The 140,323-nt window shown below is 41.7% G+C and overlaps 1 protein-coding gene across 1 annotated transcript; it reads left to right on the forward strand.

Moving 5' to 3' along the window:
• Positions 1 to 2,258: 2,258 nt before the first annotated feature.
• Positions 2,259 to 61,965, forward strand: CCDC170 (coiled-coil domain containing 170). The gene is made up of 13 exons (XM_075267652.1): positions 2,259 to 2,442; positions 9,280 to 9,356; positions 13,870 to 13,897; positions 24,512 to 24,646; positions 31,236 to 31,492; positions 33,085 to 33,229; positions 39,203 to 39,388; positions 42,595 to 42,912; positions 45,875 to 46,075; positions 49,044 to 49,217; positions 51,345 to 51,587; positions 53,980 to 54,216; positions 61,828 to 61,965. The coding sequence occupies exons 1-13, from the start codon at positions 2,293 to 2,295 to the stop codon at positions 61,963 to 61,965; spliced, it is 2,289 nt and encodes a 762-aa protein (XP_075123753.1). The 5' UTR covers positions 2,259 to 2,292.
• The last annotated feature ends 78,358 nt before the right edge of the window (positions 61,966 to 140,323 follow it).

Raw genomic sequence — 140,323 nt, forward strand, 5'->3', positions numbered from 1 at the left:
CCGCCCCATTTTATTGTAGTTGAACAAAAAAAAATTACTTTCTAAGGCCTGGGTCACATGTGCGTTCGGTATTCCGTTCGGGGAGTCCGCTTGGAGACCTCCCTGAACGGAACCCTATACGCATTAAAAAGCAGTTAGCTAAGAAACCACATGGACACCATAGACTATAATGGGGTCTATATGGTTTTTTGCACAAAACCTGCGGAGAGAAAAGTGCTGCTTGCAGTACTTTTCTCTCCGCATGATTCGAGCAGAAACCATACGGGCCCCATTACAGTCTATGGGTTCCGTGGGGTTTCTTAGCTATCCGCTTTTTTTTTTCAATTCAAAGTTTTATTGCAAGTTTTAAGAACAACAAGGCCTGAAATAGGCCAATAACACAAAGAAACATGGAAAGGAAAAACACAAGTACAAACAGTACATTAAAATAAAAAATAATAGTAGAAGCAACAACAATCCGGACCCCCCGGGAATCTCGGGAGAGGTCCAGTCATAATAGGAGCGAGGGGAAAAGGGGAAGAGGAGGAAGGAAAATTAGGAAGTTTAAAAAAAAAAAGAGGAGAGACACATAGAAGAGAGAGAAGAGACGAAGAATACCAGAGAACAGAATGCAACAAAACAGTGGGAGCAAGAGTTCACCCGCTCGCAGCAACCACGGACAGAGCACCTCTCACAGTACTAGGAGAAAGGTCCAGAGCCCATATGAGTCCGATACTTCCCGGAGCATTGGAACTCAAACCAATAAAACCAGGTCTTAGTGTAGGCTTCAGTCGTGCCATACAGTAAAGAGGTGAGATTCTCCATACACATGATCTCATTGACAGCTATCTGCTTGTTAATGCGTACAGGTTTCCATTCAGGGGGTTCCCAAGCGGATTCACCGAACGGAATCCCAAATGCAGATGTGAACCTGGGGTAAGACCACATATGCTGTGTTTGGAGTGGTGTAGCTGTCCCCAAATTATCAGTGGTTATCCCACTGCAATCTACAGTACCACCATTGTAGTCGAGATTTAAACAAACAATATTCCCATGCTACAACTAAAACCCACATTGCAAATTGAAGTGCAGTGAGGGTTTTAAAAAAGTGCTCGGACTCTGTTATACCATATAACACTGCTGCTGAGGGGACCAAAAGCTTAAAAAATCTTTTACCCTCCTCTCCCCAGGACATTGCTTCCAGCAGCAGCTATGATCTCCAGTTTACATGTCTCCCAGTTGCTTGTGGTAGGTGACTGCTGCAGTCAATCACAGGCCTCATTGGTTACCTCTTCACAAATGACATGTCACAGCAGTCATATGCTATTTGTGAAGATGTCACTGCTGAGGACTGCTATGGCTGCAGCAGCCGCCTACCACAAATAGGATGTCACTGGTGAACTCAGACCGAGGTCCTTTATACATAAGTCTGGAGATACAGCTGCTAAAAGTGGATACTTGGGGAGAGGTGAGTAAAGGTTTTTTAATGGCCCCATCAGTAGCATTATTAAATGACAAAAAGAAAAAGAGTGTCAATTATTTCTGCAGGTTTCTAAAATTGCTTTCAGCATTTGCAGCAGACTTGGTTGGCCTACAGGTGTACAGGTGAATCTCCCAGTGGGTCACTGAGACAGGGGGGGCCTCCAGTCCAGCACTCTCCCTGTACTTTATACAGATACTCATGATGCAGCAACGCAACAAGGCTGTGTGCCAATATAATAGAATGGGAATATTATTTAACAAAACTACACAGGTAATTTTATATACAACAGACATATTGGGTGGCTGATATGACATTTACATGCAGAGTCAGGCCAACCAGTAACTTCTCAGCCATCCTGTAGGGACCACAAATCATCTTGCTAGTGTCTGAGGTCTGCTGGCTGCTGTGTGGGCACATATTCTGGGCACACTTTTCTAATAGGACCATAGTTCAAGGCAAGAGCCTGGTGGTAGACTACTGACCCCAATAGTCTAAAGCAATTCTTACAAGCACAAATGCAATCTAAATTGGCCTAAACATTCAGGTAACATTATAAAGAACAGTTTGCCATAAACTCTGGATTTTTCACACAGATATCTACTATAGTGTTGTACAGACACTCATTCTCTCCCCGGCTGTGACACCCCCTCCTGTTTAGACACAGCCCTGCCTTGTGTGTACTCAGGTTGCTATGCAGCCATGTCTCCTGGTAACATTTGTACTCTCATGGTGTAGCTGGCAGCAGAGTCCTGCCTTTGAGCTGCTAGCACTGACATCCAGGACATAGCCGTATCCTTTTGCCCTAAAAGTTTTATTCCAGACCATTGAAGATGAGTAACAGCAGTCTGAGCAACAGTGATCTTGCTTCTCCATCCAATGTCCCAAGAGCTGAAACAGCCTATGGAAGCAAACGTATTGATGTGAATAGCAATGCAGCCTTCCGCTCGCAGTCTCCAAGTCTGTCTCGTGGGGATATTGAGGTACTCTTAAAATGTATATTTTCTTTATTTGAAGATGTATTTTGTATCCACACTACAGTTAACAAGATTCTTCTCAATCTCCATCTGAATGGTTGTAAAATATAGCAATGTTTGTATAACTGCCTACAGGGATACAGCTTTTCCTAAGCCAATATATGCTATGTTATACTTTGGGCCTTTGACTCTCACAATTAGCACAATAATATAATATATCAGACTGTATTTATGGACTGTCATATGGCCTGAATGCTTTGATGTAGTATCAGCAATTATATTCAATAAACCTATAAACATGAATCTAGCTGGTTGGCACAAAGTATCAACTTATACACTATAAGGCCGGGTTCACACGGAGTTACGTGCCGCGAGATTTGGCACGTAGACGCCGCGTGACCCTTTGCGTGCCGTACACGCTCCCATTCATTTCAATGGGAGCAGGGAGCGTATGCGCCGCGCTAGTTTGCGGCCGTGCATTTATTCACGGCCGCAAACTAGCGCGGCGCATACGCTCCCCGCTCCCATTGAAATGAATGGGAGCGTGTACGGCACGCAAAGGGTCACGCGGCGTCTACGTGCCAAATCTCGCGGCACGTAACTCCGTGTGAACCCGGCTTAAGGTTTCTCTACAGAAAGTCCTGGTGTATATGTCAAACGTATTCATAAGGCTCCATTCATCTGCGGATGCCCAAAAGAGTATCTTATGGAACTGGCCGGGCTTGTACCTTTCTGTATTATATGACACGTTGCGCTTTTGCTTGTTGACCTTCCATTTGTTGCAGGATTCTCTCTCTGCCGATTTTCGCCGACTTCCAACAGTGGCTCCGGCGTAGATGTGAGCCTTGCCTGAGCTAGAAATGCACTAAAGACTATATACAGGAGATAACAATTGTACCTATTCATTATAGAATACTCCAATCTCTTGAATTTCTGTATTTTTATACTCTCTCTTACGCTAGGTTCACACCTGCGTTCGGGTCTCCGTTCTGTGGTTTCCGTGTTCTGCATGCAAGAAGATGGAAACCACAGACCAGGTCCGGCCGTGAGCAGCGTTGAGAGTTTTATGCTCTCCGGCGTGAAACTGTTTTTTTTAAACCGGACACAGAGTAGTGCATGTCCGACTCTGTCCGGATTAAAAAAAACGGTTTTGCGGCGGAGAGCATAAAACGCTCACTGCCGCTCACGGCTGGACAGCTTTCAAACCCATTCAAATGAATATATATCACTGAGGGGTAATTACTCAAAGCAAATATATTCACTGAAGGAGTAATAAAATAAAACTTAACTTTTAATAATAATGTATAAAATAGGATTCTAAAATCACCCACAACCTACATACTAATGGTGCTCAGGGGCAGATAGATTAGAGGTATGTCCATATAGTGAGGACCATACTATCAATAATTGCCTCCACTATCCCTGTAGCGTCACTACACACCCCTAGATACAAGCAGGGGTTAAACTCGTATAGTCAGTAGCTTAGTTTTAGCTCAGACCTAATTGCAAGTACGGCTGGACTATTCCTAGCATCCTAGCCAATAATGTTTAGCAGAGAAAATAATGTCCTGCTCCCAGCATATTCCCCTCAACGCGTTTCTTTAACCCTATTACGGGTCAGGTCATCAGGAGGAGTAGTGTACTCAATCGTACTAGTTGTAGTGCGGTAAGAACCGCAATTCCCCCTTCCCGTATGGTAGGACGGAATACTGGTATATGCCGCCGACCGCGGCGTCTCTCTGGGATATAAATCCAAAACTCCGCCCATACACTCACGCCCCTCATGACGTGGCGCTCCATCATTGGTCGCGCTCATATACTGAGACGGAGGCTGTATGTATACACAGCCTCCGTCATACACACAGCCTCCGTCTCAGTATATGAGCGCGACCAATGATGGAGCGCCACGTCACGAGGGGCGTGAGTGTATGGGCGGAGTTTTGGATTTATATCCTAGAGAGACGCCGCGGTCGGCGGCATATACCAGTACTCCGTCCTACCATACGGGACGGGGGAATTGCGGTTCTTACCGCACTACAACTAGTACGATTGAGTACACTACTCCTCCTGATGACCTGACCCGTAATAGGGTTAAAGAAACGCGTTGAGGGGAATATGCTGGGAGCAGGACATTATTTTCTCTGCTAAACATTATTGGCTAGGATGCTAGGAATAGTCCAGCCGTACTTGCAATTAGGTCCGAGCTAAAACTAAGCTACTGACTATACAAGTTTAACCCCTGCTTGTATCTAGGGGTGTGTAGTGGCGCTACAGGGATAGTGGAGGCAATTATTGATAGTATGGTCCTCACTATATGGACATACCTCTAATCTATCTGCCCCTGAGCACCATTAGTATGTAGGTTGTGGGTGATTTTAGAATCCTATTTTATACATTACCATTCAAATGAATGGGTGAGAAAGACTCCTGCAGGTTTCCGTCTCCTGCTCTGTTTTGTGCAGGAAACGGAAATCTGCAGAACGGAGACCGGGCGCAGATGTGAACGAGCCGTTAGCAGTAATGCAAATATGTTTAGGCTGCTGCGTAGCAACAAAGACTGTGGCCACCAAATGACACACCAAAACGACATTGATGGTTTTCTGATTGTAAAAGCTTTTTTTGTTGCTGCTAGATGTGACATGGTATTTTTGTCTATCTTTGATTGTTATTTTTAAACAGAGTTTATCACCACCAAAACTACTTCTAAACCATTCAAAGGTTGTACTAAGGGCTGTTAGCAACATTGTGAACTGCAAGCTTAACACTAAGAAAATCACATTTTAATCCATATGCAAATGAGAAGTTTGGTGCATCCAGGGTAGGTTTGTCACAGTTCTACAAAAGCAACAAAAGTAAATGGCAGCCATTAAATCTATAGGGGGTTGTCACTTATTTTCTCCTTTCTCCTGGTAGCATAAGGTAGAAAATCTTTTGCACCAAACATCAGCAACAAACAATAACAATGCTAGTAATTTCACAAGATTTCACCCAATGCAATGCAAAAATCTTTAAAGATTGTTCTTATTAGTACAATAAATGGCAAACATCCCAAAAGTCCTAAAATACGTAATAGAATAGTAACTTAGATTTCTAGTCTGAAAGAAGTTGTCCAGTCCAGCCTATTATTTTGCAATGTAGAAAGTGAGGAAGGCAAAAACCGCATGAATCCAATTTTCCTCATTTTAGAGGAAAAAAAATCGACTCTAGTCTGGTAACCAGAATACAATCTGTATCATTATTGTTACTGTATTCAATGTAAGTGCATACTAACTAGCAAGCTAGATTTCTGCAGGACAGACTTAAAGGGTTGAGGTTTATACAGTGGCTTAAATACTGGGGTAGCAGTGGTAGCTACTGCCACAGGACCCGGGACATTATGGGGCCCGACAGGCTCCTGATGCTTTTTAAAAAAATTTAAATAGTAGCTTCAGCAGGTAATGAGCTCTATTTACTTAAAACAAGGAAACATTTCTCACTACTCACCAATTTATGAAGGGAGATCCAACTACAAATGGTGATGATGCACGGAGACAAAAAATATCCCTGGACTCCAAGGGATATAGCATATATCCAAAACTTCCGAATAAAATTCCAGCATCGAAGATTAAATAAAAAATAATGTTTAAACAATGTTTCTTTAAAAATACTAAATCAAGGATCTATGAAGTAAAAACAATACAAATTTCCTACGCGTTTTTAGGGTATAGTGCCCCTTAGTCATGGCTATTTACTTAGCGACTAGAGATGAGCGAACACTATTTGAAACAGCTGTTTCGAATAGCACGCTTCCATAGAAATGAATGGAAGCGGCCGGCACGCAGACTTTGCGGGCAGCCGGCTGCTTAACCCCCCGCATGCATTCATTTCTATGGGAGCATGCTATTCGAAATGGTTGTGTTCCCTCATCTCTATTAGCGACCCTTGCTTGCAGCTCACAGCTGCCTGGGAAGCGGAGGTGGATGTGAGCAGGAGCGAGGATCCATATGTGAGGCCGTGGGCCGTGGGCCCACAAGCAGTAACAAACACTATCATTATACTCTGGGATCTTTTCAGACCCCAGAGTTTAATGATCAGAGGTCCAGGGAAGGTAAGGGAACTTAAAAAAAACACTGTTATTTACCTCTCCTGTGCTCCAGCAGTCTTTGGGCCTATTTGGTGATGCAGACTTCACATGGGCCAAGCTGGCGTTATTATGTGTTGCGATGCCAGCATGGCTCACGTGATGTCTGTACCAACATTGAAGAAGGACAAAAGTAGTGGGGAGTGTGCTGGAGCCAGGGAGAAGTAAGTAACAGTGTTTTTTATGTTTGTCACCTCCCTGGGTCTCCAATCATTATACTCTGGGGTCTGAAAAGACCCCAAAGTATAATAATTGGTCATGGTGGTCCACTATGGGGCATAATATTGTGTGCAGGGGTCACTATGGGGTATAATAATGTGTGCAGGGGCCACTATGGAGAATAATATTGTGTGCAGGGGCCACTATGGGACATAATACTGTGTGTGGAGGGCCAATATGGGGCATAATACTGTGTGTGCAGAAGCCACTATGGTGCATAATACTATGTGCAGGGAGGACAGAAAGACACTGTCTAGAGCGGCTGCTATGGAACATTATAATGTCTCAAGGCCACTTTGGGACATTATAGTGTGTGTAAATGTGGTGTTATACTGTGTGGGGACTATGAATAGGGGGCGCTATACCGTGGGGAGGGGACCCAAGTAAAAAGTTTGCTGGGGGGCCCAGTCTTTGCTAGTTATGCCACTGGGTTTATGCTAATATGTATTAAAGTAGGTGTTGCTGCTGTTTTGAGCATTCCCAAACAGACGTGGGCAGTGCTGATAATTAGAGATGAACTAATACTGTTCGAAACAGCCATTATGAATAGCACGCTCCCATAGAAATGAATGGACGTACCCGGCACGCGGGGGGTTAAGCGGCCAGCTGCCGGCAAATTCTGCTTGCCGGCCGTTTCCATTCATTTCTATGGGAGCGTGCTATTTGAGCTGTTTCGAATAGTGTTCGCTCATCTCTACTGATAATATCTTGTGTTTGGTAAGCAGGCCAGTGATACACTAGGTAGAGGTATAATTATGCATTATACCATACAGAAAGACAAACATCTACTAAAGAGCTCCAAGATTTATTATAGTCACTTCTTATGACCAGTCACATTTAATAGTTGCTTCCATGTACAGAAGTTCTCAGTAAGGGCCAGCTTCATTACCAGACAACCTGGTGAGAGGTATCAGGGCTCAATCGGTTTGGGTGGCCTATGGCGATCATGCTTCACCAGAATAGATAGAAAGGAGGCCATGGTGCATGTTGTCCCTTGTTGTTGTTGTCCCATCTCGAATATATTGTTTTAGAAATTCTGCTTTGTTCTGCTATGTGAATTTATTTCTTCCATTGTTTACACAGTGTTGCTATAACCACGGACCTGGGAGATAGGACAAGTGACATCACTCACTCAGTGCTAACAGGAAAAACCATTTAGCTAATTGCAGTTTGCGGATAAAGCCAAGTCTGTTATCTCTCTATGTAAACACACAGATAACACTGAGCCTGTTCTGCACAAGCATCTGCATATTATTGTCACGTTCGTGTCAGAGTCCAGACACAGATTCCAGGCTGCAGATTGCACCGCTAAGGAGACAGGGGAAGGAGACTATCCCTGGCACTACGGTGTCTAGCTAGGCCCTGCCTACGGGTGGTGGTCAGCTGTCTCCAAGCTAACCTTGGCCCCGACGACTCCTGGCTCTCTAGCACGAAGACCTGACAGACAGACAGGGCAAGAGCTGCAAGAAGCTAGGGACTGGGGATTCTAGGGTGGTGACCCCTGCAGAAATAAAGGTGCAGCTGCGGACAAACAAACAGGACGGGAGGTGCTGGACAACTGACACACAGCACAACAAAGTACAAAACAAGAGGAATGAGGAGAGGGACAGTGGAGAGGTGAGGAAAGGGTAAACACGAGACTGGGGTAAAATAAACTGGAACCCACCTCAAACAACCAGACAGTGCCAAACAAACAGACGTGAAGGGCGGGGCAGAGTAGAAGTGTGGAGGGAAAAACCAACTCACACACAAACAACACTCAAACTCCTTTCTAGTCTGTAAGCACAAGCAGAACACTCCTCCTCCTCCTCCTCCTCCTCCTCCTCCTCCTCCGGCCAAGAATTCTAAGTTGGGACCATGAAAACCGGCAACTGGTGGAGACAGCCCTCTGCCTAATAAAGGCCCCAGCCTCCTTCCATAGGATAATGGCAATACATAACACCTGAGGTTACACTTATAACCCCAAGTGTGTTCAGAAGACCAGAACACCATGTACACACTGATGGCTCAATGGTAGGGAACCCACCAGCAGATCACAGAAGCCCGGATCGAATCCCTGACAGAAACATACACCAACACACGCACGCAATCAGGTCATGACAATTATCTGATCTGCAGAAGTGTTGTGAGTCTTCTTCAGCCCCTTTAGCAGGAGGGAGGAGAAATTCAGGAAGTGAGAGGAGCAGACACTACAGGCAGATGGTGTAAGACTGAGATGGAAAACCCCTTTAACCAACATTGCTGCCAACCAACATCCATTTTAAAGCGAACCTGTCGCTAGGTTTGGTGTCTCTAAACCACCAGCATGTCCTTATGCAGCTTAAATCTAGCATCCCAAACCATTAGGACATGCTGGTGGTTTCATGACCCGAACCTAGTGACAGATTCCCTTTAAAGAGTCTGTGGATAAAGCAAAGCTCATAATTAGAGATCCCACTCCCACTTTTTTTTTCATTTCAGCAGTTGTAATATTGTATTTAAGAATGGATGTTTTTTATTCCTAGGATCAAGATTATTATAACCTTCCTAGAAGAAATGTTGACCTCATGGATGAGTCAGTTGGGGCCAGAAGTGCTAAAAGGCAAGTACTGTATACTCATATATCTACAAAAAAATCTGTTATCAAAATTATACTGCAAAATTTCCCTATATCCTAATAAGCACATATGATATCTTGAATTCACATAGGTATTAAAAGCCCTTTATGGGAAAAAAGTTTTAATGTATAATGAATGATAAAATATTGTCTCAACAAGCAGAAAACAACTGTGCTCTCCTAAGAACCCCTAAAGGACAATGAATCTCTGATCCAGCAATGGCCAGTAGTTTTTGCCCTTGGTTCCAGTGTACTTTAGGGTATCATAAGAAATTGGAAATTTCCATTGAAATTGGAATCACACAAAAACCTTTGTGGCAGTCTTTGTTGCAGAAGTGGAACAAAAAAAAAAAAAAAAAAAAAAAAAAACTTAGCGCTGTTACTTCTTTCTTTTATATCTGAGGCTATGTTTACATCTGCCTCCAGCTCAATGTCTGGCAGTAATCCCTTATGAGATATCTTACAAGCCCGACTTTTTTGTCTGGTGATATATATTAAAAAATAAAGGATACCTGATGGACCTCATTATAGTCAATGGTCCCTAGGGATCCATTCTTATCCATCATTAGACAGACCATTTTTACATGCTTCTGATCCTGCGATGGATCAGAAGAAAGGAAACTGTGACACAGATGTGAATGTAACACGGTTTGAAAAAGAATCTGATGGTTGTAACTCTGTAACACAGGAGCTATCAGGTTCTTTTTCAAACGCTCCCATGAGGAGCACCGTTTTTAGGGATGCAAAAAAAGTCGGGAAGGAGACACGCTGAGGGCAATTTAGGGTCAGCAATGGGACCACGCTTGTCAGGATGGGAGTCTTTTCTGGGGTACAAAAATAGACCATTTACATGAATGAAACATTTTCAGAAATTTCATCAACAAAACTGCTGAGTGTGATGTTTGCAAAACCGGAGAGAACTATGAGTGAAATATGAGCTAGCATTGTCACATGTGCGCTGTAGCTTGAATTTATTTGGACCTTGCTTAGATTCTGTTCAAACCCACATTGTGGTTCTTGGAACATGGCAAAAAACCAAGAAATGTGGTAGACTACGCTGATGTAGCACTGCAGGCAGAAGAGCCAAGTAAAGAATGATGAGTACTAGAGACTCAGGAAACCATAAATCAGGCCATGGCAGTCCCTCAAAATGCCAATAATACCGTATAAGGCCTTGGGTCCTTTGAGCATTAGGGTTGGGGGAAATGTCTGGACAAAGTGGAGCTAGAGAGAGGTCAAGAAGTCACAGGTAGCCTGTGGGTGAACTAAACAATCTAGTTTTGGACAGGTGGTCTAGCTGGCAACTTATGAGGTCGAGAAACTAACTGTAGGGGGCATTCACACAGAGTAAAGCGGTGCTGATTCTTGCACGATAACTCGCGTAAGAATCAGCACTGCAAAACAGAATCCCACTGACTTCAATGGGTTCCGTTTAACGCGCTTAACACATTGAAATTAATGGGAGGCTTTTTAACCTATTGATTTCATTGTGTTACGTGTGTTAAACAGAACCTATTGAAGTTAATGGGATTCTGTTTTGCAGCGCTGATTCTTACGTGAGTTATCGTGCAAGAATCAGCGCCGCATTACTCCGTGTGAATGCCCCCTTAGGCTAAGGCGCTATGTAGCATTTTCACTGCAGCGCTTTTCACAGAAAGGAAAACATTCTGATTCCATTATACCTATAAGGAAACCACATTTTCATTTACGTAGGTATTATTGGCATGCTGAGATTTCCAAATCCACAACAGTTTTGAAATTCGCAGCATTTACACTTTGTATTTTTCTGCAATGTGTGAATGGGATGAGGTCCAGCTCTCAACACAGTTCTGGTTAAGGTGTCGAGATTTGGGTTGTGCTCTTCTAAAACTGCAGAGATGTTTGTATGTAAAAAAATAAAGTGGCTCCCACCACAACCTTCCCCTCAAACTAGGTGTTTTCCTTTTAGCACTGGCTACTGTATATTATGCCACCCACACCATAATCCTAGGAGCAGGACCAGCGTGACATTCATCTGTGGACCTCTTGCTGTAATTCTACATTGTTGTTGTTCTCTCAACCACTAGAACACACAAAGTTGACCAGTGCTGACATCTCGGTGTAGGTGTATAGCAATCTGCCCGAATGAAAAACCTAGGTCTTCTCAGTTCAAGCATTCTATAGTGATAACTGGCACATTGATGAATAGGAGGCATCAAACATTCATCCTGCACTTCTTGATCTTATTATTGAGGTTTCTTGTGGCTAAAAATTTTGCTGCAATCTGGCTTTTATCAGCACATGCCATAGAATAGATCCAGGTTTTTAAAAATTTGACTATTTGCAGATTTTAGTGAAATTTGCTGCTTCCTCGATTGGCATACCATTATGGCTTTTCCTTCTTGTTGTTGCAATTTCAGCGTTGAAGAACGTTATGTACAACATGAAACTCCAAAAATACTCACAACATTAATACAGATCAGTACCAGTTAAAGGGGTTGTCTAGAAATTTGGAATTTATGGTCTATCCTTTGGATAAAAATCTGATCATGGGGGCCAACAGATGGTCCCTGCACTGATCAACTGTGCAGAGCTGACTCCCATACTATAGGTAACACAAGGCGAGTACGGCAACAAATGTTATTCCATATGTTATTCATGGTCAGTTAGTAAGCTTGAATTATTAGAGTATATTCAGTAATGTGACCCCAAGCAAACACATAGCCACATGCAAAATAAATAATTGCAAAAAAACATAACAGAATACAGTATTGCAGTTCAGATCCCATTGAAGTCAAGGATAGACCATGTATTCCAAATTCACTGACAACCCCTTTAAAGAAACATTTAGTTATGATAACTATTGTCCCTTGGTTACAGATGTACCATGAAGAGAATAAAACAAAGTGAAGGTAATTTTCCTGTAATAGGTGTAAATGTTACATTTTAATTATTCTCTTTATGAGAAATAATACAGAATACAAGGCTGGCAAGATTAACTGAAGGTCAGGAGGCCGTAATCAGAACTGATTAGGAAAGAGAAATTAGAATGCTGGGCACAATGGCAGGTCATGCAGCAGATAATATTTCATTTACAGTTTTAATTAGGGAATTGTCATTTGCTAGTTAGTAATATTCTCATATAGTTATTAAATATGCAAATATTTCATACCTGCACAGACACAAAAAATGGAAAGTGACTATTTAAAATAATGGCCTGAATGGCTGAAGTTCTCTATTATTTTGCTATAGTTAATGCCAGTATATTTCTTTTGTTATAGCTTTTATAAATCTTACTACACTATGTAACAGTTGTTAAAGGGAGTCTGTCACCAGATCTGTCCGTGCGCTGCTATAAGCCTTAGGGTCCATCCACATGGAGTTTTTTGGCAAGGATTTTGGCGCTGAATCCGTGTCAGAATCCACGTGGAAAAAAACACCTCCCCATAGAGTTCTATGGGTTCTGCTAGCTTTTTTTCCCCACTAGCGGATTTTTTCCTGCTAGTGGAAAAAAAGGTTCCTTAAGGCGGATTCCGCCTGTAAAAACCAACGCAGTCAATGAGAGGCAGAAAATCCACGTGGGATTGGCAAAAACCACTTGGAAAAACCGCTAGCGTTTTTTTCAAGGTCCATACTCTGTGATGGAGGAAAAAAACATTTCCTAATTCCTGAAGCGGATTTTTCCTCTCCAAAATCCTCGCCAAAAAAACTCCATGTGAATGGACCCTAAGGGTCCTTTTTCTGCTAAAGGAACCCGTTGAAGTCAATGGGAGGCATTTTTTTCAGCGCTTAATTTCCACACCAAACTCCTCACCATTTTCCTCCTTGTGAATGGACCCTTAGGGTGCATTCACACTACGTGTACGGCAGCTTATTCTGAACGTAAAACACGTTCAGAATAAGCGGCATATAAAGCAGTTCCATTCATTTCTGTGGGAGCCGGCATACGAGTGCTCCCCATAGAAATGAATGGGCTGCTTTTTTCACTATGAGCACTCCCATTGAAGTGAATGGCATGAGCAGAGCTAGCCGTACACGCCGGCACTTCCCATTCACTTCAATGGGAGTGCTCGTAATGAAAAAAGCAGCCCATTCATTTCTATGGGGAGCGCTCGTATGCCGGCTCCCATAGAAATGAATGGAACTGCTTTATACGCCGCCAATTCTGAACGTGTTTTACGTTCAGAATAAGCTGGCGTTTACTCCGTGTGAATGAGCCCTTTAAGTGCATCTTGTAGATTCCCTTATTTAAACTACCACAAAATTACTACTTAAGGGTCCATTCACACAGAGTAAATGCGCGTTTATTTTGGCAAAATACACGTGCAAAGAATACACATGTAAAAATAAGACTCCTATTGACTTCAATTACATTTTTACACGTGTATTTTGCCAAAATGAGCGCGCGTTTACTCCATGTGAATGGACCCTTAGACTTGGTGCATACACGGCATTCCCTTTAAGAGGATAACTTTTAAATTGTGTATATTTCTTACATGATTTTTTTGTTGTGTTTCAGAAACATACACAGAACAGAACGTCTGAAGGTAAGCAAATATTCTCCCTATGTTTTTTGAAACTGTTAACTTCTGCTGACGTATGAGCAGCCAGCAATCTCATTTATATACTGTGTCTACCATGGGATAATTATTGCTTAGTATTCAATGCAGGGCGGAGAGAACTTTTGCTTACATCTCCTCTGTAAATCACAGTAGCTTTTTTCCCCGCTTTGCCTTCTCTTTCCTGTATAACCAATATGGACAAATTTGTCAATGAAAATGGAGTTAAGTGGGGGAAGTAGAGAAGGAAAGGGATAATACTTTGTGGATGGTAGAAGTTACATTGGCATAATTTTTTTTTGGTAATAGCAAATTTTTTCCTATGTAATAAATAGAAAACAATGGTGCATTCATCCATTATGTATCCACTATGCAGAATAAAAGTTAAAATACAGAATACGCTATCCCCTTCCTGTCTTCAACAAACTTTATGTATAAATTGAAATGAACAGAAACAGAGGCATAAATCTAATTGTGTCTGGGATTTTTTTTTTGCAAAAAAAATATGGTTCCATTAAACATATATGCTAGGTAATAGCAGATAGGGAATTTGATGTGAGTGTACCCCTACTATTAGAGAACTAATCACAAGAACAAGGGATCTGAACATTCTCTGTAGAATGCAGGGCTAGGGATGACAAAAGCAGAAAGTGTCCAGGGCCCAAGTCCTCCCCATTTGAACAGTGGTCGTGTATGTGTATTGTCACTGATCTATATGGGACTGCCAAAATGAAAGACTTGTCTTCGCCAGTACCATAGTGTTAGGTGCCTAGTGCAATATACAACTTCAGACTGTGGCTCCATGTTGCGGAACCACAGTAGAAAAAAATGCTGCTTTTACAGTACCAGCAAAATTAATGAGATTCTAGCTAATCCCATCCACACATTCTGGAGAAAAACGCTTTGGAAAAGCTGTGTCTTCAGAAATTCCAAAAGTCAATTTTACCTGCAGAAAGGCTTGCATTTTCCCTATGCATTTAATAAGGGCAGAAAAACTGCAGAGTAAAACACAATGAAACGCTTTGAAAAAAAAATGCAATGCATTTCCATTGCGTTTTTTTATGCAACATTTTATAGCTTCAGTCAGCAATGTGGGGCCTTAGCCTTATTCCACTCAACCTTCGCCACTCTGAACTATTGACATTGCAATGAAATGGATTATTGATTCATTCAGCTTGTGCCAGATCCTGACCCTCCCAGAAGCTGTATTCATCTGGCCAGAGCAATATTTTCATCTCCACAGTGATTCAATTTGTGTCTTTTTGGCCTCTGGAGTGTTGCCTTTCAGTTTTCCACAGACAACAGTATTGCTCAAACTGGTTGTCTGCTGTTACAGCCTATCCATCCATGAATGGTATAGTTGGTACAGCTCTGTGGATTTACATTGAAAGTGATTGATAACAAACTTGCTGCCTTAATTTTATGCCGTACTGCAGGGTCATCAATCTAATTTACATACAGGAAAACTCCAATTGCGAGATCTGCCTAAAAAAATTTTCATCTAGAGGAAAACAGAAGCACTATGACCTAACTTCAGGCAGACTCCGCCTTGCAAACCCCGTTGAAATGAATGGGATTCAGAAAAAAACACTAGTTTGGGGGTTTTTTTGTGACATTTTGTGGACTGCAGCTAAAAAAATTTTTTAGCTTTTTTTTCTGCATCCTTTTCAGTTCAATGTTATTTGTATAATATAATATGGGGCAGCACGGTGGCTCAGTGGTTAGCTTTGCAGCGCTGGAGTCCTGGGTTCGAATCCTGCCAAGGACAACATCTGCAAGGAGTTTGTATGTTCTCCCCGTGTTTGCGTGGGTTTCTTCCGGGTACTCCGGTTTCCTCCCACATGCCAAAGACATACTTATAGGGACTGTAGATTGTGAGCCCTATATGGGACAGTGACTGTCAATGTCTGTAAAGCGCTACAGAATATGATGGCGCTATATAAGTATATATAATAAAAAAATAATATAATATAATATAATGCATAATCTGCCTGAAAATAGGTCCCAATGCTTGTTTTGTCCTCTAGCTGAAAAATCAGCTAGAGGAATAAATCTGACTGACTCCCATTAAAAAGAATGGTAGAGTTGGGGAGCGTTTTGGGTGGTTCATTTCGAGGTAGGTTTTGCCTCAAAACCCCACCTGTAAAAACCATGTATGAATGTATCTTTATGAGTGTATATATGTATTTAGAACTGTTTCTTGATCCATTTTTACCTTTATTTCAGCTCACTAGTGGCGTTCACCCTGGTTTTCTTCTCTTAGGGTGCATTCACACTGAGTAAACGCTAGCTTATTCTGAACGTAAAACACGTTCAGAATAAGCGGCGTCTAAAGCAGCTCCATTCATTTCTATGGGAGCGGGGATACGAGCGCTCCCCATAGAAATGAATGGGCTGCTTCTTTCACTCCGAGCAGTCCCATTGAAGTGAATGGGGAGTGCCGGCGTGTGCGCTCCCGCATGAGCAGAGCTTGCCGTATACGCCGGCACTCCCCATTCACTTCAATGGGACTGCTCGGAGTGAAAGAAGCAGCCCATTCATTTCTATGGGGAGCGCTCGTATCCCCGCTCCCATAGAAATGAATGGAGCTGCTTTAGACGCCGCTTATTCTGAACGTGTTTTACGTTCAGAATAAGCTAGCGTTTACTCAGTGTGAATTCACCCTTATACTTTATAATACAACACAATATTATGCTATTGTAAAGAATCCTCTCAGGATCATCTTTAGGCAGGGCCTAATATGTTCATGGGCATAGCAGAGTGGGTGGCCTTGGATACATCATTGCTGCCATGGGATAGCACCACCACACCACAAAGTTGCAATGCAAGGGGCCAAAACACATGGGGCCACTACATTCATTATTGAGATTGGGTTCACCATGCTGCATGTGAATAATACTGATCTAGACTAGCCTCAGGTTCCCATATAGTGCCCAGAAATATATAAACAGAATGGAAAGCGAGAAGTGTGATAAATGTGTACAGGATCAGACTAGGCGCATGCTTTATGTAGTATGTAGTCATGGAGCAGCAGAAGCTGTGATCTTCAAACTCAAAACCAAACAAGCCCCAAGACAGGTGGCCATTTTTTCTTGCAACCTATGAGTAATAGTACACCATTGTTGCTTCTGTTCTTTGTTGGAGATGTATGATAGAATCAGCTTTCAGAGATAACAGACCAGAGATTACATACACCTTCAATAGTTATTCCTTTTGAGTTCATGTCCATACTTGCTTTGGCTGGGTGTGTACAATCTTTCACCATGGAGAATGGAAAAATTTGTTGCCAGACTTCTTTTGGTGTTGGCTTATCTCCATGGATATCAAAGGATAAGTAATTAAAACTCAATAACTTTATGGCTGAGGCTCCCATGGCAGGATGACGTCTCATCACATGTTAAAGGATGATTGCAGGCAATTGGGCAATGGACAGCCTCCTCCAATCAGTCCTCTGCACTAGATGATGTAGCTTGTTGGCGCTGCCCACTTGTGTGACTGTGATCTTTCTTATGGTGGGTAACAGCTGCGGTCCACTGAGGTTGGATATACAACTTTCTGCTGCATCTTTAGAGGCACTGGTTGTAAAGTTATGAGTGTCACAGTAAGTCCTTCTGCTCACTGACACTGTGAATGACACTAAGGATGGACGTTATCCCCATAATCTGGTCTCTCAGCCTCTCACTTAAACCAAATCAGTTCTCTCTATGCTGCGCTGATGACTTCCAAAGAGACAGAAACGGTGCCGTCCGTAGCTGAGAAACTGATTTGGTTATAACCTCGCATCATGCAGCAAAGGCTTCTGGGAAGTCGGGCATATTGTTCAGGGTTGCTTGCTATAGAGGGCAGTATAACAGAGGCACTGTCTCCCTGTTTACATCTTGGGGGACAGATTTGCATATTCTTCCCATGTTCCTTTGCAGTGGAGCAACTATGGCTGTATAAGTCTCCACACACCTGAGAAGGTGGTCTCTCCCTAAGGAGTGACGTTATCCCCACAATCTGGTCTCACAGCCTCTCACTTAAACCAAATCAGTTCTCTCTGTGCTGCGCTGATGACGTCCAACGAGACAGAAACGGTGCCATCCGTAGCTGAGAAACTGATTTGGTTATAACCTCGCATCATGCAGCAAAGGCTTCTGGGAAGTCGGGCATGTTGTTCAGGGTTGCTTGCTATAGAGGGCAGCAAACAGAGGCACTGTCTCCCTGTTTACATCTTGGGAGACATATTTGCATATTCTTTCCACTGTGAATATAAGTATACTTCTAGTGCGACACAGCACAACGGTATAAGGCAGCAGTCTACTACCACAGTTCAATCCCATCGAGCTCTGCAGTCTGGGACCCTTCTCCCCACCAGGCAGTACTTGTTTCCTGGATAGGCAGTGCTTTTTACATTGCTCAGTTTCCTGTCTAGGGCTGGGCTGTGTAATAAAGTGTCACATCATCATGAAACAGTGACCATGTAATTAAAGGGGAACCCTCTAACTTTGTTTTTAATGCCATTACAGAAAGGGTTAAACATTTGGGATCCAAGTGTTTTTTTTACTGATCCAGCTTCTGGTGCTGGATTGTGGATGTCATAATCATAGATGGCTTTGAGTGGGGGATTGCCTGAGCATATACTGTACATTACATTGCAGGAATCCATTCCTGCATTATCCTGTACATTGTGGAAAGAATATAGGTACATGCACACAGGATTTACATGCAGAAAATCGACATGTATATGCACAAAAATTTGCACGGCCTATCCACACTAATGTAGACAAATTTTTGTATGAGTTTTGAAAATCCAAGCCAGAAAAATAAAATAAATTGACTTTTAATTTTTTTTAAACTATATTTCGGCCCTCCAATGGTTTGAGGGACAGTGAACTGGTCCACAGTTTGAAAAGTTTGAGGACGCCTGCCTTAGACTATGTGCTTCTATCAGCTTGATGTTACTACTATTATCACTACCATTAGAATTACTCCTTTTATCTCTCTTACTGGGTAGTTTTGTTGTGAAAATAAAGAAGCTCCCTTGGAGACCATTGCTGATGCTGTGTAAACACCTTGAATGATGAATCGAACAGAACGAGAACTCTAAGCATAAGAATAGAGTCAACAAAGTGTGATTAATAAAGGTCAATACTATGAGCAAAAACCCTCCAGCTCTTAAAGAAACGAAGATTGGAGATCGCTCTACACTTCGCACTTGAAATATTTCATTACGTTTCAATGATATGTAGATGTGGTCGCAGCAGAAGTTAGGAATTCTTCCTGCATTTTGAGAGTTTTAATAATTTATGACTTCACAGGGCATGTGATAAATTAGAAATATGCATAAAAACTTTGAACAATGGGTAAAAGGACTAAAATGATACAATTCTAACACTGGAGATAGATTTTAAAATTATACAGGAGTTCTTGTTTGTGCAGAAAGGCATACTTTTTCATTGTGTGAAAAATACTTGTGTTAAGACTTTGTCAAAGAAGAACGTGTGAACACAACTTAACACATTTATGAAAACTATGAAATTATTATTTTTTTCACTTATGCAAAGTACATAGATAGATGGAATGCAATTCATTATCAGAAAAGAATTTATTGTTTAATTCAAGTGTTTTGGGGGGTTCATGAAATATACTTAAAAATGACTTGACTTATCCAGGGCCGATTCTAGGTTATCCAGGTTATTACTGTAATAGTGCCTTAATAGTGTCCACCCACAGATAATAGTCTCCCTCAACATAAGCAACACTATTACCTGACGGGGGGCCCTAGTACTATAATATTGCCTATTAGCACAAACCCCATACACATAATATTCTCCCACCAATATAGGTAGTGTTATCAATTGGGGGGGACACTATTACAATAATAATGCCCCCCTCATAGGTAATGGTATTACCTATGCTGTTCTGTGAGTCTGGAGACGCCGTGGAGAGCGATCTATTGCCTGAAACATCCTTCAGCATGACCGGTTTGGCAGTGGGTCAATAATGGTGTGGAGTGGCATTTCTTTGCCATGTGCTCACCAGAGATACAATAACAATACATGGCATCAAGGGAACAATAAACATAATAACCATATAGTAGAGTTCCCTCTGTATGAGACAAGTAAACAAATGTATTCCTAAATCCATATAAAGATCAACACACAAAAAAGACGGAAAAGAATACTCAAAATCCAAATAAATATCACAAATTACAAACTTTTATTAATGAATATACATAAGGATAGTGATAAAAGTCAAAATACCATCAGACAAGGGGGAAGATCCGAGTGTACTGGAGGTAAATAAAATGATAGGTAAGTATATAAATAAGGTGTTTATGCACGGTAAAAGATGAATGGTCTCCCTATATACAGTCCTATGAAAAAGTTTGGGCACCCCTATTAATCTTAATCATTTTTAGTTCTAAATATTTTGGTGTTTGCAGCAGCCATTTCAGTTTGATATATCTAATAACTGATGGACACAGTAATATTTCAGGATTGAAATGAGGTTTATTGTACTAACAGAAAATGTGCAATATGCATTAAACCAAAATATGACCGGTGCAAAAGTATGGGCACCTCAACAGAAAAGTGACATTAATATTTAGTACATCCTCCTTTTGCAAAGATAACAGCCTCTAGTTGCTTCCTGTAGCTTTTAATCAGTTCCTGGATCCTGGATGAAGGTATTTTGGACCATTTCTTTCTACAAAACAATTCAAGTTCAGTTAAGTTTGATGGTCGCCGAACATGGACAGCCCGCTCTCAAATGATCTGAAAACAAAGATTGTTCAACATAGTTGTTCAGGGGAAGGATACAAAAAGTTGTCTCAGAGATTTAACCTGTCAGTTTCGACTGTGAGGAACATAGTAAGGAAATGGAAGACCACAGGGACAGTTCTTGTTAAGTCCAGAAGTGGCAGGCCAAGAAAAATATCAGAAAGGCAGAGAAGAAGAATGGTGAGAACAGTCAAGGACAATCCACAGACCACCTCCAAAGAGCTGCAGCATCATCTTGCTGCAGATGGTGTCACTGTGCATCGGTAACAATACAGCACACTTTGCACAAGGAGAAGCTGTCAGGGAGAGTGATGAGAAAGAAGCCGTTTCTGCACGTACGCCACAAATAGAGTTGCCTGAGGTATGCAAAAGCACATTTGGAGAAGCCAACTTCATTTTGGAAACAAAGATTGAGTTGTTTGGTCATACAAAAAGGCGTTATGCATGGCGTCCAAAAAGAAACAGCATTCCAAGAAAAACACTTGCTACCCACTGTAAAATTTGGTGGATGTTCCATCATGCTTTGGGGCTGTGTAGCCAATGCCGGCACCGGGAATCTTGGTAAAGTTGAGGGTCGCATGGATTCCACTCAGTATCAGCGGATTCTTGAGAATAATGTTCAAGAATCAGTGACGAAGTTGAAGTTACACCGGGGATGGATATTTCAGCAAGACAATGATCCAAAACACTGCTCCAAATCAACTCAGGCATTCATGCAGAGGAACAATGACAATGTTCTGGAATGGCCATCCCAGTCCCCAGACCTGAATATCATTGAACATCTGTGGGATGATTTGAAGCGGGCTGTCCATGCTCGGCGATCATCAAACTGAACTGAACGCGAATTGTTTGTCCAAAATACCTTTATCCAGGATCCAGGAACTGATTAAAAGCTACAGGAAGCGACTAGAGGCTGTTATCTTTGCAAAAGGAGGATCTACTAAATATTAATGTCACTTTTCTGTTGAGGTGCCCATACTTTTGCACCGGTCAAATTTTGGTTTAATGCATATTGCACATTTTCTGTTAGTACAATAAACCTCATTTCAATCCTGAAATATTACTGTGTCCATCAGTTATTAGATATATCAAACTGAAATGGCTGTAGCAAATACCAAAATATTTAGAACTAAAAATGATTAAGATTAATAGGGGTGCCCAAACTTTTTCATAGGACTGTATGTACACAAATATATACCCCTGTGGACCAAAGATTCCAACAGCTAGCCAAAAGTTGATCAAAACGACATATGGGAGTAAATATAAAAATTGTATGAAAGTATATAAATGTGTCACCAGAAAGTATCTGGAATGCAGCCAGATTGACCAAAAATCTGAGTATATACAAACCAGTGTGATGACATAAATACAAGGTACAACGAAACTGCAAGTGCAGACTGATCTTACAAATCATAAAAGAAAGTAGTACACAGAAGCCATGTAGTAGTAATAGATAGTGGTAATAGATAATGACTTCAATACATAGCAGTTGGGGTACAAGAAGTACCCTAATACTGAAAGTACCCAATGTATAAAAAGACAGATCAAAATCCCATAAAGGTGGATAAAGATGCGATGACCGAAAAAGACCTCATACATACAAACTATACACAGGCATAGAGGGAGGAGATTGACCTAAGGAAGAGACATATCCATCATAGTATGACATGTTTTAAGGACATTACATCAGCCTGTAGTGTGTTTTTCCACTTTAATTTTTTTGGGGGGACTCCAAATCCAGGCCTTCTTTGGTTAATAAAGTTGATTTCCATTGATGATTTTTGTGTGATTTTGTTGTCATCACATTCAACTTTGTACAGAACAAAGTATTCAATGAGAATATTTAATCCCTTCAAACCTAGGATGTGTTATTTGAGTGTTCCCTTTATTTTTTTGAGTAGTGTGTGTATATATATATATATATATATATATAACATATATATATATGAGAAGGCGACAGGAAGAGTGTTGGAGTCCAGATATATTAGCCCCAGGGTATCTGACATATGTGTGGTCCAGGGCGGATTTGGAGTAGGTCTCAGCACAGGTGTAGATCTTTGGCTCATTACTGGGCCAGAAAAGGCTGCCGCTCTTGTACTGAAGTGCAGTTCCATGAGGTGAAAGGAGGTGGATGGTTCTGTCCTGTAACCCTGAGTCCGATGAGATAGTATTGCTCCTGGTTTGTTTGTTTGTGTGGCTGGAAGTAACGCTGGGTTCACACTAGCACCCGGACTCCGTTTTCAGGTTTCCGTCTTCTGCATGCAGAAGACGCAAACCTGTCAGACCGATGAGCGTTTTATGCTCTCTGCCGCGAAACCATTTTTTAAAAACCGGACACAGAGTACTGCATGTCCGACTCTGTGTCCGGTTTAAAAAAAACGGTTTTGCGGCGGACAGTATAAAACGCTCACCGGCGCTCATGGCCGGACATCTTTCAAACCCATTCAAATGAATGGGTATGAAAGAGTCCTGCAGATTTCCGTCTCCTGCTCAGTTTTGTGCAGGAAGCGGAAACCTGTATGAACGGAGACCGGGCGCAGATGTGAACGAGCCCTAAGCTGCATGTATAGTTAGGTTATCTGTTCTGTTTAGCTAGTGGCTCAGACGAACAGGTTTTTATTTTGTTTTTGCCTGAAGTTAAGGCTGTATTTTGTTTTGTTTATTTTGTGCCTGAAGTCAAGGTTTATTTATTTTCCTGGTTTTTTTTCTAAATAAACCAGTTTGCTGCACGTTTTGTGTCCCTATCTTGACTATTTGGGTCCACACCATTGCTTCTACCGAGCTAATTTCCCCACTATAAACCATATATACTCAAGTATAAGCCGACCCGAATATAAGCCGAGGCCCCTAATTGTGCCACAAAAAAACTGGGAAAACTTATTGACTCGAATATAAGCCTGGGGTGGGGGAATGCAGCAGCTACAGGAATATTTCAAAAATTAAAATAGATACCCGGACACACAGCCACAACAGTGACAGCATCTATGTGTACGGGCCCATTGAAATATAATAGTTCATAATTTTATCCACCATTGCAGATAAAAAGTCTGGTCATGTGTATTACAGTAACTCCATGTGCCTCAGGTTAATAGCAGTTAACCCCATCCTGTCCTTCACATTAACCCCCTGTGTGCCTCACATAAGGGTTACTGATATGTGAGAGATATGGAGGTAATAATTATTACATTAAACATTATTAAGGCACTTTACTATTACAGCCATATGTCTCACATATTAGTAACCCTTATATGGGGCACACAGAGGTTAATGTGAGGGACATGATGGGGTTAACTGCTATTAATGTGAGGCACATGGAGTTGCTAAAACTAAATTAATAACCCCAAATGCCTGATATTAATAGGAATAGTAACACCAGCAGGTAACTGTGTGTTTTACTTTCACTTTACCTTCACTTCACTCTCCTCTTCCTCTCCGATGCAGACACTGGAGTAGGAACCTGCCGCCTCCCGGGCTCAGGACTGCAAGGACCTGCTTAAATGAAGTGAAGGGGGGAGTGTCCTATACCATTACTATTAACAACAACTGAAGGACACTCCCCCTTCACTTAATTTCTGCAGGTCCTTGCAGTCCTGTGCTGCCTGACTCGAGTACAAGCTGAGGGGGGCTTTTTCAGCATAAAAACTGTGCTGAAGAAGTCAGCTTATATTCGAGTATATATATATATATATATATATATATATATATATATATTTTTTTTAAATTTTAGCCATAGGTGTTCATTGTCATGAAAAGGTGCATTAATCCTAAGTATGTCAAATAAGTGGCTAAGAAAACCTAAACAAGTACATTACATTAACAGTTTTTTTTTCTTTGTCAGTCTGCCTACTATGACCCCCAATATATGGATGTGCCTATCACTCGAGAGCAAATGAGTCACTATAGGATGGTTGCTGAAACTTCTCAAAGTGAATTGGCTGCCCTCCATGTAAAATATGAGACTGCGCAATCAGAGGTAAATGTTTCCGTATTAAAGGGAGTCTACAACAACACAGTCCTATGAAAAAGTTTGGGCACCCCTATTAATCTTAATCATTTTTAGTTCTAAATATTTTGGTGTTTGCAACAGCCATTTCAGTTTGACATATCTAATAACTGATGGACACAGTAATATTTCAGGATTGAAATGAGGTTTATTGTACTAACAGAAAATGTGCAATATGCATTAAACCAAAATTTGACCGGTGCAAAAGTATGGGCACCTCAACAGAAAAGAGACATTAATATTTAGTAGATCCTCCTTTTTCAGAGATAACAGCCTCTAGTCGCTTCCTGCAGCTTTTAATCAGTTCCTGGATCCTGGATGAAGGTATTTTGGACCATTCCTCTTTACAAAACAATTTAAGTTCAGCTAAGTTTGATGGGCGCTGAGCATGGACATCCCGCTCTCAAATGATCTGAAAACAAAGATTGTTCAATATAGTTGTTCAGGGGAAGGATACAAAAAGTTGTCTCAGAGATTTAACCTGTCAGTTTCCACTGTGAGAAACATAGTAAGGAAATGGAAGACCACAGGGACAGTTCTTGTTAAGCCCAGAAGTGGCAGGCCAAGAAAAATATCAGAAAGGCAGAGAAGAAGAATGGTGAGAACAGTCAAGGACAATCCACAGACCACCTCCAAAGAGCTGCAGCATCATCTTGCTGCAGATGGTGTCACTGTGCATCGGTCAACTATACAGCGCACTTTGCACAAAGAGAAGCTGTATGGGAGAATGATGAGAAAGAAGCCGTTTCTGCAAGCACGCCACAAACAGAGTCGCCTGAGGTATCCAAAAGCACATTTGGACAAGCCAGCTTAATTTTGGAAGAAGGTCCTGTGGACTGATGAAACAAAGATTGAGTTGTTTGGTCATACAAAAAGGCGTTATGTATGGTGTTCAAAAAAACAGCATTCCAAGAAAAACACTTGCTACCCACTGTAAAATTTGGTGGAGGTTCCATCATGCTTTGGGGCTGTGTGGCCAATGCCGGCACCGCGAATCTTGTTAAAGTTGAGGGTCGCATGGATTCCACTCAGTATCAGCAGATTCTTGAGAATAATGTTCAAGAATCAGTGACGAAGTTGAAGTTACGCCGGGGATGGATATTTCAGCAAGACAATGATCCAAAACACCGCTCTAAATCGACTCAGGCATTCATGCAGAGGAACAATTACAATGTTCTGGAATGGCCATCCCAGTCCCCAGACCTGAATATCATTGAACATCTGTGGGATGATTTGAAGCGGGCTGTCCATGCTCGGTGACCATCAAACTTAACTGAACTTGAATTGTTTTGTAAAGAGGAATGGTCCAAAATACCTTCATTCAGGATCCAGGAACTGATTAAAAGCTACAGGAAGCGACTAAAGGCTTTTATCTTTGCAAAAGGAGGATCTACTAAATATTAATGTTACTTTTCTGTTGAGGTGCCCATACTTTTACACCGGTCAAATTTTGGTTTAATGCATATTGCACATTTTCTGTTAGTACAATAAACCTCATTTCAATCCTGAAATATTACTGTGTCCATCAGTTATTAGATATATCAAACTGAAATGGCTGCTGCAAACACCAAAATATTTAGAACTAAAAATGATTAAGATTAATAGGGGTGCCCAAACTTTTTCATAGGACTCTATGTTTGGCGGAGGTAGTAGATGCATGTTTTAATTATTTTTATTGTATGACACATTTATGAAAAGGGTGTATATATATATATATATATATATATATATAATCTCATGGGACTGTTATCCAGAAGTGATCCATTAATGAGACAAGCACTTTGCCTTAGACAGCGCTCTTCATTGATCACAGCAGACAGCATTTTCACAGATAGTCAAAAAAACATTTTAAGTATATACTGTATACAGTAGTGTATATGTGTGATCTTCACACTGTGAGAGTCTCTTCTTCCTATTTCCTGTTGAATGATCCTGTTTCACTGCGTGGCTGTCACAGACTAGTCTCTGCAGTAGTCACACAAACAGCTGTCCGGACATTCAAATTCATTAGGCCATGATCAAACATCCAGCTTTCTGCTAATATTTAGGTGTGGATTGCTACCTAAATTCTAAAAGAATCCACTAACATTCAGCAGACAATGCAACTCAATGCGGTATTTTAGAATCCATTCACATGCATTGGAAAAAAGGGTGAAATAATAAATGTATTCTGGATTTAAAAATCAATAGCATGTTCAGTATTATTATGGGGAAATCCACATAAGGATCCGCAGGTCAATGACAGAAAACAGTTTCCACGTGACATTTCTGCTGCAGAATTTCTTAAACATGCATGGCAGATTCCGACTTTGTGAGCATGGCTTAAGGTGGCAACATATTAGATATTTGTCACCCTAAATAGGCAGTCTGCCATATAGATGCAGTGAACAGTCAGTCGCAGTGGCCAATGGCAGACTAAAATAGATCGACCATGTTGAGTATTTTCAGGCACATATTGGCATGCATTTGACATGATCAGCTGCTTTTGGCCGAATATCCTTTATACTTTTTTTTCATGACGACTAATTTGCCCCTAATTGGGCAGTTTGAAGATGGAATTGTTCATGCAAAAGATCCCATTATCAATTGGATGACCACGTGACAGCCATCCAAAATCTAAAGTGTATAGGTAGCCTCATGCAGTCTACGGCAGAGAGGACAGAGCTGAGCACAGACCCTGAAGTCTCTGCTTATACTCTTTGTAAGAAGAAAGAACCAACATGATCAGCAATAATCTTAAAGTGTCCATACATATAAGGGAAAAGATAACAAACCAGCTGAATGTGCATGTGTATGGGTGGGGTGGGAGGAATAGCTGTCTATTGGAGGTGTATGACCAGCTTTACTCTGTCATCTACATATAGCAAAAACTTTTTGTCCTGTGTGTGAAACTGAGAAAACTCCCTTAGTGCTAGTGATAAGAAAGCATCTCAACAATTTGCCAATGGGCCTCAGGCCGTTTAGATATAAATGGAGAGGGGCAAGGGTTAATGACAGACTACAAAAAGGCATTTATTGCCCAGCATTTGCTAAAACATTGCATCTTCTTGTGAGTTTTTCTTTAGGCCCTTAAACAGCCAAATGTTCATGATATAGAAGCACATAAAGTATGGATTATAGAAAAGTAAAAATAATTATAAAAAAATAGATTACCTAAATAGGTCTTAACATTCTGATGTGATTTCATAATATAATGAATTTATGCATGAAATTAAAGGCTACATGAACATTTTTTATGTCCCAAATGAACTAAAATGTAAAATGAAGCAGCTTTGCACCTTTCCAGGTCTTATTTGGAAATTTCCAACCATTTTGGAACTACTCGGTATAGTCTGACCCTGCAAATGTATGGGCCCGTGCACACTATGTAACACAGCGTTGATTCTGACACGTTAACTCGTGTCAGAATCAGCGCTTCAAAACAGAATCCCATTGACTTCAATGGGTTCCGTTTAACGAGCGTAACACATTGAAATCAATGGGTTAAAAAGCCTCCCATTGATTTCAATGTGTAGCGTGCGTAAGACGGAACCCATTGAAGTCAATGGGATTCTGTTTTGAAGCGCTGATTCTGACACGAGTTTACGTGTCAGAATCAACTCCATGTTACATTGTGTGCATGGGCCCTATGTTTGCCTTTTTTGTGTGTTTAAAAGGGACTATGACCTGGAAAATAAGCAGTTCTTATACTGACCTAATGACTTAGTAACATAGTGTATGGGGATAAAATCCATCCTTAGGGAGAGACCACCTTTTCAGGTGTGTGGAGACTTATACAGCCATAGTTGCTCCACTGCAAGGGAACATGGGAGGAATATGCAGAAATCTGTCTCCCAAGATGTAAACAGGGAGACAGTGCCTCTGTTATGCTGCCCTCAATGGGAAGCACCCTGAACATCATGCCCATCATAGTGTAGGAATGGGCAAAGAAGTAGACATCGTCCTCTCGAACAGCTAGGGTCCATTCACACGTCACGTTTTTTGGTGCGGTTTTTTTTACAAGTGTAAAAAATGTAATTGAAGTCAATGTGAGTCTTATTTTACACGTGTATTCTTTACACGTGTATTGTGCCAAAATGAGCGCGTGTTTACTCTATGGACCCTTACACAAGTCCCAGCATAATGTGCAGACCATAAAGGAGTGATCCCACATGGTAGATAGCTGATAAATCTTCTAGTGAATACCACCAATAGTTGCACAGCTAGTAAAATGCAAAAAATTGGGACAGTAGAGGGTCAGTTTAATAAAGCAACTTCCATAAATAACAGCACTGTTCAAAAACTCAGTATTTTTGTTCTTTTTAAAATTTGTTCAGGACTTTCTGTTTTCGTCTTTTAATGGATTGTGTGGGAAGATTTCTATCCATATATGCTTTTGTAAAAGTGATAACAAATATGTAACTTGCAGGCCAATGTCTGTTTTCAACTGTAGATCTGTTCTTCTCTAAAGGACAACTAAGACCCTAAATAAAAAAATACAGTTGTATGAAAAGTAAAATGTGATCTAATGCTTCATTCACACTTGCACCTGGTGTCCACCTGCTATCCATCTGTCGTGAATCCACTTTAGGCTAAGGCCCCACGTTGTGGAAACTCAGCTTTTTTTTGTTGCAGATTGTGTTGGAAAATGAGAATCTGGAATGGGAAATATATAGGAAGTTCTTATACTTCTACCTTCTGCTCAATCCACTGCTGGCTTTGGCTTAAAAAACAGCAGCAAAATCTGCAACAAAAAAAGCTGTGTTTCTTCAACATGGGGCTTCAGCCTTAATATCAGAAAAACAGATTAGGAACAGTTAGCAAGCGGTCCATTAAAAAACCCATTCACTTCAATGGCTTTGTAAAGCAATCCGCAGGTGTCCGTTTTCAACCTCTCCGCCGTGAATCTACTCTTTTGGATAGAGACCAAAGTCGGACATGCAGGACTTTGTGTCCGTCCAAAAAAAGCAGATTAGTGCTTTGAAGTAAAGGGATTATTAAAAATTAGAAAACATGGTTGCTTTCATCTTCTCGAAAGTGACAACCCTTAGGGTAAGGTCACGCGTTTTTTTTTGGATCGGAACCTGAGGCATAGGCCGCTACAGATTCCGATCCAAAACTGGGTAGCCGCGACTGAAAGCCGGTGCACTGCACCGACATCCAGCTGCACACTCTGCTCCGGATTAGGCCCAATGAATGAGCCTAGTCCGGAGGAGGGTCTGTCTTCAGGTTGAATCGTGAGGCACCTCGGCCTGAAGAATGAGCATCTTGATTTCAATGGGAGCCGTCTTTTTGGTCAGGGTTTTGAGGCAGATACGGCCTCAAAAACCCGACCAAAAAACCACGTGTTGACTTACCCTTACAATCATTTAAAAGGAACTGAGCTGCTGCATTGCTATGTGATTTATGGGCACAATGTCACTTCCTGAGAATAAAGCAGTCATATTTTTTTTAACTATAATTTTTATTAAAGATTTTATGAAAAGTACAAAATCTATAAGCAGCCGTCAAACAATGCTATGAATAAGGTATCGGGTATGAACATAAACAGAAGACAAAGGGTAAAGCAAAAGGGTAAAAATGGAGTAAGGATGGAATTAAGGGAGTTATGGTAAGAGGCCCTGCAATATACAGCATGAATCTCTTGAGTTGTGTCACAGGTGTGAGAAGCTTCATCCAGTCATGCAGTCACTGCACTAAACCATACTGTGTGAGGACAGCAGGTAGGTAGGGGGTATCAGACAGTAAAGGACATGTCAATCACTCCTTACAGGGTATGACTTAATGTGATGACTACAAGTCTAGATGAAGCTACTCCCCGCCCCTGTGACTAGTTAAGGTGAATTTGCATATACCAATCCGCCTCAAAATCCGCCTATAAAAACATCTGTCACTCGCTTTTTTTTCCCACTAGCGATTTTTTTTCAGCTAGTGGAAAAGAGAAGCGACATGCCTTATCTTCCCGCGGATTCCGCAGCTGAGTCTGCCGCGTCCACGGCTCCAGACACACTCCTACTTAGGCCTATTCATTCAATCCTAATCATTGGGATGCACTGCATCGGCATCCTGTTGCGGCTAGCCACGCGGAAAAGTCACACGGCGGAAGTTTTCCGCCGTGTGAACTTACCCTCAGATTTTAAAAGTTTAGAACTTGACTTCTCAACAGCAAAAAGCTTATTGGGGGGCACCAAAGGAAAGGTAATTCCTTAGTTCTGCACATGCTGGGACCAGTTTATGGTGGAAAACCACCTGACAGGTTCCCTTTACATGTCATTCATGTCATTTCAAATAAATGCTAGTGGTTAATTTTCCTCCTAGATACTAGAGATACACTAACAATGAAGGATTAACAATAAGAGTATATACACTTGGTACACATTGTCCCCAAGTAGACGTAGCAATTATCTTATAATCCTTCAATATGTAACAATTATCACTACATGTAAACTGACTTATCACTACATGTGCACTCCCTCTAAGTTTCTGCCTACTGGACATTGTGGTATTCGTTCTGCAGGGTTCTCACTGATGGAATATCTTTCTAAATGGTTTTTGTAAATGTATGTATGTATTTATTTAGCTGCTGGATATTCGGTCTAAGCTTTCCTTCAAGGAAGTATGTCTGCAAGAACTAAAGGCTGAAGTGGAAAACTACAAGGAAAACAATGCACGACAATCTTCTTTGATCACCTCTCTAAGAGCAAGGTTACAGGAGACAGAGGAAGAGTCAGGTCTATTAGCGAACTCAAAAACTAGAGCAGATCTGGCAATGCAGGGAATCGCTCAGGAAAACCGAGGACTCAAAGAAAGACTACAAGAAGTGGAATTCAAGTTAAAGTAAGCAGTTACCTCTAATAACTACAGAAATGTGAGAATAATAGATAAAGGGGTGTTCCTGTTCATTTTGTAACCCCTAGGGAGGCTTAACATAATAAAAAGTGCCCACTCGTGTCTGATCAGCTCGAGATCCAGAAGGAAATAGCGTTTTTTCCTGCAGCACTTTTCACAGAAAGTCCACAGAAGTTTCCTCTGCAGACTTTCTGCTTCCACTATATCTATAAGGAAACTGCCAACATTTCCTAGGTATAATTGACATGCTGTGCTTTCCAAAACCGCAACGGTTTTGGAAATTGCAGTCTGTCCACTGCGCATGTTTTACCATAATGTGTGGATGGGATTCGTTAGAGGTGTTTACGTCACATGAGGCCCTGGCCTTAGGGAATGTTCACACAGAGGATCTTCTGGCAAGGATTTTGTTGCTTTTTCCATCTTGGAACCAATGTCAAAAGGTGGCCACATTAGAGTATGTTCACACTGTGGAAAATGAAGAAGAATTTGAGGCAGACATCTGCCTTGGATTGATTTTCCGATCCTGGTTCTCTGTGGTGCAGTGCTGATCCAGAACGTCGGCATTCCTTCGCATCTTTCTGTTGTTGATTAGTCCCAGATGGATGGACATAAACAGTGCGGAGTCTTGAGCTGCAAACTCCACTGCCGAATCAGCTCGGGAATCCATGGCAAGATTCAGTAGGATGCTTATTTTTCCAATGTCCTGCTCTGATATCTGCCTCTTGTTGAAAACAATGAGTCTAAATCAGGGCAGAATATCCAGATGAATTTGGGCTAAAATTTACCCACAAAATCATCAACAAATTCCAACGTATGAGCGGAACCTCAAGTCCCATTGTATTGAAAAGGAGTCAATGGTGGATGCTTCTTTTTGGAGTAAACTAAATAAAGAAGCACCTTCCATATCTTGCTGTTGGCTAATCTGTCTGCCCACTCGCTTCAGTAACCAAGGCAGAGACTCCAGACTTGGATATCTATCACAGGTTCTGCAACAAAAATACATGTCAGATTTTTCTGATGTATTATTAGGCCAGGTTCAGACGGGGTTTTTTGGGCTGAACTTTGACGCGGAATCCGCGTAAGAATGCGGCTCAAAAGCCGCCTCCCATTGAAATCAATGGGAGCCAGTCATTTCCTTTTTCCGCGAGCAGGAAGAAGTGACATGCTCTTTCTTCAGGTGGATTCCTCGACTGATTGAGCCGCCGGATGTCCGCCTCGCGGCACTCCCTCCCGACTAGGCCCATTCATTTGGGCCTAATCTGGAGCGGAATGCCGCAACTGTATGCCGGTGCACTGTATGCACTGCATCGGCATCCAGTCGTGGCTAGCTGTTTTTTGGACCAGATTCTGAGGCGGCCTCCGTCATTTGACTGACAGATAGGTGTTCAGCATGTCCAAATTTTCACAACTGAAGTAACCAAGATTTGTGGCAACTTCATGTGAGGTTCTCATTTATACTGGTTTTGGGCTAGGTATACTATTATACACATGTTTAATTGAAAGGTAAATTACACTTAACATATCGCTACAAGTTGTGTTATATTATTATAAGAACAATATACATGTCTCTCTTTATGCAGAACCCACATGGCCCAGTTGGAAGATAGCAAATCTCAGGCCTCTAGAAGTAACAGGAGTCATGATCATTTTATGGCTCAACTTTCCTCAAGTATGGGTATAGATATTATGGGAAAAGAAGATCCTGAAGTGATGATACTTTACAAGGTACTGATTATTACAACTGTATATACAATATTTTATATATTATTACATGTAGAAAAAGTAATGATTCTGCAAACCATATTGTTAATTCCAGTTAAACTAAGAAGCGTGCATGAGATGTGATCATTTGCACTCATAGTGACAGCAATGCGCCAGTATGCATAAAGTGAAGTCATATTGTTGAAATATTTTTCATTAAATATGGAACATGGAGGCATTCAAAATAATTGACATATTTGCAAATTTTATTCAATGTACTCGGGCAAAAAATGTAATTATGTGGCATTTAGATATAGAAAATCAGAAGTAAGCCTCACACACACAACCAAGTATGCAAGCCTACTGGGTGCTGAATTTTTAAAGAAAGGCAGAGTGCTTACTGTGCTGCAGTTATTTCTATGGTGGATCTGTTCCTTTCCAATCTGATTTCATTGAGCAGGATAGGACCTGCTCTATAATTATTGGGATGGAACGAAGCATCAGCACCCCCCTTGGTTGTGTGGATGGGTCCGTAGAAAAAAGAAGATAAAGAAGTATCAGTAGCTGAGTAATCTGCAAATTGTGGCAATACACATGGAGAGATTTAGGGTATGTTCACACAGAGTTTTTTTCAGGCGGATTTTAACACGGAATCCACCTTAAAATCCGCCTGCAAAAATTACTTCAATGGGAGCTGCTTGCTTTTTTTTCCCGCTAGGTAGTAATGGAAACAAGAAGCGACATGACCTATCTTGATGCAGATTCCACAGCTGAGTCAGCCATGGCATCCGTGGCTGGAGATACTCTCCTGTTTAGGCCCATTCATTCAGGAATAATGTATTCCGCTCCTCCGTCCCCCCCCCCCTTCCCCCCGGAATAGCAGCATCGCTCCTGCCGCTGCTGGCTTCCTGCAGGGCAGGAGCGTAGCAATGTCTCAGGCCCCGGCACATGTGCCGGCATCTAACCCTCCCCGGCATCCGCCTTTCTATTACAGCGGATGCCGGGTCTGTATTGCGGCCACATTCGGACTATAAGACGCACCCTTCTCCCCCCCCCCAAATTTTGGGGGAAAAAAGTGCATCTTATAGTCCGAAAAATACGGACTATAAAAATATTTATGCATTTTTTAATACATTTTTATATAATTTTCATAAGTATAACAAAATCTAACAGTACAAAAGGAAGGCAAAGGTCTCAAAGAGACGGTTGCCAGTGGCATAAAGGATTACCTGAACCAGGACAGGGGAAATAGCAAAACGACCCTCATGGAGGGGATAGCAAATTAATAAAGATAGGGATTGACGGCAGAAAACAAGTAGGAGGGGAGAAAAAGAGAAAGAAAATATTTTATTTGCAAGTTCCTTTCCTAATATCTAAAAAATACAAAAGGGGGAAAGTCCATCTGGGAAGGATACCAACTCAATGTATATGATAGATAGGGTATGCTGACTTGTCCTACAGTATATATAGACACGAAATCTGTAGGAGGATGTGAAAGTGATGAGGGGAGTAGAGTTGCCAGATAGTGGGATGGTTGATTGACGCTCCCTCAGAAAGATGTACAGAAGAACCCATCTTGTTACAATCTAAGAAAAGACGCATTATTAGGAACCAGTTCTGCTACATAGGAGAGAGGGAATATTTGGATAGTGAGGAAGGATGGTCTACAGGCCAGACAAATTAAAGAGAGCCACATAGGGAATAAATATAATGGCGATGTGGCAGGGCATCAACATATTCGGGAGGGGCTACTCACAAACACTGCTGTCCAGGTGTATAGGCTGTTGGAGGGAGGAATGTTGTCTCCTCTATGTTCCTCTGGGAGGCAATTGGAGGAGGACAGTCAGGCCTCCAGGGTAATTCCAGTGCTGACGCAATCAGAATACTGTTCCTGAGGAGTGTGTGTACAAAAGGCATGGTAGAGATCCCTTCTTGCAAATCCATGACTATGTGATTGAGGAGGAGGTGGCAGAGAGAGATTGATGGAGTTTTTTCATGTTACAGGCATGTCTCTACTTGATGACACTCTTGTGTTGGCAATGGGTTATCTTGGTAGAAAATTGAGTAGATTGGAATTGTCCTGCTCAGCTATTGTCACTTGTGGAATCTCTTCCCGGATCAGATGGAGGAGCTGGGCAAGAAAGGTTATTGTCGCAGGCAGAATCATATTGGTGGGATTCAAGAGAGTGTCTCGGGGTGGTCTGCGTCAGTCCTATACTGTTTCAGGCTACCAGAGAGTGCGGACCAAGTAGACCATGGGCAAAGTGTGTAAATAATGTAGGCATTTTTAGAAGGTGTGGGATCAGTTTTTTTCTCCACAGGTTAGTTGTGCTTGTGCATTACATATCTGCTGTATAGTAGTTGTCACCCTGGGGCACAGGTGGCATACAGCCTCACTCTTCCATATCGATCACTCCTTTTTCTAATCTTGTCAAGTATAGCATTGCCGAAAGGTTAGTGTAAGCATAAGAGTGGTCACCATGACACTGAAAAGAAACACACACAGCAATGGTGTTGTTTAAGTATAAGGCCCGATTCATTTCTGCCCCCCCCCCCCGAACAGAAACCCAATCCACAATAAAAAGCAGTTACCTTATAATACCCGCGGACCCTATAGATTATAATGGGGTCCGTGTAGTTTCTGCACAATAAATGCAGAGAAATAAGTTCTCCTTGCAGCACTTTTCTCTCCACATTTTTAATGCAGAGAGGGGAATGAAATTGGCCAAATGCAGATGTGGACTGGACCTCAGAATTGTTATCTTGAATTTATATTTTTATATTACAGTCCTATGAAAAAGTTTGGGCACCCCTATTAATCTTAATCATTTTTTGTTCTAAATATTTTGGTGTTTGCAACAGCCATTTCAGTTTGATATATCTAATAACTGATGGACACAGTAATATTTCAGGATTGAAATGAGGTTTATTGTACTAACAGAAAATGTGCAATATGCATTAAACCAAAATTTGACCGGTGCAAAAGTATGGGCACCCTTATCATTTTATTGATTTGAATTCCCCTAACTACTTTTTACTGACTTACTGAAGCACAAAATTGGTTTTGTAACCTCAGTGAGCTTTGAACTTCATAGCCAGATGTATCCAATCATAAGAAAAGGTATTTAAGGTGGCCAATTGCAAGTTGATCTCCTATTTGAATCTCCTCTGAAGAGTGGCATCATGGGCTACTCAAAACAACTCTCAAATGATCTGAAAACAAAGATTGTTCAACATAGTTGTTCAGGGGAAGGATACAAAAAGTTGTCTCAGAGATTTAACCTGTCAGTTTCCACTGTGAGGAACATAGTAAGGAAATGGAAGACCACAGGGACAGTTCTTGTTAAGCCCAGAAGTGGCAGGCCAAGATAAATATCAGAAAGGCAGAGAAGAAGAATGGTGAGAACAGTCAAGGACAATCCACAGACCACCTCCAAAGAGCTGCAGCATCATCTTGCTGCAGATGGTGTCACTGTGCATCGGTCAACTATACAGCACACTTTGCACAAATAGAAGCTGTATGGGAGAGTGATGAGAAAGAAGCCGTTTCTGCACGTACGCCACAAATAGAGTTGCCTGAGGTATGAAAAAGCACATTTGGACAAGGCAGCTTCATTTTGGAAACAAAAATTGAGTTGTTTGGTTATAAAAAAAGGCGTTATGCATGGCGTCCAAAAAGAAACAGCATTCCAAGAAAAACACTTGCTACCCACTGTAAAATTTGGTGGAGGTTCCATCATGCTTTGGGGCTGTGTGGCCAATGCCGGCATCGGGAATCTTGTTAAAGTTGAGAGTCGCATGGATTCCACTCAGTATCAGCAGATTCTTGAGAATAATGTTCAAGAATCAGTGACGAAGTTGAAGTTACGCCGGGGATGGATATTTCAGCAAGACAATGATCCAAAACACCGCTCCAAATCCTCAGGCATTCATGCAGAGGAACAATTACAATGTTCTGGAATGGCCACCCAGTCCCCAGACCTGAATATCATTGAACATCTGTGGGATGATTTGAAGCGGGCTGTCCATGCTCGGCGACCATCTAACTTAACTGAACTTGAATTGTTTGTCCAAAATACCTTTATCCAGGATCCAGGAACTGATTAAAAGCTACAGGAAGCGACTAGAGGCTGTTATCTTTGCAAAAGGAGGATCTACTAAATATTAATGTCACTTTTCTGTTGAGGTGCCCATACTTTTGCACCGGTCAAATTTTGGTTTAATGCATATTGCACATTTTCTGTTAGTACAATAAACCTCATTTCAATCCTGAAATATTACTGTGTCCATCGGTTATTAGATATATCAAACTGAAATGGCTGTTATAAACACCAAAATATTTAGAACTAAAAATGATTAAGATTAATAGGGGTGCCCAAACTTTTTCATAGGACTGTATGTGACTTTTGTTTGTCAATATTACCATTTTCCATAGGGTCTATGTGAACTGTTTTTATGTTTGTTATACATTTTGTTTGGATATAATTATTAATAAAGATGTTTTTGTGGTTTGCAGCTATATAAGTATGTTCATTATTTTTTTCTGCTGGGGATTTTTCTATTTCCACAAGCTAACTAGTTTCTTCATTGTTTATTTCAAGTTACAATTTATAGTCTCATGAGAACTTTTTGTTTATTGAACACCCAAAATGCAAAAATAATGACGCCAATAACAAAAATATCGATTTTGAGCCCTCTGGCTAACTTCAGGGTGGAGGACCAAGATACAGTGGTCACCCCTTGCTGAAGATGAGGGCAATCTTTCTGTACCTAGTTGTCTGTCTAGGCTGCAGATAAAGCCTGTTCAAGGCTCAACAGTCTCAAGTTAAAGGGGTTTTCTGGCTCCCCAGTAGTTTTACATACTAATAACCTATCAACACCCAGCACCCAGACTTGGCATCGATTGAACTACCTCAGAACCCAGAGGCTACTGCGTGAGACAGGACCAGATGCATCTCTGCTCCTGTTGGTTCTAGTACTTGAATATGGAGCAGAGTTGCTTTCAGTTCCATCCTTCTCTGTAGCTTTTGGCAACCAGACCTGCACCTGAATCAGCTGATCAGTGTGAGGTCTGGCTGTTGGACTTCAGCTGATCAGATAATGATGACATATCCTGTTGATAGATCTTAAGTATTGACTGGGAGACTGGTAAGCTTCTTCAGCTCCTCCACGCAAATCTTTATACACCCTGTGAGAAGGTGACAGGCAGAGTGCTGGAGTCCCGCTATATCAGCCCCAGGTTTCTGACTTATGTGTGGTCCAGGGCAGGTCTGGGGTAGGCCTCAGCCCAGGTATGGGTCATAGTATCATTACTGGCCCATAAAAATCTGAAGAGCTTGCACTTCACGGCAGATCCAGGGAGTGAGAGGAGGTGTCTGAGTCTGTCCTGATACTCTGAGTCTGCTGAGACTGTTTTGTGCTTATTTGTTTGTTAGTAAGCTGTTAGTAATCCACATGCATAGTTTGCTTATTGTTTCCGTTTAGTTAGTAGCTCAAACAAGCAGGATTTTGTTTCTTATTGTTTGCCTGAAGTTAAGGCTGTATTTTATTTTGCTAATTTTTTTTTGTGCCTGATGTAAATGTTTATTTATTTATTTTGCTGTTTTTTTTTGTGTTCTTTTTAAATATACCGGTTCACTGCAAGATTTGTAGTTGGGTCCGCACCGCCAAGTTAATTTCCCCACAACCCACATATCACGCTTCAGACTTGTAATTCAGGATGCTTTACATCTTCAGTCACTCCATAATGTCTGCATTATAAATCCACATATGTTTTTTTCATGTTGATTTACATGCAGATTAAGGTGCATATTTGCCCATAGAATTGATATGGTTTAGAAAGATTTTCGTAAAATTTACATATATTCTTATTGCATCTTGTAAACTAGATTTTGGTTTGCCAAACTCCTTTTCCTCTACTTTGATCGAACATGCATAAGCAAACTGCAATACTTACATATAAACGAAAATGTAAGCTTGTTGCTTATCTCCTTTTAGGCAAGTGAACTCTACAAAGAGAATTCTACATTAAAAGGTAATATATCCACACTGGAGGAGACCATTAATGTCCATGAGACAGAATCGAAAGCCAGCCGAGAAACCATAATGAAGCTTGTCTCTGAAGTGAACAGAGAGAAGAAAAAAATTACATCATTTATCCAGCAAATAGAGACCCTCCATAAGGTCTGTATATAACGTCTCAGGGATTGTCATGGATTGTGTTTTATATGTTAGAAAAAAGAGCAAGGCACAGAATTAAAGATATGTATCTGGATCATGCTGTTTACTGTAGGCTATTACAATGTATAAAAACCACTGTCTTATGCTAATCTTTAAGTTCACAGTCAGGAAGAAATAATTTTATATTCTTCAAGAGCTACTTTTTTGAAAATGTTCTTTTGATACTTTCTTACTAGCACTGACTTCTTTCCTGAAGGAGCCCCTTCCTCAGCACATTACTAGTTGTTGGAGGAATGACAGCACGATAATATATTATCCAAAGGTCCAAAACGACACCTTAAAATTGCCCATGCACATTAGGTATAAATTGACTTTATTGGCAAAAAAAAGTGGTGTTTTAGAGTCACTGCAAAGTGGATGGGATTCTAGTAAATCCCAGCCACACATTGTAGAAAAATACGAGCAGCAGAAACTCTCACGGTTTTAGAAATCAAAGCATGTCAATCAATGGTCAATAACTAGGAATGGCTGGGGCCCCTGGCGAACTTTTGACACTTTGTCAGACCCAGGGTATTATAATCGGAGAGATAGGGGAGGATAAAAACATAAAAAACACTGTTACTTACCTCTCCTGGGCTCTGTTGCAGTCCCCGCTGTGGTCAGACATCTTCAATGATGGAAGAGATGTCACTTGAGCCAGGGCTTGCGTCATGCAAGCCCACCTCATGCGAAGTCTGGGACGTCACACAAGTAGTCCTTCTGGAGCCAGGAGAGGTAAGTAACAGTGTTTTTTTATGTTCCTTCACCTCCCTTGGGCCTATGATCATTATACTCGGGGGTCTGAAAAGACCCCCATGTATAATGATAGCGTTTGTGGGGTTCGCGTGCCTGCAGCCTCACTTACCCATCCTGGCTCCTGATTACAGCCGCCTCCACAGAAGGGGAAATGCCGGTGTCTGTGAGCAGAAGCCAGGATCAGTAATTAAATGGAGCCTATTATCTGCTGGAATTACTCCAACAGGCAATGCCCTATTTTAAAAAAAATGCAGCAGTAGCAGCTGCCACTCGGCCCCCTAATGTCCCGGGCCCTGTGGCAGCCGCTACCGCAGCTGCCCCGGTAGTTACGCTCCTAATGTCATTGAAATGCTGGCGGTTTCCCTATAGGTATAATGGAAGAAGAAAGTCTGCAAAGGAAACCTTTGCACACTTTCTGTGAAAAGTGTTGTGGAAAAAATGCAGTGCGTTGCAGCCGCTTTTTTTTCCCACAGTGCTTTTTTGCTGTGGGACACTACAAGGGGCCTTAGCCTTACATAGTATCTGTGGGACTAACTACTTCGTAGGACTAAGCCTCTGGGATGGTTTACACCAGACTACTTTTTTTTCTATGACTGGGTATGACTAACTGGGCTGTTCTCACTTTCTCTGTTCTTTGTACAGAAATCTGTTATGAGATGAATACACAGGTACAATTTACAATGGATTTAGTACTACATCTTTGTGTCTACCATATGACTGCAAAAAAGATCTTGAAGCTTATGAGGAATTCACAGAAAATATGTTTATAATATTGATAAGCTTTACTTTTTACATAAAATAACTTTATTTTTCTGAAATTGTAATATCCCTAATAAGATAAGATGATCCTTTATTAGTCCCACAATGGGAAAATTCAGTGTGATACAGCATCATGGATAGTCACACTCAACTAACTGAAATATCTATTCCTTTGTTTGGTTCTTCTAAAGTGGACCTTCCACCACCTTCACCAATATCACCTGTTTGCATCCTTCAATAGCTGCTGCTCCACCTGATTCTGACATAATTGATAAGTTTTCTGTAGTGCTGCCATTCCTAAGCACTTAGTACTGTAATTTTGAGCCCCAATATGCAAATTAGACTTTCTACTGTCAGGTGGGCGGTCCTCAGCTGTAGCAGACAGCCCAGGACCTCCGATCTGATAATAGAAAGCCTAATTAGTATATCAGGAATGAAAACTAAGTGCATGGATTACATTCTTCAATAGGTGTCATTCCACTGATTCCAGTTGGCAGTGGTGGAGGTGGTGAAAGTACCTTCTTTAACGTGGTCTATACATTGACAGGATTTCCTGGCCCAAACCCATTCAGAAGACCAGGGTTTCTTGCCTCATACTGATGTATGATGCTAGGAGTTCCTGCCTGCCTCTGACTTTACTTTCCCACACTGTATATACACAGTCCAGTCATAATAATGTAACCACTGCCTACTTTTAACGTTAAATAACCAATCGCAGAAGGCATGTGCCATCAGCCATCTGGGTGCACTCATCATTGTGGAAGGCACGATGGATCAGCACAAGTATGCATCTATCCTTGCGGACCATGTTCACCCCTACATGCAAATTGTTTTTCCTAAGGATGATGGCATCTTCCAGCAGGACAATGCGACGTGTCATAAAGCTCGCAGTGTACGTGTGTGGTTCGAGGAGCACAAGGACGAGTTTACCGTACTCCCTTGGCCAGCAAATTCCCCAGACTTGAACCCAATCGAAAATCTGTGGGACCACCTCAATCGAGTTGTTCGCGCCATGGATGCGCAGCTGTATAACCTAGCGCAGCTGGCCACGGCACTGGAGTTGGCATGACTCAACATCTCAGTGAACATCATCACAACATCCCCTCTCTTCCTGCACGTCTCGCAGCAGTCCGCTCTGTGAAAGATGGTTATTCTGGATTTTGACAGGTGGTAACATTAATGTGACTGGACTGTGCAGAACAAACAATAGAGCCAAGAGGGGCCAGTGCCTCCTAGCATCATAGATCACTATGGTACAATGAGTCCTGGGCTCCTGATTGGGTTCAGGCCAGGAAATCCTGCCCATGTACACCCTTGATTTTCTAGCCTGGATCCCCCTCCCCACCATGTGCATGATGCCTTAGGATTTATTTCCAATAGGTAGACTTGTTGCAGACATTTCTGTGAATATATATTCCTCCCGTAGCAACCACATTCAGAGGGATGGAGCTGATTTTTGGTCACAGATCACTAGGAACATAAACAGGCCACTAGGTACATAAAAATACAATTTACGCATCTCCACCCACTACAATGAGAATTATTTCTTTATGAAAATATGACAGACACATGTGTCTACCTCCATTTTTAAGAATAAGTTGTGTGTGTTGCAGAAAGAAATTATAGGATTTTTGTCATTCTGTTCTTTATTTCAGAATTTAGAAAGTGTTACTGATGCCAAACAGGTTCTTGAAAAGGAGATGAAAATCCTAACAGATAGATTAAATGCATCGCATCGAGCCTTGGAGGCCAGCAAACAAGAACTACACCAGGTGAAGAAGAGCACTGCTGAGCTAGATGTGACAATGAAGAGCAGTTTGGGAGAAGCCAAAGCAGTAAAAAGCCTACATGAATCCTTTAAGGAAGAACTTGCAGCCGCTCTGAGTCGGGACACTGCGACTGTGAAACCAAAAGAAGAGTCCATCTTGGAGAGAATACGGAACTTGAACAGTAGAACAGAAAACAAACAAATTGTAAGTTTTTCTTTCAGTTATTTTGTAGTGTTTTGTAATTTAAAAAAAAAAATGCCGCAGGATTGTTGCCTGTCAATTTGCAGTGGCTAACCTACTTGGAACGGGGCAAAATAAGGGTATCATGGTACCAGTGCTGCTCAGAAAGTGGAGGGACAAACACTGTAGCAAATTTATATTTGTTAATCAATGGATCCAATCCACAGTATAAGGTCCTGCAGAGCACAGTAAAATGTCCTATAGTAACACAAAGTATAACGTCCCACAATGACCCCACATGGTATAATGTTCTAGTAGAATGAAAAAAAAATTAAATACTCCCCTCACTCCTGCTCCAGCTGCTGTCTATGATGTGATTCAGGCCTCAGGCCTCTTCCGGCTTTTGGTCTGAGTTGTCGTGGCCTTGCTTCGGAGGCACAGTGACATCATTGTGCTACCTGCGCCACTGTTCCATTCACTCATAGGCTACAGGCTTAAAGTGGCCTGTATCTTATGAGGGAAAATGTGAGACTGGAAGAAGCCATAGACTTCTATGATCCACTGTGGTAACCATCTATATTGGCAGATAACGGTGCAGTTGATTATGAGATTGGGTTATAATGAGGGCAATTACTGATTTGACTCACAGCTTCAGGCCCTGGGCATTAATCGAAATTGCCCTCACTAGCGTATAATCCACCCCTGCATAGGATAATATTTGTCACAGATGCCCTACTGCTGTGGTTCTGAAGCTACGTGGATCCCTGTTACTTTCCACCCACAGTAAATGCCTCGAGATGTCCTATCAGCAGATTATTGGGCTTTGTATCATACCATAATAAAAAAAAATAATAAAACTGCCTTCTTAAATTGTTGTATATGGCTGGTGAATGTTAAAGAGAGTGTTATTCTCTATGTACACGCCTCTACATTATTCTTGCAATAGGCCATGTTTTCTTAAAACATGCAAAATCAAGCAGTGTAGGTATAACCAAGTGTGAAATCCATTTCTCTAGAATCCAGTAGGTGGCAATGCAGTATATAAAGTGGAAGAAAAGGTTTTCTTGCAGCTCAGAATGTAAAATATAAAAACTCATTTTCTTTCTCACTTGACATGCATTGTTTATTGGATTCACAATTCATTCATGTTGTGAAATGGGGCATTTACATGTTCAGGTGTTTGAAGCCGAAACCAAGAGTGAATTGAAAAAGAAAAAAGTAAAAGAGTAGTAGCAGCAGTCTTGTATACTTTCTCTCCCCTTATGATGGACACCCTGTCGGGGCTTCAAGAGCCAAATCTAAAATACCTTTAGAACATATAAATGCAGCATTAGAGTGTATATAATACCTATGACAGCATTCATGTTTTCAGCTCTCAGCAGTATGTGTTCTTCACACAATAGGGCAGATTTATTGTTTTTATGTCTTTTGTATAGATTTACTTAAAGGGGTTTTCCAGGCAGAAAATATATATTTTTTCCTTTTAGAGAGGTCTGTTAGTGCTAGTAATGGGTTAATAAGTACAGCAATATACCTTTAGAAGTGTTTGGAGTGATTTCTGGTTGCTGCTGCATCCTCTGCATTTGTTTACTTGGTGTAACTTCCTGATGTGCAGCTTCCTGTGTAGCTTCTACACTAGTTCCCTCTCACTCAGCCCCCTCCTCTCTCACTCCGTTAAACTCCTCCCTCCCTGTCTCACTAGCTAAACTTTTCTGCCCACTACTCTTCCCTCCCCCCTTCTCCTGTCTCACTAAGCCCAGCTATCCTGCCCATTACTAACCCCTCCCACCCTCCCCTGTCTCTCTAGCCTATCAATCCCGCCAATTACTAGCTCATCCCCCCATCTCCCAAGCTAAACTATTCTGTTCACTACTAGCAGCGAGGAAGAGGGAAGGAGCCGTTCCTGGACACAGGAAGGCTTGGTAAGTATTGATGGGGATGGTCAGGGGGAGAGTAATGGTGACGTTCCATTTCAGAAGCAGTGAAATGGAGCATCACCGGATTATCAGAAAGTGTCCCTGGGGCAGTCATATAACCGCTCCAAGGATATGGGTACTTATAGATTTTTTTTATTGAAGTAAATTAAAAGTTAGGCAAGGGTAGGGGGTTTAATTCTTAGTTTATCCTGGACAACCTCTTTAACCTGTGTAATTTTCATGTGATTTATGAACAGGCTTCAGCATCGGACGGTTAGGAACTGACATTTATACATTTCCATTATAACTTAAGCCATAAACTGGTATCAGTTATAATGAATATGTCCCTGTGCCACTCCCTGTCTACTCCACTACCTGCCCTGCTCCACCACATTGCTCCACATTCCCATGTGTTGATTGAGACTTGGAAGAAGGAACCTTGGACTGAATGTGCACCACAATATCACCCCTCTATGACAGAAAATTGGGGTAGTGGGATTGTTAAATCTCCCCAGTGTCCGAAAATGTGTCTAATCTAAACGGCTCATGTTTGAGAAATCTGATACGTCTAAAGACACTTTTGTCTAGTTTTATATAACCTTTAGTTTAACTTATTCTGTGCTTAACTTTTACACCAAAACATATGTCAGTCACCTTGAATAATCGTAGGGCATTTTGCTTCAAGCATATACAAGTACATGTTGACCATACGAGCCTAGGTGATGTAACTGAAAACCACAAAACCAGTACTTACCACTTCTAAGGGGGTGTAATTCATCTACAACCTGTTTTACAAGACACACTGAAATGTAAAACAACCACTCCCAAAACAATAACAAAGGTGTTTTTTTTGTTTTGTTTTTTTTAGCAAATTATATTCCGGAGATAAATCCTATTTTATCTATGGGTCTGCATTGTTTTCAGTCCACGCAGGGGTATTTTCTAGTATCTATGATGGTGCACAAAGTTTTTGTCTACACTATATTTAAGCATTTAGATATTTTTACAACTTTGCTAAAGGTTATAATTTGGTATGGAAGTTGACACTTTTATCCTTATTCGTTTTGTAGATGGTAACTCAGCTGGAAAACAAGGTCTGCAAACTGAATGAGCAACTGCAGAACCAGTCAGATCTGCACCAGGAAGCTCTATTTAGAGCTAGGAAAGCGGAGCAGCAACTTGAAGACCTGTGGGCACGACTGAAATTAGCTGAAGGAGAACTTGTTTCTGGAGATGTGATGCGGGACAATCTAAGTTATGAAAAGCAAAAGGTAAGATGGTATTAAAAAGAAATTCATATTAAATATTTATGTGAGTGAGCGTAAAAATATCATTAAAATATGTAAATACAGGGAGAACATACAAACTCCATGCATACTAGGTCACATTTAAAACCAGGACACCAGCACTTTAAGGCAACAGTGCAGTGGTGGAACTACTAGCAGGTAACAAGCCCCATTTACTTACCTTTCCCAGAGATCGGTAAGTAAATAGGGCCGTGGCAAGAATAATTGTTAGGCAAACCTCTTGAAATTTGTTCAAAACTGCTATTATTATAGTCTGGGATCACTTCAGCCCTGAGGAGGTGAGTAAATATAAAAAACAGTGTTACTCACCTCTTCTGGGATCTGGTACAGGTCTTCAGACCTCTTTAATGACATCATAGACTTCTCATGGGTAAGACCAATCTCACGGCGCTGGTCTAACCCACGTCTGTGATGTCACTGAAGACACAGCAGGGAGTCGCGCCAGAGCCCAAGAGAGGTGAGTAACACTGTTATTTATTAGAGATGAGCGAGTACTATTCAAAACTCTCGTTTCGAATAGCACGCTCCCATAGGAATGAATGGACACAGCCAGCACGCAGGGGGTTAAGTTGCCGGCCGCTTCCATTCATTCCTATGGGTGCTCGCTCATCTCTATTATTTATGTTTCCTCGCTTTCCCAGGGACTCCCATCATTAAACTCTGGGGTCTGAAGAGATCTTAATCCTTAATAATATTATGAATGTGAAAGTTTGTATGTTTGTATGTTTGTTCCTCAATCACGGCCGAACGGATTACAGTGAGATTTCACACATTCCTAGAATGGTGCCCGGAAGGAAACATAGGCACCTTACCATGCCCGTAGATTACCGTAGCAATGAAAGCACGGTTGGCGGAGGCTGAAGGACCTGAGATTACGTCATCGCAGGCCTTTACTCTGAACTCCGATTGGAGCAAGCGATGGAGGGGGCGGAGCTGTAGAGACTCACGCCGGCCGCAGAGCCATCATGCTGGGATCAGATGTGACCGGCCGATAAAGGGGGCAGAGCTATCGCCGCTCAAGCCAGCCGGCGTCACGGGGGGAGTCGGGGGGGCAGGGTAGCAGATGGCGGGGGAGGGGTGGGAGGGAAGTCCGGGGTCTCCAATGGGGGGAGGCCAGGATGGCGGGGGGGGAGGGCAGGGTCGCAGGGGGGGATGGGTAGGTGGGGTCGCGTTTCGTAGGGGGGAAGGCTGGGATTACATTAGGGGGTGGGAAATGGGAGGCCAGGGTGGGCCGGGGTGGGACGTAGAGGCGGCCGCAAGGCAATGGGGGCCAGCCGGGGCCGCACTGTGTCGGGCAGGGCGGGAACCAGGCCGTGGACGAAGTCTCGGGTATTGCTAGTGTATAATAATAGTGAACCCCAAATTTTTGCAATATTTGCAATGAACACTGTAGGGGCCACTTTGGGACATTATAATTTATGAGAAGGCCACTATGAGACATTATACTTTGTGAATGGGCCACTATGAGACATTATAGTGTGCGCAAATGAGTCGTTATACAGTGTGGAGGCCAGGAAAGAGGGTGCTATGCCATGTGCGGTGGGTGTTCCAAGTCAAAAATTTTCTATATACACCCCTGCAGCAGTGCTAAACTACTGATTGTAGTTTGTAAGCTCTTGCGAGCAGGGCCCTCAGTCCCATTGTGTGAAATGACGTTCTTTGTTATGTATCTGTCTGTATTTGAACCCTACAAATTGTACAGTGCTGCGGAATATGTTGGCGCTATATAAATAAATTTTATTATTATTATTATTATTATTATTACTGAGCCACTTTGCCCAAATATCAGTTGAGTGATATCCTTGTGAGGTATACCTGAAATCTATGCCAGTCATGGATTACAATTCTGGCACATGGGACTGCACATATGTTATTAATAGGCTGGAACCTTTAAAAGGTTTTTTAAGGCTGTAATGTCTAGCTCCGCTTACTCTCAGGCAGTGGCATTATGTCCGTTGGTCACATAGTCATGTTGCAGCGCAGTTACATTCAAATGAATGGGTCTGAGCTGCGATACCTAGCACAGCCACCATATAATGAACGGTGCCATTCTTGGTAAGTAGTGAAGGGGTGACAACAATCAATATCAATCAATATCACAGTCCCGGAAGACCATTTAATAATTCAGGTGCAGCTCACACCAGTGGGGAAATCATTAAGACTGATGTACAAAATCCAGTCTTAATAAATTTTCTCCACAGTATTATACAGTGATCTGTGCGTCACAGGAACACGAGAGTCTCAGGCCGGGTTCACATCAGGCCTGAAACTGGGCAGGAGACAGAAACCTGCAGGCATTTTTCAAACCCATTCATTTGAAAAATGTGTCCGGTCGTGAGCGCTGGTGAGCATTCTTTATAGAAGATGAACAGTCTTTTAGGCTGAGGCCCAACATTGCGGAAATGAATCTTTTTGTTGCAGATTTTGCTGCAGTTTTTTGAGCCAAAGCCAAGAGTGGTTGCAAAGGGAATGGGAAATCTATAGGAAGTACTTATACTTCCACCTTCTGCTCATTCAACCGCAACAAAATCTGCAACAAAAAAAGCTTCATCCCCACAACGTGGAATCTTAGCCTTAAAATGACTGTATTATGGCTCCATAAAAACGTTGTTTATCAATGAATTTCTGAAAAATCATTATGGTTGAGATTTTCCGTTTTCATCAAGTAATGTGTATTGGCACGTTGAGACATTAGTTGTAGAATTGTTGTGTTTCACATTTTACATTAGTTGGTAGATTGCCATCTGCTATGGATGTCACCATTCAGAGATGAATAAATATTTGATATGTGATGTAATCTGTCATATGCTGAAAGTTCTTCTCATTATGTACATATGATGACAATCTTCTGGTTTTACATAGTCACAAAATAAGTTATTACTAAAACTCATCTCAACATTTTTCACTTTTCTACCTCTGATACTTCCTACAGTACATGAAGTTCTTGGAACTGCTGTCAGATAAGATGAAGTTGGAAAGAATAACTGCTGATGTAGGCTTTGACATGCGTCTGGATGCCATCCTTGCCCGGGCAGATCAGTTGGTCAAATTAGAATCAGATGCTATCATTGGGAACAAGACTCTCGCTCAGAGTTTGCAAAGGAAGGTATAAAAATGAGAATATGTCACAAAATTTTTGCACTGAACTTCGGCATAGTTTGCTTCACATGGGAATATTATGGGAATGACGTGTAGTTATGTTAACCCCTTAGCGACATACGAATAAGCAATAACACCAAACCTGCGTTTAACCCCTTAGTCACCATGGTCAATAGCAATCGCAGGGGCTTTACGATGGCTTACTTTTAGAAAGTGTTTTTATTGTGCAATAGTTCTAAAATACAGCTATACAGAATAAAGGTAAAACAGTATTTATGCAACGAATGGCACAAAGTTCAAAACTCAAAAAATGAAATAAGACATAAAAAACACCTGTTTGTGTTTTCAGTTCTCCACTGAAAGGGTCAATGAAATTCAATCAATAAGTTTTATGTACCCAGCATGGTGCCATTGACAATCATAACTACTTCCACAAAATAACCCACATAAAGCAAATGGCAACAGAAACAAAAGGATAAAAAAATAATTTAAAAAATTGCTTGGTCCTAATGGTCAGTAATTAGCGAAATTGGTTAAGATAACAAGTCACTGTGACGAATCTCCTTTAGTTGCTGGGCCACGTTGGTGTTGTACATGATATCACAAAAACTTTACTGTAGTAAGGAAAAGCACCGGACATATACTACTGAAAGTGTAAGATTAGGGCGACATGTAGACTTTGACCAAGATGGGATAATCTCAAAAAATCTTTCACAAACAGGTGATTTTTCATTGCTTTGCGGTTACAGTATGATACATATATGATAATATTACAGAATGTCCCTACCTCCCAGAGACATACTGTCTTGTATCACTGTGTAATCACTATGGGGCAGTATGTCACTGGAAGGTAACGTAGATAAATATAATGCTAGACGTCCCTCTCCCTACATAGTGCTGGGCAGGGAAATTGGTTGTGAGAATATAGGCTTAGCCTCAATATAACTGAAAGTATCATCAAAGTACCTAAGCTTCTTTTCCAGATTTGGATGTGCCCCTTTATTTTTTTCTTTGCACCATATTTTTTGTATGGGCTACTTATATATTTATGTAAATTTATCATATCCCCCTTGTCAAGACTAAACAAATGTAAATTTGACTTTTTTTCTGGTAATTGAGATCCTCTATGCTCCTCATCATTTTGTAGGATTCTGCTATGGCTAAACCAGAGCAAACTCACCCTTAGGCTAAGACCAGGGGCCAGAAACGCCATGCTAAAGCGCTGCGGGAACAACCGCGGCGGGAATGCATTGCGGTTCTTCCCACAGCACTTTGAACAAAAAGTTCACAGAGTTTTCCTCTGTAGACATTCTGTTACCATTATGTCTACAGGAAAAGCGCCATTTTTGGAAATCGCAGCGTGCCCGTTCTGCAGTTTTAAACGCAAAGTGGACATGGGATTTGCATGAACCCCATCCACTTTGAAGATACTGCACAATGCCGTGATTTCACTATAGGTATAACAAAATCAGTAAGTCCGCAAAGGAAAATTCTGAGGACTTTCTGTGAAAAATAGTGCAGAAAAACCATGATGGTTTCTGCCACATCTTGTCCTGCAGCTCTTTTTGGCTGTGGCCTGCTACGTTAGGCCTTAGCCTAAGGCGCCATTTTGTGGAAACACAGCTTTTTTTGTTGCAGATTTTGTTGTAGTTTTTTGACAGAAATCCAAGAATGTCTAGAAAAGGAATAGGAAATATATAAGAAGTTCTTATCCTTCTATCTTCTGCTCAATCCACTCCTGGTTTTGGCTCAAAAAAACGCAACAAAATCTGCAACAAAAAAAGGTAATGTGGGGCCTCAGCTTCAAGGTGGTTTTTCACATACAAAAACACACATTTGTAACAGTTTTACATGCAGGTTGTTTTTTTTTTTGTTTTTTGTTTTTTACACCAAACCAGATGTGGACTTAAACAGAATGAGGAATATAACGGAAGGATTTATAGTGTTGGAGCCACAAATGTTGGCTTTAGCTCAAAGAACCGCATCTGTAGTTGTGTCTGTGAAAACACATAGTAATTTTGCAAGACAGTCCGGGAAAATAGAATGTGACAGGTATGATTGTGTTAAATCTAGTATGATTTTCCTTACTTGCAAATGAAGAAGTGCAATTCTCTTTACTAATATTTTAATTTAGTTAAAAGAACAGAAGGAAAAGTTTGACAGCAAGGAGCTACATATGGAGCTTCTGAGGAAAAAAATCGCCCAGTTAGAAGAGGAAAAACAAGTGCGTACAGCTTTGGCAGTGGAGAGAGATGAGGCTAACCTGACTGTCAGGAGGCTGCAGAAGAAGGTGGAGAGGCTGCAGAAGGAACTGAATACAGCTCAGGAAGCCGTCACCGAACTAAAATCCAGACTTTCAGATTCCAACGAGTTAAAGGCAAGTTTAACATAAATTTGGAGACAATGTATGCCAGAACCCCTGTTCTAAATTCCAGACATTTTACTTGAAGCAATCTGCCATCATCAATGTGATAATGTATAACTTACTAATAGGGTTGAGTGATCGGGATCAGAAAAGATCGGATTGCGATTGGCGATCGAGTAAATTTCACGATCACAATCGGAATTCCAATCCCGATCTTTTTAGGCGGGATCGAGGTCGGAGGTTATTTCCCACAATGCTTTGCTACTGGCCAAGCATTGTGGGAAACGCTAACAATGTTAGCTAGGTCCCATAGGAATGAATGGATGTAGCAGGCACACAGCCTGTGCCGGCGTCCGACCGCTGAACCCTCTCTAGTAGCTAACACTTATCTGCACAGATCGCTGGTCCGGTCCCCGCTGTTCTCGGTCCTCTTCTCGCCTCGTTGCCTCCCAGGTTAGTGTTACAGACTTAGGAAGGAGGTGGGGCTTGTGGCTTAGTACCCGCCCACACTCTCCTAAGCCACAAGCCCCACCTTCTTCCTAGGTCTTTAACACTAACCTAGGAGGCGGGGGGCAGCGAGGTGAGAAGAGGACTGAGAACAGCGGGGACCGGACCAGCGATCTGTGCAGGTAAGTGGACATCAGGGGGGACTAAGTAGCCAGAGGATTTTTTTTTAATCACTATACAGCGTGGATAAATAACACAATTTTATGGATAGTGCAGACTTATATACTCATGTGGGGATACCTAACATATTTGTTTATTCATTTTACTTCACATTATGTATTTTTAAATATAAGGTGTGTTTGTTTGTTTTTTTTGTTTTTTGTTTGTTATTTTATTAGTCTGTTTTTTAAACTATGTGTGTATTTTTTTTTTATTTTTTTTTTTACTTTTTACATATTCCACAAGGGAATTTGAAGCTGGGATCTCTGATTCTCAGTGCAATGTCCTGCAATATGTAATATTGCAGAACATCACACATTAGTTCTTAAGGGAACTGTGCATAGACTGTGGCTCGGCCTCCTGGCTGCCATGGCAATCTCTCATAAACCCTGTGGGGCGGGAGGCAATCTTCCAACTCTGGTAGCTGGTCCCAGCCCTTGGGTGTGTAAGGGGGAATTCACACGGAGTAAAGTGGAGCGCGATCTGGCACGTATACGGCATGTCAGCAGTTTGCGCGCTCAAAAAGATCCCATTGATTCCAATGGGAGTTACGAGCGTATACTCAAAATTACAGGTGCAAAATTACGCGGCGTATACGATCGTAACTCCCATTGAAATCAATGGGATCTTTTTGAGCGCGCAAACTCTGACACGCGTATACGTGCCAGATCGCGCTAGATTACTCCGTGTGAATTTCCCCTAATAGTACAGGGCAGAGTGGGAAGGGGTCAAGGAAACTAAAACCTGAAATAGTGCACAACATCTATACTTTTCTGTGATCGATTTTCAGTTTTCCATATTAACCATCTTCTTTGGAGAAGACCACTCCCTAGAAGACCACTTTTCATACAATCTGTAATACAATCTGTAATTCTATTATCTCTTTGTACCCCAGACAACCCCTTGTTAGTACAGACAGTTCAAGGTGATGTCAGACAATGTACCTGGATGTGGCTATAGACACATCTAGACCCCGGCTGCCAGTGCTTTTACATAGAGAAGTTAGATATAATTACTGACAACGTGCTAACAGAAAAGTGCATGGCCAGTAACTAATTCCAGCTGAAATTAGTCAGAGCTGTCGCTTACAGAGAAGTGAGAGCACAATAAGGCTAGATGTGACTGTAGCTGTATTCCTATACACTGTCTGACACCACCCTTAGGGTGCATTCACACTGAGTAAACGCTAGCTTATTTTGTAAAGTAAAATTACACTTGTAAATTTTGCTATCCCATTGACTTCAATGACATTTTACAGGCGTATTTTTACAGGCGTATTTTTTACAGGCGTATTTTTTACAGGCGTATTTTTACACTTGTAAAAAAATATCATTGAAGTCAATGGGATAGCAAAATTTACAAGTGTAATTTTACTCTACAAAATAAGCTAGCGTTTACTCAGTGTGAATGCACCCTTAGTCTTCATGACAATAACTTGCTCAGAGGCTTATTAAATGCTGGGAGAATTGCTAATAAAATGGGTCTTTACTGTACTTCTGTATGCCATCAAGCATTGCTTCTAGAGGAACTCTAGATTTAGCCCCTGATATGGAGTATCTATAAGTATATATCTATAAATAAGTATTATTAAATAATGTTATTCATTTCAATGACAGAGTAAAGTCTCTGCAGACAAATAAACATGTTGCTTTCCTGCAGAAGTTTTGTAGGCTGCAATTTTGCATGGGAAATAATTTAAGATTTTTTTTTAATTTATATGTGACCTTTATATTGTCAGATCAAGACTTTGGAACAGCACAAAACTATTGAACAACTGAGCAAATCTCTGGATGATCTAGAGAGGGTTAAAAGCAAAACTCATAAGAAACTAATTTCTGTTAAATCGGAATTAGACTATACAGAACGGGAAGCTAAAGAGGAGAAAGATAAAGCAACCAATTACATTGAAGTAATCACCAGTGAGCTGAAGACGCTTAAGACAACCTTAGAAGAGGTTTCCAAGAGGGAAAAACAGGTAATATATCTAGATTTATTTACCTTTAATGTTATATGATCAGTATCCTCTAAAACGATAGAACTAGGAGAGTAACACCTTGCATTGGTTGCTCAGAAACATTGTTGCTACCAAAACATATTGGCAAATTACCAGTTATCTCCTACAATTAATTCTAATATGGCTGCACTTCCTCTTTTCTATGTTACTGCGACAAAAATGGCTGCCGCAGAAAGATAGACAAAATATAATTATTTTGTATGTAATATAATTATAAAACTTTGTTGCTTTTCTGCTGGTTTAGTAATATATACGCACAAATATATGTAGGGCACAGTCTAGAGGTAGAAAAACAAGATAATGCAAAGACTTTTGCCAAAAATTATATTTAAAAAAAAAAAAGTTTATCAAAATTTTATTGAATTCATATTAAAAAAACATAACATATTAGGTAAAAGAGGAAAAAAACACATCCAAAAGACAATGCATGTGGGAAAGAATGGCATGCAATATAAACAATAATACAAGGGATATCCAAGTTCAAATACAAAGTGTATAACAATTTTAAAGATTGCATATAAGCAATGTACCTTTGAACAGACTGAAAATTCAGTCAATAAATAAAGCTTAATATGCACAGACCCTTATAAATAGAGTGCAGTAATGTCATATCAGTACCCTACCATGCAGGTGATGCATTGATCCAAATTGGTATAACTAAATAGTACACCTGGCCCCGCAAAAAGTTATGTCTTATGCATAGAAATATAAAAAAAAGTTATGGGTGTCAGAATATGGTGGCACTAAAAAAAAATTGTATTTATTTATTTGCAAAGCTTAGGATTTTTATATAAAATCCTAAACAATCATTAATTATTATTTAAATTTATTTAGGATTATTAATAATTAGGACTAAATTTAGGATTTAGGACTAATTATTCAATCCCTAATTGTTTGTTTTAATGTCATTTTAACATTTTTTTTACATTTCACTGAAAATGAACTCATCGCATTAGGAAGTACAATTTGTTTGGCAAAAAAACAAGCCCTCATACATCTTTATTAACAGAAAAATATGAGAGAGAGGGAGTAAAAAAAGCAAAAATGAAAATTTTGTGTGGCAGAAAGGGGGAAAAATAGGTGGTCTAAAACAGTTAACTTGTTACATTTCTAAAAAGACTCATCTCTTCTAGGTGATATATTAAGGACACAATGGAGCTCATGTTTCAAAAGTTACTTGGTTTCAAGGGACGGTTTGTGTCATATACATTTAGCTGACAATTCACAGGTCTTCTCAGGGGCATAACTACCAGGATAGCAGTGATAGCGACTGCCACACGGCTCGGGACATTAGGGGGCCCGGCAGCATCCACTACTGCTGCCTTTTTTTTTTTTTATAGTCCGTTACCTGCTGGATTGGTAAGTGAGCCCATGAAACCCCCGAGCATAATGATTGGAAGGCTAGGATAGGTGAGGGAACGTAAAAACCGCTGTTACTTACTTACCTCTCCTACGCTTCAGCAGGCTTTGGGCTTACTTGGTGACGTCACAGACATCACGTGGCCCAGGCTAGTGTCATTATGCGTCGCCATGTCAGCCTGAGTCAGGTGACATCTGGTCCATCATTGAAGATGGCCGACATCACCAAGAAGGACCTCAGAGTATAATAATTATTCATGGGTGGTCCACAATGGGACATAATACTGGGTGCAGGGGCCACTATAGGGTATAATACTGTGTGCAGTAGCCACTATGGGGCATAACACTGTGTGTATGGGCTACTATGGGGAATAATACTGTGTGCAGGGGCCACTATGGGGGATAATACTGTGTGCAGGGGACCCTATGGGGGATAATACTGTGTGCAGGGGCCACTATGGGGGACAATACTGTGTGTATGGGCCACTATGGGGAATAATACTGTGTGCAGGGGCCACTATGGGGGATAATACTGTGTGCAGGGGCCACTATGGGGCATAATACTGTGTGCAGGGGCCACTATGGGGCATAACACTATTTGTATGGGCCACTATGGGGAATAATACTGTGTGCAGGGGCCACTATGGGGCATAATACTGTGTGCAGGGGCCACTATGGGGCATAATACTGTGTTCAGGGGCCACTATGGGGCATAATACTGTGTTCAGGGGCCACTATGGGGCATAATACTGTGTGCAGGGGCCACTATGGGGAATAATACTGTGTGCAGGAGCCACTATGGGGCATAATAATGCGGGCAGAAATGTGGGGGAGAGGGGGGTTGTTCAAGGTCTTCCGGGAGGGAGGGGCATGTCAAAAGTTCCCTGTCATTCGAGGTTATGCCACAGGGGTCTTGGCTATGAGAAATTACATTGTTGTGATATGTATACTGCATCATAATGTACAGCGAATGGCAATACATAGCCTCAGCATAAATTCAATATGGATAGTAGGTATCAGTTATATGGTCAGCCTGATCATTAAAAAAAACTTTTTTTTAAAGTGTTTGCTTTATGACTGCAATTTAGTTTGTTGATTTAGTAATGTGAATTGTTTTAAGCAAGACTTTCAGAGATGTTTTATCTAGGTTCACTAACAAGTTACACAATTGGATTAAACAGCAGCTGGAACCTTTTCAGCCTGGCCATGAAAATTCTAATTCTCTGCTTTTCTTGTTTACTTTTAACCCCTTAACATTCAGAATCAATATCTTAGCTATCTATCAGCACAGTCGTGTTTAGCTGCTTTGTCAAATCATCTCTGCCTCTTTTAGTGACCTATAGAAGGTTTATATTATAATAAAAAGATATATATAAAATAGGTTTCAGCCATAAACGGCCTCTGGAGAAATTTATATTTCTATAAGAAGCTCACCCCTGTAACCAAGACATGCATAGAAGAAATTGTCACATGTACTGTAAGACCCAGACATTTCTGTTATACAGGGGACATGGCGTCAGATACAAGTTGAGTCCAGAGGCCTTCAGAGAAAGCCCTCACTGATTAATAGAAAAATTAGACTCGTGCCAACCAGAGCTGAGCCTTTATTTCTTAGAGGGAACCTGGAGTGGACTCACATTACCTTGTATACTTTGTATACATGTATATAAGGCTCTCCTCAATGTTGATCAAGTATACCTAAGCACAATATCTAAATCACAATATTCAATTGTCAAATTTGGTCAGATTGTATGTTAATTACCGTATATACTCGAGTATAAGCCGACCTGAATATAAGCCAAGGCCCCTATTTATACCACAAAAAACTGGGAAAACTTATTGACTCGAATATAAGCCTGGGGGGGGGGGGGGGATGCAGCAGCTAATGGAAAATTTCAAAAATTAAAATGGTCGGAGTTTTTGCAGTGCTCCTGTTAACCCCTTTCTGACGGGATTAACCCCTCTTCTATATTCAGTAGACCGGGCACTCTCAGACACAGGGATACCTAATGTGTATGTGTTTCAAAGTCATTTTCTACTTTTGCATGTATTCTGGGAAAAGAGTGATTTACAACTTTTTTTTTTGTAAAGCTTCTTTTTTTTTTTTCCACTATTTTATGGGAGATTCTATACATTCATATTGTGGCTGGTCATAGACCCCCCCCCCCAAAAAAAAAAAAAAAAAAAAAAAATTTTTTTTTTTTTTTTTTGCTGACTCAAGTATAAGCCGAGGGGGTTTTTTCAGCACAAAAACTGTGCTGAAAAATTCAGCTTATACTCAAGTATATACAGTATTTATATATATATATATATATATATATATATATATATATATATATATTAGCTTTCAGATTAATGAAATATTTCTGCTAGAAATATATATTTCAATAACATATGAGATAGGTAGAATGTCTCCCTTCCCAGACCAGAAAGCAACACGATGAGAAAGTAATCTAACAACCAATTACAAACATGGTTAAAGTATAACTCCCATTTTTTCGCTATAGTGTTGGGGGGTGTTTGGTGACCATTTTTGTAATATACTTTATTACCCAATCTAAATTCCTTTTTATTATAATATACACTGTACATCCTCCTTAGCAACCCTATAACTGAGCTGTTATTAGGGTAAATCCATACGCAGTTATATTGTGAACATGCAGAGCTGAAGCATTCACAAAAGGAAGCATAGTCCCTCAAAATGGCCGTATCTTCTGTTTTATACCACCTAGAAAAATGATACTCAGCTTTCATATGATGCCAAGATTTAGGAACTAGCTAACAAATCTGAGATATCATTAGTGAAAAACTCACTTGGGAATTTCAACTTAATATGAAGCATTTCTTTTATGCTACATATAAAATCACATTACCAACTGTGTTTTTAACTAGTGATATCTCAGGTTATGTTATACACAGTCCAGTCTCGATTGGGTTCAAGTCCAAGGAATTTGCTGGCCAAGGGAGTACGCTAAACTCATCCTGGTGCTCCTCGAACCATGCACGTACACTGCGAGCTTTATGACATGTCGCATTGTCCTGCTGGTAGATGCCATCATCAAGAGGAAAAACAATTCGCATGTAGGGGTGAACATGGTCAACAAGGATAGATGCATACTTGTGCTGATCCATCGTGCCTTCCACAATGATGAGTGCACCCAGATGGCTGATGACACATGCCTTCTATGATTGGTTATTTAACGTTGACGTCAAAAGTAGGCAGTGGTCACATTAATATGACTGGACTGTGTAGCTAGTTCTTAAATGTCATCTTTCTTATGATAACGGAACCATCTCCCTTTGGTAAATGCTTTTTGCTCTATGTAACACATTGAGTATCTATGTACGGACAGTATACTTAGATTATTGCTTATAAGAACCTCACAGCCTGTTTTCTAATAAAAAGCTATTACAAAAATGGTCACCCCCCCAATACAATAGCAAAGTGAAGAAAAAGTTACATTTGAGTTACACTTTAAGTCAGCAGTAAGGGACAATGGGACACAGAGAGCAAGTTGTGAGAAGATCCCCTGGTGATCAGCTGTTATTGACAGGGAAGTCCTGCAATGCCTGCTGCAAGGGAAATGTAACATAAGTATTACATGGGGAATATGGACATGAGAGATGTAAACTGCTCCTACAGGAAATACAGATTATCTGTATGAGACAACTGTCTTTAACCCCTTCCCGACATGCGCCGTAATAGTACAGCGCATGTCGGGTGTGTAACTATGGCGACCGCCCGGGAGCCGGGCGGCCGCCATAGCCGCCGGGTGTCTACTGATCGGACTGATCGGAGACATTAACCCCTCCGGCGCCACGGTCGAAGGGTCCAGGGCCGATGTCACGTTGTCACTTTACAAGGCTCCCAGGCTTGTCTGCAAGCTCTTTCTTTTGCAGGCTTGTCTATGCAGCCTGCAAAAGAAAGGGCTCGTTCACACGGAGTAAACGCGGCACGCGTTTACTCCGTGTGAACGAGCCCAAAGGATGATTTTTTGCAATGCATTGCAATGCATTAGCATTGTAATGCATTGCATTAGTGATCAGACCCCCTGGGGTTCAACACCCCTAGGGGGTCTAATAAATGCAAAAACATTTTTTAAAAAAAAGTAAAAAAAATATAAAAAAATATAAAAAGTATTAAAAATTCAAATCACCCCCCTTTCCCTAGAACACATATAAAAGTAGTTAAAAACTGTGAAACACATACATGTTAGGTATCCCCGTGTCCAAAATCGCCCGCTCTACAAATCTATAAAAATATTTTTCCTGTTCGGTAAACACCGTAGCGGGAAAAATAGTCAAAAGTGCCAAACCGCCGTTTTTTCACTGTTTTGATTCTGATAAAAATTTGAATAAAAAGTGATCAAAGCAATAACATTTCCCGAAAATGGTAGAATTAAAAAGTACACCCAGCCCCGCAAGAAAAGACGCCCTATGCATCCCCGTACACTGACGTATAAAAAAAATTACGGCTGTCAGAATATGGTGACTTTTAGAAAAAAAATTTTTTAACACAGATTTGGATTTTTTTAAAGGGGTCAAAATGTCAATAAAACCATATAAATTTGGTATCCCTGGAACCGTACCGAAACACAGAATACAGGGGGCATGTCATTTTGGCTGCACAGTGAACGCCGTAAAACCAAAGCCCGTAAGAAAGTTGCAGAAATGCATTTTTTCTTCAAATCCACCCCATTCTGAATTTTTTTCCTGCTTCCCAGTACATTATATAGAATAATTAATGGCGGCATCATGAAGAAAAATTTGTCCTGCAAAAATTAAGACCTCATATGGCTCTGGGAGTGGAGAAATAAAAAAGTTATGGGGTTTAGAAGGAGGGGAGTCAAAAACGAAAAACGAAAATCAACAAATGCCATTGGCGGGAAAGGGTTAACATTTCAGAAAACATCTTTAGGCTGGGGCCCCACGTGCCATAATTGCTGGAAAAAAACGCAGTCACAGTCACAGCAGAGCGGATGGGATTGTGGCAAATACCACCTTTGCGGTAAAACAGGTGCAGTGGACACGTTGCAATTTCCAAAACTGTCACATGTTTGTAATTAGCAGCATGTCTATTATACCTATGGTAACACTAGTGGTTTCCCTATAGATATAATTGAAGCAGAGAGTCTGCTGAGGAAACCTCTGCGAACTTTCTGTGCAAAGCTCTTAAGGAAGAACAATGATGCGGTTTCCTGTGTTTTTTCTTTTTGCTGCAGGACGCTACGTGGGGGCCTTAGCCTTAAACCCCTCTTAAGGTGCATTACTCTCTAGTTAAGCATGATTGTTTAATACTGTACTTGTATCCAGTTGAAGAGTTGCTAGCCATTAGAATCTCTTACAATATTTCTTTTCAGCCCTGTAGTAATATACTGTATGTACTAATGTGGAATTGCTGCTGTTACTTAGTGTCTGGTAGGCAATAAACAAATGTATTATAGATAGAATTTCTAGTACAATTTAGTCTACTAAGCTATTCATCCTCTTGTGAGCGATGTTCAGAGAACATTGTAGACGCACAAGAACTAGTTAAAGCAAACAAACAAAATGTACCCATCTAACATGAAAAGAACAGTTCAATTAGTTCTGGCTCAAGGAAGAAGCAGAAGTAACATAGGACATAAGATCTTTCTGCGTGCTTACTAGCATTCATTTATTACACTTATTCAATGCTGTATGTGTTACTCTAGGTTCACACCTGAGTTTGGATTTCCTCAAGGAGACTTCCCAAACAAAAACCTAATCTTAAAAAAACGGTTACCTTCAGAAACCCGCAGACCCCATAGACTATAATGGAATCCACTGGGTTTCCGCCGAAAAGTACAGAAAATAACTATTAGAGATGAGCGAGTACCCATAGGAATGAATGGACACAGTCGGCACGCAGGGGGTTAAGCGTCCGTCCGCTGACAAAGTCTGCGTGCCGGCTGCTTCCATTCATTCCTATGGGTGCGTGCTATTCGAAACAGCCGTATCGAATAGTACTCGCTCATCTCTATAAACTGTGTGTGATGCTAGGTTGGATGATCTCCATTGAGACAATTTTTCTGATATTTCTCCTAGTGCTACTTGCTGCATTACTCTTGGAATAATTTTGTGACATCCAATAATGGACATAATGGAAGGAGCTCAGTTTTACATTATAGAAGCTCATTTCAAGGTTACCTTAATGATCTTTCTAATATTGCGAATTGTATTTTGCTTTTACAGCTGGTAGACTTTCGAGAGGTGGTGTCGCGCATGCTGGGACTGCACATCAATTCCTTGGCATTACCTGATTATGAAATAATCAAACGGCTTGAAGGACTTCTCCATACCCACCATCACCATGTAGTATCCTGTGCATAAAGGACCAAGGATCATCATTATAGGATATAAAGAAGAAGTCATTTTGTATTAATAACTTTATGTATTAATAAATTTATGTTATACCTATTTTTGTCAACTTACAAATTCTAATATTGTGTACTTTATTTGATAAGATAGATTAACTCAATCAATCAATCTATTAGGAAGAGTTTTTATAAGGTATTACACAGTATATGTTTTTGCAATTTATTCTCAGGTTTTAATTTACATTGGAGTTTTTCATATGACAGGTTTATAACATAAACTAACATAAAACAGTTCAAAACTGTTGAAATCTAGTCTGATTCCATCTAAGGCCCGGTTCACATCCACGTTCAGTATTCTGTTCGGGGAGGCCACATGGGGAACCCCCGGACAGAATACTGAACACATTGGCAAGTGATGAGTTTATGAAAGCACACGGACCCCATAGTCTATAATGGGGCCCGTGTGTTTTCCGTGCGGTGTCCACACGGAACATGCGGACAAAAAGGTATTTCATGAACTGCTTTCCTTTCTGCATGATTCATGCGAACTTCTCGTGGAAAGCACTAAGACCCCATTATAGTCTATAGGGTCCTTGTGCTTTCACTGTTCACCGCTTGTCAATGCATTCGATATTCCGTTCGCGGGGGTCTCTATGCGGACACATGCAGATGTGAAGCAGGCCTAAGACTATGTTCACACCTGTGCCTGTATTCCGATAAGGGTTTCAGTCCCTGAATTCGCTTGAAAAATGCAGAGAGAAAAGTTCTGCAAGTGGACCCGAAGAATGGAAACTGGAAACCTACAGGCAGTAGGTAGAAAAAACGTATTACTTGGAATGCTGCAGTTTGTGTAGAAAAATAGAATCAGACTACAAGAGCTCTAAAGACTTGGATTCTTTAATCGTAAAATGTTACATGTTTCAACCTCTTACCAGATCTTCAGGCAGCAGTGTGTGTAATATGGAGTGCTCATATCCAAATGTAAAGCTTGGTTCACACTGCATTTGGCTCAACTACAGGAAATATTCTGCTGAAGAGATATACAACTGTATGACTAAACAGCCCCATACTTTGCAATTAGCTCTCGTAAAAAAATGTATTGCACAATATATCTTTTTTCTTTTATACAGCAGAATTGGAATGCATAATATTTAACATAAGCCATACAGGAAAAAGACACTGTTTTAGCATAAATGTATGTATTGGCGTATAAAACACAATACAAACATAGTGCATAGCAACCTAGCCGAATTTATTGAAAATTATATTTTGCAAGGATTTTTCATTTAATCATTTTTCTGCTTTTAGTATCTGTAGGAATAGAAATGACTTCTTTATGATTGTATACTTCATGTAAGATAACTAATGTATCATATTATCAATGATTAAAATTCAGTTTATTTTTGCAATAAAATTATAACATGCTACACAATTATACTTGTATATATTGTTATTGGCATCCCTTCTTTCTTCAAACATTCACAAAAAAAGTATGTCCAGCAACCATTAAATAAAATATAACTTTTACTTTATCAAAAAATAAAAAGGAAACTTCTTACATGCTCCAGGAACAAGACAGAAGAAAAAATATCAGCTTACGCGTTTCGGGACATGTTGTTGCATCCCTTAGTCATAGCAGTCCCTTCTTTTAGCCAAGCCGGCCGGTGCCTCACGAAACTAGACAGGAGATGGAAACCCGGTGGTCAGTTTTCAAACCCATTCACTTGAATGGGTTTGTACAGGTAACCGCTCGTTAGCGTTTTGTACCTGTTCGCGGGGAAACCGTTTTTTAAAACCGGATAGAAGTCCTGCATGTCCGACTTTGTGTCCGGAGACCAGGCGCAGATGTGAACCCTCCCTAAGTTTAAACACTATGGGGCTATGAAACCATCACACTGTTCAGGAAGGAGACTTGCGATATCCCTTAGAAATGATTATGCTTTGGAGTGAAAAGTACAAATCAATCCAGGAACATAATATTGCTTGGGAAGATTCTGGAGAAAAAAGAAACGTATCTATGTTACTTGTCAAACATGTTCTATATTGAGAAGACCTGAAAAACAGCAGTACAAGGAAGAAGCCACTGCTCCAAAATTACCATAGAAGGCTAGGTTACAGTTTGCAACTATACATGGAGGAAAAATCTGTCTTTTTGCAAAACAGTCCTCTAGTGTTATGGAAAAATGGAATTGCTTGGCCATTATGACCAATGCTATGGATGGAGAAGAAATTATGTGGTGGCATTAACCCCATCCGCAAAATACATATATGTACGTGATGAAGCGTGAGGGGCTTTATGAAGAGGGTTCAGGAGCTGAGCCCTCTCCATGGACTGAGCTGAGCCCTCTCCGTACACTGTATAATACCAGCACTGATCACGGCTGTTATGCTTTAGATGCCATGGCGAAATGTGACTGCAGAATCTAAAGTGTGCAGGCATCGGGGTGCTGTCATTTTTAACAATGGCTGCTCTTCGGAATGTGAGTGGAGGGCACCGATTGGTTTCCATGACAGCTGGGAGCCTACTGAAGGCTCCCAGACTTGTCATCACTATACTAGTTCCATTACATGCTGCCATGGGCATTGTGTTGTAGAAGTCAATAGATATTGCCATACACTTCAATACAAAAAAGAAAAAAGATCAATGAAGTTCATCAGTTTTTTTTTTCCATTAACAGTTAAAAGCAAATGACAAAACTAATGCAAAATAGACATTAAAAACCTACATTTTCATCTGTTTTTAATGTCCATTATTTTGTGTCCATGTAGCATTACATCGGTTCTGCCCCCCAAAATGTTTCTCTTAAGATAGACAATTTAGGATCATAGATAACAATACTGCCAGTAGTCCAACTCCCAGTACGAAGCTCTAGCAAGTAAATCTGGCTGACACATCTGTAAAGTTATCCACTTCTTTGTAGTTCTCAGCATCTCAAGCATGGACAAGATGTTGATTTCTCATAGAAATGTATAGAGAAACATGTCTACAGGAGTGTTGGTTCACATGGCAGCAGAGGACCTGAAGTGTGTGAATACATTCCAAATACAACCATTGATAGAAGATTACAGCATTTTCCCCAAATAGTATCTTCCAAACTTGCAGAAGATCATTTCCCAATTTTCCCACCCCTTCCACACTGTCAGGAGCATCCTCACAAGAATCAATGTTCAGCATGCACATTCAAGCAGAACTGTTCCTTGGTGAAGGACATGTGCTGGTTATGTCATACTGGGTTCTTCAGCTTTTCTAGCCACAGAGACTGCACTGATATGCAAGCCTGGCATTATTGGTGCAGTTTCTGCTTTAGGCCAGGGCCCCATGGGCCAGAAACGCTGCGGGAAAAATTGTGGCGTTTTACAGTATCTGCAAAGTGGATGGGATTCATGCGAATCCCATGCCAACTTTGCGTTTCAAACCACAGCACGGACACACTGTGATTTCCAAAGCGGCGTGGTTTTGGAAATCGCAGCATGTCAATTATATCTACGGAAACGCTGACGACTTTCCCATAGATATAATGATAAGAAAAAGTCAGTGGAGGAAAACTCCATGAACTGCAATGCTTTCCCGCCGCGGTTTTTCCCTGCAGCGCTTTAGCGTTGTGTATCGATCCGTCCGGCCTTAGCCTTAGAGTCCCTGCTTTATGTTGCAGATGACACTGGCAGGGAGCTGTTTGAGAAGCTGATGAGATCTTGTTTTCTCTAGGACAAGTTATACGTTTTAATAGCAACATTTATTGTTCCATATAATGTATTGTATTCTTTACAATATACTTTGAATCAGTAAAAAAATATGTTTGGGGTGAAAAACAAAAATGAAATCATACCTCTGTTTTTTAAATTTTGTTTATGTGGCATTATTTATGCAGTAAAATTATGTATTTCTGTGGGTCAATACAATTACACCAAAATTTTCTTGTTTTAACCCTTTCCTGCAAACTGCCATAATAGCATGGCATATGTGGGGTATTTAAATATGGTGGCCACCATTGCTTCCTGGTTTCCACTGTATTAATAAATAAGCAGAGACCCGACACTGATCGCAAGCATTATGGCCCCCGGTGCTTTGGGGTCGCCATTACGGAGAAGATTACGGAACAAGATCCAGGGACAGCGATTCATTGCCATGACAGCCAGAGCTTATTATCAGTGTTTCACATATAATAAGAAGGGATCGTGTCATCCAGTTGTCCTCTACATTTATGCCAGGGAGGGCGGCATTTTTGATTACCTAAGCCAGTCCAGGACAAGCTGTCCTGGACTGGCTTAGCATCGAGCGGTGGTTTAGGGAGGCCACTGGAGCAGCGCTGCTCCAGCAGCCTCCCCTCACGCTCAGGCAGAGAGCAGGTCATCTGCGTGCCTGCTCTCTGCCTGCGAACGGCGCTAAGCCCCGCCCCCTTCACTCCGCCATGCCCCCTTCGCTCCGCCACGCCCCTTCGCTCCGCCCCCTCCTCCCGGGGGGGCGGGGCGGCTTTCTGTAGTTCGCCTCGGGCGGCAAAAGGGGAAGGTTCACCCCTGCATTTAGGGTAGTTGAGGCAAGTAGGTAGGGGCTTCGGGGTGGATCTAGCATCAGGGCTCCATCTTTCAACCTCCTCCTAGGTTCCAGCAGCAGCCACTGGGGAATTGCTTAACTTTGCTTGCCTAACATTAGTGTTGGAAGTTCAGGGAAGAAAATGGGTATGTATTGTTAATGTTATTATTTTATGCCATCTTCTAATGCTGGGCCTGTTTTTAAAGAAGCACTCCACACCATATTTTTTTCTGTGACCCATTAGAAAGGTACATGATGAAAGTGTACTGCTGGTCTATATTGATGGCCTCACTCTGTAAATAATGATAATTGATTTGGATTTTGTAATGTCATCTAAGCCAATATTATATGGAATTTCTATATTACTAAAAATGGCCAACATCTATTCATAGATAAAATTCAGCTCATTCTGTAAGTGCCTTGATGATAAAGCATTGCTTCAAGGAAGTGAAATTAGTTTTTATGAGTCAGAACCAGGAAATGCTCTTCTTGGCATGACCACATGAAAAAACATAAAAACAAGCCACTAATAAGTTTAGCAAACAACATAAATACAGTACAATGCAAGTAAAAAGAGAGGTGGAATCACATAAAAAACGCATTTGCAGAAAATAGATGTTCTGTTAAGATCATCTCTTGCTTGTGATTATGGAACGTAGCAGGTTCTATCTTTGCCTAGTTCCATGTAAGCAGGTATGCTCAAGCATTTGTGCTTATGTTATTGGGGATAGGGGAGTAAAATGCTGCCAGAAACTGCTAATCTGATAATCCCACTGTCATAAAAAGTGGTGTGTGGACGCAGACCCAACAATGTACAAAAAAGGCAATGGCCAAAGGTGCCCCATGTCCGTGCCAAGAACCTGGTGTATATGGGTTAGTAAATTACCCTCTTTGTATCTAAGCGCTACCACCACTACCCACTCCAGGGTTTCCGTCCTAAACCTGGGAAAACTGGACAGGGGACGGCTTGCCGGCGGTCAGCTTTAAAACCCATTCATTTAAATGGGTTTTTAATGGTGACCGCCATCTGCCGGTGTCCATATGCGGTCTCTCTGCCTGGAAACCAATTTTTTTTGCACAGACACAAAGTCCTATATGCAGGAAACCCAGTTTCTAGGCGGAGAAGCCGCATACGGACACTGGCGGTTACCTATGCAGTCAGTAAAGGCCCTACATTGCCTATTAGCTTTGTGCCCCATTCTTTTTAATTTCCTCCTCAGCTTCAACTGCTCCTACATCTAAATAAATAGATAAATCATGTATTTCCCTACCCCTCACCCCTTCTACTTCATACCCAATTAGATAAGTAGATGAATAAATGAATGTCCCCCATCCCTCCCCCAAGTATACTCAACTGCCAGCACCATGTTACAGTGCACATTTCAGTGGTAAACAATATACCTTTGCTATGTATGTCATTTATGTAGATTTGGAAAAAAACTAAATTGATGTCTTATGAAGATGAGGTAGTTGGTGCACTGTCGGCAGGCTATGCAGACAATGGTGGGGGTCTGAGCGGCAAAAGCAGTGCTCCAGGGAGCTGAAGAGCCCCCTCCAGTGCACCAACTGCCTCATTTGTATAAGACTTCATAGCCGTTATCCTCCAAATATATAAAAGTGATGCACATAACAAAGGTTTTCTCAGCATAATATGCTCTGTTATATGGTGCTGACCATGGAATATGCTTAGGCGAGATGATAGACTCCCTTTCAGATATATAATAAAGTTTGTTTTATGATTAAATAAAATATTTCTCTCTAGTTATACACAGATGAATAGTTTCAGCGCTTGTCAGCATTCTATTACAACAAGAGTTTGCATTTATGTGTGTCCAGACTAACAGTTGAACTCTGCAGTCCATTTGGCGACACTGCATATTGTTCAGAATTGAGACTAAGGTCACAATGACCTGGGACAGTTGTTTAATATATATCCAGTGAGGGAGGAAGGGAGGTTAGAAGGGGTAACTTGTGGAACATGTCCATTTGGAAGCACCTACTAACCTGTGCAGTCATGAGCTATTCTAGGAAGATATTACTAGCATGTCTAACCCTGGACTTCTGTGCCATTAACCACTTCTGGACTAGGCCAATTTTCCTGGACACATTTTTGGGTTTTCTCCTACGTGTGGTTTTAAAGGCTACAGCATTTTCAATCAGATTTTTCAGCTAATTTTTTGTGTCTTTTTTCAGTTATGAATGGGGCTCTCTTCTTATGTTGTTTTTATTTCTCTATATTTTTTTTCTGACAAAAAAGGAGAGGAAATGTGTTTGTTTTTAAAATTTACAAGTTTTTTTTATAACATAAAGTACTACTATATAAAAAAAATTTTAAACAGTTTTCCCTCTCCCTTACAGTAATTTTTACATAATTGATATATACTGTATATAGTTGTGTTGTCGGGGGCCAGCTAGAACCTGTAACATGGGCACGGTAGTGTTGAATTGTTTGCCAATATCCCTATAATAGGCCATCAATATAACATTTGCATTGGTCTGACAGCCAAAACCCCTGCAGATAAGCTGAAACAGTGCAGGTAAAGATAATAAAATATTGAAGACATTCTGCTCGCCCGCTATATCTAAACCCATGACAACACTTCATATGGCAAGTGAGCCACATGCTTCATGAGGGGTGTCTCCCCTGTGCCCCAAGCACAGGCTCGTCATTGCCCGCTCGTCATTGGTTGAAAACCAATTTATTCAATGATAGGCTCCCTTTTAGCACTCATGCTATGTGTAAAACAGATGAAACTGCTCTTTTGCACAACAGAATTACACAAAATCATATTATTTTCAAGGAAAGGATTACATGTCATTTGTCTGCATATTTGTGCTGCAGTGCTGCTGTTAGGCTCACAGTGGCAACAGCAGCACATATATTCTCCATCAATTCATTCATGATTATATCACTAATCTGCCTGTAAATCTGATTAAATTCTCCTATCCCTAAGATTTTCTAACTCTATTGCTTGCATTTGTAAACTTTTAGAACTAATTGCTTGGTATGATTCAGTGAGATGAATCACAGATCCCTCCCTATTAGAGATGAGCGAACACTGTTCGGATCAGCCGATCCAAACAGCACGCTCCCATAGAAATGAATGGAAGCACCTGTGACGCCGGCCGGCAAAGTCAGCGTCACAGGTGTTTCCATTCACATGTTACAGATCTAGAAAGAAGGCGGGGCTTGTTTTGGCTTAGGAGAGTGTGGGCGGGTACAGGACGGGGAGACGTGAGTGTATCACTCACATCTCCTCTCCCAGTACCCGCCCACACTCTCCTAAGCCACAAGCCCCGCCTTCTTTCTAGATCTGTAACACTAACCTGGGAGCTAGGGGCGCGCACAGACTGAGAAGAACAGGGAGCGACAGCGGCAGCAGATCTGTGCAGGTAAGTCGACTATTCTGTTTCTAATGGACTATACTATTTTGTTTCCTCTCTGCTGTACCGTATACTGGACTTTGCTATATCTGTATTATTGTACATTGACTTGTTTATCTACTCTTCTGATTCGTTCCTGAAGCAGAAGTGTAGATAGTCAGGTCAATGTACAGTAATGCAGATGTAGCAGAGCCCAGTATACGGCACAGCAGAGAGGAAACAGAAGAGTACATACTATCTACTCTTCTGTTTCCTCCATGCTATGCAGTAGGAATGAATGGACGCAGCCGGCGTGCAGGGGGTTAAGGCTGTGTGCTGGCTGCATGCATTCATACCTATAGGAGCGTGCTATTCGAAACGGCAGTAGTATAGTACTCGCTCATCTCTAGTAGCTAACATTGCTAGCTTTCCCCATTGCTTGGCCAGTAGCAAAGCATTATGGGAAATAACCTCCGACCTCGAAATTTACTCGATCGCCGATCGGAATCCGATCTTTTCTGATCCCGATCGCTCAACCCTAGTCTACATATGTGATTCCATTAGTTTTCCAACATACGATCAGAACAGCAGACTAAAACAACATAGTGTGAAAGTAACCATTCACATTGGGTAAGCTGAGGCAATAAATTAAGGTAAAAATAAAAAAAGGAAAAAAAAAACCTTTTAAAATAATTCAGTAAATTCTATTTTCGACATTGAACACTAGGCGGAGCTGTTCTACTAGAGTCTACCATACTGATAATTTAGTTTAGTAATTTGTTATTTTCTAAGAATGTAGGTAAAGAACCGTATAGCATAGCCTTCTCTTTCAGCTTTAAAGGTTTGCGCTATTCTACAAATTATTCACTCTTTTCTACAAACAGCAATTTGTGTTTTCTTCTAGAACTAAAAAGCAAAAGCAAATATAATTATTAAAGTTGAGTAAAGATGTATTTGGTGTAGACTTTCAGCTTTAATTCAGGGGTGTTACATAAATGTTGCATTAAGTGTTTCAAAATTACAGCCATCTTTTACATAGTACCGTTATCTTTACAGGCTGAAGAGTAAACGGGCAAAACAAAATGACTTATAAATACAGGGATTATGTTTAATAATTAAATCAAAATCTTGTGCTGTCAATGACTACCTGACCCCTGGAATCCATGGACATTATGGAGTTTTCTCACTTGCGTTTATGCTTTGCTTGGCCTTTATTGCAGCCGTCTTAAAGGGGCTCTATAATCAAAATTCAGCCCTATCAGTACCACATATGCCTGAATAGCCTTTAAAAAGGCTGCTAATGGTATTTTAAAAGCCCACTCCCCCCCGTTTTAAACTAAGACCGTAAAAACATATATGCAAATTATACTTACTGTGCACGGAAGGCAGTTTGTGCACTGGTGGAAGTCATCTTTGGTCCCGCCATCCTCTGGTGTCTTCTTCCAGCGACGTCCTCCTGGGCTCTTGCTTCTCTGGCTCCATCTTCGTTTCTTCCGGCTGGTTTCATCCAAATCACGTGCGGGCGCAGTATCGCTCCATCTGGAGCTCCGGAGGGAGCAATCCTGCGCACGCGAGGAAGGCGGGACCAAAGATGACGTCCACCAGTGCACGAACTGCTCACTGTGTATGGTAAGTATAATTTGCATATATGTTTTTATGGTCTTAGTTTAAAACGGGGGAGGGGGGCTTTTAAAATACCATTACCAGTGCCTGAATAGCCTTTTTAAAGGCTATTCAGACATATGTGGGGTTCATAGGGCTGAATTTTGGTGATAGAGCCCCTTTAAGTTTCTACATGTTTGTTACATAGTTACATAGTTGATGAGGTTGGATAAAGACATGAGTCCATCAAGTCCAACCTATAACCCTACAATCCCCTACAGTGTTGATCCAGGGGAAGGCAAAAAACCCCATGAGGCTCATGCCAATTGCCCTATTTCATACTCCAAATCTGGCAGTCAGTATAAAACCCTGGATCAACGTGTCCTTAAAATCTAGAGACCATAACCTGTTATATTTTTCTCTTCAAGAAAGGCATCCAGGCCCACTTTGAACTTGTTCAGTGAATCTGCCATCACCACTTCCTGGGGCAGAGAGTTCCAGAGCCTCGCTGTTCTTACTGTGAAGAATCCCCTTCTATGTTTCTGGTGAAACCTTCTCTCTTCCAGATGTAGAGGATGTCCTCTTGTCACTGTCACTGGCCTAGGAGTAAAAATATCCTTAGAAAGTTCTTTGTATTGTCCCTTCATCTATTTGTACATTGTTATTAGATCTCCCCATAGACGTCTTTTCTCTAAACTGAATAACCCCAAGTTTGTTAATCTCTCGTACTCCAGTCCACCCATTCCCCTAATCATTTTGGTTGCCCTTCTTTGCACTTTTTCAAGTTCACTTATGTCTTTCTTGTATATTGGGGCCCAAAATTGCGCAGAATAGTCTAAATGTGGCTGTACCAGTGATTTGTATAGAGGCATAACTATGTTCTTGTTATGAGAATCTAGACCTCTTTTGAGGCATCCCATAATTTTATTTGCCTTAGCAGCAGCTGCCTGGCACTGGTCATTAAAGGTAAGCTTGCTGTGCACCAAAATCCTTAAGTCTTTTTTATTGGCAGTCTTACCCAGTAATTTACTATTTAGTACAGTCTAGAGATGAGCGAACAGTGTTCTATCGAACTCATGTTCGATCGGATATTAGGCTGTTCGGCATGTTCGAATCGAATCGAACACCGCGTGGTAAAGTGCGCCATTACTCGATTCCCCTCCCACCTTCCCTGGCGCCTTTTTTGCTCCAATAACAGCGCAGGGTAGGTGGGACAGGAACTACGACACCGGTGACGTTGAGAAAAGTAGGCAAAACCCATTGGCTGCCGAAAACATGTGACCTCTAATTTAAAAGAACAGCGCCGCCCAGGTTCGCGTCATTCTGAGCTTGCAATTCACCGAGGACGGAGGTTTCCGTCCAGCTAGCTAGGGCTTAGATTCTGGGTAGGCAGGGACAGGCTAGGATAGGAAGGAGAAGACAACCAACAGCTCTTATAAGAGCTAAATTCCAGGGAAAAGCTTGTCAGTGTAACGTGGCACTGACGGGCTCAATCGCCGCAACCCAGCTTTCCCAGGATCCTGAATGGAATACACTGTCAGTGTATTCCCGTATACCCGATATATACCCCGATACCCGTTCCAACGGTGTGCCCCCCCCACCTTCACCCCAGAAATACCCTGCAAGTCCCCTAGCAATAGAATTGGGGCTATATACACCCACAATTTTTACTACTGGTATACAGTGCCATTGTCTGACTGGGAATTCAAAGAATATATTGGGGTTATAAATACCCTCATTTCTTGCTACTGCCATATAGTGCCAGTGTCTGACTGGGAATTCAAAGAATATATTGTGGTTACGTGCACCCACAATTTTTACTACTGGTATACAGTGCCATTGTCTGACTGGGAATTCAAAGAATATATTGGGAATACAAATACCCTCATTTCTTGCTACTGCCATATAGTGCCAGTTTCTGACTGGTAATTCAAAGAATATATTGTGGTTACGTGCACCCACAATTTTTACTACTGGTATACAGTGCCATTGTCTGACTGGGAATTCAAAGAATATATTGGGAATACAAATACCCTCATTTCTTGCTACTGCCATATAGTGCCAGTGTCTGACTGGGAATTCAAAGAATATATTGGGGTTACGTGCACCCACAATTTTTACTACTGGTATACAGTGCCATTGTCTGACTGGGAATTCAAAGAATATATTGGGGTTATAAATACCCTCATTTCTTGCTACTGCCATATAGTGCCAGTTTCTGACTGGGAATTCAAAGAATATATTGGGGTTACGTGCACCCACAATTTTTACTACTGGTATACAGTGCCATTGTCTGACTGGGAATTCAAAGAATATATTGGGAATACAAATACCCTCATTTCTTGCTACTGCCATATAGTGCCAGTTTCTGACTGGTAATTCAAAGAATATATTGTGGTTACGTGCACCCACAATTTTTACTACTGGTATACAGTGCCATTGTCTGACTGGGAATTCAAAGAATATATTGGGAATACAAATACCCTCATTTCTTGCTACTGCCATATAGTGCCAGAGTCTGACTGGGAATTCAAAGAATATATTGGGGTTACGTGCACCCACAATTTTTACTACTGGTATACAGTGCCATTGTCTGACTGGGAATTCAAAGAATATATTGGGAATACAAATACCCTCATTTCTTGCTACTGCCATATAGTGCCAGTGTCTGACTGGGAATTCAAAGAATATATTGGGGTTACGTGCACCCACAATTTTTACTACTGGTATACAGTGCCATTGTCTGACTGGGAATTCAAAGAATATATTGGGGTTATAAATACCCTCATTTCTTGCTACTGCCATATAGTGCCAGTTTCTGACTGGTAATTCAAAGAATATATTGTGGTTACGTGCACCCACAATTTTTACTACTGGTATACAGTGCCATTGTCTGACTGGGAATTCAAAGAATATATTGGGAATACAAATACCCTCATTTCTTGCTACTGCCATATAGTGCCAGTTTCTGACTGGTAATTCAAAGAATATATTGTGGTTACGTGCACCCACAATTTTTACTACTGGTATACAGTGCCATTGTCTGACTGGGAATTCAAAGAATATATTGGGAATACAAATACCCTCATTTCTTGCTACTGCCATATAGTGCCAGAGTCTGACTGGGAATTCAAAGAATATATTGGGGTTACGTGCACCCACAATTTTTACTACTGGTATACAGTGCCATTGTCTGACTGGGAATTCAAAGAATATATTGGGAATACAAATACCCTCATTTCTTGCTACTGCCATATAGTGCCAGTGTCTGACTGGGAATTCAAAGAATATATTGGGGTTACGTGCACCCACAATTTTTACTACTGGTATACAGTGCCATTGTCTGACTGGGAATTCAAAGAATATATTGGGAATACAAATACCCTCATTTCTTGCTACTGCCATATAGTGCCAGTTTCTGACTGGTAATTCAAAGAATATATTGTGGTTACGTGCACCCACAATTTTTACTACTGGTATACAGTGCCATTGTCTGACTGGGAATTCAAAGAATATATTGGGAATACAAATACCCTCATTTCTTGCTACTGCCATATAGTGCCAGTTTCTGACTGGTAATTCAAAGAATATATTGTGGTTACGTGCACCCACAATTTTTACTACTGGTATACAGTGCCATTGTCTGACTGGGAATTCAAAGAATATATTGGGAATACAAATACCCTCATTTCTTGCTACTGCCATATAGTGCCAGTGTCTGACTGGGAATTCAAAGAATATATTGGGGTTACGTGCACCCACAATTTTTACTACTGGTATACAGTGCCATTGTCTGACTGGGAATTCAAAGAATATATTGGGAATACAAATACCCTCATTTCTTGCTACTGCCATATAGTGCCAGTGTCTGACTGGGAATTCAAAGAATATATTGGGGTTACGTGCACCCACAATTTTTACTACTGGTATACAGTGCCATTGTCTGACTGGGAATTCAAAGAATATATTGGGAATACAAATACCCTCATTTCTTGCTACTGCCATATAGTGCCAGTTTCTGACTGGTAATTCAAAGAATATATTGTGGTTACGTGCACCCACAATTTTTACTACTGGTATACAGTGCCATTGTCTGACTGGGAATTCAAAGAATATATTGGGAATACTAATACCCTCATTTCTTGCTACTGCCATATAGTGCCAGTGTCTGACTGGGAATTCAAAGAATATATTGGGGTTACGTGCACCCACAATTTTTACTACTGGTATACAGTGCCATTGTCTGACTGGGAATTCAAAGAATATATTGGGGTTATAAATACCCTCATTTCTTGCTACTGCCATATAGTGCCAGTTTCTGACTGGTAATTCAAAGAATATATTGTGGTTACGTGCACCCACAATTTTTACTACTGGTATACAGTGCCATTGTCTGACTGGGAATTCAAAGAATATATTGGGAATACAAATACCCTCATTTCTTGCTACTGCCATATAGTGCCAGTGTCTGACTGGGAATTCAAAGAATATATTGGGGTTACGTGCACCCACAATTTTTACTACTGGTATACAGTGCCATTGTCTGACTGGGAATTCAAAGAATATATTGGGAATACAAATACCCTCATTTCTTGCTACTGCCATATAGTGCCAGTGTCTGACTGGGAATTCAAAGAATATATTGGGGTTACGTGCACCCACAATTTTTACTACTGGTATACAGTGCCAATTTCTAACTAGGAATTCAAAATGCGCAAGGCTCCCGGAAAGGGACGTGGACGAGGCCGTGGGCGAGGTCGGGGGAATGGTTCTGGGGAGCAAGGTAGCAGTGAAGCCACAGGGCGTCCCGTGCCTACTCCTGTGGGGCAGCAAGCATTGCGCCACTCCACAGTGCCAGGGTTGCTTGCCACATTAACTAAACTGCAGGGTACAAACCTTAGTAGGCCCGAGAACCAGGAACAGGTCTTGCAATGGCTGTCAGAGAACGCTTACAGCACATTGTCCAGCAGCCAGTCAGACTCTGCCTCCTCTCCTCCTATTACCCAACAGTCTTGTCTTCCTTCCTCCCAAAATTCCGAAGCTTTACAGAACAATAACCCAAACTGTCCCTGCTCCCCAGAGCTGTTCTCCGCTCCTTTCATTGTCCCTCAACCTGCCTCTCCACGTCACGATTCCACGAACCTAACAGAGGAGCATCTGTGTCCAGATGCTCAAACACTAGAGTCTCCTCCATCTCCGTTCGATTTGGTGGTGGATGACCAGCAACCCACCCTCATCGACGATGATGTGACGCAGTTGCCGTCAGGGCATCCAGTTGACCGGCGCATTGTGCGGGAGGAGGAGATGAGACAGGAGTTGGAAGAGGAAGTGGTGGATGATGAGGACACTGACCCGACCTGGACAGGGGGGATGTCAAGCGGGGAAAGTAGTGTGGATGTTGAGGCAGGTGCAGCACCAAAAAGGGTAGCTAGAGGCAGAGGCAGAGGTCAGCAGCTTAGGCGAAGCCAGGCCACACCCGGAATCTCCCAAGATGTTCCAGTTCGTACCCAGCCCCGAAAAACTCCCACCTCGAGGGCACGTTTCTCGAAGGTGTGGAGTTTTTTCAAGGAATGCGCCGAGGACAGATATAGTGTTGTCTGCACAATTTGCCTCTCGAAATTGATTAGGGGCTCTGAGAAGAGCAACCTGTCCACCACTTCAATGCGCCGTCATTTGGAATCCAAGCACTGGAATCAGTGGCAGGCAGCAACGGCAGGACAAAGGCCGCCTGCCGTTCACGCCACTGCCACTGCCTCTGCCACTGCCTCTGCCTCTGCCACTGCCACTGCTGACTGTGCTGGCGATGCACTCCAGAGGACGAGCCAGGACACCACTTCATCTGCCTCCGCCACTTTGTTGACTTCTACCTCATCCTCCCCTGGTCCTGTCTTATCTCCTTCTCCTGCACCATCAAAGGCACCATCAGGCGTTTCTTTACAACAACCCACCATCTCTCAGACATTGGAGCGTCGGCAGAAATACACTGCTAACCACCCACACGCGCAAGCCTTGAACGCCAACATCGCTAAACTGCTGGCCCAGGAGATGTTGGCGTTCCGGCTTGTTGAAACTCCCGCCTTCCTGGACCTGATGGCAACTGCGGCACCTCGCTATGCCGTCCCTAGCCGTCACTACTTCTCCCGGTGTGCCGTCCCCGCCTTGCACCAGCACGTGTCACTCAACATCAGGCGGGCCCTTAGTTCCGCGCTTTGCACAAAGGTCCACTTGACCACCGACGCGTGGACAAGTGCATGCGGACAGGGACGCTACATTTCACTGACGGCACACTGGGTGAATGTAGTTGAGGCTGGGACTGCTTCCCAAACTGGCCCGGTGTACCTCGTCTCCCCGCCTAACATTCCTGGCAGGGACACGAGAAGAACACCCCCCTCCTCCTCCTCCTCTACCGCCTCCTCCTCCGCCACCGCCTCCTCCTCCGCCACCGCCTCCTCCTCCGCTGTTAGATTGACCCCAGCTACGAGTTGGAAACGTTGCAGCACTGGCGTTGGTAGACGTCAGCAGGCTGTGCTGAAGCTGATCAGCTTGGGGGACAGACAGCACACTGCCTCCGAGGTGAGGGATGCCCTCCTCGATGAGACGGCAATATGGTTTGAGCCGCTGCACCTGGGCCCAGGCATGGTCGTTTGTGATAACGGCCGGAACCTGGTAGCAGCTCTGGAGCTTGCCGGACTCCAACATGTTCCATGCCTGGCCCACGTCTTCAACCTAGTGGTGCAACGTTTCCTAAAGAGCTACCCCAATGTTCCAGAGCTACTGGTGAAAGTGCGGCGCATGTGCGCCCACTTTCGCAAGTCGACAGTAGCCGCTGCTAGCTTAAAATCTCTCCAGCAACGCCTGCATGTGCCACAACACCGGCTTTTGTGCGACGTCCCCACACGCTGGAACTCAACGTTTCAGATGTTGAATAGAGTGGTTGAGCAGCAGAGACCTTTGATGGAATACCAGCTACAAAACCCTAGGGTGCCACAAAGTCAGCTGCCTCAGTTTCACATCCATGAGTGGCCATGGATGAGAGACCTTTGTGACATCCTACGGGTCTTTGAGGAGTCCACAAGGAGGGTGAGCTCTGAGGATGCGATGGTGAGCCTTACAATCCCGCTCTTGTGTGTTCTGAGAGAATCCCTGATTGACATCAGGGATAACTCAGATCACACAGAGGAGTTAGGGATAGCATCCGATCCGTCACAGCTGGAGAGTAGGTCCACACATCTGTCCGCTTCACTGCGTTTAATGGAGGAGGAGGAGGAGGAGGAGGAGGAAGAAGAGTTGTCCGATGATGTGATGGTGATACAGGAGGCTTCCGGGCAACTTCGAATCGTCCCATTGTTGCAGCGCGGATGGGTAGACATGGAGGATGAGGAGGAAATGGAGATTGAACTTTCCGGTGGGGCCAGAGGAGTCATGCCAACTAACACTGTGGCAGACATGGCTGAGTTCATGTTGGGGTGCTTTACAACCGACAAGCGTATTGTCAAAATCATGGAGGACAACCAGTACTGGATCTTTGCTATCCTTGACCCCCGGTATAAAAACAACATCTCGTCTTTTATTCCGGTAGAGGGGAGGGCCAATCGCATCAATGCTTGCCACAGGCAATTGGTGCAGAATATGATGGAGATGTTTCCAGCATGTGACGTTGGCGGCAGGGAGGGCAGTTCCTCCAGTAGGCAACCAAGTTCTCACCGGTCCACACAAACGAGGGGCACACTGTCTAAGGTCTGGGACACCTTGATGGCACCCCCTCGCCAAAGTGCCGCCACGGAGGGTCCTAGTGTCACCAGGCGTGAGAAGTATAGGCGCATGTTGCGGGAATACCTTTCCGACCACAGCCCTGTCCTCTCCGACCCCTCTGCGCCCTACACGTATTGGGTGTCGAAGTTGGACCTGTGGCTTGAACTTGCCCTATATGCCTTGGAGGTGCTGTCCTGTCCTGCCGCCAGCGTCCTATCTGAGAGGGTGTTCAGTGCAGCCGGTGGCATCATCACTGACAAGCGCACCCGTCTGTCAGCTGAGAGTGCCGACCGGCTCACTTTGATAAAAATGAACCACCACTGGGTAGAGCCGTCATTTTTGTGCCCACCTGTGTAAAGCACCCCAACATGAAACTCCATGTCTGTACTCAACCTCTCCAATTCCTCCGCATCCTCATACTCATCCACCATAAGCGTTGCACAATTCTGCTAATACTAGGCTCCCTCCACCCTGATTTCCCCCAACTCTGCTGGTTAGAGGCTCCCTCCACCCTGATTTCCACCAACTCTGCTGGTTAGAGGCTCCCTCCACCATGAATTTGCCCAAACTGGGCTGTTTAGAGGCTCCCTCCACCATGAATTGGTCCAAACTGGGGTTTTTAGAGGCTCCCTCCACCATGAATTGGTCCAAACTGGGCTGTTTAGCGGCTCCCTCCACCATTAATTGGTCCAAACTGGGCTGGTTAGAGGCTCCCTCCACCATGAATTTGCCCAAACTGGGCTGTTTAGAGGCTCCCTCCACCATGAATTTGCCCAAACTGGGCTGGTTAGAGGCTCCCTCCACCATGAATTGGTCCAAACTTGGCTGTTTAGAGGCTCCCTCCACCATTAATTGGTCCAAACTGGGCTGTTTAGAGGCTCCCTCCACCATGAATTTGCCCAAACTGGGGTTTTTAGAGGCTCCCTCCACCATGAATTGGTCCAAACTTGGCTGTTTAGAGGCTCCCTCCACCATTAATTGGTCCAAACTGGGCTGGTTAGAGGCTCCCTCCACCATGAATTGGTCCAAACTGGGTTTTTTAGAGGCTCCCTCCACCATGAATTGGTCCAAACTGGGGTTTTTAGAGGCTCCCTCCACCATGAATTGGTCCAAACTGGGCTGTTTAGCGGCTCCCTCCACCATTAATTGGTCCAAACTGGGCTGGTTAGAGGCTCCCTCCACCATGAATGTGCCCAAACTGGGCTGTTTAGAGGCTCCCTCCACCATGAATTTGCCCAAACTGGGCTGGTTAGAGGCTCCCTCCACCATGAATTGGTCCAAACTGGGCTGGTTAGAGGCTCCCTCCACCATGAATTGGTCCAAACTGGGGTTTTTAGAGGCTCCCTCCACCATGAATTGGTCCAAACTGGGCTGTTTAGCGGCTCCCTCCACCATTAATTGGTCCAAACTGGGCTGGTTAGAGGCTCCCTCCACCATGAATTTGCCCAAACTGGGCTGTTTAGAGGCTCCCTCCACCATGAATTTGCCCAAACTGGGCTGGTTAGAGGCTCCCTCCACCATGAATTGGTCCAAACTGGGGTTTTTAGAGGCTCCCTCCACAATGAATTGGTCCAAACTTGGCTGTTTAGAGGCTCCCTCCACCATTAATTGGTCCAAACTGGGCTGGTTAGAGGCTCCCTCCACCATGAATTGGTCCAAACTGGGTTTTTTAGAGGCTCCCTCCACCATGAATTGGTCCAAACTGGGGTTTTTAGAGGCTCCCTCCACCATGAATTGGTCCAAACTGGGCTGTTTAGCGGCTCCCTCCACCATTAATTGGTCCAAACTGGGCTGGTTAGAGGCTCCCTCCACCATGAATGTGCCCAAACTGGGCTGTTTAGAGGCTCCCTCCACCATGAATTTGCCCAAACTGGGCTGGTTAGAGGCTCCCTCCACCATGAATTGGTCCAAACTGGGGTTTTTAGAGGCTCCCTCCACCATGAATTGGTCCAAACTTGGCTGTTTAGAGGCTCCCTCCACCATTAATTGGTCCAAACTGGGCTGGTTAGAGGCTCCCTCCACCATGAATTTGCCCAAACTGGGCTGGTTAGAGGCTCCCTCCACCATGAATTGGTCCAAACTGGGGTTTTTAGAGGCTCCCTCCACCATGAATTGGTCCAAACTTGGCTGTTTAGAGGCTCCCTCCACCATTAATTGGTCCAAACTGGGCTGGTTAGAGGCTCCCTCCACCATGAATTGGTCCAAACTGGGTTTTTTAGAGGCTCCCTCCACCATGAATTTGCCCAAACTGGGGTGTTTAGAGGCTCCCTCCACCATGAATTTGCCCAAACTCTGCTGGTTAGAGGCTCAATCCACCCTGATTTTCAAAACAAATGTTGGTGCCAACCTCAACTTACTACAAGGGCCAAATTCACTGCTGGTGACAAGCTCTCCTCACTGCAAGTGCCAAATACACATGTTTCAAGGTGTTTTCCTACTGTCAGAGAGGTGGTATTGAGTGTGTAAAGTGTGTAGTTGTTAGGCTTTGATGTTGGGGTAATAGAGGGTCTTTGGTGTGTTAGATGCCCCCAGACATGCTTCCCCTGCTGTCCCAGTGTCATTCCAGAGGTGTTGGCATCATTTCCTGGGGTGTCATAGTGGACTTGGTGACCCTCCAGACACGGATTTGGGTTTCCCCCTTAACGAGTATCTGTTCCCCATAGACTATAATGGGGTTCGAAACCCATTCGAACACACGAACATTGAGCGGCTGTTCGAATCGAATTTCGAACCTCGAACATTTTAGTGTTCGCTCATCTCTAGTACAGTCATACTTTTTATTACGTCGCCCAAAGTGCATTACTTTACATTTGTCAACATTAAACTTCATTTGCCAAGTCTCCGCCCATGCTTCCAATTTCCTTAGATCCCCTTGTAATATTCTACTATCCTCTTCATTATTGATTACCCTACAAAGTTTATTATCATCTGCAAATATGGACACCCTGCTTTGTAAACCCTCTACCAGGTCATTAATAAAGATATTAAGATATTATGTTAGTTTTGTGCCCTAGTTTTGCCTTTAGTAAGTGAAAAGCAAACTCTGTTAAGTTGTGGTGAGGAGTCTGAATTGGCTATTGAAGAACATTCTGTTTCTTTGTCTTTAAAGAGGATCTTTCATATCCTTTGGCACAGGCGGTTTTATATACCACCAGAAAGCCGACAGTACCGACAACTTTCCGGTTATGATCCCCGGGGGAAGAAATATCGGTGCAATTACTGATATCTCTTCACCATCAGAATGGTGTTCCTGACAGTCTAGCTGGGAATGCCCCCTCCTGACAGAACTGTATATAGCGCTATACTGCGAGGGGTGTTCCTTACCACCCAGCGATGACACTGACCCTCCTGATAGTACTCATCCATAGACTAGTACTGGTGGGGCGTTCCTCACTGTTCAGCATCATGGCTGGGCGGTAATGAACGCCCCCTCTGACAGTATAGCTCTATATATGGTACTATCAGGAGGGACGTTCCCAGCTAGACTGTCAGGAACGCCCTGATTGCGCCCTGAATTCAGCGCATTTTGATGTTTTTAGGACATGAAAGGTCCTCTTTAATGGGTTATTGTGACAATAAAATAAATATGAAGAGAAACAAAATCTATGGATTAAAAACCAAACCACTACCTCTTTTTTCGCCTGCTACTTCAGCGCAGAGGATCTGGGAGTCCAAGTCATTGTTTACAAGCAGCCAACAGTGGCCTCAGTGGCTACAGGCCACATTGTCATCACCATACTGAGCCATCATGCCGGTAAGTAGGACGTGTGCAGGCTCCTTGTACATAAGGATGGGCAAACCTCTGAATATTCATTTTGGCCGGTGTTGAGATGAAGCTATCCTCCTGTTCGCTCTGAACTTGTTTGAAAAGAGCCAGGCATGAAATTATTATTCACCAAGGAACCAAGGATAATTCCAGCACCGACCAGGCAACGATGTATTAAAAAATAAACTTTATTCTTTGTCTTTGTCTTTAAAAAAGCGTCATATCCACAGAGAATTCAGTAAACATGCAGTCATAGTATACATTGCTACGCGTTTCGGAACTAATGTTGTTCCTTCTTCATGGCATAATGACCCACTAATTCTACTACCTTATAAACCCCCCTTAGTTGAACACACCTCCGTTACTAAAATTGACCCATTAAAAACACCAATATGCTTTAGCATACATACATGAATCTCTATTTATAACTATAATTTAACAGAAAAAAACTCCTTCCAATCGTTATATTGCATATCATATCCATATTCCACATTCTAATATCAATGTTCATCTACCTTTATTTATATATAATCCTCCTTCATTATTGCATCTTGTAGCGTCTAGTCACATGATTCGGTCTTCCAACTTACTGCTTTCAAGATCCAGCCATTCCATCCTAGAACACACCCTCCTAACTAATATTCCACATAACGTGGTCTGCAAGGTCCGCCTATGAATCATGTGATGGATAGTCACGTGATAGATAGTCACATGATCGGACTTTCAATACTAAAGAAATATATACATACTGTAACATCTCTGCCTGTTCGGGTCACTGCACTACCCTCTGCTCGTGTGCTGAGGCGCAGGAGGCGGGTGCAGTTTGGTTCTTGGATTAAAGTTTTTGGTCGCACTGTGTGAACTTTTTTGCAAGCCCAAAAACCTACCTCCATTGCTCCCCTGCAGACAGCATGGATCCTATTCAGTGCCTTGCAGCCAAGTTGGAGGGATTGACAGGCCTGGTAGCTGAGCTAGCTAAACAGGTTCAGACCCTAACTGAGGCTGTTGCATCATCCCCAGCTTATAAGGTCAAGATGCTACTCCCGGATCGTTTCTCAGGGGACCGTGAAAAATTTGAGACGTTCAGGGAGTCTTGTCGCTTGTATTTTCGGATTAATCCACATGTGACTCAGGCCCAAATGGTGGGAGTGGTTATATCTCTGCTACAGGGGGATCCACAAGCTTGGGCCCTTAAACTCCCTCCTGACGCTGATGAGTGGTCTGATGTGGAAATTTTTTTTAAGTCCCTGGGCTCTATTTATGCTGAGCCAGACCACATTGCGCTTGCGGAATCGCAACTCCTCACCATGCAGCAGGGAAAACGCTCTGCAGAGGAGTATTGCTCTGAGTTCCGTAAGTGCAGTGTAACCGCAGGTTGGTGTGAGTCAGCTCTAAAAGCTCACTTTAAAAAAGGCTTGTGTGACCGTGTTAAGGAGCTCTGGGTTGGTCACCCAGATCCCCCTACTCTTGAGCAGGCCATGAATTTGGCGGTCCGTATTGACCGTAAGATCCGGGAAAATTTGAAAGAGAGAGTAGGACTTGTTTCCTCCAAATTTTCTGTCTCTTCCTCTCTCTCTCCTGAAAAACTCACCTTTCCTCCCATCACTTCTGGTGAGGAACCCATGCAACTGGGAGCTATGGACGCCAAGACACAACGAGAGCATCGTCTCAGGAATAACCTGTGCCTGTACTGTGGTTCCTCTGGTCATGTCATCCGAGACTGCTCGATCAAACCCCTGACACCAGCGAAAAAAACTTCAGTGCCTGAGTGGTAATCAGAAGAACCACTCAGGCAACCAGGAATTTGGGGGGAATAACAATAAGATGTTGTTATCTGTGTCTTTGTCCTCTGGGGACAGATCTGTTTCTGGCAAGGCCCTAGTTGACTCTGGGTCTGCAGCTAACTTTATTAAGTACTCGTTTGTTTCATCTTTGGGCATTGAGCTTTTGCCACTTGATACCCCTCTGTCTGTTACTGGAGCGAACTTTGCCCCACTGGCCAGGGGAAAGGTTCAATTTAAGACCCCCTTAATTCCATTGCAAGTGGGTTCCACACATTCAGAGGCCATAAGCCTTTTTGTTATGGAGCATCTGTCTGCTGATGTTATTTTGGGGTTCCTCTGGCTGAACCTCCATAACCCTATTTTTGATTGGGGTAAAAAGGAGTTAGTAAAGTGGGGAGATCAGTGCTCATCTCACTGTATTGAGTTGCACTCCTTAGACTGTGACAGTGAGGGGAAGGTCTCAGCGACTAAAAGTTGGGAACGCCCCTCCGGTATTAAAATCCAACAGTATAAAAAACGTCAGGTTAATAAACATTTGCCTGGTCCGCAAGTGTCCATTGTTCAAACAGATGTTAAATACAAGGCAGAGAAAATTCTGAATCCCTCCAGAACTGGTTTATCTAGTGAGGGTCCGGTGGCCCCTCATAAAAGGGGGGGTACTGTAACATCTCTGCCTGTTCGGGTCACTGCACTACCCTCTGCTCGTGTGCTGAGGCGCAGGAGGCGGGTGCAGTTTGGTTCTTGGATTAAAGTTTTTGGTCGCACTGTGTGAACTCGGCTCTAGTTCTGTGATTGCATTTGCACCACACCCGTCTTCTGCCTATGTTTAGAGATGAGCGAACACTAAAATGTTCGAGGTTCGAAATTCGATTCGAACAGCCGCTCAATGTTCGTGTGTTCGAACGGGTTTCGAACCCCATTATAGTCTATGGGGAACAGATACTCGTTAAGGGGGAAACCCAAATCCGTGTCTGGAGGGTCACCAAGTCCACTATGACACCCCAGGAAATGATGCCAACACCTCTGGAATGACACTGGGACAGCAGGGGAAGCATGTCTGGGGGCATCTAACACACCAAAGACCCTCTATTACCCCAACATCACAGCCTAACAACTACACACTTTACACACTCAATACCACCTCTCTGACAGTAGGAAAACACCTTGAAACATGTGTATTTGGCACTTGCAGTGAGGAGAGCTTGTCACCAGCAGTGAAATTGGCCCTTGTAGTAAGTTGAGGTTGGCACCAACATTTGTTTTGAAAATCAGGGTGGATTGAGCCTCTAACCAGCAGAGTTGGGGCAAATTCATGGTGGAGGGAGCCTCTAAAAACCCCAGTTTGGACCAATTCATGGTGGAGGGAGCCTCTAAAAACCCTAGTTTGGACCAATTCATGGTGGAGGGAGCCTCTAAAAACCCCAGTTTGGACCAATTCATGATGGAGGGAGCCTCTAAACAGCCCAGTTTGGGCAAATTCATGGTGGAGGGAGCCTCTAAAAACCCCCAGTTTGGACCAATTCATGGTGGAGGGAGCCTCTAAAAACCCCAGTTTGGACCAATTCATGATGGAGGGAGCCTCTAAACAGCCCAGTTTGGGCAAATTCATGGTGGAGGGAGCCTATAAACAGCCCAGTTTGGACCAATTCATGGTGGAGGGAGCCTCTAAAAACCCCAGTTTGGACCAATTCATGGTGGAGGGAGCCTCTAAAAACCACAGTTTGGACCAATACATGGTGGAGGGAGCCTCTAAAAACCCCCAGTTTGGACCAATTCATGGTGGAGGGAGCCTCTAAAAACCCCAGTTTGGACCAATTCATGGTGGAGGGAGCCTCTAAACAGCCCAGTTTGGGCAAATTCATGGTGGAGGGAGCCTCTAAAAACCCCAGTTTGGACCAATTCATGATGGAGGGAGCCTCTAAACAGCCCAGTTTGGGCAAATTCATGGTGGAGGGAGCCTCTAAAAAACCCCAGTTTGGACCAATTCATGGTGGAGGGAGCCTCTAAAAACCCCAGTTTGGACCAATTCATGGTGGAGGGAGCCTCTAAACAGCCCAGTTTGGGCAAATTCATGGTGGAGGGAGCCTCTAAACAGCCCAGTTTGGGCAAATTCATGGTGGAGGGAGCCTCTAAAAACCCCAGTTTGGACCAATTCATGGTGGAGGGAGCCTCTAAAAACCCCAGTTTGGACCAATTCATGGTGGAGGGAGCCTCTAAAACCCCAGTTTGGACCAATTCATGGTGGAGGGAGCCTCTAAAAACCCCAGTTTGGACCAATTCATGGTGGAGGGAGCCTATAAACAGCCCAGTTTGGACCAATTCATGGTGGAGGGAGCCTCTAAAAACCCCAGTTTGGACCAATTCATGGTGGAGGGAGCCTCTAAAAACCACAGTTTGGACCAATACATGGTGGAGGGAGCCTCTAAAAACCCCAGTTTGGACCAATTCATGGTGGAGGGAGCCTATAAACAGCCCAGTTTGGACCAATTCATGGTGGAGGGAGCCTCTAAAAACCCCAGTTTGGACCAATTCATGGTGGAGGGAGCCTCTAAACAGCCCAATTTGGACCAATTCATGGTGAAGGGAGCCTCTAAAAACCCCAGTTTGGACCAATTCATGGTGGAGGGAGCCTCTAAACAGCCCAGTTTGGACCAATTCATGGTGGAGGGAGCCTCTAAAAACCCCAGTTTGGACCAATTCATGGTGGAGGGAGCCTCTAAACAGCCCAGTTTGGACCAATTCATGGTGGAGGGAGCCTCTAACCAGCAGAGTTGGGGGAAATCAGGGTGGAGGGAGCCTAGTATTAGCAGAATTGTGCAACGCTTATGGTGGATGAGTATGAGGATGCGGAGGAATTGGAGAGGTTGAGTACAGACATGGAGTTTCATGTTGGGGTGCTTTACACAGGTGGGCACAAAAATGAAGGCTCTATCCAGTGGTGGTTCATTTTTATCAAAGTGAGCCGGTCGGCACTCTCAGCTGACAGACGGGTGCGCTTGTCAGTGATGATGCCACCGGCTGCACTGAACACCCTCTCAGATAGGATGCTGGCGGCAGGACAGGACAGCACCTCCAAGGCATATAGGGCAAGTTCAAGCCACAGGTCCAACTTTGACACCCAATACGTGTAGGGCGCAGAGGGGTCGGAGAGGACAGGGCTGTGGTCGGAAAGGTATTCCCGCAACATGCGCCTATACTTCTCACGCCTGGTGACACTAGGACCCTCCGTGGCGGCACTTTGGCGAGGGGTGCCATCAAGGTGTCCTAGACCTTAGACAGTGTGCCCCTCGTTTGTGTGGACCGGTGAGAACTTGGTTGCCTACTGGAGGAACTGCCCTCCCTGCCGCTAACGTCACATGCTGGAAACATCTCCATCATATTCTGCACCAATTGCCTGTGGCAAGCATTGATGCGATTGGCCCTCCCCTCTACCGGAATAAAAGACGAGATGTTGTTTTTATACCGGGGGTCAAGGATAGCAAAGATCCAGTACTGGTTGTCCTCCATGATTTTGACAATACGCTTGTCGGTTGTAAAGCACCCCAACATGAACTCAGCCATGTCTGCCACAGTGTTAGTTGGCATGACTCCTCTGGCCCCACCGGAAAGTTCAATCTCCATTTCCTCCTCATCCTCCATGTCTACCCATCCGCGCTGCAACAATGGGACGATTCGAAGTTGCCCGGAAGCCTCCTGTATCACCATCACATCATCGGACAACTCTTCTTCCTCCTCCTCCTCCTCCTCCTCCTCCTCCATTAAACGCAGTGAAGCGGACAGATGTGTGGACCTACTCTCCAGCTGTGACGGATCGGATGCTATCCCTAACTCCTCTGTGTGATCTGAGTTATCCCTGATGTCAATCAGGGATTCTCTCAGAACACACAAGAGCGGGATTGTAAGGCTCACCATCGCATCCTCAGAGCTCACCCTCCTTGTGGACTCCTCAAAGACCCGTAGGATGTCACAAAGGTCTCTCATCCATGGCCACTCATGGATGTGAAACTGAGGCAGCTGACTTTGTGGCACCCTAGGGTTTTGTAGCTAGTATTCCATCAAAGGTCTCTGCTGCTCAACCACTCTATTCAACATCTGAAACGTTGAGTTCCAGCGTGTGGGGACGTCGCACAAAAGCCGGTGTTGTGGCACATGCAGGCGTTGCTGGAGAGATTTTAAGCTAGCAGCGGCTACTGTCGACTTGCGAAAGAGGGCGCACATGCGCCGCACTTTCACCAGTAGCTCTGGAACATTGGGGTAGCTCTTTAGGAAACGTTGCACCACTAGGTTGAAGACGTGGGCCAGGCATGGAACATGTTGGAGTCCGGCAAGCTCCAGAGCTGCTACCAGGTTCCGGCCGTTATCACAAACGACCATGCCTGGGCCCAGGTGCAGCGGCTCAAACCATATTGCCGTCTCATCGAGGAGGGCATCCCTCACCTCGGAGGCAGTGTGCTGTCTGTCCCCCAAGCTGATCAGCTTCAGCACAGCCTGCTGACGTCTACCAACGCCAGTGCTGCAACGTTTCCAACTCGTAGCTGGGGTCAATCTAACAGCGGAGGAGGAGGCGGTGGCGGAGGAGGAGGCGGTAGAGGAGGAGGAGGAGGAGGGGGGTGTTCTTCTCGTGTCCCTGCCAGGAATGTTAGGCGGGGAGACGAGGTACACCGGGCCAGTTTGGGAAGCAGTCCCAGCCTCAACTACATTCACCCAGTGTGCCGTCAGTGAAATGTAGCGTCCCTGTCCGCATGCACTTGTCCACGCGTCGGTGGTCAAGTGGACCTTTGTGCAAAGCGCGGAACTAAGGGCCCGCCTGATGTTGAGTGACACGTGCTGGTGCAAGGCGGGGACGGCACACCGGGAGAAGTAGTGACGGCTAGGGACGGCATAGCGAGGTGCCGCAGTTGCCATCAGGTCCAGGAAGGCGGGAGTTTCAACAAGCCGGAACGCCAACATCTCCTGGGCCAGCAGTTTAGCGATGTTGGCGTTCAAGGCTTGCGCGTGTGGGTGGTTAGCAGTGTATTTCTGCCGCCACTCCAATGTCTGAGAGATGGTGGGTTGTTGTAAAGAAGCGCCTGATGGTGCCTTTGATGGTGCAGGAGAAGGAGATAAGACAGGAACAGGGGAGGATGAGGTAGAAGTCAACAAAGTGGTGGAGGCAGATGAAGTGGTGTCCTGGCTCGTCCTCTGGAGTGCATCGCCAGCACAGTCAGCAGTGGCAGTGGCAGAGGCAGAGGCAGTGGCAGAGGCAGTGGCAGTGGTGTGAACGGCAGGCGGCCTTTGTCCTGCCGTTGCTGCCTGCCACTGATTCCAGTGCTTGGATTCCAAATGACGGCGCATTGAAGTGGTGGACAGGTTGCTCTTCTCAGAGCCCCTAATCAATTTCGAGAGGCAAATTGTGCAGACAACACTATATCTGTCCTCGGCGCATTCCTTGAAAAAACTCCACACCTTCGAGAAACGTGCCCTCGAGGTGGGAGTTTTTCGGGGCTGGGTACGAACTGGAACATCTTGGGAGATTCCGGGTGTGGCCTGGCTTCGCCTAAGCTGCTGACCTCTGCCTCTGCCTCTAGCTACCCTTTTTGGTGCTGCACCTGCCTCAACATCCACACTACTTTCCCCGCTTGACATCCCCCCTGTCCAGGTCGGGTCAGTGTCCTCATCATCCACCACTTCCTCTTCCAACTCCTGTCTCATCTCCTCCTCCCGCACAATGCGCCGGTCAACTGGATGCCCTGACGGCAACTGCGTCACATCATCGTCGATGAGAGTGGGTTGCTGGTCATCCACCACCAAATCGAACGGAGATGGAGGAGACTCTAGTGTTTGAGCATCTGGACACAGATGCTCCTCTGTTAGGTTTGTGGAATCGTGACGTGGAGAGGCAGGTTGAGGGACAATGAAAGGAGCGGAGAACAGCTCTGGGGAGCAGGGACAGTTGGGGTTATTGTTCTGTGAAGCTTGGGAATTTTGGGAGGAAGGAGGACAAGACTGTTGGGTAATAGGAGGAGAGGAGGCAGAGTCTGACTGGCTGCTGGACAATGTGCTGTAAGCGTTCTCTGACAGCCATTGCAAGACCTGTTCCTGGTTCTCGGGCCTACTAAGGTTTGTACCCTGCAGTTTAGTTAATGTGGCAAGCAACCATGGCACTGTGGAGTGGCGCAATGCTTGCTGCCCCACAGGAGTAGGCACGGGACGTCCTGTGGCTTCACTGCTACCTTGCTCCCCAGAACCATTCCCCCGACCTCGCCCACGGCCTCGTCCACGTCCCTTTCCAGGAGCCTTGCGCATTTTGAATTCCCAGTTAGAAATTGGCACTATATACCAGTAGCAAAAATTGTGGGTGCACGTAACCCCGATATATTCTTTGAATTCCCAGTCAGACAATGGCACTATATACCAGTAGCAAAAATAGTGGGTGCACGTAACCCCAATATATTCTTTGAATTCCCAGTCAGACAATGGCACTATATACCAGTAGCAAGAAATGAGGGTATTTATAACCCCAATATAATCTTTGAATTCCCAGTCAGACAATGGCACTATATACCAGTAGCAAGAAATGAGGGTATTTATAACCCCAATATATTCTTTGAATTACCAGTCAGAAACTGGCACTATATGGCAGTAGCAAGAAATGAGGGTATTTGTAACCCCAATATATTCTTTGAATTCCCAGTCAGACAATGGCACTACATACCAGTAGCAAGAAATGAGGGTATTTGTAACCCCAATATATTCTTTGAATTCCCAGTCAGACAATGGCACTATATACCAGTAGCAAAAATTGTGGGTGCACTTAACCCCAATATATTCTTTGAATTACCAGTTAGAAACTGGCACTATATGGCAGTAGCAAGAAATGAGGGTATTTGTAACCCAAATATATTCTTTGAATTCCCAGTCAGACAATGGCACTATATACCAGTAGCAAAAATTGTGGGTGCACGTAACCCCAACATATTCTTTGAATTCCCAGTCAGACAATGGCACTATATACCAGTAGCAAGAAATGAGGGTATTTATAACCCCAATATATTCTTTGAATTCCCAGTCAGACAATGGCACTATATACCAGTAGCAAGAAATGAGGGTATTTATAACCCCAATATATTCTTTGAATTACCAGTTAGAAACTGGCACTATATGGCAGTAGCAAGAAATGAGGGTATTTGTAACCCCAATATATTCTTTGAATTCCCAGTCAGACAATGGCACTATATACCAGTAGCAAGAAATGAGGGTATTTGTAACCCCAATATATTCTTTGAATTCCCAGTCAGACAATGGCACTATATACCAGTAGCAAAAATTGTGGGTGCACGTAACCCCAATATATTCTTTGAATTACCAGTCAGAAACTGGCACTATATGGCAGTAGCAAGAAATGAGGGTATTTGTAACCCCAATATATTCTTTGAATTCCCAGTCAGACAATGGCACTATATACCAGTAGCAAAAATTGTGGGTGCACGTAACCCCAATATATTCTTTGAATTCCCAGTGAGACAATGGCACTATATACCAGTAGCAAGAAATGAGGGTATTTATAACCCCAATATATTCTTTGAATTCCCAGTCAGACAATGGCACTATATACCAGTAGCAAAAATTGTGGGTGCACGTAACCCCAATATATTCTTTGAATTCCCAGTGAGACAATGGCACTATATACCAGTAGCAAGAAATGAGGGTATTTGTAACCCCAATATATTCTTTGAATTCCCAGTCAGACAATGGCACTATATACCAGTAGCAAAAATTGTAGGTGCACGTAACCCCAATATATTCTTTGAATTCCCAGTCAGACAATGGCACTATATACCAGTAGCAAGAAATGAGGGTATTTATAACCCCAATATATTCTTTGAATTCCCAGTCAGACAATGGCACTATATACCAGTAGCAAGAAATGAGGGTATTTATAACCCCAATATATTCTTTGAATTCCCAGTCAGACAATGGCACTATATACCAGTAGCAAAAATTGTGGGTGCACGTAACCCCAATATATTCTTTGAATTCCCAGTCAGACAATGGCACTATATACCAGTAGCAAGAAATGAGGGTATTTATAACCCCAATATATTCTTTGAATTCCCAGTCAGACAATGGCACTATATACCAGTAGCAAGAAATGAGGGTATTTATAACCCCAATATAATCTTTGAATTCCCAGTCAGACAATGGCACTACATACCAGTAGCAAGAAATGAGGGTATTTGTAACCCCAATATATTCTTTGAATTCCCAGTCAGACAATGGCACTATATACCAGTAGCAAAAATTGTGGGTGCACTTAACCCCAATATATTCTTTGAATTACCAGTTAGAAACTGGCACTATATGACAGTAGCAAGAAATGAGGGTATTTGTAACCCAAATATATTCTTTGAATTCCCAGTCAGACAATGGCACTATATACCAGTAGCAAGAAATGAGGGTATTTATAACCCCAATATATTCTTTGAATTCCCAGTCAGACAATGGCACTATATACCAGTAGCAAGAAATGAGGGTATTTATAACCCCAATATATTCTTTGAATTACCAGTTAGAAACTGGCACTATATGGCAGTAGCAAGAAATGAGGGTATTTGTAACCCCAATATATTCTTTGAATTCCCAGTCAGACAATGGCACTATATACCAGTAGCAAGAAATGAGGGTATTTGTAACCCCAATATATTCTTTGAATTCCCAGTCAGACAATGGCACTATATACCAGTAGCAAAAATTATGGGTGCACGTAACCCCAATATATTCTTTGAATTACCAGTTAGAAACTGGCACTATATGGCAGTAGCAAGAAATGAGGGTATTTGTAACCCCAATATATTCTTTGAATTCCCAGTCAGACAATGGCACTATATACCAGTAGCAAGAAATGAGGGTATTTGTAACCCCAATATATTCTTTGAATTCCCAGTCAGACAATGGCACTATATACCAGTAGCAAAAATTATGGGTGCACGTAACCCCAATATATTCTTTGAATTACCAGTCAGAAACTGGCACTATATGGCAGTAGCAAGAAATGAGGGTATTTGTAACCCCAATATATTCTTTGAATTCCCAGTCAGACAATGGCACTATATACCAGTAGCAAAAATTGTGGGTGCACGTAACCCCAATATATTCTTTGAATTCCCAGTGAGACAATGGCACTATATACCAGTAGCAAGAAATGAGGGTATTTATAACCCCAATATATTCTTTGAATTCCCAGTCAGACAATGGCACTATATACCAGTAGCAAGAAATGAGGGTATTTGTAACCCCAATATATTCTTTGAATTCCCAGTCAGACAATGGCACTATATACCAGTAGCAAAAATTGTGGGTGCACGTAACCCCAATATATTCTTTGAATTCCCAGTGAGACAATGGCACTATATACCAGTAGCAAGAAATTAGGGTATTTATAACCCCAATATATTCTTTGAATTCCCAGTCAGACAATGGCACTATATACCAGTAGGAAGAAATGAGGGTATTTGTAACCCCAATATATTCTTTGAATTCCCAGTCAGACAATGGCACTATATACCAGTAGCAAAAATTGTGGGTGCACGTAACCCCAATATATTCTTTGAATTCCCAGTCAGACAATGGCACTATATACCAGTAGCAAGAAATGAGGGTATTTATAACCCCAATATATTCTTCGAATTCCCAGTCAGACAATGGCACTATATACCAGTAGCAAGAAATGAGGGTATTTATAACCCCAATATATTCTTTGAATTACCAGTCAGAAACTGGCACTATATGGCAGTAGCAAGAAATGAGGGTATTTATAACCCCAATATATTCTTTGAATTCCCAGTCAGACAATGGCACTATATACCAGTAGCAAGAAATGAGGGTATTTGTAACCCCAATATATTCTTTGAATTCCCAGTCAGACAATGGCACTATATACCAGTAGCAAAAATTGTGGGTGCACTTAACCCCAATATATTCTTTGAATTACCAGTCAGAAACTGGCACTATATGGCAGTAGCAAGAAATGAGGGTATTTGTAACCCCAATATATTCTTTGAATTCCCAGTCAGACAATGGCACTATATACCAGTAGCAAAAATTGTGGGTGCACGTAACCTCAATATATTCTTTGAATTCCCAGTCAGACAATGGCACTATATACCAGTAGCAAGAAATGAGGGTATTTATAACCCCAATATATTCTTTGAATTCCCAGTCAGACAATGGCACTATATACCAGTAGCAAGAAATGAGGGTATTTATAACCCCAATATATTCTTTGAATTACCAGTCAGAAACTGGCACTATATGGCAGTAGCAAGAAATGAGGGTATTTGTAACCCCAATATATTCTTTGAATTCCCAGTCAGACAATGGCACTATATACCAGTAGCAAGAAATGAGGGTATTTGTAACCCCAATATATTCTTTGAATTCCCAGTCAGACAATGGCACTATATACCAGTAGCAAAAATTGTGGGTACACTTAACCCCAATATATTCTTTGAATTACTAGTCAGAAACTGGCACTATATGGCAGTAGCAAGAAATGAGGGTATTTGTAACCCCAATATATTCTTTGAATTCCCAGTCAGACAATGGCACTATATACCAGTAGCAAAAATTGTGGGTGCACGTAACCCCAATATATTCTTTGAATTACCAGTTAGAAACTGGCACTATATGGCAGTAGCAAGAAATGAGGGTATTTGTAACCCCAATATATTCTTTGAATTCCCAGTCAGACAATGGCACTATATACCAGTAGCAAAAATTGTGGGTGCACGTAACCCCAATATATTCTTTGAATTCCCAGTGAGACAATGGCACTATATACCAGTAGCAAGAAATGAGGGTATTTATAACCCCAATATATTCTTTGAATTCCCAGTCAGACAATGGCACTATATACCAGTAGCAAGAAATGAGGGTATTTGTAACCCCAATATATTCTTTGAATTCCCAGTCAGACAATGGCACTATATACCAGTAGCAAAAATTGTGGGTGCACGTAACCCCAATATATTCTTTGAATTCCCAGTGAGACAATGGCACTATATACCAGTAGCAAGAAATGAGGGTATTTATAACCCCAATATATTCTTTAAATTCCAAGTCAGAAAATGGCACTATATACCAGTAGCAAGAAATGAGGGTATTTGTAACCCCAATATATTCTTTAAATTCCCAGTCAGACAATAGCACTATATACCAGTAGCAAAAATTGTGGGTGCACGTAAACCCAATATATTCTTTGAATTCCCAGTCAGACAATGGCACTATATACCAGTAGCAAGAAATGAGGGTATTTATAACCCCAATATATTCTTTGAATTCCCAGTCAGACAATGGCACTATATACCAGTAGCAAGAAATGAGGGTATTTGTAACCCCAATATATTCTTTGAATTCCCAGTCAGACAATGGCACTATATTCCAGTAGCAAGAAATGAGGGTATTTATAACCCCAATATATTCTTTGAATTCCCAGTCAGACAATGGCACTATATACCAGTAGCAAGAAATGAGGGTATTTGTAACCCCAATATATTCTTTAAATTCCCAGTCAGACAATGGCACTATATACCAGTAGCAAGAAATGAGGGTATTTGTAACCCCAATATATTCTTTGAATTCCCAGTCAGACAATGGCACTATATACCAGTAGCAAAAATTGTGGGTGCACGTAACCCCAATATATTCTTTGAATTCCCAGTGAGACAATGGCACTATATACCAGTAGCAAAAATTGTGGGTGCACGTAACCCCAATATATTCTTTGAATTACCAGTCAGAAACTGGCACTATATGGCAGTAGCAAGAAATGAGGGTATTTGTAACCCCAATGTATTCTTTGAATTCCCAGTCAGACAATGGCACTATATACCAGTAGCAAAAATGGTGGGTGCACGTAACCCCAATATATTCTTTGAATTCCCAGTGAGACAATGGCACTATATACCAGTAGCAAAAATTGCGGGTGCACGTAACCCCAATATATTCTTTGAATTACCAGTCAGAAACTGGCACTATATGGCAGTAGCAAGAAATGAGGGTATTTGTAACCCCAATATATTCTTTGAATTCCCAGTCAGACAATGGCACTATATACCAGTAGCAAAAATTGTGGGTGCACGTAACCCCAATATATTCTTTGAATTCCCAGTGAGACAATGGCACTATATACCAGTAGCAAAAATTGTGGGTGCACGTAACCTCAATATATTCTTTGAATTCCCAGTCAGACAATGGCACTATATACCAGTAGCAAGAAATGAGGGTATTTATAACCCCAATATATTCTTTGAATTCCCAGTCAGACAATGGCACTATATACAAGTAGCAAAAATTGTGGGTGCACGTAACCCCAATATATTCTTTGAATTACCAGTCAGAAACTGGCACTATATGGCAGTAGCAAGAAATGAGGGTATTTGTAACCCCAATATATTCTTTGAATTCCCAGTCAGACAATGGCACTATATACCAGTAGCAAAAATTGTGGGTGCACGTAACCCCAATATATTCTTTGAATTCCCAGTGAGACAATGGCACTATATACCAGTAGCAAAAATTGTGGGTGCACGTAACCCCAATATATTCTTTGAATTCCCAGTCAGACAATGGCACTATATACCAGTAGCAAGAAATGAGGGTATTTATAACCCCAATATATTCTTTGAATTCCCAGTCAGACAATGGCACTATATACAAGTAGCAAAAATTGTGGGTACACGTAACCCCAATATATTCTTTGAATTACCAGTCAGAAACTGGCACTATATGGCAGTAGCAAGAAATGAGGGTATTTGTAACCCCAATATATTCTTTGAATTCCCAGTCAGACAATGGCACTATATACCAGTAGCAAAAATTGTGGGTGCACGTAACCCCAATATATTCTTTGAATTCCAAGTGAGACAATGGCACTATATACCAGTAGCAAGAAATGAGGGTATTTATAACCCCAATATATTCTTTGAATTCCCAGTCAGACAATGGCACTATATACCAGTAGCAAGAAATGAGGGTATTTGTAACCCCAATATATTCTTTGAATTCCCAGTCAGACAATGGCACTATATACCAGTAGCAAAAATTGTGGGTGCACGTATCCCCAATATATTCTTTGAATTCCCAGTGAGACAATGGCACTATATACCAGTAGCAAGAAATGAGGGTATTTATAACCCCAATATATTCTTTGAATTCCCAGTCAGACAATGGCACTATATACCAGTAGCAAAAATTGTGGGTGCACGTATCCCCAATATATTCTTTGAATTCCCAGTGAGACAATGGCACTATATACCAGTAGCAAGAAATGAGGGTATTTATAACCCCAATATATTCTTTGAATTCCCAGTCAGACAATGGCACTATATACCTGTAGCAAGAAATGAGGGTATTTGTAACCCCAATATATTCTTTGAATTCCCAGTTAGACAATGGCACTATATACCAGTAGCAAGAAATGAGGGTATTTATAACCCCAATATATTCTTTGAATTCCCAGTCAGACAATGGCACTATATACCAGTAGCAAGAAATGAGGGTATTTGTAACCCCAATATATTCTTTGAATTCCCAGTCAGACAATGGCACTATATACCAGTAGCAAAAATTGTGGGTGCACGTAACCCCAATATATTCTTTGAATTCCCAGTGAGACAATGACACTATATACCAGTAGCAAAAATTGTGGGTGCACGTAACCCCAAAATATTCTTTGAATTCCCAGTCAGACAATGGCACTATATACCAGTAGCAAGAAATGAGGGTATTTATAACCCCAATATATTCTTTGAATTCCCAGTCAGACAATGGCACTATATACCAGTAGCAAGAAATGAGGGTATTTGTAACCCCAATATATTCTTTGAATTACCAGTCAGACAATGGCACTATATACCAGTAGCAAGAAATGAGGGTATTTGTAACCCCAATATATTCTTTGAATTCCCAGTCAGACAATGGCACTATATACCAGTAGCAAAAATTGTGGGTGCACGTAACCCCAAAATATTCTTTGAATTCCCAGTCAGACAATGGCACTATATACCAGTAGCAAGAAATGAGGGTATTTATAACCCCAATATATTCTTTGAATTCCCAGTCAGAAACTGGCACTATATGGCAGTAGCAAGAAATGAGGGTATTTGTAACCCCAATATATTCTTTGAATTCCCAGTCAGACAATGGCACTATATACCAGTAGCAAAAATTGTGGGTGCACGTAACCCCAATATATTATTTGAATTACCAGTCAGACACTGGCACTATATGGCAGTAGCAAGAAATGAGGGTATTTGTAACCCCAATATATTCTTTGAATTCCCAGTCAGAAACTGGCACTATATGGCAGTAGCAAGAAATGAGGGTATTTGTAACCCCAATATATTCTTTGAATTCCCAGTGAGACAATGGCACTATATACCAGTAGCAAGAAATAAGGGTATTTATAACCCCAATATATTCTTTGAATTCCCAGTCAGACAATGGCACTATATACCAGTAGCAAGAAATGAGGGTATTTGTAACCCCAATATATTCTTTGAATTCCCAGTCAGACAATGGCACTATATACCAGTAGCAAAAATTGTGGGTGCACGTAACCCCAATATATTATTTGAATTCCCAGTGAGACAATGGCACTATATACCAGTAGCAAGAAATGAGGGTATTTATAACCCCAATATATTCTTTGAATTCCCAGTCAGACAATGGCACTATATACCAGTAGCAAGAAATGAGGGTATTTGTAACCCCAATATATTCTTTGAATTCCTAGTCAGACAATGGCACTATATACCAGTAGCAAAAATTGTGGGTGCACGTAACCCCAATATATTCTTTGAATTCCCAGTCAGACAATGGCACTATATACCAGTAGCAAGAAATGAGGGTATTTATAACCCCAATATATTCTTTGAATTCCCAGTCAGACAATGGCACTATATACCAGTAGCAAGAAATGAGGGTATTTGTAACCCCAATATATTCTTTGAATTCCCAGTCAGACAATGGCACTATATACCAGTAGCAAAAATTGTGGGTGCACGTAACCCCAATATATTCTTTGAATTCCCAGTGAGACAATGGCACTATATACCAGTAGCAAGAAATGAGGGTATTTATAACCCCAATATATTCTTTGAATTCCCAGTCAGACAATGGCACTATATACCTGTAGCAAGAAATGAGGGTATTTGTAACCCCAATATATTCTTTGAATTCCCAGTTAGACAATGGCACTATATACCAGTAGCAAGAAATGAGGGTATTTATAACCCCAATATATTCTTTGAATTCCCAGTCAGACAATGGCACTATATACCAGTAGCAAGAAATGAGGGTATTTGTAACCCCAATATATTCTTTGAATTCCCAGTCAGACAATGGCACTATATACCAGTAGCAAAAATTGTGGGTGCACGTAACCCCAATATATTCTTTGAATTCCCAGTGAGACAATGGCACTATATACCAATAGCAAAAATTGTGGGTGCACGTAACCCCAATATATTCTTTGAATTCCCAGTCAGACAATGGCACTATATACCAGTAGCAAGAAATGAGGGTATTTATAACCCCAATATATTCTTTGAATTCCCAGTCAGACAATGGCACTATATACCAGTAGCAAGAAATGAGGGTATTTGTAACCCCAATATATTCTTTGAATTCCCAGTCAGACAATGGCACTATATACCAGTAGCAAAAATTGTGGGTGCACGTAACCCCAATATATTCTTTGAATTCCCAGTGAGACAATGGCACTATATACCAGTAGCAAAAATTGTGAGTGCACGTAACCCCAATATATTCTTTGAATAACCAGTCAGAAACTGGCACTATATGGCAGTAGCAAGAAATGAGGGTATTTGTAACCCCAATATATTCTTTGAATTCCCAGTCAGACAATGGCACTATATACCAGTAGCAAGAAATGAGGGTATTTGTAACCCCAATATATTCTTTGAATTCCCAGTCAGACAATGGCACTATATACCAGTAGCAAGAAATGAGGGTATTTGTAACCCCAATATATTCTTTGAATTCCCAGTCAGACAATGGCACTATATACCAGTAGCAAAAATTGTGGGTGCACGTAGCCCCAATATATTCTTTGAATTCCCAGTGAGACAATGGCACTATATACCAGTAGCAAAAATTGTGGGTGCACGTAACCCCAATATATTCTTTGAATTACCAGTCAGAAACTGGCACTATATGGCAGTAGCAAGAAATGAGGGTATTTGTAACCCCAATGTATTCTTTGAATTCCCAGTCAGACAATGGCACTATATACCAGTAGCAAAAATTGTGGGTGCACGTAACCCCAATATATTCTTTGAATTCCCAGTGAGACAATGGCACTATATACCAGTAGCAAAAATTGCGGGTGCACGTAACCCCAATATATTCTTTGAATTACCAGTCAGAAACTGGCACTATATGGCAGTAGCAAGAAATGAGGGTATTTGTAACCCCAATATATTCTTTGAATTCCCAGTCAGACAATGGCACTATATACCAGTAGCAAAAATTGTGGGTGCACGTAACCCCAATATATTCTTTGAATTCCCAGTGAGACAATGGCACTATATACCAGTAGCAAAAATTGTGGGTGCACGTAACCCCAATATATTCTTTGAATTCCCAGTCAGACAATGGCACTATATACCAGTAGCAAGAAATGAGGGTATTTATAACCCCAATATATTCTTTGAATTCCCAGTCAGATAATGGCACTATATACAAGTAGCAAAAATTGTGGGTGCACGTAACCCCAATATATTCTTTGAATTACCAGTCAGAAACTGGCACTATATGGCAGTAGCAAGAAATGAGGGTATTTGTAACCCCAATATATTCTTTGAATTCCCAGTCAGACAATGGCACTATATACCAGTAGCAAAAATTGTGGGTGCACGTAACCCCAATATATTCTTTGAATTCCCAGTGAGACAATGGCACTATATACCAGTAGCAAAAATTGTGGGTGCACGTAACCCCAATATATTCTTTGAATTCCCAGTCAGACAATGGCACTATATACCAGTAGCAAGAAATGAGGGTATTTATAACCCCAATATATTCTTTGAATTCCCAGTCAGACAATGGCACTATATACAAGTAGCAAAAATTGTGGGTGCACGTAACCCCAATATATTCTTTGAATTACCAGTCAGAAACTGGCACTATATGGCAGTAGCAAGAAATGAGGGTATTTGTAACCCCAATATATTCTTTGAATTCCCAGTCAGACAATGGCACTATATACCAGTAGCAAAAATTGTGGGTGCACGTATCCCCAATATATTCTTTGAATTCCCAGTGAGACAAAGGCACTATATACCAGTAGCAAGAAATGAGGGTATTTATAACCCCAATATATTCTTTGAATTCCCAGTCAGACAATGGCACTATATACCTGTAGCAAGAAATGAGGGTATTTGTAACCCCAATATATTCTTTGAATTCCCAGTCAGACAATGGCACTATATACCTGTAGCAAGAAATGAGGGTATTTGTAACCCCAATATATTCTTTGAATTCCCAGTGAGACAATGGCACTGTATACCAGTAGCAAAAATTGTGGGTGCACGTATCCCCAATATATTCTTTGAATTCCCAGTGAGACAATGGCACTATATACCAGTAGCAAGAAATGAGGGTATTTATAACCCCAATATATTCTTTGAATTCCCAGTCAGACAATGGCACTATATACCAGTAGCAAAAATTGTGGGTGCACGTATCCCCAATATATTCTTTGAATTCCCAGTGAGACAATGGCACTATATACCAGTAGCAAGAAATGAGGGTATTTATAACCCCAATATATTCTTTGAATTCCCAGTCAGACAATGGCACTATATACCTGTAGCAAGAAATGAGGGTATTTGTAACCCCAATATATTCTTTGAATTCCCAGTTAGACAATGGCACTATATACCAGTAGCAAGAAATGAGGGTATTTATAACCCCAATATATTCTTTGAATTCCCAGTCAGACAATGGCACTATATACCAGTAGCAAGAAATGAGGGTATTTGTAACCCCAATATATTCTTTGAATTCCCAGTCAGACAATGGCACTATATACCAGTAGCAAAAATTGTGGGTGCACGTAACCCCAATATATTCTTTGAATTCCCAGTGAGACAATGACACTATATACCAGTAGCAAAAATTGTGGGTGCACGTAACCCCAAAATATTCTTTGAATTCCCAGTCAGACAATGGCACTATATACCAGTAGCAAGAAATGAGGGTATTTATAACCCCAATATATTCTTTGAATTCCCAGTCAGACAATGGCACTATATACCAGTAGCAAGAAATGAGGGTATTTGTAACCCCAATATATTCTTTGAATTACCAGTCAGACAATGGCACTATATACCAGTAGCAAGAAATGAGGGTATTTGTAACCCCAATATATTCTTTGAATTCCCAGTCAGACAATGGCACTATATACCAGTAGCAAAAATTGTGGGTGCACGTAACCCCAATATATTCTTTGAATTCCCAGTGAGACAATGACACTATATACCAGTAGCAAAAATTGTGGGTGCACGTAACCCCAAAATATTCTTTGAATTCCCAGTCAGACAATGGCACTATATACCAGTAGCAAGAAATGAGGGTATTTATAACCCCAATATATTCTTTGAATTCCCAGTCAGAAACTGGCACTATATGGCAGTAGCAAGAAATGAGGGTATTTGTAACCCCAATATATTCTTTGAATTCCCAGTCAGACAATGGCACTATATACCAGTAGCAAAAATTGTGGGTGCACGTAACCCCAATATATTATTTGAATTACCAGTCAGACACTGGCACTATATGGCAGTAGCAAGAAATGAGGGTATTTGTAACCCCAATATATTCTTTGAATTCCCAGTCAGAAACTGGCACTATATGGCAGTAGCAAGAAATGAGGGTATTTGTAACCCCAATATATTCTTTGAATTCCCAGTGAGACAATGGCACTATATACCAGTAGCAAGAAATAAGGGTATTTATAACCCCAATATATTCTTTGAATTCCCAGTCAGACAATGGCACTATATACCAGTAGCAAGAAATGAGGGTATTTGTAACCCCAATATATTCTTTGAATTCCCAGTCAGACAATGGCACTATATACCAGTAGCAAAAATTGTGGGTGCACGTAACCCCAATATATTATTTGAATTCCCAGTGAGACAATGGCACTATATACCAGTAGCAAGAAATGAGGGTATTTATAACCCCAATATATTCTTTGAATTCCCAGTCAGACAATGGCACTATATACCAGTAGCAAGAAATGAGGGTATTTGTAACCCCAATATATTCTTTGAATTCCTAGTCAGACAATGGCACTATATACCAGTAGCAAAAATTGTGGGTGCACGTAACCCCAATATATTCTTTGAATTCCCAGTCAGACAATGGCACTATATACCAGTAGCAAGAAATGAGGGTATTTATAACCCCAATATATTCTTTGAATTCCCAGTCAGACAATGGCACTATATAGCAGTAGCAAGAAATGAGGGTATTTGTAACCCCAATATATTCTTTGAATTCCCAGTCAGACAATGGCACTATATACCAGTAGCAAAAATTGTGGGTGCACGTAACCCCAATATATTCTTTGAATTCCCAGTGAGACAATGGCACTATATACCAGTAGCAAGAAATGAGGGTATTTATAACCCCAATATATTCTTTGAATTCCCAGTCAGACAATGGCACTATATACCTGTAGCAAGAAATGAGGGTATTTGTAACCCCAATATATTCTTTGAATTCCCAGTTAGACAATGGCACTATATACCAGTAGCAAGAAATGAGGGTATTTATAACCCCAATATATTCTTTGAATTCCCAGTCAGACAATGGCACTATATACCAGTAGCAAGAAATGAGGGTATTTGTAACCCCAATATATTCTTTGAATTCCCAGTCAGACAATGGCACTATATACCAGTAGCAAAAATTGTGGGTGCACGTAACCCCAATATATTCTTTGAATTCCCAGTGAGACAATGGCACTATATACCAGTAGCAAAAATTGTGGGTGCACGTAACCCCAATATATTCTTTGAATTCCCAGTCAGACAATGGCACTATATACCAGTAGCAAGAAATGAGGGTATTTATAACCCCAATATATTCTTTGAATTCCCAGTCAGACAATGGCACTATATACCAGTAGCAAGAAATGAGGGTATTTGTAACCCCAATATATTCTTTGAATTCCCAGTCAGACAATGGCACTATATACCAGTAGCAAAAATTGTGGGTGCACGTAACCCCAATATATTCTTTGAATTCCCAGTGAGACAATGGCACTATATACCAGTAGCAAGAAATGAGGGTATTTATAACCCCAATATATTCTTTGAATTCCCAGTCAGACAATGGCACTATATACCAGTAGCAAGAAATGAGGGTATTTGTAACCCCAATATATTATTTGAATTCCTAGTCAGACAATGGCACTATATACCAGTAGCAAAAATTGTGGGTGCACGTAACCCCAATATATTCTTTGAATTCCCAGTCAGACAATGGCACTATATACCAGTAGCAAGAAATGAGGGTATTTATAACCCCAATATATTCTTTGAATTCCCAGTCAGACAATGGCACTATATACCAGTAGCAAGAAATGAGGGTATTTGTAACCCCAATATATTCTTTGAATTCCCAGTCAGACAATGGCACTATATACCAGTAGCAAAAATTGTGGGTGCACGTAACCCCAATATATTCTTTGAATTCCCAGTGAGACAATGGCACTATATACCAGTAGCAAAAATTGTGGGTGCACGTAACCCCAATATATTCTTTGAATTCCCAGTCAGACAATGGCACTATATACCAGTAGCAAGAAATGAGGGTATGTATAACCCCAATATATTCTTTGAATTCCCAGTCAGACAATGGCACTATATACCAGTAGCAAGAAATGAGGGTATTTGTAACCCCAATATATTCTTTGAATTCCCAGTCAGACAATGGCACTATATACCAGTAGCAAGAAATGAGGGTATTTGTAACCCCAATATATTCTTTGAATTCCCAGTCAGACAATGGCACTATATACCAGTAACAAAAATTGTGGGTGCACGTAACCCCAATATATTCTTTGAATTCCCAGTGAGACAATGGCACTATATACCAGTAGCAAAAATTGTGGCTGCACGTAACCCCAATATATTCTTTGAATTACCAGTCAGAAACTGGCACTATATGGCAGTAGCAAGAAATGAGGGTATTTGTAACCCCAATATATTCTTTGAATTCCCAGTCAGACAATGGCACTATATACTAGTAGCAAAAATTGTGGGTGCACGTAACCCCAATATATTCTTTGAATTCCCAGTGAGACAATGGCACTATATACCAGTAGCAAAAATTGTGGGTGCACGTAACCCCAATATATTCTTTGAATTACCAGTCAGAAACTGGTACTATATGGCAGTAGCAAGAAATGAGGGTATTTGTAACCCCAATATATTCTTTGAATTCCCAGTCAGACAATGGCACTATATACCAGTAGAAAAAATTGTGGGTGCACGTAACCCCAATATATTCTTTGAATTCCCAGTGAGACAATGGCACTATATACCAGTAGCAAAAATTGTGGGTGCACGTAACCCCAATATATTCTTTGAATTCCCAGTCAGACAATGGCACTATATACCAGTAGCAAGAAATGAGGGTATTTATAACCCCAATATATTCTTTGAATTCCCAGTCAGACAATGGCACTATATACCAGTAGCAAAAATTGTGGGTGCACGTAACCCCAATATATTCTTTGAATTACCAGTCAGAAACTGGCACTATATGGCAGTAGCAAGAAATGAGGGTATTTGTAACCCCAATATATTCTTTGAATTCCCAGTCAGACAATGGCACTATATACCAGTAGCAAAAATTGTGGGTGCACGTAACCCCAATATATTCTTTGAATTCCCAGTGAGACAATGGCACTATATACCAGTAGCAAGAAATGAGGGTATTTATAACCCCACTATATTCTTTGAATTCCCAGTCAGACAATGGCACTATATACCAGTAGCAAGAAATGAGGGTATTTGTAACCCCAATATATTCTTTGAATTCCCAGTCAGACAATGGCACTATATACCAGTAGCAAGAAATGAGGGTATTTGTAACCCCAATATATTCTTTGAATTCCCAGTGAGACAATGGCACTATATACCAGTAGCAAGAAATGAGGGTATTTATAACCCCAATATATTCTTTGAATTCCCAGTCAGACAATGGCACTATATACCAGTAGCAAGAAATGAGGGTATTTATAACCCCAATATATTCTTTGAATTCCCAGTCAGACAATGGCACTATATACCAGTAGCAAAAATTGTGGGTCCACGTAACCCCAATATATTCTTTGAATTCCCAGTCAGACAATGGCACTATATACCAGTAGCAAGAAATGAGGGTATTTATAACCCCAATATATTCTTTGAATTCCCAGTCAGACAATGGCACTATATACCAGTAGGAAGAAATGAGGGTATTTGTAACCCCAATATATACTTTGAATTCCCAGTCAGACAATGGCACTATATACCAGTAGCAAAAATTGTGGGTGCACGTAACCCCAATATATTCTTTGAATTCCCAGTGAGACAATGGCACTATATACCAGTAGCAATAATTGTGGGTGCACGTAACCCCAATATATTCTTTGAATTCCCAGTCAGACAATGGCACTATATACCAGTAGCAAGAAATGAGGGTATTTATAACCCCAATATATTCTTTGAATTCCCAGTCAGACAATGGCACTATATACCAGTAGCAAGAAATGAGGGTATTTGTAACCCCAATATATTCTTTGAATTCCCAGTCAGACAATGGCACTATATACCAGTAGCAAGAAATGAGGGTATTTGTAACCCCAATATATTCTTTGAATTCCCAGTCAGACAATGGCACTATATACCAGTAACAAAAATTGTGGGTGCACGTAACCCCAATATATTCTTTGAATTCCCAGTGAGACAATGGCACTATATACCAGTAGCAAAAATTGTGGGTGAACGTAACCCCAATATATTCTTTGAATTACCAGTCAGAAACTGGCACTATATGGCAGTAGCAAGAAATGAGGGTATTTGTAACCCCAATATATTCTTTGAATTCCCAGTCAGACAATGGCACTATATACCAGTAGCAAAAATTGTGGGTGCACGTAACCCCAATATATTCTTTGAATTCCCAGTGAGACAATGGCACTATATACCAGTAGCAAAAATTGTGGGTGCACGTAACCCCAATATATTCTTTGAATTACCAGTCAGAAACTGGTACTATATGGCAGTAGCAAGAAATGAGGGTATTTGTAACCCCAATATATTCTTTGAATTCCCAGTCAGACAATGGCACTATATACCAGTAGCAAAAATTGTGGGTGCACGTAACCCCAATATATTCTTTGAATTCCCAGTGAGACAATGGCACTATATACCAGTAGCAAAAATTGTGGGTGCACGTAACCCCAATATATTCTTTGAATTCCCAGTCAGACAATGGCACTATATACCAGTAGCAAGAAATGAGGGTAATTATAACCCCAATATATTCTTTGAATTCCCAGTCAGACAATGGCACTATATACCAGTAGCAAAAATTGTGGGTGCACGTAACCCCAATATATTCTTTGAATTACCAGTCAGAAACTGGCACTATATGGCAGTAGCAAGAAATGAGGGTATTTGTAACCCCAATATATTCTTTGAATTCCCAGTCAGACAATGGCACTATATACCAGTAGCAAAAATTGTGGGTGCACGTAACCCCAATATATTCTTTGAATTCCCAGTGAGACAATGGCACTATATACCATTAGCAAGAAATGAGGGTATTTATAACCCCAATATATTCTTTGAATTCCCAGTCAGACAATGGCACTATATACCAGTAGCAAGAAATGAGGGTATTTGTAACCCCAATATATTCTTTGAATTCCCAGTCAGACAATGGCACAATATACCAGTAGCAAGAAATGAGGGTATTTGTAACCCCAATATATTCTTTGAATTCCCAGTCAGACAATGGCACTATATACCAGTAGCAAAAATTGTGGGTGCACGTAACCCCAATATATTCTTTGAATTCCCAGTGAGACAATGGCACTATATACCAGTAGCAAAAATTGTGGGTGCACGTAACCCTAATATATTCTTTGAATTCCCAGTCAGACAATGGCACTATATACCAGTAGCAAGAAATGAGGGTATTTATAACCCCAATATATTCTTTGAATTCCCAGTCAGACAATGGCACTATATACCAGTAGCAAGAAATGAGGGTATTTGTAACCCCAATATATTTTTTGAATTCCCAGTCAGACAATGGCACTATATAACAGTAGCAAAAATTGTGGGTGCACGTAACCCCAATATATTCTTTGAATTCCCAGTGAGACAATGGCACTATATACCAGTAGCAAAAATTGTGGGTGCACGTAACCCCAATATATTCTTTGAATTACCAGTCAGAAACTGGCACTATATGGCAGTAGCAAGAAATGAGGGTATTTGTAACCCCAATATATTCTTTGAATTCCCAGTCAGACAATGGCACTATATACCAGTAGCAAAAATTGTGGGTGCACGTAACCCCAATATATTCTTTGAATTCCCAGTGAGACAATGGCACTATATACCAGTAGCAAGAAATGAGGGTATTTGTAACCCCAATATATTCTTTGAATTCCCAGTCAGACAATGGCACTATATACCAGTAGCAAAAATTGTGGGTGCACGTAACCCCAATATATTCTTTGAATTCCCAGTGAGACAATGGCACTATATACCAGTAGCAAGAAATGAGGGTATTTATAACCCCAATATATTCTTTGAATTCCCAGTCAGACAATGGCACTATATACCAGTAGCAAGAAATGAGGGTATTTGTAACCCCAATATATTCTTTGAATTCCCAGTCAGACAATGGCACTATATACCAGTAGCAAAAATTGTGGGTGCACGTAACCCCAATATATTCTTTGAATTCCCAGTCAGACAATGGCACTATATACCAGTAGCAAGAAATGAGGGTATTTATAACCCCAATATATTCTTTGAATTCCCAGTGAGACAATGGCACTATATACCAGTAGCAAAAATTGTGGGTGCACGTAACCCCAATATATTCTTTGAATTACCAGTCAGAAACTGGTACTATATGGCAGTAGCAAGAAATGAGGGTATTTGTAACCCCAATATATTCTTTGAATTCCCAGTCAGACAATGGCACTATATACCAGTAGAAAAAATTGTGGGTGCACGTAAACCCAATATATTCTTTGAATTCCCAGTGAGACAATGGCACTATATACCAGTAGCAAAAATTGTGGGTGCACGTAACCCCAATATATTCTTTGAATTCCCAGTCAGACAATGGCACTATATACCAGTAGCAAGAAATGAGGGTATTTATAACCCCAATATATTCTTTGAATTCCCAGTCAGACAATGGCACTATATACCAGTAGCAAAAATTGTGGGTGCACGTAACCCCAATATATTCTTTGAATTACCAGTCAGAAACTGGCACTATATGGCAGTAGCAAGAAATGAGGGTATTTGTAACCCCAATATATTCTTTGAATTCCCAGTCAGACAATGGCACTATATACCAGTAGCAAAAATTGTGGGTGCACGTAACCCCAATATATTCTTTGAATTCCCAGTGAGACAATGGCACTATATACCAGTAGCAAGAAATGAGGGTATTTATAACCCCAATATATTCTTTGAATTCCCAGTCAGACAATGGCACTATATACCAGTAGCAAGAAATGAGGGTATTTGTAACCCCAATATATTCTTTGAATTCCCAGTCAGACTATATAGTCAGTGAAAAAATTGAGCAAGAAAAAGATTTGATACTCAGCCCAAACGTCGTCGAATCTCGGTTTCCATGTGTAGAGCTCCTTTTCACCGATATATCCTCGGTAAGGCTATGCCCGGAAAGCTAGACTCCCTCGACTCGGAGCAGTAGGCACAAATTTCAAGAGTAAAAAAGATCCAGCAAAAGCCAAGGTAGATGGTTCAATATAGAAAATTTTCTTCTTTATTATAAATCGCACATGCTCAATAAAAACCGCAACGGTACAAACATTACAAGCAAAAGATAGCGTCAGACTGACGCGTTTCGGATCCTATGTCCTTCCTCAAAGTCTGAACTACCACCATTGAGATCACCACGCTATTTAAACTGTTGTCGATGGAATTATAGAGAACACCTGATGTTGTTATAATCAGGTGCCAAGTATCCTGCGTCAGTTGCATAAAAAACGTCGTGATCTCAATCTGTCTTGTATATACTAGACAAAAACACATATATAATTACAAAATACCCAAAACCCACAATAGTGAACAATCAATTGTTTAAAAACAAACAAGAATTCGTGTGAAATAAACCCACGGATCTCATACTAAGTAAAAAATTAAAAACAAGAGAAATAGAGACAAAATCAGGAAGATTTTTCATTTGCAGAAGAATATCATCAACTTGTTTATCTAAACAATATGTATCATTTTATTTCATTGGTCTATATCCATTACAATAAACCTATATAGGAAATAAAGATTTCGATGCACTATGTCTATACAGGTAAGGAAAGTCCATATTCACTATACGTCATTGCGCATTCATCTACTGCGATCTCATGGTCACTATACGTAGGCAATCATCATTGGGATAATTGACATGCCAGGGTTGCATGGATGAGACCTCACTCATCGACCCCCACGTCATCATACGGTGTTCCACTGCCCACTCTTTCATGTCTATACCACAGGCAGAAGTTGTAATGCACAATGCCCATATCAAAGATGGAAGATTCATGTTCTCCATAGATTAATGTGCATGCTCCTGTTGATATCCCACAATGCGCTATGCCAATATAAAAAATGGAGACTTCATGTCCTCTGTATATTAATGCGCATGTCCCCGTTGGGATCCCGTGGTCCCCACACAACAGCGCCACCAGCTGCATGCCCAGCAAACCAGACACGCGATCCCAAAGTCTCCACGCACAAGCAACATCATCCAGATGGCCAACAGGCCAGAGCCGCACGGACGAAAACCTCGCCCGCCAACCTCCACAATGCCGTCCGGTACACCACCATCTGCCCTCCCATGCCCGCCACTCCACAATGCGCCATGCCAACATCAAAAATGGAGACTCCACACACTCTGCCGTCCACAGCGCACGCTCCCACCGGGATCCCACGATCCCCACACACCAGCGCCACCGGCTACACGCCCGACGAACCGGACACCAAACAAAAAGAACACCAAAGAAAGGGGGGAAAAAAACAAACAAAAACTTCACCACAAGAGAGGTAAGTAAATTGACATATCTATCAAAAATGCTCACTCCTATCAAGAAGAACACACATTCGCATTTTTTCTTAATATCTGATATAAACCCAAAACAGTAACATAGGTATAATTCTTCTTATTATCGTGTACTATTTCTTACAATAAGAAGTCAGATGTTGTAAATATAAGATACATCGTTTCTGTTGTTCATACCTTCAGGGAAGCGAGTACTAAGCTTCCATATCCAATACACTTCACGTATACGTAATATATGTTCCCAGTTACCCCCTCTTGCCGGTCTAGTAACCTTTTCTATACCCATGAATTTGAAATTTCCAGTATCCCCCGCATGAAATTCTTTAAAGTGTTTCGACACACCTGTATTTTTAGAACAATCCATATTTGTAATGCTTTGCAAATGTTCAGATATGCGCACTTTAAGACTCCTGATAGTACTGCCTACATATTGGACATTGCATTGCTTACACATAATCAGATATATTGTATAACTGGTTGAACAATTAATGTAATTTTTTATCTCATATTGTTGACTAACATCCGTATTTTTAAATTTATTACCCACTTCCACAAATCTACATACTCCACAACGTTGTTGCCCACATCGATAGAAACCACACGTCTTTAGCCATGTATCCGTATGACTATCATCATCTCTCAAGAGACTAGGAGATATGCGATTACCTAGGGTCCTACCTCTTCTCGGGATAAATTCACATCCTTCCTGTATAATTTCCCTGAGTATTGGATCCTGATTGAGAATAGGAAGGTTATCCCTTAGGATCTTGATGATTTTTTCATATTCTAGACTATAGTGAGTTGAAAAGTGTACTCTTGACTTTTCCCTTTCTCTGTTCTTTTTGCTGTATAAAAGATCTTTCCTATCTCTGTTGGCAGCAATATTGTATGCTCTATCTATAGCCCATTTGGGGTAATTTCTCTGTAATAATCTGTCCTTTATCAGAGACGCCTCTCTTTCAAAGGAATCTTGTGAAGAACAGTTCCTTTTGATTCTAAGAAATTCCCCCACAGGTAATGATTTTTTGACATGGTTAGGATGCATGCTGTGAGCATGCAACAACGTATTCCCCGCTGATGGTTTTCTATAATTCTCAATCTCAACTTTGCTGTTGTCTTCATCACCTGTGAGTAATATATCCAGGAAGCTGATGGATTGGCCTCCTATCACATAAGTGAATCTAAGATTATACGGGTTGTCATTAATATAATCTATGAATTTGATAATTTGTTTTTCATCACCCATCCAGATTAACAAACAATCATCAATGTATCTACCGTACCATATTATATGGTCTCTGAATGGGTTGATGTTACTATAGAGGTGCTTCTCCTCCCACCACGCCATAACCAAATTGGCTAGGGAGGGGGAGAAGCATGCGCCCATTGGAGCACCTCTAATTTGTAAATAATATTTTTTCTGAAACATAAAATAATTGTGCTGTAACAAAAAATTGACAACCTGTATAATGTATTCATTAAATTCTGGATCAAAATTGGTGTAAGTATAGAGAAAGAAGGATAGAGCTGTAATTGCTATTTCGTGGGGAATGGAGGAATAAAGTGCTGTGACATCACAGCTAACCCACGTATATCCCCCCCTCCACTGAAACCCATCGAATACCTTAAGTATCTCCTTCGTGTCTCTGATATAACTGGGCGTTCTGATAACAATGGGCTGTAATAATTGATCCACCCATACGCATAGCCGTTCACTGAAGGAGCCTATGCCAGATATGATGGGTCTCAGTGGAGGGGGGAATCCCTCCTTGTGCACCTTCGGTAGCCCATGAAAAATGGGCACCACAGGGAATTCAACAAGCAGGTAATTATACTCTTTTTCGGAAAAGAAACCCAAATTCAATCCCTCTGTTAGGAGTAATTTTAATTTATCAGAAAAGACCTTAGTAGGGTCTTCTGAGAGCACTCTATAAGTGTCTCTATCACTCAGAATATTAAACGCTGACTGTAAATAATCATTTTTGTCAAGAATCACTACCCTCCCTCCCTTATCTGACATTTTTATAATCACCTCCTTATTTTCCTGTAATTCTTTTAAACTGACTCTTTCCCCTAAATCAAGATTGTCCATATGTTTTCTAGATAAAGACTGATTAAGTGTCATTAAATTATCCTCTATAACTGTTTGGAATGCATCCAAAGCTGGAATTCTGGATTTTAGAGGATAAAATTCGGGATTTTTTACATTTACAACTGAACCTGTAAAATTAACTTTGTTGTTCTTATTATCGTCCAAACTATACAAATCCAATAAGCAACATTGTTCCTTGAACAGAAAATTGCTATACTCATTATAGGATATAGACGGATGACTAATCTCCGTATAATCCTCTTGTTTTTGAGAATTATGAAAATGCCGTCTAATAGTTAAAAGACGCACAAACTTATTCACATCTAAAAGTGTGTCAAATACATTGAAGTGTTCAACAGGAACAAAATTTAGACCTTTTGACAGGAGTTGCAGATGAGAATCAGAGAAACTTCTCGTTGATAGATTGAGAACACTGGGATAAGAAATGTCAGTAATGGAGGAGTTTAGTGGTGTTAATGTATGTGACATTGTATATGAACTTTCCTCCATTAAAGGCGATTGTGTCGGGTTTGAAATCTTGTTCTTCCTCTGATGTTTTCTTCCTGCTCGATGATTCTTTCTCCTCTCCCTCGGGAAGCTCGATTCCTTCCTCTGGATATACTCCTCTCTTGTGCTCGAGTTTTTGCCAGATCCGGTTCTTCTAAAAAACTGCGATCCGAATAAGTTGAATCCATGTCTTCCGTTTCACGCTCCAAGGAGCTGAACGAGACATTCCTTCTATTGAATTTAGTGGTACCTTTTTTCTTTAATATGGATCTGGGTGTCAATGCCCCGTTTTTTTGCCATCTATATACAACATCATTGTCATAGTCCATTTTATCTCGTTGGAATTTTTTCTTTTTTAAAGATGCTATATTTTCCTCCAATTTGTTGATTTGTGTTTTTATTTTTTCATATGCCGCATCCTGTTCACGTGTGAACGTGAATTTCAGCAATTCATCTTTAGTATTTTTTATTTCTTCCTTGAGGGACATCAAATTAGTTTCTTCATTTTTGACTATAAGATCCATTAATTTATATGAGCATTCCGATAGGATTCCTTCCCATTGTTTCTTGAAACTCTCATTGTAAATATGGGAAGGAAATTTTTGTAATCTAAGACCACGGGGGATCATATGCCTTTCTATGTACATGACCAAAGTTTTGTGGTCCCACCAAGTTTTGGTTTCTGTGGTGAGCAATTTACGGAGTTTAGCCATAATATAATCGCAGTTGGTAATATCCTCTGCATTATGAGAACTATCATTAAAAACTTCCAATAGTCTCTTGTTTCGACAAATTTCAGAATCTGTGGTATTACTGGAAATATCCATAGTAATTGTCCGCTTGTAATGTGATAAAATCTTAGTACCGTGCGATATTTAATTTCATAAAGAAATGAAAAAATTCATAATAATAAATATATAACACCGTATTCTTATAAGGGACACGAGTATATCGAAAAACAGTACAGTCAGTGAAAAAATTGAGCAAGAAAAAGATTTGATACTCAGCCCAAACGTCGTCGAATCTCGGTTTCCATGTGTAGAGCTCCTTTTCACCGATATATCCTCGGTAAGGCTATGCCCGGAAAGCTAGACTCCCTCGACTCGGAGCAGTAGGCACAAATTTCAAGAGTAAAAAAGATCCAGCAAAAGCCAAGGTAGATGGTTCAATATAGAAAATTTTCTTCTTTATTATAAATCGCACATGCTCAATAAAAACCGCAACGGTACAAACATTACAAGCAAAAGATAGCGTCAGACTGACGCGTTTCGGATCCTATGTCCTTCCTCAAAGTCTGAACTACCACCATTGAGATCACCACGCTATTTAAACTGTTGTCGATGGAATTATAGTATTATATGTAGCCGGTGGCGCTGGTGTGTGGGGATCGTGGGATCCCGGTGGGAGCGTGCGCTGTGGACGGCAGAGTGTGTGGAGTCTCCATTTTTGATGTTGGCATGGCGCATTGTGGAGTGGCGGGCATGGGAGGGCAGATGGTGGTGTACCGGACGGCATTGTGGAGGTTGGCGGGCGAGGTTTTCGTCCGTGCGGCTCTGGCCTGTTGGCCATCTGGATGATGTTGCTTGTGCGTGGAGACTTTGGGATCGCGTGTCTGGTTTGCTGGGCATGCAGCTGGTGGCGCTGTTGTGTGGGGACCACGGGATCCCAACGGGGACATGCGCATTAATATACAGAGGACATGAAGTCTCCATTTTTTATATTGGCATAGCGCATTGTGGGATATCAACAGGAGCATGCGCATTAATCTATGGAGAACATGAATCTTCCATCTTTGATATGGGCATTGTGCATTACAACTTCTGCCTGTGGTATAGACATGAAAGAGTGGGCAGTGGAACACCGTATGATGACGTGGGGGTCGATGAGTGAGGTCTCATCCATGCAACCCTGGCATGTCAATTATCCCAATGATGATTGCCTACGTATAGTGACCATGAGATCGCAGTAGATGAATGCGCAATGACGTATAGTGAATATGGACTTTCCTTACCTGTATAGACATAGTGCATCGAAATCTTTATTTCCTATATAGGTTTATTGTAATGGATATAGACCAATGAAATAAAATGATACATATTGTTTAGATAAACAAGTTGATGATATTCTTCTGCAAATGAAAAATCTTCCTGATTTTGTCTCTATTTCTCTTGTTTTTAATTTTTTACTTAGTATGAGATCCGTGGGTTTATTTCACACGAATTCTTGTTTGTTTTTAAACAATTGATTGTTCACTATTGTGGGTTTTGGGTATTTTGTAATTATATATGTGTTTTTGTCTAGTATATACAAGACAGATTGAGATCACGACGTTTTTTATGCAACTGACGCAGGATACTTGGCACCTGATTATAACAACATCAGGTGTTCTCTATAATTCCATCGACAACAGTTTAAATAGCGTGGTGATCTCAATGGTGGTAGTTCAGACTTTGAGGAAGGACATAGGATCCGAAACGCGTCAGTCTGACGCTATCTTTTGCTTGTAATGTTTGTACCGTTGCGGTTTTTATTGAGCATGTGCGATTTATAATAAAGAAGAAAATTTTCTATATTGAACCATCTACCTTGGCTTTTGCTGGATCTTTTTTACTCTTGAAAATAATGGCACTATATACCAGTAGCAAAAATTGTGGGTGCACGTAACCCCAATATATTCTTTGAATTCCCAGTCAGACAATGGCACTATATACCAGTAGCAAGAAATGAGGGTATTTATAACCCCAATATATTCTTTGAATTCCCAGTCAGACAATGGCACTATATACCAGTAGCAAGAAATGAGGGTATTTGTAACCCCAATATATTCTTTGAATTCCCAGTCAGACAATGGCACTATATACCAGTAGCAAAAATTGTGGGTGCACGTAACCCCAATATATTCTTTGAATTCCCAGTGAGACAATGGCACTATATACCAGTAGCAAAAATTGTGGGTGCACGTAACCCCAATATATTCTTTGAATTACCAGTCAGAAACTGGCACTATATGGCAGTAGCAAGAAATGAGGGTATTTGTAACCCCAATATATTCTTTGAATTCCCAGTCAGACAATGGCACTATATACTAGTAGCAAAAATTGTGGGTGCACGTAACCCCAATATATTCTTTGAATTCCCAGTGAGACAATGGCACTATATACCAGTAGCAAGAAATGAGGGTATTTATAACCCCAATATATTCTTTGAATTCCCAGTCAGACAATGGCACTATATACCAGTAGCAAGAAATGAGGGTATTTGTAACCCCAATATATTCTTTGAATTCCCAGTCAGACAATGGCACTATATACCAGTAGCAAAAATTGTGGGTGCACGTAACCCCAATATATTCTTTGAATTCCCAGTGAGACAATGGCACTATATACCAGTAGCAAGAAATGAGGGTATTTATAACCCCAATATATTCTTTGAATTCCCAGTCAGACAATGGCACTATATACCAGTAGCAAGAAATGAGGGTATTTGTAACCCCAATATATTCTTTGAATTCCCAGTCAGACAATGGCACTATATACCAGTAGCAAGAAATGAGGGTATTTATAACCCCAATATATTCTTTGAATTCCCAGTCAGACAATGGCACTATATACCAGTAGCAAAAATTGTGGGTGCACGTAACCCCAATATATTCTTTGAATTCCCAGTCAGACAATGGCACTATATACCAGTAGCAAGAAATGAGGGTATTTATAACCCCAATATATTTTTTGAATTCCCAGTCAGACAATGGCACTATATACCAGTAGCAAGAAATGAGGGTATTTGTAACCCCAATATATTCTTTGAATTCCCAGTCAGACAATGGCACTATATACCAGTAGCAAGAAATGAGGGTATTTATAACCCCAATATATTCTTTGAATTCCCAGTCAGACAATGGCACTATATACCAGTAGCAAAAATTGTGGGTGCACGTAACCCCAATATATTCTTTGAATTCCCAGTCAGACAATGGCACTATATACCAGTAGCAAGAAATGAGGGTATTTGTAACCCCAATATATTCTTTGAATTCCCAGTCAGACAATGGCACTATATACCAGTAGGAAGAAATGAGGGTATTTGTAACCCCAATATATTCTTTGAATTCCCAGTCAGACAATGGCACTATATACCAGTAGCAAAAATTGTGGGTGCACGTAACCCCAATATATTCTTTGAATTCCCAGTGAGACAATGGCACTATATACCAGTAGCAATAATTGTGGGTGCACGTAACCCCAATATATTCTTTGAATTCCCAGTCAGACAATGGCACTATATACCAGTAGCAAGAAATGAGGGTATTTGTAACCCCAATATATTCTTTGAATTCCCAGTCAGACAATGGCACTATATACCAGTAGCAAGAAATGAGGGTATTTGTAACCCCAATATATTCTTTGAATTCCCAGTCAGACAATGGCACTATATACCAGTAGCAAGAAATGAGGGTATTTGTAACCCCAATATATTCTTTGAATTCCCAGTCAGACAATGGCACTATATACCAGTAACAAAAATTGTGGGTGCACGTAACCCCAATATATTCTTTGAATTCCCAGTGAGACAATGGCACTATATACCAGTAGCAAAAATTGTGGGTGAACATAACCCCAATATATTCTTTGAATTACCAGTCAGAAACTGGCACTATATGACAGTAGCAAGAAATGAGGGTATTTGTAACCCCAATATATTTTTTGAATTCCCAGTCAGACAATGGCACTATATACCAGTAGCAAAAATTGTGGGTGCACGTAACCCCAATATATTCTTTGAATTCCCAGTGAGACAATGGCACTATATACCAGTAGCAAAAATTGTGGGTGCACGTAACCCCAATATATTCTTTGAATTCCCAGTGAGACAATGGCACTATATACCAGTAGCAAAAATTGTGGGTGCACGTAACCCCAATATATTCTTTGAATTCCCAGTCAGACAATGGCACTATATACCAGTAGCAAAAATTGTGGGTGCACGTAACCCCAATATATTCTTTGAATTTCCAGTGAGACAATGGCACTATATACCAGTAGCAAGAAATGAGGGTATTTATAACCCCAATATATTCTTTGAATTCCCAGTCAGACAATGGCACTATATACCAGTAGCAAGAAATGAGGGTATTTGTAACCCCAATATATTCTTTGAATTCCCAGTCAGACAATGGCACTATATACCAGTAGCAAAAATTGTGGGTGCACGTAACCCCAATATATTCTTTGAATTCCCAGTGAGACAATGGCACTATATACCAGTAGCAAAAATTGTGGGTGCACGTAACCCCAATATATTCTTTGAATTCCCAGTCAGACAATGGCACTATATACCAGTAGCAAAAATAGTGGGTGTATATAGCCCCAATTCTATTGCTAGGGGACTTGCAGGGTATTTCTGAGGTGAATGTGGGGGGGCACACCATTGGAACGGGGATTTGGGGTGTATATATGGGGTATACGGGAATATACTGTCAGTGTGTTCCATTCAGGATCCTGGGAATGCTGGGTTGCGGCGATTGAGCCCGTCAGTGCCACGTTACACTGACAAGCTTCTCCCTGGAATTGAAGTTATATGTAAGCCCAATATATTCTTTGAATTCCCAGTCAGACAATGGCACTATATGGCAGTAGCAAAAATAGTGGGTGTATATAGCCCCAATTCTATTGCTAGGGGACTTGCAGGGTATTTCTGGGGTGAAGGTGGGGGGGCACACCGTTGGAACGGGTATCGGGGGTATATATCGGGTATACGGGAATACACTGACAGTGTATTCCATTCAGGATCCTGGGAAAGCTGGGTTGCGGCGATTGAGCCCGTCAGTGCCACGTTACACTGACAAGCTTCTCCCTGGAATTTAGCTCTTATAAGAGCTGTTGGTTGTCTTCTCCTTCCTATCCTAGCCTGTCCCTGCCTACCCAGAATCTAACCCCTAGCTAGCTGGACGGAAACCTCCGTCCCCGGTGAATTGCAAGCTCAGAATGACGCGAAGCTGGGCGTCGCTGTTCTTTTAAATTAGAGGTCACATGTTTTCGGCAGCCAATGGGTTTTGCCTACTTTTTTCAACGTCACCGGTGTCGTAGTTCCTGTCCCAGGGAATCGAGTAATGGCGCACTTTACCACGCGGTGTTCGATTCGATTCGAACATGCCGAACAGCCTAATATCCGATCGAACATGAGTTCGATAGGACACTGTTCGCTCATCTCTACCTATGTTGCCTCTGTCCATTAAGTGGTTAATCTGGCCTTGCCCTGTGATTGACAGCTACCTTCCTGTGAACTCCATGGGTGGGTTCTTCCTCCCTATTTAGCCTTGGTTCCCATTCACACCAGTGCTTGCTATTGCCGTGTGCATACTTGCTCTTTACTGTCTCTGTTTGGATTACTCTATTATACTTGACGTTTGGCTTTCCTCACTGACCTCTCTTTTTGGACTCCGATTTGGTACTGCATTGCCCGACTGTTACTGACCCTTGGCTAAGTTGACCTTCCGTTGTTGTTGTTCGTCTTGTCTGCGTTTTGTGTTTCACGTATTCAGGGAGGGACTGTCCTCGTGGTTGTCGCCTATTACCTAGGATAGGGTCTGGCAATAGGAAGGGAGAGTTGGGGGCTTCAGCTTAAGGCTCACTGTCTCTTGTGCCCCGTCCCAAGGTTTAAACAGTCACTGGGAATTGCTGTCCTAGCAATTCCCTTACACATACAAGGATAGGATCTCCAGTAAGTGTAATATTCAATATACTAAGACACATCTAAAGGTAAACTATTTACCATACTACTTAAACTAAATAATTTTACTTTTATAATAAATTTTCAATATGATCTATAGCTAAATCTGCGATCCAGAACAATTAGTAATATACATCTCGGAAAAATATAATTTTAAATACAATCCATTATCAACCCCATGCTGTTTTTATTTTTAATCTCATTCTAAACAACATTAGCCATCACCCAGAACATACATTGAAATCAATTCCCGTAGGCGAACTAATATGCACACATAGAACTTGTTCTTCAGATGTGATTTATGAAAAACCGAAAAAGGAGACCTTAAGTAGATTACAGAAGAGGGGATATCCGGTGTGGTCGTTAAAAAAGGCAGAAAATCTTGTAGAAGTAATATCACGTGATTCATTGTTACTGAACAATAGAACAAAAAATAACAAAAAGTATAATAAAAACAATTCCCTAGTGGTATTCTTGACACCTTACAGTAAGCAATATAAGAAAATTAAGATGTTTTTTAAAAATTTACCTATATTGATGCAAGATTCAATTACAAGAGAGATTTTGAAGGGAGGGGTTAAAGTGGTTGCTAGAAGAGGACGAACAATTGGGGATAAAATATCACCTAGTCTCTATGTTAATACGTCCAATACATGGTTGGACATAAAAGGATTCCACAAATGTGGATTAAAACGATGTAGCATGTGCCAATATGCAAAAAAGACAAAATCCTTTTCTGATGTAGATCAGGTACACACATATAGTATTGAAGGATTTATGAATTGTAATAGCCATCACATAATATATATAGCAGAATGTGTTGAATGTAACTTAAAATATGTTGGTTGTTCCATGTGTAGTGTGAAAACACGAATGTCAGAACATGTGTCTGATAGCACAAAAAGCACAGAGAATAGAATCTATCAAAACATTTTGTGATAAAACACGGTGGTGATACATCAACATTGGCTTTTTATGCAATAGAACATGTGACAAAACCAATTAGGGGTGGTAATTGGAGAAAAAAATTAATGACAAGAGAGGCATATTGGATCATGCAATTAAATACCAGAGTTCCAAAAGGATTAAACGTACGCTCAGACTTAGCATATGTATTAAAAACACAATAAATGAGATTGTTAGTACATTGATTGAAGTCAGGGCTCGTTCACATCTGCGTTTTTCTTTCCTTATTGCAGGTTTCCGTTTCCTGCATAAAACAGATGCAGGAGACGGAAGCCTGCAGGAGACTTTCTCACCCATTCATTTGAATGGGTGAGAAAGCTGTCCGGCCGTGCGCGGCAGTGAGCGTTTTGCGCTCTCCGCCGCGAAACCGGGTTTTGTAATCCGGACACAGAGTCGGACATGCACTACTCTGTGTCCGGATAAAAAAATCCGGTTTCGCGGCGGAGAGCCTAAAACACTCACCGCCGCGCACGGCCGGACCCGGTCTATGGTTTCCGTCTTCTGCCATGCAGAAGACGGAAACCATAGTACGGACACATTGAACGCAGGTGTGAACCCAGCGTTACTATTGGGCTCTGAGGGTTTCAATGTATAAAGAGTATAAAAGTTTCATAATCAAAAGAATGAAAAGGAGGTGGTAGATAATATTGTTTAGGATGAGATTAAAAATAAAAACAGCATGGGGTTGATAATGGATTGTATTTGAAATTATATTTTTCCGAGATGTATATTACTAATTGTTCTGGATCGCAGATTTAGCTATAGATCATATTGAAAATTTATTAGAAAAGTAAAATTATTTAGTTTAGGTAGTATGGTGAATAGTTTACCTTTAGATGTGTGTTAGTATATTGAATATTACACTTACCGTAGATCCTATCCTTGTATGTAGATATTTCTTCAGTATTGAAAGTCCGATCATGTGACTATCTATCACGTGATTCATAGGCGGACCTTGCAGACCACGTTATGTGGAATAATAGTTAAGAGGGGGTGTTCTAGGATGGAATAGGTGGATCTTGAAAGCAGTAAGTTGGAAGACCAAATCATGTGACTAGACGCTACACGATGCAATAATGAAGGAGGATTATATATAAATAAAGGTAGATGAACATTGATATTAGAATGTGGAATATGGATATGATATGCAATATAATGATTGGAAGGAGTTTTTTTTTCTGTTAAATAATAGTTATAAATAGAGATTCGTGTATGTATGTTAAAGCATATTGGTGTTTTTAAAGGGTTAATTTTAGTAACGGAGGTGTGTTCAATTAAGGGGAGTTTATAAGGAAGTAGAATTAGTGGGTCATTATGCCATGAAGAAGGAACAACATTAGTTCCGAAACGCGTAGCAATGTATGCTATGACTGCATGTTTTGTGAATTCTCTGTGGATATGACGCTTTTTTAAAGACAAAGACAAAGAATAAAGTTTATTTTTTAATACATCGTTGCCTGGTCAGTGCTGGAATTATCCTTGGTTCTTTGGTGAATATTTCTGCAGGCATAAGTCCACCTGGCTCCGCGCACCACAGCAAGACGATCACTATTCAAGGGTGAGCTGGATATAACACTTTATTGTATGAAATTATTATACTCTTTGTTCTCTTCCGATCCCCAGAGTATAACAGGTGTAGGCCCAAGGGAGGTGTAAAAAATAAAAAACATTTATACTCACCTTCCCTCACCTCCTCCGGGCTTCAGGCATCCTCTTCTGTGATGTCATGCGCCCAGGGTCACAGATGATGCCTATGATTGGGCTTCAGCAATGACAGTGACATAGGTACACCAAGCAAGTTCACAATCCAGGCAACAATCGTCTTACAATCTCCAGAGGAGGAAATTAAAGATTGCGAAACCGACATTGCCTGGATGTCTTATTGCTTGTTTACCCTGCAAAAGACTGCATAATGAAGAAACTTGGAATTCTACAAATCGTGAGTGCCTTTCATTTCTGGGTCCTTTCTTGTTTCACAAATGCATTTATGTTTCTTTGCTTCTTTCAGTTGAGCACCATGACTTTGTTCCAATAGTGTTTACATGCCTAAAATGCTTCACTGAACTGAATAAGGAGAAGGTAGTGGCGACTACTCAGCCTTTTTGGTTTTTTATAATAATTTACTGTTACACTAAAACGATATGTAATGTAATTTTTTTTTTTTTGCGTTCTTTCTCTTTTTTATCTGCTGTTTTCCCAAAACCAGATTTCCTATAAAAAGATACCCTTAAGAAGCTCTTGGATTGCTTTTGTAGTCTATTAGGTCATTATCCATTTGTGCTTTGCTCCATACAATGTACATTGCAACGTTCCACTGAATCTGATAAAATATCGCTCTATACACTGCAGAATTAATCCTCATCATCATCAGTAAGCACAAGTGACTCGGTTCTGTTGGCCATCATATATGCCCATACCATGGCACTGCCTCTAGTGTATTTTAGGGGTGAGGTGGTCGGCTTTGAAGTCCTTCCTTTCCCTCTTCATACTGTTCTCTTCCCATCAGTCTTGTAGCAGGTAAAGGGGCTCTATCATTAGATTTTGGCCATTTGAGATAATCATATGCCTGAATAGCTTTTAAAAAGGCTATTCAGGTGCTGCTAATCGTTTTTTCAAAGACCCCCATTTTTATGATTTACCGGTAAAACGGATATGCTAATGAGTCCCTCCGTGCACCCTGGACGTTCCGTGTACCCCCCCAGCGTCATACCTTCCTCACGTCCACCTCTATTGCATGTGCTCTAAGTCGTCGTCCTCCTCCCTGTGAGTAACCGCCTCCAGCGTCTGTATTCTCGGCAGTACATGTTGGGTATATAACCAAAGAAGAGGGTGAAGTGTAATGTCTGTGTTATACGGCTTTATCTCCAGCTTATTCATGGACTGTGAAAATATCATTTCAGAAAAATAATAGTAATATTTTCACAATGTGGCTTTTGTCATTAGAATTCATAGGCAGATAATGATCCAAGCAGTTTTGTAAAACTCTTACTAGCAGCATATCTGATATGGCACAGAAGGACTGCAGTGGAGCTCTCATATGAATGCAAACGAAATAGAATAATATAACAGGTTGCTGGAGAGTATACGGTAGCACCAACACATAGGAATCTAAGCTAGGAGCTATACATGAAGTCAGTTCAGATGATCACTACCATAGGGTTTATTCACAGGACATTTTGTGTTGTAGTCCATAGTGCCTTTGCAAACCATGGTCAATGAGAAACTGGGGCTACTACTGTATTAGCAATGTGTAGTCCTAGGAAATGGATCGCACATTGACGTTTGCTATTCTTGCTCAGAAACACTTGAACCTATGGCCTGCATGAAAAAAACTGAAGTGTGTGATCCCAGTAACTGGAATGGGTCCAAGTTCAGCCTCAGCAGACCCATTCACTGGCAATTGATCTTTGTGCTGTCCATGTGTATATGACCCATTCACTGGCAAGTGTGTCCATGCAGAGACAACTGAAGTATGTACAAACCCATCCACTTATAGTCTGGCATTGATTCCAAACACTGAGCTAGCATATGACAGCTGTCCATGGGATCTCTTAGGATGCAGTTTATATTGGTGGTTTGAATAAGCCCTAACTAGAAATATGATTAAATATTCTGGCCATGATAAAGATAATATAAGAAGCTTACATGTGTCACAGAAGGGCAGGAATATAGCAATATTCCACGTAGCGGGCCGCAGCGAAAAAGCACAACACTGTCACAGGAAGCCCGCAGAGGTCGGTATAATTGACACGCTGCAATGTCTAAAACCACGATTTTGGAACTCGTTGCATTCCCTCTGCATGTATTTTTCTGCAATGTGTGGATTGGATTCACTAGACTTTAAAATGCTGAGGTTCACGCTGCTTGCTTTTTAGCTGTTTTTGAGGCTTTTCTCCTTAAGGTACCTAAAATCACTTCCTATTGATTTCAGTAAGAGTCAGCTAACTGAAGAAAGAAATATCTTGTCCTGACTTGAGGCAGAAAAAAATGCGCTGAGGTTGAGGCCCCACATTGCAAAAAATGCTGTGTTTTACAGTACCTGCAAAACACTTGCTAGTATGGGCATCGGAAGCGGCCCCGAATGGCTGATCTATGTGATCAGATGCAGCAGAGCTGACTGTGTGCTGAAACCTGCTACACCTGAGATGCAATAGAGCTGACTGTGTGCTGAACCCTGCTGCATGTCAGATGTCTCCCAAGTAGATTATAGTCAAGGACTATAGAATTTATCCACCATTCTCAGGCAAGTATCAAAGCTCTTGTGCAATGTAGATATGAATGAATATACCTTACCATCAAGAATATATATCTATCTAGACATACATACATACAGTAATTCAATAATTCAATTAGACACATCCCCTGACTTAAAGGGATTCTACCATTAAAACCTTTTTTTGTGGATAAGACGTCAGAATAGCCTTTAGAAAGGCTATTCGTCTCTAACCTTTAGATGTGGTCTCCGCTGCGCCGTTCCTTAGAAATGCCGGTTTTTACCGGTATGCAAATGAGTTCTCTCGCAGCGATGGGGGCGGGCCCCAGCGCTCAAACAGCGATGGGGGCATCCCCACCGCTGCCAGAGAAGTGTCTCCAGCGATGCCTCCGTCTTCGTCCGCAGCGTCATCTTCAACATCTTCTGGCGCAGGCTCATAACTTCTAGGCCTCGGGCCTTGAGCAGAGCAGACTGCGCAGGCGCACAGGCGATGGGAAAATGGCCGCTAACCGAGACACTGTTGACCTCGGAAACTCAAATTCCTGGGTAATCTCTAAACTGCTATGCCCCATACTTGCACCAATTCATCCCATGTTCAATATCACTTAACAAGTGATGTGCTGCCATGTTCACGAGACACCTGTCTGCATCAGGCTGCTCAGATATCCTGGCGACACTAGTGCCATAGGCTGCATCGCGTCACACTGTTTGATCATCATATCCGACACAACCGGCACTGGGACATGCCTTCACATGATTTTTGGCCACTGTCTGTATAAACTATGTTATTTTAATAATTGATTGATTAATTGAGTACTTTATGTACAATTCCTTTGTAAACTTGGTTTTGTTACTATACACTTGCTTGAGAAAGGTTCCAGCAGGAACCAAAACATTGCATCACACAAAATAAAGAGGTTTTTCTTTGCAATTTTCATAGTTTGTGTGCTACCCATTTGTGAATCTATCTGTCCTTGTGGCCTCATGTAGCATGCTGAGTATGCACTCATATGAATTTACACAATGATACAGAAGAAAATTGTGAAACACCCTTTTCCTAGACATTTTGTACAAAAGGTACAGTGAAAGTCAGCTATAGAATGATTGATCGCATCCCCTTAAGACACAGAGGTAGCGACCGCCAGTGAGAAGTGAAGAGTAGAGAATGAAAATAGTGCTGTTTTGTATTTATATAGTGAATATGAAAGTGAGGGGCTGTTTTTCCTCACATCACTGGGGCAGGGTATGATTACACTGGAAATGTGGCGGACTATCCGCGCTCATGGAAGTAAAGGTCCCCTGACATGGATTTCCCTCCGGTTTACCTTTGTTAAGACTGTTAATATATGCACTTGAAAAAGGGATATTTATCCGGAACGTGTTGTTCCTTTTAACAATAAAGAAACCCTTATCAGCAACCTATCATGACCAGGGACCTTTACTTCCAAGAGCACGAATAGTCCAGCACATTTCCAGGGTAATCATATCCTGCTCCATTGCACCATTTGACGTCCGGAAATCCGCTGACATTGGACATATCCGCTGCCACCTTCACCTTGGGTTCAACTCTAGGTCCTTAAATGTTGTTGTGACAATCTCACAACACCACAAGGTATAGGCCAAATGGTCGACACTCTTGATACTCCATCATACACACACTTATTCACGTATGATACGGATTTACACAACGTGCCGCTCGGTGTTTGCCTTTCTCTTTTTGTGAGTATCATAGTTTCCACATTGGGGCCACTTTTATTGCACTTTAATCCTTTTCTACATTGGTAAGTTGTGCCAAGATTATTTAAAGGATCCATCTAAAAAAATAAAGACTGAACAGATGTTGATATTGGACCATGGCTAAACTGCTACGCTTTAATTCTGTATTAGCAAGATGTAAGCATTTTATTTTCCCAATAACTAAGATCATTTTGCAGTGTACAACATTACTAGGTATGCTACTGATTTGCCTATAAAGCCATAGAAAGCACCATGTGGCAATAGAAAATAACCCTATGTAACACAATACAATCTAATCAGGCAGACATTGTAATGCTTCCGAACTTATTTCACTTGCATGTAATGTGTCTGAATTTAGCCGTTCTTCTTCCATCCTTTCCAATCAATATGTTCATTCTGTACAAATGAAAAGAACATAAGAGTATATTAAATTAGAAACAAGCTTCAGTGGAGGCAGTTTGGTTCTTTTATTGTTTGCAATTATGTTGAAGGTTGGCAAAATTACCTTCAGTTATAGCATCCTTGATATGAGGAGCCACTTATTGTAAATGCCAACAGGTTGCCTGAAGCCTATTAACTAATACTAATATGTTCTACTGTCAAAGGAACTGGATTATATCTTGGATCTTGTGTGTTCAAAGTAACAATAATGAAACTACTGAATGTTTGTTTCCACATATATATTGAAGAAGTATTGGTGAAAATAGTTCTAGTTATATAATCAAGAGGCATTATAGTTAAAATGTAAATTTTTCCCTGCAGAACAAAAAACAACAGGGTATATATACGATATATATATATATATATATATATATATATATATATATATATATATATATATATGTTTTTCCAATTTTACTCTTATATAAGCAAGTATTTTAGGCTCTGGAACTAGAGATTTAAGTACATCAACCTTCAGCAGTTTTCAGTGTCTTCAGACAGTGGCGTAGTTAGGAATGGGGGGGGGGGGGCCATGGTGAACTTTTGACATGTACTCCCCCGACCTTCTCTGAAGACCCTGCCCGACCAACACCCCCCCGCATTCCTGCACGCACTATTATACACCATAGTGGCCCCTGAACACAGTATTATACCCCATAGTGGCCCCTGAACACAGTATTATGCCCTATAGTGGCCCTTGCACATAGTATTATGCCCCATTGCGGACACCCATGAATAATTATTATACTCTGGGGTCTTTCCAGACCCCAGAGTATAATAAACAGAGGCCCAGGGGAAGATATAAACATAAAAAAACACTGTTACTCACCTTTCCTCGGCTCCAGCGCACTCCCTGTTGATGTCGGCCAAATTCAATAATGGAGCAGATGTCACTTGACCCAGGGCTTGCGTCGCGACACATAAGGAAGCAAGCCCTGGCCCACGTGACATCTTTGACGTCACCAAGTAGTCCTGAAGCTTTTCGGAGCCAGTAGAGGTAAGTATCAGTGTTTTTTTTATGTTCCCTCACCACTCCTAGCCCTCCGATCATTATACCAAAGACCCCCCGAGTATAATAATAGTGTTTGTGGGATTCGTTGGCCTGTAGCCTTACTCACCGATCCCAGCTCCTGCTAACAGCCATCTCTGCAGAAGGAAAAGCTCAAGCAGCCGTGAGCAGGAGCCAGGATCAGTAAGTAGATATGGCCCATTACCTGCTAGATTTACTCCAGTAGGTAATGGCCTATTAAAAAAAAATAAAAAATCTGCAGCGGTTGTGGCTGCCGCCGGGCCCCCTAGTGTCCAGGGCCCTGTGGCAGCTGCTACTGGTGCTACCCCTATAATTACACCCTACCCCTATAATTACTCCCCTGTCTTCAGACTAGTTCATCTGATGACTGAAAGCACAATTTTTGATACTATATTCCATACACCTTTTGGCCCCTGTGTGCTCAACTCTTTCCATTCCAGTCTGTTGGAGTGGCAGTAACAGTGGCTTGGTGGAATGGGGTCATGAGACCCCACTAGGCTGCTATTACTATAATTCTGAAGGACTTGAATAGTGAGAACCACATGCGTCCATGTATTGAAGCACCTGTTGCCTAGATGAAGTGGACATCTCAACTAGTTGAACAGGGTTGCTCTCATCCACTCTCGTGGAATTTCTGTGATGGCCACTGAGGAACAGTAAGCCCCTGGACCAGCGATTCTCTACCGAGGATTTAATGGAAAACCACCCAGTGGTACCACTATAATCCAGTGGGAAAATGCTGCACGTCATAGTTCAGCATTATTTGTGTGTAGGACGCAAATGAGTTGACTGCAGTGGTCACGAAGCCTTGAGTTATCAGGTATTGATCTCTGCAGCTCAGTGCAGACCTATAGCATCAAGGTGAAGATGAGAGGAACAGAGCAGTAGAGAGTTCCCGGACAATGAGGATGGGTAAGTGTGTCAGTGTATAACAGTTTATTTCTCAATTCAAAAATTTGAGTTTAGTAACCAGTAGTTTTAGCACAAAGGCGGGTGTACAATAGATGATCACATCCTGCTAATCATGTGACCGAACTATTTCAGAAATACAATTGTGATGTAAACTAATACAGTACCTTGAGCTCTACCTACTATGAATAGACACCTTGCTTCACGCAGTAAGGCTGCGTTCACATCTGCGTTGGAGTCTCCATTTGGGGCACAGTGTTCGTCCAAAATCACCAGACAAAAAAGTCCTGTAAGTCCGACTGTTTCATCCAGCGGTTTCAGTTTTAAATAATAAACACCCGATGGATCCCATTATAGTTAAAGGGGTCCGTTGGGCTCCGTATGTGACCACTGTTGTAGCGGCCCACCTATCCATTATTATTCTGGCGCTTCAAGGAACCAGGAAATCGGAAAGGCCAACACTAGTGATAACTTAAAGAGGACCTTTCACCATATCCGGGCACAGGCAGTTCTATATACTGCCAGAAAGCTGACAGTGCGCTGAATTCAGCGCACTGTCGGCTTTCCCGATCTGTGCCCTGTGTGAAGAGCTTACGGTCCGGTACCGTAGCTCTTCTATGGTCAGAAGGGCGTTTCTGACTATTAGCCAGGGACATCCTTCTGCCTCGCGGCGCCAATCGCGCTGTGCTGTGGAGCGGGGAGGAACGCCCCCTCCCTCTGCTCACACAGCTTGTCCATAGACGAGCATTATCAGGGAGGGAGGGGGGCGTTCCTCCCGGCTCCACAGCACAGCGCGATTGGCGCCGCGAGGCAGAAGGACGTCTCTGGCTAATGGTCAGAAACGCCCTTCTGACTGTAAAGCGCTACGGTACCGGGACCGATAGCGCTTTACACTGGGCACAGATCGGGAAAGCCGACAGTGCGCTGAATTCAGCGCACTGTCAGCTTTCTGGCAGTATATAACACTGCATGTGCCCAGATATGGTGAAAGGTCCTCTTTAACGTAAGAAAGTGAGCAGATGAGTTGATATAGCACATGACTGCAGTCTCCGGCAACTGTACAGATTGTTTGTAGCCTGTAACCACGGAGATGCGTAGGTCTGCATAACAGCTGTATACCCAAAACAGGGATTTTTATTTATTTTTAAATACTGTTTATTAAACTTTAAATACAAAATATATAATAAAATGAGAATATAGTTTACGCTCTCACAAGTAAGACAAAACTAAATAAGAAATAAACACAAAATCCGACAGGGGAACTTTTAAATGAGAATGTATGTTTTTAAATTTTTAAATTATATATTCATTAAAGAAAATATCGTTTGCAAAAAAAAAAAATCTGTTTGTTTTATCATTTTATGAACACAGAAAAAAACATTTTAAAAACCTTATTAAATGTACTTGAAATAGTTGAAGGAAGAATTGATCTTCATGAATAGAGTGATTTCCGACTCCATTACACATAATAGACAGCCCATAGACTTATTATTTTGCATGTATACTTATTGACCATTCTTGCTAAATTTTTTTGTAAAATTTCACCTCTTTCTTAGCTTTTTACGACTGAATGTGCTTTGATGTCCCAGTTAGGAAGTGCTTATCATGTTAGCAAAGCCAGTGAAAGGAAAGGACTGGCAGATATGTGATGTGGTTACGGTTCTTACTTCCTGAGGAAATGAAGTATTTATTGGATTAAGTCTTACTGTATTTTAACATGAAACAATTGCCCTGATTAGTTTTATTATGTCCAAGATTTACACATTTTCATTTAAAGCAATTTTCTTTTACAAATACTGTTTAGAATATAATTTTATTTAAAAAAAAAAAGTTGTTTTTTTAAAACTTATTCTCCTGAAATATTAGTGTGGACACATTATAAAAAGCAATGATCCTCTAACAGTGGCTCTTAAGATATATGTGGCTTTCTGCTGTATTTGGCATTCTGTCATGCACAGATCACATGACACCACAATGCAACCTCATTGTTTCTCTATAGAAAAGAATGTTTCAAGTGACGTTAAAGGGGTTTTCCAGGGAAAAATAGTTATTTTTTTTTTTTAAAAAAGATCTGCTATTAATGGGTTAATAAGTGCCCCACATACATTTAGCAGTGTTTTGAGTGAATTCTGGGTGTCTCTGTGAGCTCCTGGTATCTTCTGCATTTGTTTACATGACTCAAATTTTTCTAGCTCCCTCTCACCTCACTCCCCCCTTCCTCTCTCCGTTGCTTTCATGACCCCCTCCCTGTCTTGCTATCCCGCCCACTTCTAGCCCTTCCCTACCTACTCAGCCCAACCCTTAACCCTTTCATATACTTGCCTCTTTTCCATCCAGTCTTTCTCCTGCAAGATGGCCCCTCCTTCTTTTCTGAGTGCTGTGGAGCGCTCTCCTGTCCCAGTGCTTCTCTATGCTCTGTAGCTGGTGATCCATCTTTACTGCGCAGGCATGTTTGCTGTACAGTAGAGGTGGATTATTGACTGCAGAGCACAGAGCAGAGCTGGGACTATAGAGTGTGCCGGCAGTCAGAAAAGAGGGAGAAGCCATCCCACTGGAAGAAACCTGGAAGGACTCCCCTGAATGGATTACCAATGCAGATATGAACCAGGCCTAAAAAGTGTCTGGTCTGTGGCCTCAACTAATTTAGGGGTCTGGAGTCTGACTTTATGTGTGTCTGATGTTTATGTGTGTGTATGTTATCTATGGGGTGTCTATTGAAGTGAAGTGCCATGGGGTGTTTCAGCAGGAAACTGTAGTGGATAAGAAAAATCATCATAGTAGTCCTGGGTGGATGGAGGAGAAAATGAAAGAGAATGTAAACAATTAACCCCTTCCCGACATACGCCGTAACAGTACGGTGCATGTCGGGTCTGTAACTATGGTGACCGCCCGGGAGCCGGGCGGCCGTCATAGCCGCCGGGTGTCTACTGCTTTAAGCGGACCGATCGGAGGCATTAACCCCTCTGGCACCACGGTCAAAGGCGCCGGAGGCGCCATTTTACTGGCGGCGCATGGGCGCCGCCATTTTGCCGGTGATCGTTGGCTCTTGGAGCATGCTCCAGGGCCAACGTCACGTTGGCATGACAGCCGGGACAGCCAGGCTTGTCTGCAAATTTTCTCTTTTGCAGGCTGGTCTATGCAGCTTGCAAAAGAAAGGATGATTTTTTGCAATGCATTGCAATGCATTAGCATTGTAATGCATTGCATTAGTGATCAGACCCCCTGGGGTTCAACACCCCTAGGGGGTCTAATAAATGCAAAAAAAAAAAAATTAAAAAAAGTTAAATATATATATATATATATATATATATATATATATATATATATATAAAAAGTATTAAAAATTCAAATCACCCCCCTTTCCCCCCTATAAAAGTAGTTAAAAACTGTGAAACACATACATGTTAGGTATCCCCGCGTCCGAAATCGCCCGCTCTACAAATCTAAAAAAATATTTTTCCTGTTCAGTAAACGCCGTAGCGGGAAAAATAGTCAAAAGTGCCAAACCGCCGTTTTTTCACTGTTTTGATTCTGATAAAAATTTGAATAAAAAATGATCAAAGCAATAACATTTCCCGAAAATGGTAGAACTAAAAAGTACACCCAGCCCCGCAAAAAACGACACCCTATGCATCCCTGTACACTGACGTATAAAAAAGTTACGGCTGTCAGAATATGGCGACTTTTAGAAAAAGAATTTTTAACACAGTTTTGGATTTGTTTAAAGGGGTCAAAATGTAAATAAAACCATATAAATTCGGTAACCCTGGAACCGTACTGAAACACAGAATACAGGGGACATGCCATTTTGGTTGCACAGTGAACACCGTAAAACCAAAGCCCGTAAGAAAGTCGCAGAAATGCATTTTTTCTTCAAATCCACCCCATTCTGAATTTTTTTCCTGCTTCCCAGTATATTATATAGAATAATTAATGGTGGCATCATGAAGAAAAATTTGTCCCGCAAAAATTAAGACCTCATATGGCTCTGGGAGTGGAGAAATAAAAAAGTCATGGGGTTTAGAACGAGGGGAGTCAAAAACGAAAAACGAAAATCAAAAAATGCCATCAGCGGGAAAGGGTTAAAGGAGCGGTTTTGTCACCTCTCCTGATTAATCTGTTATAGTAAATCCGTGAATTGCTCATGATATCATCTACTTTGAGATATTCCTCTGTACAAGCCTCTCAGGAGGAAAATGGTTACAGCCATTGTATTGCCTAAGACCTGCAAAGACATTATAAAACACCACATAATAATAATAATAATAATAATAATAATAATAATAATAGCTTTTATTTATATAGCGCCAACATATTCCACAGCACTGTACAATTTGTAGGGTTCAAATACAGACAGAAAGATACATTACAAAGGAAGTCATTTCACACAATGGGGCTGAGGGTCCTGTCATGATATGGTAAATTGGAGGAATATGGAATATTAGAATAATTAAACATTAAAGTTTACGTTATTACTTTATTGTCTGATTGTATAGCCTTCTTTTCTCCCTCTCCCTCTCTCTGTCTATAGCCTTTTTTCCCCAAATACCTATCTAGCCATAGTTTCTCCCACTGTCAGCTGTGTATAAGTGCGTGGCCATCTGGCTAAACAATGTCTAATCTAGGCAATAACCTTTTCTATTATTGCTCACATTGAACAGTTCTTTGTTTGAACCAGAGTATATCATCATCATTATCATCATCATCATATTATTATTATTATTATTATTTACCTTTAGAGCATCATTAATTCCATGGTGCTGTACATTATTATGTATATTTGTAAAATATTCTATATTTCGGTGAAACTTGTGACCATGTGTTGAGAGGCCTTATCACGATAGGAGGAGTCAGCTTGTTTTGATAACATGTGGTTGATTTACTAACATCTTGAAGGAAAACACAGGAACAGGGAAAATGTCCAAAATAACAGAAATATCAGTCAATGTCTCAATAGCTTACATCTTCAGAGAAGTTAGATTTCTTCATCTGGATATCCTGTAGTTACAGCTTGGTTCATGCTTGTCATCTGGTTGGTGGATTTAGACTGGTCACGACGTCCTTCATGACTGACCCATGCCAGTGTAAGAGGGTGAAACAGCCCCTGTGTAGTGAATGTGCAATGTGTAATTGAGTTGATGTTTTCATAACCTGACATTTTGTTGTTTGACCACGAGAGGTCGCTGTTGCAAGATAACAAGTAAAAGGAAAAAGGCTGTATGCCCCTGGAAGATTGATGTGGAAACCCTGATCGTTGTAGGAAGGTTCTAGGAGCCATTTTGAGTCAGAGTGTGCTGGACTCTAGAGAAGAGAGAGCTGTGGAGACATCACTGTGCAGAGAGGGTCCTTGGAGGGAGAAGCCACAGCAAGAATAGCTGTGGATTTGAGACTTTCAGAGTCTGTCCAGACACCATCCTAAGGAGAAGATTACTGTCAGAGACTTGGCTGAGAAGTGAGACTGCCAGTGAGACCGCATGCTGTCCGAGGAGCTCCTCTTCACCCGGATGCTAACAGAGACTAAAAGGTACCCAACAGAAGTAAGCGTGCACGCACCACACTGCAAGTTTTGCACCATATTGCTGAGACTGAGTAAAAAGCCTGTAGTTAGTTAGTTAGGTATAATCATCACCCCAGGCTGCAATACTGGTGAACTATCTACCTGTCTGGTAAAAGGACTAAGTCACAGAGGATTTCTACAGAGTTATATCTCCCAGAGAGGGACTTTTAAGGAAGTCTGGGAGCAACATTTAGTTTAACTTTACACTGTTTGGCTTGCAAGCTAACCAACTATTATACTTGCTTAGTTGTACTTGGTTTGGGGGGAATTTAGTAGTATTGTGATAAGATTGTAAACCCTGGTGTTACACCGCCGGATGCCTGTGTCACACACACTGAATTGTTCCTGTGTAATAGGGTAATAACAGGTAACAGGCAGCTGCATAGGCGCAGCCTGCATGTAGGTAAAAGCTTGGAGTATATTGAAGGCCACACTAGTGGGCACCGTGCTGTATAACACCAGGGTCCCAGCCTCTAGGCTGTGTAAATGTAATACCTGGGAGTGTTCTTTTGGACAAAAGAGGTTATCTAAACTAAGTAAAGTCCTATCTTGGTTAAATTGAATTAGACTCACTTCCTTTGTTCGTGACTTCGCTGTATCCTGGGGAGCCCACCTCGGTACACGGCTTACACCAGGGTCACCCTATCTGGTCTTCCCAAAGACCCAGACATGTATTTCTTACTCATTTATATTCATGAGAGGGGGTGTAGCCTTCCATCTTGTTGCTATGTAAGGATATTTCTAAAATGGTGTACTCTAACCGCACCCATGTTCCCAAAATATAGAAGTGTGATGTCAATAGAGTATTAACCCTTTGTGTGCTAGAGAATATTGTAATATTATAATATTTAACAATGTTCCATAGTGTTGTACATTACTATATTAATTCCATGGTGTTGTACATTATTATATTTATTCCATGGTGTTGTACATTTTGTACAATACACAAAATACACGATACAAGTAGAAATACAAGTACAATACTATCATTGGCCCACTAGAAAGGTGGGATAGAGGGCCCTACCCACAAGGGCTTACAATCTAAGAGGGAAAGGGGAGAGAGACAAGAGGTGAAGGTAGAATCTGTTCAGACCGGGGTGTGGTGGCATTAGTGTTTTGGAGGTTTTAGGCTTTTCTTCAAGGTCCTTTTTAAGCTTGTGTGGACTATCTTATTTGTCATAGTAGTGGGTTCTAGAGTATGGGGGATGCACAGGAGAAGTCTTGGAGGCACTTGTATGAACAGTGGATAAAAGTAGAGTGGAGTAGGAGGTCTTGAGAGGATCAGAGGTTACATATGGGCAGGTAGCCAGAGATTAGGTCAGAGATGTATGGAGGGGACAGGTTGTAGATGGCTTTGTATTACAGCGTTTACATTTTAAACTCTTTTCGTTGGTCAATGGGTGGCCAGTGAAGGGACTGGCAGAGGGGAGTGGTGTTGAAAAAAGGGGAGAGAGGTGGATAAAGCGAGCGGCAGATTTTAGGGTGGACAGGAGAGGGATAAGATAATTTGCTGGGAAGCTGTGGAGAAGGCTGTTACAATAGTGTAAGCGGGAGATTGAGGGCGTGAAGTAGCATTTTTGTAGTTTTAGGGGTGAGAAATAAGCAGATGTGTGTGGCTTGAAGGATAGTTTAAAGTCAAAGGCTATCACAAGTCAACAGACCTGTGGGACTGGGGTAAGTTTGGTTCCATTAACTATGATTGATGGGTCAAGTAGGGGGGCTATGTGAGCTAGGGTGAAGATGATGAACTCTGCGTTAGGAGAGTAAGGAGGCTATAACTGCTAGACACTCTGGAGCTGTGAACAACAGAGTAATAATGTCTGGACCAAAGATATTTGAGTATTGTCAGTGTAGCAATTTTGTTGAAAAACATGGGATTCTATGAGTTGGCCAAGGATGTAGATGGAGAATGGAAGGGGTCTCAGGACAGAGCCCTAGGAGATACCTAAGAAAGAGGGTGCAGTGACGAGGAGGTGTGTGAGTGGGAGATACTGAATGTATGGTTGGTGAGGTATGAGGAGATCCAGGAGAGGGCCAAATCTGTGATGCCAAGGGATGAGAGCGTTTCCAACAAGAGCAAGTGGTCAACACTGTCAAAGAAAGTCAAGGAGGAGGAGAACAGAATAACTCCTTTTGGTTTTGACAGTTAGTAGGTTGTTTGTGATTTTGGTTAGAGTAGTTTCTGTGAAGTGATGGGACCGGAAGCCTAATAATATTCTGCGAGAGTTAGGAGGATAGTTCAAAGTTGACGTGTCCCAGGTGGTGAGATAAGATTTTCAAATTAGGTTGGAGTGTTTTTCGTTTGTGACAATGGAAAAGCAGGTTAAGAATGAAGAGCACTGAACAGTTGGGTAGTTTACCATGTTTCCCTGAAAATAAAACAGTGTGTTATATTAAATTATCTTCTGAAATATATGACCTGTCTTATTTTCGGGGGATGTCTTATGGAGCGGCTGGAGCGGGGGACAATCAGCAGTCATGCCGACACTTCCTTAGCGGAGCGCTGGCATGACTTCCGGTTGTAGGGGGTCCAGGAGGTGAAGGGGGAGAGGTATGCTACTTACCTTTCCCATCTTTGTAGCAGTACTGGTGCTGCTGTTGGTCGGGTCGGAAGTGGTGGGCGGGGCTTAGTGAAGATTAGTGAGGCTTCCGGTGGTTACGCTGGAGAGCCTCACTTAGTGGGCATTTCAGCCAGCTGAACGCTGTGCTCTGTGTGCACAGGAAAGCCGGCTGCTGCCTCTGCTGTGATACCACTGTTCCGGCTGCTGTGGGATGAGCTGGGAGAGTGGACTCCCCACAGCATATGATGCTTTCCCAGCTCATCCTACAGCAGCAGGAACAGTGGTATCACAGCAGAGGCAGCAGCCGGCTTTCCTGTGCACACAGAACATCGCGCACAGTGTTCAGCTGGCTGCAGTGTTTTTTGGGGATGCCTTATTTTGGAAGGGGGTCGGTGCCTTATATTAGGCAATTTAACAAAACCTCCCCCATGCCTTACTTTCGGGGGATGTCTTATTTTCGGGGAAACATGGTAGTTGTGCAAGGTGTGCTCTTTCTGATGTTGTCTATTTTTTCTTTTTTTTTTTAAGTAAGAGGCAAAGTCTTTGGCTGACATAAATGATGTTGGAGGGGTCACTGGAGGATGAGAATGGATTTGAAGAAATTAAATGAATGTTTGGGGTTAGGGATAGGGAAATTATGAGTGTGGTGAAATAGACCCAGTGTGAGTGGCGCAGGAGAAGTGCTCAGTTATGATTCGTTGCTTTAGCATCCTGTAGCTCTGTCTGAACACTGCTCTATTCTCTCATCTCTCTAATTGATTTTCCACCACACCATCTTCCTCACCTTGGTTTTCCTCTGCTCCTCAAATAGTTAATCTTAGTATTACCTATGGGATTGACAGCCTATCGGTCAATCAAGTTCTGGACTTCCTATAAACAGGTCATCATGTTTGCTGGCTATTGAGTCCTTGTTAAGCACCCCGCTTGCTAGTCTAGTGTATTGTATTTACTGACTTCTAACCTTTGGAACTGTTTGTCTCTCTGGTTTGACCTTAGCTTGCTGACTCCCCTTCTGTGTTGTTTTGTCTTGTCCTGTTCTGTGTAACAATTATTCAGAGAAGGGACTGTCGCCAAGTTGTCCCTATCATTAGGACAGTATTGACAAGTAGGTAGGGACAGGGGCTGGGTCCAGTTTAGGACTCACTGTCTCTGTCTTTCCCTTCCTCCCTGGTTTCAGTAGCAGTACTAGGGAATTGCTCAACCAGCAATTTCCTTACAATCACAGACAACATGGTGAGATCCCTGTTTGGGATCACAATGAAATAATGTTGCAACAATCAATAGTGAGCTAGTCTAGTGTTATAAATAAAGGGATATTCACAGGCAAATAATAGACTACTCTTGGTAAGTGTTAGCTTTGGGTTAATTAGTAAAACTTTAACTGCAAATAGAAATTGAAAGTTATTGTACAAGGTTTTCATTAGCGCTGTCA

Source organism: Leptodactylus fuscus, chromosome 3, assembly GCF_031893055.1.
Source record: "Leptodactylus fuscus isolate aLepFus1 chromosome 3, aLepFus1.hap2, whole genome shotgun sequence".
Taxonomy (NCBI): Eukaryota; Metazoa; Chordata; class Amphibia; order Anura; family Leptodactylidae; genus Leptodactylus; species Leptodactylus fuscus.

Excerpts from the sequence above, each read along its gene's own strand:
- CCDC170 (XM_075267652.1), top strand. The coding sequence starts at position 2,293 with ATGAGTAACAGCAGTCTGAGCAACAGTGATCTTGCTTCTCCATCCAAT. Across the intron at positions 13,898-24,511 it reads ACAGAACAGAACGTCTGAAG|TCTGCCTACTATGACCCCCA; the intron begins GTAAGCAAATAT and ends TTTCTTTGTCAG. Across the intron at positions 46,076-49,043 it reads TAAGTTATGAAAAGCAAAAG|TACATGAAGTTCTTGGAACT; the intron begins GTAAGATGGTAT and ends TACTTCCTACAG.